The sequence below is a fragment of the Cygnus atratus genome, chromosome 5 (assembly GCF_013377495.2).
Source record: "Cygnus atratus isolate AKBS03 ecotype Queensland, Australia chromosome 5, CAtr_DNAZoo_HiC_assembly, whole genome shotgun sequence".
Taxonomy (NCBI): domain Eukaryota; kingdom Metazoa; phylum Chordata; class Aves; order Anseriformes; family Anatidae; genus Cygnus; species Cygnus atratus.
This window is the reverse complement of record NC_066366.1, coordinates 15,991,136-16,134,827: the sequence shown is the minus strand read 5'-3', so window position 1 is coordinate 16,134,827 and position 143,692 is coordinate 15,991,136. Positions and strand designations below refer to the sequence as shown.

At 43.5% G+C, this 143,692-nt stretch overlaps 1 protein-coding gene across 1 annotated transcript; it reads left to right on the top strand.

The window, feature by feature from the left end:
* The first annotated feature begins 26,919 nt into the window (after positions 1-26,919).
* LDLRAD3 (low density lipoprotein receptor class A domain containing 3) lies at positions 26,920-137,797 on the top strand. Its single transcript, XM_050711216.1, has 7 exons — positions 26,920-26,978; positions 60,201-60,347; positions 78,867-78,992; positions 82,495-82,629; positions 130,960-131,305; positions 132,876-133,164; positions 133,788-137,797. The coding sequence occupies exons 1-6, from the start codon at positions 26,945-26,947 to the stop codon at positions 133,135-133,137; spliced, it is 1,050 nt and encodes a 349-aa protein (XP_050567173.1). The 5' UTR covers positions 26,920-26,944; the 3' UTR covers positions 133,138-133,164; positions 133,788-137,797.
* Positions 137,798-143,692: the final 5,895 nt, after the last annotated feature.

The following is a 143,692-nucleotide window of genomic DNA, read 5'->3' as shown; positions in this document are numbered from 1 at the left end:
ACTGTTTAGAATGAGTGCTGGCCTGAGCACGTTAGTAACTGTGAAGTTAATTCCAGGTAATTGGAGTTAATTCCAGCACTGATCTCTGTGGGCCTCTGTGTCTCCACCTGTACAATGGAGCCACATAAGGGGCCGTCTGTGGAAGCAGTTTCACTGTAACCTGTTACTCTCTGTAAGTTCTTGGTTTGATTTGCATTTAACCTTTTTCCTTCCTTCTATCTGCTGAACACAAATCATTCGTGCCCCAGGCTTACGGAGCCAAGGTCACTTTTTCATAACATGACTGTTTAAAAAAACTCAAGTCATGTCATGTGGCATCAATTTAAACGCAGTTCCCAGCTAATTAGTCCGGTAAAGTATCTATATTTGCAAACAAAGAATAACTATGATATTATCCCAGTGGAGATCTGCAAAGGAATTTGGGGAATGCAAATGTTGATAATGGTAGTTCCTGTGCTATAGTTAGCCCGAGCGGCCAGACGGCTGCCCTGAAGCAGACCCCTCCGGGTGCCAAGAGCTGCACACAGGACAAAAGACACAGATCCCATTGCAGGGGGAGAGGCCGGATTCTGATGTCCCCGTCCTTTCTCAGTCAAAGTTATCACAGGATATTTCCCAAAGAAAGACCAGGAAGAATCCCAAGAATCTTAAATAGATGAAGACTGGTATGTTTAATTCCTTTTTCTGAGAGAAGGCCGTAACTCTTTCCACCCCCCCCCCCCTTCTTTTTTAACCTGTGCCTGAGTTGCTAACTAACCAAATTTAGTTTGGCCCGGTTGTGCAGATATATTCCCAGTGGCATTCCTTACAACACAGATGCTTTGGGGTATCTTGAAGAACTGTCTGTTTTTAACACTTGCCATTCCTCTGTCTTGGAAAGGAAGAACAACCTCATTTCTCCTTAAAAACAAGCAAACCAAAACCCACCACTACTATGCCAACCCGATATCTATTGTTTTGGCTTTGTTTGCATGGAGCTTTTACTTCATAACACAGATTTTTAAAAGCACAGAATAAGCTGCCTGTCCCAAATGACCAACAGAACGGTGTCACTTTGGTTAGGCTGTGTTTCAGGAAGCATGCAAACAGCCCGTCAGATTGAAGTATTATCAACATCAGCACTATTTTTAGTGGTCTTGGAGACTCTTGAGGGTGAAACAAGCTTTGTCATAGAAATGACTTTTTTTTAAAGGCAAATTGTGAAGTGGTTTTGGTTCTTTTTGCTTTTTCTGGAGCCCGTGTCCTACAGAGCTCAGAGGCACGGGCTTTCAGCTCTGCTTGCTCTCTGAGCCCACCCGGCAGTTACTGGAAAGTCAAAGGTCTGGGATGGCTATGAATGAAGCAAGCAAGTGGCCCATCTTAATGACAAGGGTAGAAATGGGAAGAAGTATTGCTTGAAATAGACCCGGTAGCAAGCTTTCAGTATGGCTTAAACCCTGCTGCTGCCATCGTGGCTGTACTCACTTGGCTTCTGCTCTTGTGGGCTGAATGTAGACATGAGCCTCTGCAAAAGGTTGTTTCCAGCTGCAGGCAGCCTAAGAGTCTCAGCCTGGTGCTCCTTAATCATCTACTGTGTTGGAATGAGAAAAAAACAGTGTGCCCTTGCAGGATGCTCTGGGTCCTGAACTTGAAGTCCTGCGGCACTCTCTCCATCCTCCACTGGTGCTCCCAGGCATCTCCTTCCCTCCTGTCCCGGCTCCGTAGATGACCCCAATAGGAGCTGACACCCTCCCGACGGCCACATCACTTCTGTTTAAGGCACCGGAAGCTGAACACTGGCTGGCAGTGCTCACCCTGTTCCCTCACGAAGCCTTCAGTAAGGAAGTCTCCAGGCAAAACAAAGCGGTTCGAAGAGGCTCAGGATTCACTGTGTCCGGTTTCCTTACAGACATTGCATCAGACAGCTTTCTGGAGACTTGATTTAATTACACAAATCTAAGGTGCTACTAATCGCTTGACACCTCTCTGGTCTTTATACATGAAGTGGGACTCAAAGCAGGGAAATTGTTGGCGTGCATGAGAGCACATTTAGTATCCAATTTCCTCTGCTGGCTAGAAAGCACTACAAGATGGTGCTCGCTCCTCAGCGTGAGCTGGAGCGAAGGTGCCACAGATACGTGCTACCATTGCTTCCTTCCCCTAGGGCAGTGTGATTTCTGGTAGAGCTTTCCACTGTGAAGTACTTTGCACAGAGAGGTGAACATGAGCTGAGGAAGAAATGGAGTGCTGTGAAAAGATGTCCACAGTGGCCAAGGCACCTCATTACCCCGGACTAGCAGAGCAGCGCTACACACGAGTCCTGTTTGTGCCCTGGCATGTAGGAGCGTAGAGGGGAGACAAGAGCTGATGAACCTTTTAATTTTATTTTCAATGATAAATTTTATCTTATCTGGTAGAGCTGCAGACATTATTCTGAACCATCCAAATGCCAGATCTTTGTTTAAAACTTACCTGTTTGCTTTACCTCCCTAACAGCTGATGGCTCTCATAGGTCACAGAAATCATCTGCTGTGGTGATGCTCAGCCTGTGCCTCTAGTGTACCTCATGCAGGCTGGCAGTAGTGTCCTCACATCTGCTGTCAGTGAGGCAGGCAGAGGCTGCAGGGGAGAGCAGTGCCAGGCAGAGGAGTCACGTTCGCCTCCGCTTCTGCTACAGCCAAAAAGGAAGAGAAACATGCTCTTTCCCCTCAGGCAGCTGGAGGGGATAAGAAACCACAGAGGACCACAAAACCATCGCAGGACAACATCTGCCAAGGCTGTGCACTGCCTCTAGCAGGCAGGGACACAAGCAGATGAAGATAACGCTGTGTGGCAAATTCACATCAGTTGTTCTGTGGTTTGCTTTCACATGCAAGGAATTAGGTGGAATCCAATGCAAGATCAGAGCTGACAATTATATTAAAAAAAAAAAAAAAAGAAGAAGAAGAAAAAAAAAGCCAACAATGTCTTAGGGACATACCCCTGCTCATACTGCTCCCAGCCCTCACAGTGCTCTCCCTCTACCAAACAGGAATGAGTGCCTGAAAGCCACCTTTATGCAGCTGGGGCAGCTTTTCCCATCAGGCAAAGCTTTATTAAGCAGACCTCTTTTTTTTTTTTTTTTTTTTTTTTTTTTAGGCTGGGGTTTTGAGGGCCCTTTTTTTATCTAGTTACATTTTATGCAAAAAATACAATAAAATCCTGAGTTTTTATTTTTTCTTCTGAGACTTCTCAGTTTGTAATAAGCCCTCAGCCTGATCCTAGCAAGAAGCAGGCCCAACTAACAGCTGGGGCAGAGAACCTGAGGAACACACTTTGTAAGCCCCTACCCGTTGCAGGTACGTGGTTGTTTCTCTTGGAGGGGTCTGTGAGCCAAGCCCTAGACAAGGTTTTCTAAGAGCTTGTAGATGATGTAGTTCTGTAGCTTGCAAAACTGGCAAAGGTAAGTGATGCTTATTCATTTCAACAAGGGAGAAGCATAGAAGTGGTATAAGCAAGTATACCTTCTTGTAGGAAGCTTTTGCCTTCTGTAGCTATAGCTGCTTACTGGGGAAAGAAGGAGAAGGTAGTAGAGAAAGCTGACCACTTTTCTTGTAGCAGCCTTATATTTACAAGCCAACAGCAAGAAAACTAGCACAGACACCTGCCTTCAATTACTGGCTCACAAATATTTGAACTAGCCCTGCAGGCTGGTGCTCATCTGTCTGAATTAGCAGCCAAGGGAAGGAGATGCGCCTCCTCATGTGTCCTTTGTGTCCTGTCATCATATGCATGAGCACTTTTGTGATATGGGAGTTTATTTTTGAATGTGATGCTCCTTTCATCTGCGGTGCTGTGCCTGTGTGCGGGCAGCTTCTCAGCACGGCTAAATGAGCTCTGCTCTCAAATTCTTCATTAACTGTAACCTCATCTGCCGTTAGAGGGGTTTAATTGTAACATGGTTTAGTGACAGCGTAACTAGTGGTAGAGAGAAGAGGTGGACCCTGACTGGGCACCCACTTTTGCTCAGTATCCACTTTCCAGGGTGTGTTCAAGCTGTGCCTGAAGGATGCCAGGCGCCTCTGGAAGCTCTCCAAAGGCAGGCGGCAGCCTGTGGCACAGCTGCAATTCAGCAAAGGCCAGGGTGCATGGTGTGTGTGTCTCCTTGGTGAATAAATTCACTGCCTTTAGCTTTCCCCAAGATTAAATGAATGTTTAATAATTACTTCTTGCAAAGCTGACAGAGAGGAGTGTTGAGAGGGGGCAGATTAAGGCGATGTTAAATAGCAGGTCCCGCCGTTGGAAAGTTGAAATGTGATTTAGCCCAACAACAGAGAGGAAACCACCCACCTGTAGGAGGGATGTAGCAAGCTGTGGAGGATTCCAGCGCAGTTGCTGAAGCTCCTCTGCTTTGTACTCATCGGTTTGGGCCAGGCTGTGTGTTTCTGGAGGCAGGAATGTGGTTTCTGGAGGCAGCAAGAGCTGCTGCCCTTTCTGTGGTTGTAGACCAACGTGTGGTTTGGGGGTTAGCTTTTTGTTTTCCCTCCTACAAAGCTGCCCACCAGTGAACAGCTTTCTCTGGGTGCAGAAACGGACCCAAGGGGCAAGACCCAGCTGGGGCAGGGGCTGTGGCCTCCCAGAGCTGCCGAGGATTTCCTCCTCTGTGAGCTTGGGCCTGCTGAGATCGCTCATAACCCCCTCTGAATGGGAAATGTGTGTGACGGGGCAAGACGGAAAAAAAATCAAGTCCAAAGAGACACAGAAATGTGGCTTGTGGACTCATGATTAGACCAGGCGGGTCTGTAGGGCTGCATCCTGCCCTGCTGTTCCGTTGTCACACGTGGCGCTGAGGGGCGAGGAGCGCCTGGCCCTGGCCACCACCTCACCCTTCCACGTGCTGCCGGCCGTGTGTGCTTGGGCCCTGCAGCCTGCTGGAGGAGACCTCTGCCTCCACAGGCTGCACCCTGCAGGGTCTCACTGCGTGTCGCTGCTCCAAAACTTTAAGTTCCTTAGACTTTGGGAAAGCCCAGATTCACATGCTAATCTCCAGGCCCCTGATGATGCCAGAGTGGTCTATGAGGGAGCTTTCTTTTTTTTTTTTTTTTTTTTTAAAAAAAAGAAAAGCTAAACAGGTTTAAAAGAGCAGCAGTAATGAGCAGACCTTGTTCGCAGTGGGTGGCTTTGTCTTTCCTGTGTAGGCAAATGTCAGAACCACAGGCAAAAAGATTTATTGCTGTACAGTACAGGAGAAGGCCGCAGGGAGCCATGGCTCCTCCTTGCTGCTGCCAGCCACGTGGGGAGGGTGCCCCAGCACCGGCCACTGATAGGGAGTCTCCCCTCTGAATAATGCAGAATTGCATTGCTAAGTGATAGCAGCTGAGGTCTTTCCACAGGGAAGTAAATAAATAAGGAACTCCCCCCTTCCCTCCACCCTACTTGTTGCAGAAGAACCACCCATGGTGTGTTTGGGAGGTGGGAACAAGGTCTCTGTGCAAGTCCGAAGAAACTAAAAATGATGAATTCCTCCCTGTCGAGGTGCATGGCAAACTGCTTTGTCTTCAAGCGCCAGAAAAGGCGGTATCCTTCTTGAGAGTGTGCCCGGCCCCTGGTGCACGCAGTGAGGGGCTGGGGCTGTGTCCGCCATGCCTGGCCTTACCCGGCCTTGCCCTGCTGCTGCTGCTGTGCATTTATGGTCTGAACAGGGTCCAGAGCACTGCTTCATGTCAGCAGCTGGCTCCCGCGGGGCAGCATCCGTGTGTGTGGCTCTGGGTAGAGGCACAGGCAGATGGCTCCTGTCCCTGATGAACTGTGTTGCAAAGAGGCAGAGCGTCCCAGAGCAGGCACAGATGTCTTCTTTGGTGCTTGTAGGGGGAAAACGGAGGCACAGAGCGTTGGCTGCTGGAGCAGTGTCAGAAGCAAATCCTTGCCTGCCTCCAGTGGGAAGGACAGGGGGAGCGTGGCTGTGGGGCAGCAGCATCGCCCTGTGCCCGGCTCTTGCTGCAGGCAGCTTTAGCTGAGCCTGGGTTTGCTTCCTCGTGCCTCAGCACGGCCGTGGCCCCACAGTGCCCCCGGCCCCCTGCACCTCCCGGCTCCTGACCGGGACAGCTCGGAGGGTGTGCTGGGACGGATGTCAGCTCCCTCTGAGCCCTGGGGTTCCTTTCATCACTCAGAGGCAGTCATTAGCCGCCAGACCTGAGGGCATCTCATCTGCCACACCGATTCCTCTCCTGGCTGCTGATCCGGGTCATAATTGCTTCATTTTTTTTTCCCAGGGTCAGGCATGAAGTAGACTGAAAATGAGTAGAAAGCTGGGGTCAAAGGAGGAAGAAGTACTAACCCCCAAGGAAAAACATTTCTTGGTTAATGAAGTGTGAATCCAAACGTGAGGGAGGGGATGAGGACCAGCAAGCTACCAGGCAGTGTTCATTAAACCTGTGAGTACTCAGATGTAACGAGGGCCCTGGGCCACAAAGGGGCCAGCCAAGAGGGAAGTAGTCAGCTGCATTGGGGTCACTTCACCTCTTGGTTTCTCTCCTCTTTCTCTCCAGCTTGAAAAGGAGGAGAGGAGCTGTGATGGGGTCTGCCTGTGGTGTGGCTCACAGGTTGAGGGGACCACGTGGTGCCTGTGAGAGCAGGGTGAGCCATGGGGGCTGTGAGGATATCACAGCTACCAAGGGGCAGCACAAGTGTGCCCCTGCTGGGTGGGGGTGACGTGGGGGTGCAAGGAGAGCCCTGCCAAGCAAGGCTGCCTCTCGTGGGCAGAAGGGCTGCACAGCACAGCCCATCACACAGCTGGCTGCCCCCCTATAGGGCAGGAGAGGTGCCACTGGCAACCCGAAGGGATGCAGAATAAACCTTTCCCATCCCTCTCTGTTCTGAATCTTGTGGGGATATCAGCAGAGAAAAACAACCAATACCTAAGGGATAGGAAGGGAGTGAGAGCTCCCGCTAAAAGGCAATAGATTTCCAAGTGAGAAGTATTATTTCCATGGCTTCCTCCCCATCTGCAGAGCAGACAAGACAAATATGGCCTCATGTTCACAGGTGCTGGGCACCCATAAATCCCTCCCACTTCAGCGGGTGCTGCAGATGCTCGGTTCCTCTGCAGAACAGAAACCAGGTCATAAATCTCTCCTTCTACCTGCGTCTTTTTCAAACTTTTTAATTAAAACTCTGCTGTCTATTGTATCTGGGGTCTGGAAATTAATTGTCATTACTACGGTTTAAGGCACTGTTGCTCGGATCCTTTTGTCCTTCAGGTGTGTGGTGTGATCAGAAATCTGGAGCAGACCTCATCCCTGCTGCCTTAAGGGAAAAAATAATCCATTTTTAGAGTTCACCTTGCAATGGTCATGAGCCTCGTTAAGCTCAGTGCTGCTGCAGCTCCCCTATGATGACTGGTGGTATTTCTGTCAAGATCCCTGTGTAACTGTATTAGACCTGCTCTGCTACTGCTGGTAAAGCCAGGCCTGTGAATAAGTGAGAACAGAACTGGGCAAGTGACATGAGACTGGTTTTCAGTTTGTGAACCTGCATGGATATTTTCCCAATATTTTATGTCCATATTCATCTTCCACCCTGACTTTTCTCCTCACTGCTAGGTGGCCATGGCCTTGGCTCGCTCTGCCCAGCACTAAGCTGTGTGGTCTATTTGGTGCGTAGCCCTCACAGTCTCTTGCGTTTGCCCAGAAGCAGCTGGTGAGCAGAGCACACCAACACACCCTGGGCCACTGTGGCTGTATCTTAGTTTCTTGCCTGCTTTTCTGTGCGTCATGGGAGGATTTCTCATTTGTGTGCTGTGTATTTCCAGACATGCTACGTGTTCACAGGCACACATTCAGATGATAGACAGTTGTGTTTAATGCATTTTCTGCATCCCCATCCAAAATCCAGCAAAAATAAACAAATCTCAAGAGTAAATGATCCCTTGGTGTATGTTAATTGCAGCTCTTCCAGATACTGCTTTTCTTCGCCAGCTTTTCCCTGTCACTTTGCTGTGCCGCCTTATGTCACTGCTGGGCTGCTCCGTGCCCTTGCAAACGGACACTGAGCTCAGGATGGAGCTACTGTTATTCCTTTATGTCCAATCTTTTTTGACATTGGTGATACCTGCGACGTGGCAAGGCTTCTCTGGAGTGAAGGTCCAAACCACGCCAATGTTGGAAGCCCTGTGTTTGCAGGGGACGCGTTAGCATTTCCCCAAGCACAGCTCCCACAGGTAGTGAGGGCAAACATGGCACTGAAGCTCTGTAGCTCTGCCCATCTCTATCTGATGTTGAGGCTGTTGAAGAAAGCATCTAGACCTGAGCAGCAGCAAACAGGTTTCATCTGTTCATGTAAATTTTATGAAGTGCTTACAGGAGAACAAGCAACAGCTGTCATTTACCCTGTGGTTTATATGTAACAGCGCATAACCCCCAGGAGGAGGGAATGCCATCACTTTGGAAAGCTCCGTATTAGTAAATTTACATGGGAAGTATATGAAGGAAGATAATATTCTTATCTGTAGTTGCAGGAAACTAGCCTTGGTGGCCCATCAAATCCCTTCTCTGTACTCTTCAAAACCTTCAAAATATTTGCCTTGTAGCCTGGAAGTGTCCCAGCAGCTTGTGGAAGAGAGGAGCAGAACGCCATGGCTGCCTGTGCCTGCGCCTCCAGCCGGCGGGCGGCTCTGTAGGGACACAAATCATTTAAAATACCTCTAACGCAGGCTGCTTACTTTTTTCTTTTTTTTTTCTTAGTAACTAAAATGACTGAAAATGAGCAAAATGTGATCCTTGAGTTGGGGTTGCAACTCAAATCTAATCAGCCAAGTCATGAATTGGCAGCAGTATGAAATGAAGTCAACAGCTGATCAAATCATCAAACAAGCACATACAAGATTTGAGTAATGAAGCCACACAACATATGGCAAATTTCTTGAAACAATGAGCACTGCTCTTCCTTACTCCAGCTACGCTTGTCACTTGCCCACGCATACTTTCTTTCTCTTCTCCTTCCTTATATCCTTTTTTCCTAGGAAGTAACTGGAGAAGTGAAGGTAGGTTTCTTTGCTCTGATCCAGTAAGGACCACCTGTTGATGAGGGATGTGTTTGGTGTAAAACCAGCTGAGGAAATACTAAGAGCTTGCAAAAAGGGGACAGTTGGAGTTTATCCTTGTTATTATGTACATCGTAATAGCTTTATTAGATGAGACTATTCCATAAGGTAGAGGGTCAAGGTTATTTGGAGAAGCAGGATGGGGAATAACAGAAACTGTCTGCTTTTCTTGAGAGCTTAGAAAAGGTCCTCATGCATTGCACCCCAACCGGCTGCTGCAACTTTTACCTGGGTTTACTTTTTACCAGAGCTGCTGCCTGAGAACAGCTCTGATGCAGCCAGGGTTATGTGGGCTGTGCTGGGGGGTAAAGAGCAGCAGCACAAATTGGGCTGAAAACCTGATGGCCATCTGTGCTGTAGTTTGGATTGAGGTGTTTGGTGCGGGGATATAACGAGATACCTTGTGGTGATTTTGCTAAGGAAAGTAGGTGTGTGTTGAGAGGAGACATGAATGTATTTAAAAAAAAATAAATGTAATTTGTCCTCAGCCACCCTCAAACTCTTACTGACCTAAACAGCAGCTAGCTGTCACAATATCTACTTTTCTCATTGAAAATTATGTCAGCTGTCTGTGCATAACGCTTCCTCTCTCATCTAGATGAACAGAAGTGTCATGCGTGCACGCGTGTGTGATCTCAAGGATTTAAGATTCCTGGGGAAATTCAGAGACAGAGCATTTAGATGCTCTATGCCTGCCTTTGTACTACTGGTGTAGTTTACAGGCTCTCACTGTCACAGTGAAACAGCTTAGCAAAGGCCCCTCAGCAGTCCTAGCTCCTGGACCTGCGCGTTGTGTGCTTGCATGTTGAGCTGGGTCCTGTCCTCCTGTCTCACACTGGCTGGATTCCGGGGTCACATCTAGTGATGGTTCCCAGATAGCCACATATCCTATGTGGGTAAGAAATCACAAAGACCCCTTGACAGGTGGCTCCTTATGGCTATGGGCCCAACCAACTCATCAGTGAGCAGTCGTGGGTGGCTGATGAGGTGGGTAGGAAGCTGCTCAGCCCAGGTGCTGCTGATGACCTGGATGAGCTCCCTGCCCAGGGCGCTCTTGTGGCCCAGCATTTCAGGCAATCTGAACATGGAATCAAGCAGCAATTAAGCTGGGCGAATGTTTTGGTGGTGAGCCCATTGGTGTCCAGGGTATCCGTGTCCTTGGTTATCAGCTGGGAGCTCTCCAAGCCCCTGTTCAGCTGCGGGGATTTGAATTTGTATTAAGAAGGATGGAAAGCCAAAGACTCAAGGCGAGTTCCAAAAAATGCCAGATGCTCCGTGGGTTGATCCATCATTTATTTCTAGCATTTGTCATCCTGGAGTAACTCTGCTGTGAAAACATAAAAAAGCCAGGTCCCCGCTGACTGCAGGGCAGCAAACTCAAGGTTCAAAGGCATGGCAGTGAAACTAAATAAAATAAACAGAAAGAAGGCAATAGCATACCAAAGGCATCGATCGCAGCAAGAAAGTTTCAGGAAGTTGTTGTTGTGAAGGAGGTCAGGAATGTGCTGGAAACTTGGGTCACTGTCTCAAAGACAACTGCAAACAAGTAGAGCCAAAGTCATTGCTACTGCAGGACAGCTGGCTACAGGGAATAAATTGGATGTAGCCCTGGTTCCTGTTGCTTGGGTCCCCATTGTCACCAACTGCCAGGGGGAGGACAGTGATTTTTGAGCGCTCCCACCTCCCTGACCACCACTGCTGAGGCCGGGCAGGGGATGCTCTCGGTGCAGAGTGATGGCTTGCGGCATCCCTCAGTGTTTCCACTTCTCACTAGCATCACAGCCTGGCCCTAGGCTCTTATTCTGCGTCAAGACCTTTGCTACTTCAAAATTGTAAGACCATAAATTGCTCCCTATCATGTTTGCAGAGGGCGTGTAACCAGAGCTCTGCAGCTCTTGGAGATGGCTAGTCTTCTTAATAAGAGGGGCGAGGTGATGGTGTGCTAGAAAGATCCCCAGGGATGCATTTGCCACTCTTGGCACTTGAAACATGATGAGCTGCTAGATCAATCTCCCAAAAATATCACTTAGGCCAAAGTGGGTTGGTCAAAGGTGGTCAGAAGAGTTTGCAAAATGCTCCTTCAGGCTTACACATGGACAGATGGAAAATATAAGGTAGAAAAGAGTGGGAGCAGAGATTTTAAAAGCCGTGAAGGGACAGCCACATCAGCATGCCCAGCCACTGCATGCCTGCCCAACTGTAATGCCATCTTCCTCAATGTCTTTCTCTACCTGAAAAAAGAGGCTTTGCTTGTGGGGAACAAAGGTCTGAATGCAATTTGGATAATTGCGGGATGGAGGGATAGTACTTAGATCAGGTAAGAAAGGTAATTCAGGTAAGAGGGGAAGAAACAAAGTGCTGCATTTTGTGGTCAGGCATTAGGGCTCACCAGCTTCTTTCTCTACCCGTGTATGACCACTGAATTGACATTTCTTGCCTGAAGACACGGCCAGTTCAGAACGTGTTTATGAGCTGAGGATGCCTGCCTCTCTCCAAGGTGGGCGCATACATTTCCTCTGCTGCAAGACATCTGACAGCTCCTCCAGCAGCACGGGGCTTTGCCAGGATCCGGCTGCCATCTGCGGGAAAGAGCATCTCCCATCTGTGCACGCTGGTATGAATTGTTCTCCCTTCCTACCACTCTGGTCTTTGCTACATAGGTGTCCCGTGCTTAGGCTGCAAAGGAAAAAAACCCTTTTTATCTTCTTGCTTTACTTATGCTTTGTGAGTGTATGCAGCTGAAGGGCAACATGCACCTGCTTGCACGAACTTCAGACAGGCCCATTTGCTCTCGCTGTTGAAGTGGGAGATCCAAGCAATGTCACATTTGGGCAGCTGTTGCCCGGAGGAAACGGTGGTGTCAACTTGTCACGCTTTGCTCCTGCAGCCTGGGTAGCGGAGGAGCAACCCACACACAGCTGGAATTCCTGCCAACAAAAAGCAGTGGTCAGTGGGTGAAATCCGCACAGCGCATCATCTGGGGCTTTGAAATCAGACTCTTAGGCAACTCGAGTGCTGTGTGACCCTTTCTGCTGGGCTGCCAGACAGAGGTGCATTTTTCTTTTTGTGTGAACACAAACGAAAAATCATCTGCCTTCAAAGGATTCATTGTCAAAATGCTTTCCATCTGTGCAGCATTCTGTTTGTTATTTGCTTTTGTCTTCTGTTCCTGAGGGGTTAATGAAGACGTGTATCTTTCCTGGACTATTTCTTGCCTGCAGAGGGGCTGAAAACGCAGATTTGTTTTTATCTATGACAATATAGTCTGATGTCCTGATCGCTGCCGGCAGAGCTGGAAGCAGCTTACCAGACCAGCCGATATATCTCCCTCCTGATGCGAGGTTCATCCTTGAAGGGCAGTTCTCGTGTTTTAATCAATATGATATATAGGAGCTTCGATTACTTCCCTTGCTACCTCCCGTTTCTCTGCTGTTCGCAAATCCTAGAGCTAGCTGGAAACCCTGAGAAATTTGTTCTGTGTTTATAGTTTTGGCAGTGTGGGGAGGTCTGATTCTAGTTGCACTTAATGCATATTAAGACACATGCACACATTTGTTTGGAGGTTTGCTTTTAGACTCTGGCCAGGCTGGGCTGCTCCGCCACAGCGTGGCTGCTGATGAACAAAGGAATATGTCCTTTGAGTTTTGCCTCAAACAGTGAAGTTCAACAGTTCCTGATTCCACAGAAGCCCATATCAAAGTGTTATCTTGCTGCTTATGGAGGTGCTGGGCCAGCATCGAAACCACCCCAGTGCAAGGGCACATGGTTGGTGCAAGGTGTTGTGTTCACTTGTGGAGCCTCTCTCTTTACAGTAATAACAAAAGGGTATGTTTCTTAAAAAGAGAGCAAGGTTGGGCTGTCATCAAGGAGAGCCCCATCCATACTGCAGTGCTGGCCACCAGAAAGACTACGTTTGTGTGACAATTTCTGCACCTCCAGCTCGTGAAGACCACATGCCCTGCTTCCTGGCTCCATGAGCAGCACGGACGATAAGGGTGTTTTATCTCCATGAAAAGATTAATGTCAAGCACAAGGATTAGTTCTCTGCGGCGCAGGAGATTAAGTTTGGATTTTGCAAGCTTTCCCATTATCGGCTTTCTCCCAGGATGATCCCCACGCGAGTGGCTCGCCTCGCTATTTCCCACAGCAGTTAGGCTGGTGCTGGTCAGTGGGGACGTTTTGGGGACTGGCCTGTGCCTCTCCTCAAATCGCATCGCTCTCCTTGCAGGCTTGGTCTGCAGGACCCCACAGATGTGTGACCCAACCAGCAGCCACACCAGGATTGTGCAGCCCATGTCCTGTCCCCATTGAGCCGGCACTGAAGCAGTGAAATCTGAGAGCTGTAAAAAATGCGTTTTGAGTTGAATAATCAAGAAAGTGTCAAAGGAAAGGCCCTGTTTTATTATGAGCTATAAAATATGAGGAAAAGTCCCCATTCATTTTCACCGGTTTTATTTTTAATAGATTTACTTAATGGGTTGCTGCTGAGGTAAATATATGTGTGCATAAAGAGAGCTTCAAAACAACGGTGCCCATACTAATGACCCCTCACAATGCTAATAAAAACAGAGCGTGTGAAAATGCAGCTAGCTCTTGATTTGTCAGGCCAGTTTTTATTTTGCACCTTAGCAAAGCCCCGGTCAGTCTCCAGCCATAACTCCTTCCCCTGCCTCCCGAGGCTTGCCCTTCCCACCCCGATACCAGACTGGCAATCCCAGCACAAACGGTGAAGACCAGTGCCCCGGGGTGGATGTGGTCAGGGCAGCCACCGGGCAACTGCCCACTTAATCCTATTACCCGTGGTGACGCACTGAAGCCTGTTAACCTTGTTGTGACCAGCTCCGTGACACTTGTGGCACAAATGAGGTGTGACGTGATTAAATGAGACCGATCAGTTTTGCTCACCAGTACAATGCCCGCAGCTGCTGTGCTGGGGATTTACAATGCGGGGGAAGCTTTGAAGTCCCATAATTTAGCTGTTCCGACTGCCTTCCCCTGGCTGGAGAGATGACTGTCCTCTCCAAACACGTGTAGCTCAGTGGGGGCGTCATGAATGTATCTGCTGGGATGGTTCCAGTGGTTCTTTGCAGGACCCCAGCTCGGAGCTGGGGAGCAGAGCTGGTCTGTGCAGAGGACGGTAAACGTACCCCTAGAGAGAAAAGCAGGACAGCGTGAGCAGCACAGCTCCATAAACGTATTTGGTGTTCTAATGACATTTAGTTTTTTCAGGGGGTCTAGTTTTCGGCCAAGATGTTCGGGAGAATTATTAAAAGTGGAGGTGTTGGGCATGTAACAAGCCTGCTACTCTGCGATGGATTGTGTGAGCTGCCCTATGTGGTTGCTGCAAAGGGGTTGTTCCCCTGAGTTGAATTTACATGTATTTAGGGCCAGAAAGGCCGTTCTGAGCAGCCTGACCTTCTGTGCAGGGTTTCAGGGGCTTTCCTGGGGTGCAGGAGGGCAGTGTCCTCGGTGGGGAGTGCTCTGGCTGCTGGGGCTGGCGGTGTGGTGCTCTGAGCAGCCGCACGCATCTGTGTCTGCTGAGGTAATGTGCTGATGTGCCCTTCCTAAAGCAAAAAAAATAATCTCTGCTAACCTTGCAAGCCCTCTATTGTTTACTGGAAAAGGCTAATAGGAAAAAAGGAAGGAGACAGAAAGAAACAAGCCTTAAAATGAAAAGAAAATAATTGCATTGGATGGGATATGAAATCAAGGACAATATTTTTCCTCCCTGCTATAGGCATTTATTTTTACTAGTAGAGTACTGGGATAAGGAGACATTGTTCTCCTAACATAGTCAAAACAAACGTAAGATTCTCAGTCTGACATTGAAAATGACTGATGCTTTTGCAGGAGGCTGGACTCGGGCAATCCAGATCAGTATCGCTGTGTTTGCTCATGTTTAACTTGCCTCATTTATGTCCACATAGAAGAATCCCAAATAGGCAGCTCGGGGTACTGCCTATCAAATAAATACAGTATCTGTGGATGAGAGCAAAATGCATACAGAAATAAAATGCCTTAAATCTGCAGTATTATGTAAATTTTACTAATTGACTTTGTTAATCAGTTGAGCTTTAGGAGCTACACAGAACTGTGTGTGCTTGCAAAGGATAGCGCGGGAGATCACTAAGACCCCAAGCTCAGAGGGAGCGTGCTAAGGAAAAGGCTCTCTTGGAGAACAATAACTCAGCCTTCAGCTTCTAATAATTTTAGAAAAGATTTCATGGCCAAACACTCGCATGTTTGGGATTACCTAGCAGAAAATTATATGACTGTCGGCAAACCGAATCGTTTTGAATAGAGACGAGCAAGGCACGTAAGCTGAGTCAGAAAACTATTGTTAACTAATCACTTGTCTGACCTTAACTGCTCTCTAATAACAGCGTGTAGATGCTGGGTGCCTTAGATAAATGCTTATAATAACATAATGCCTGTTACAGAAAGACCAGCAGTGCCTCGTACATAGGCTCGTCAAGTTGAGAACAGCTTTAAGCCCTGCGAGATGAAGCAGGGGCTGATGGCTGTCCTCTGGTTATCTCCCTGCTGCCCTGCCGTGGGATGGACCAAGTGGGACTTGGGGTGCTGCTTCAGTCCCCAGTTCTCCTCCAGTTGTCCTCCCGGAGCGGGTGTCCCGCAGCCCCTTTCCTCCCATCAGGGAGGGATCGGCTTCTCCACTTTTATGGGCTTCGGCCACCTGAGACCTCCTGCTGAAGAGCACCCGGCTGCGGGGGAAGACGAGCGTCTGGCTCCCCAGGAGCAGAAAGGCTATCTGATTACCTCAGGCACACGTTGGGCTGTACTCCCAAACACGTCTGTCGTAACGGCATCGCACAGAGGCCTTGGTCACGAGTGAGGTCTTCCTGGGGCCGAGCACAGTGCTAGGACACCGGGGAGCTATCGTCCAAACAGACAGAGAATAAAGGGGAAACGATTGCAAAGAAACGCTGGGGTTAGCTTTTGGCTCACGAGAAGGAAAATGAGTGGAATAGGATATCCTTTTGGTTAACTAATATAACTCGTGCTGGAAAGGGTTGCCAGCACTCCAGTACTCTGCCAAGGCTGAGACTTTCTGGGCTAGTCTTACAGCGCAAAATTGTTTTCCCATTCCTGGTTGAAGTCCCCCTCTCTCCTCTGGATGCAGGTTAAATTCAAAGGTGTCTTCTCCATTTTTAATAACCATCTTGTTTTTTTCCAGGTGTCTGCTTTTGCATTTCTCTGATGTTTCTTGTGGGATTTTCCTCAGTGACTCCCTGCGATGACACTCAGGAAGACAAACTGCTAAATATGAATCACAGATGCTCTGAAGAATTCCCTGATAGCGCTACCAAAAGGGAGGTGGAGGAGGTAAGAGTTAAGGGCAAAAAGTAATATCATAGTGGAAGAGATTTTTTCAATCCTACATGCTGCAGGCAAGAATTTTGTTAATGGAGTGTTACAATCTTTTGAGTGTGTCCCTCTCCCAGAAGGATTTCTTGGAAGCTCATAAGCGCCTTTCGTAGGTCTTTGCATATAGGCCATATGTCTCTTGTGTGGAGGACTTGGAAACTCTAGCTCCTGCTTCAGAGCAGAAGGGCAGACCCTAAGCATTGGTTTAACTCTTTTATGTTTTATTTGGGACAGGATTGATGCAAGGTCTATTATAACATGCTGGACAGAAGTTGGCTTGACGTGATGATTTTAAGTTGTCTGATGTTAATAGCTGCTTGTTTATGTTCTTGTTGCCTTGCTTCCTGTTTAGTTACCACGTGCTTTAAAGTATTGTAACAGACCTGATGTGGGATCAATTCATTAACTCCTTCCTCCTCTGTACAAATAGCAAAAAAATTATGTCCTCCTGCATTAGTGTGAGATGAAGACAGGAGATTTGTCACGATCGACTAATGCTGTTGCTAGGATCCCTCTCACTCTTGAAAAAATACTTTTACAATTTTTTCCTCATTTTAGAGTCTTCAACTCTGTTTACCCTAGAATTTTCCCAACTTTATTTTTCTTTACCCATCCATTTTCTATAATTTATAATTCTGATTGATTGTATACCATAGAAACTTGTATTCAAATGTGTTCCTAACCTGGAGCTTCCATTTTGTGCAGAAATCGAAGTAGGGATGGCTATCTTTTAAATGACACTTCTTGGTTGGTTTTGGGCCAGTCTAATTTGACTTGCCACATCGCAGTGTGAGTTGCAATTTAGCCATTAATAATGTGAAATTTAGAAAGAAGAACTGACTGACTCAAGCATGAGCTTTGAGGTGAGGATTAATAAAGATAGTTCCCATTTTCATGCCATCCCAGCAGGTCCAGCTGCCAGCATTTCAAACAGCTCCACTAGGGCCTGACTTCCTTTAATGTTTGCAAGCTCAGGGCAGTGCTCCCTGTTTGTCACTTAATTTTTACAAGCTAACCCAAAGGAATGCCTATATGGCGCTGTAGTCACCCTTAAGAGGTTTCTAATAGTACACTGAATAAATAAGCGCTCAGCAGTTAACAAATAACCCAAATCAATCAACCCGATGACCATGTAAAGGCAGGAAAAGCACATGCTAGGTATTTGTGCAACATCTAGCGCAGGACTGTAAGTGTAATACAAACAGTAATGAAAGTATTTCATGAGCGTTAGCCCCAGCTTTTAAAAAAATGAACCCTTTGGACTTTGGGGACATTTTGTGCTCAGATCCAAATTTGCACTGGTTTCATATGAAAAATAAAATACTGTAAAACTGGAGCAACAGCTTCTCTAGCAGTGCTTCTGTGGTCTTTCTCTACACCCATGAAAGCTGTACCTTGTCTCTAGAGGCCAGCTGGACAGTCTTACATGATGCCTTGTGTACTGTGAGCTTCATCTTGGTGTCCCAAACCTCATGAGTGGCTTTGCACAGGGCTCTGTTAACTCTGGCTGGAGTATGGGCAAACACAGCTTCTCTCTTAGTCAGTGAGACAAGGACACCACAGCACATTTCACAAACATAAGCTGTCCTGCAATGGAGCACACACTTGCTCCTTTTGTTGCACAGAGAAGAAGCAGAGGCTTTTGCAGGGGGAGACGCACAGGCCAGGTGAATCTGCTGGCAGGAGAGTTTCAGGTGCGACTGCGCTGCTGTGGATTCTGGTTTGCAGCACCATCATGTTTCGCTGTCGGCCCTGCTGGTGCTCCCAGCAGCCCCTGGACCTGAAAACCCCTTTGTGCTTCTGGTGTGTGAAACAAATACCAATGCATGCGCAGGAGAGGTCACTTTGGATTTCCATACAGACAGGTTTTCCTTTTTTTTTTTCCTTCTTTTTTTCTTTAATGAGATTTCAGGAGAGGGCGAGGGAAGGTGGCTGATGGAACACTGTTATGGAGCCTGTAATTGCTTATACAGCTCTCTAAACTACCTGCACTGAGAAGAGCATGAGGGAAGAGAGGCAAGGGGCTGCTGCTCTCTAGAGTGCAGTGGGGAAGGGCAGGGATGCACGAGGGCAGGGGGGTGAGGGGTGGAGAAGGACTCTTCTGACATTGCATGTGTAATCTAATCTAGGCCATAATCATTTCCTACTGGCTCAGCATCAGTCACATCGTTAGCCTAACACTGAAATTAGATCTTGCCCGTCAGTGACATTTGCTTTCCTATCTGGACCATCTCCATACTGCAGTACTTCCTGGCTCAATTCATATGGGACCAACAATCCCAGTTATGTCGATCCAGACATAGCAGAAAGCTTTTACTGAGCACTCCCTGCAGACCAAGGAAACCATCAAAGTGAGTGTTTCAATATGCCATTGCTCTCTTGTGTAAAATAAGAACAACTTCACGTTACAATTTGGGGTCTTACTCCCTTCCAACTCCCTGCATTGATCACAAACAAGCAACAAAGACTAAAAAGGTATGTGAAGAATATCCCATATCTAAATCCATGCTATAGCTGTGCCTATACTGCATGCAGTCTGGGTGAGACAACCGGTCTGCTGGGTCAGATTCCTTCAGCTGTTACTCTGCTTCCTCTGTTGGCCGTAGGATCACAGAGACGCAGTATTGCTAGCCCTTCTATCACACCTCCGGCCATACAAGCTTGGGATGTGATCTTACTTGTTCAACTCTGTTTAGCCAGCTCATTTCTCAGTTAGCAAGAATCGAAGTTTTCAGAAGTTGTGGCAAGGAAATGGGAAGTGCACTTTCCTCAAATCAGTGCTATTAGAGCCACCACACTGACAAGGTTACAAGCACTCAAGTTTTCCCTCTGTCCCATGCCCCCCAAATGACATGTCATTCAGAAGTCCTTGTAATAACCAGAGACACCTTCACACTTCAGAATATCAGAGAAATCCGGACAAGATCCTGTGCGGATCATAAATTTCTGCTGGGTCTCCTGTACTGCCCAGGGTGCCGACTGCTCGTTGTACCCCACTACATTGACACGCTGCTGCATCTCTGCCAGCCAGCTGGCTGCACCTCAGGGGCAGCAGAAGTGATCTGAGCCCCAGTTTGGGCACCCCTCCTGCCCCAGGAGGATGGCAGCGAAGTAAAGGGGATGTGCTTCCAGGCATGGGCAGTCGCAGGTCTGCCTGTAAATGTGTGAGCGGTCACGCTGCGAGGGATTCATCCCCTCTTTGCTCAAGACATTTCCAGTGCAGTTGTTTCCACAACAGCTAGACTTCTTAAACGTTCAATGGAGAGAAATAGGCAAGCCTAGAGATCTAGTTCATCCTGAAGCAGATATTTTAAAACCCAGGTGAACCCTATAAGTGCTTTCTAGAAGGACGTTATCTGTGAAGAGCAGTAGACATTGAAAAGACTAACCTTTGGACAAACTCAAAGTTCCTTTTGCTACTTAAAAATAGAGCGTTCTGAATATTTTAATGTAAGCAAACATTCAATTTACTCTTGTTAGCAAACACAAAATGACTAAATTCACAATTTAAAAAATACCAGCAGGGTTTCCAGTTAGGAACTGCAAACACCATAAAAATGCCCTTCTCCCATCATCTTGTTCCCTTGCATTTCAGGAGGGCTTTGAAGAGCTAAGATGGGTTCCCTTTTTCACCCCTTATCTAATCTTGAAGTCTCTTTGTGGTCAAGACCATCTTTCAAGCTCCTGGGAGGTTTGTCTGATTAAGGACCTCAGGCTTCAATTCCAAAAGAATAAATTTAAGATCTAGCATTCAGAAAATGCAGTTTAGCTTAGGTCTTATTTTCCCGTGAAGGTTTTAAGATCCTGGCTATTCCATTCCCTCCCAGCCTTGTATTTTTAATGACTTCTCTGCCTCTTGCTACGTTCCCTCTACCCTGTATACAAAGACATCAGTGTGAGATAGATAGCACAAATATTTTGAGAAAATATTAAAAAAAATAAAAATCCCACATCTGCACATAAAAAGAGGCCTTCATGATGTGTTTTTTCATGACCTGGAGCAAACGAGAGACACTCTGCTTTTAAAATAGGTGTTAAACCAGTGCCATGAATTAAACTGTCAGATCTTCAGGTGGCATAGATAGGTGGTGTAACATTTTACTTTAGCTGGGGATTTACACACGTAATGCAGTTTTATGGCATTTTCCTGCAAATTGAACCAAATTGTCATCATCCAGACATATCGATTTGCCTTTTGTTATTTATTTGTTAAAACCTCTTTAAGGGACAATTGGAGCTAAACTGCTGTGGTCCTGCTAGGGGATGTGTATTGATCTGGGCATTCATTTATTGATTATCTACTTTACTGCCAAATAATCCTCTCTGTTTGCTTGTCTTCACCTACTTTGGATTCTGGAAGCAGACTGGAAATTTCACACACTGCCCATTATATTAATGGAAAGTATTGATATGCTAATTGTCCGGGAGGTGATCAGAAGAAGTGGGAACCACATAATCATCCTGCTGTTCTACTTCCTGTCTATGATTACTTATTTTAAAATCATTAGCTGAAAATATTGACATGTTAGGTAATGAATAAAATTCACATCAAAGAAACAAAATTACTTTTTGAATTAAAAAAAAAAAAAGCCTGCAAACACAATGGATTTCTAATCAGTCCTTCCAGAAAATACAACTCCTCAGAAGGTCAAGTATAATAAAACTGCGAGCTGAGGCGATGAGAGGGGTGGGGGTGAGGAGCTCGCAAACAAGAAGACCTCTGTCTGGCTTTGTAGCTAGAAACTGTAACTACAGAACCGCCTAATTTATATGTACATTCATAAATATGTAGAATGGCAAGGAGGCAGTTTTTTGAAAGTGCTTTTATATTGCAATTGAATCTGTTAGGGTAGTCCCTGCTGCTCCAGAGTAGGATTAAAAGGTATAACAGGCATTACAACTTTGCATCATCATTTCTGATTTTGAACTTTGTCCTTTGCATCAGAGTTGCTGAAATTGGGAGTTTGCTGGGCTTGAGAAAGTGGTGTAGGGGTGTGGAATTGTCTGCACAGACTGGGGCAGCCACGTACATGGGGGGTGGGCAGGGCAGAGGAGTGGGAGAACTGCTCTGAAAGTGCTCCAGATTAAATTTAACATCGCTCAGAGTGAAGTGGGGAGAAGGGAAGCCAGCTGTGTCCTGCCTGAATGATACAGCCTGGGGAGGGATAACACATCTTTAGTGTTATGAGGTAAAAAGTAGACATCATTCAGTAATACTTGAGAGCTGCCATCACGGTGGGCAGAGCGATGAGCTAAGCCCCTTGCCCTGCTGTTGGGCAGTGCCCTGGGATGTGCTGCTGCTGGCATGGTGCTCAGCTCCCTGCCATGGCTTTGGCAGTAGGGGAGAGCTCAAAACCCAGTGCAGCCTGTGTCGTTAACTGTGGAGCAATCGTGCCAGCATGGACGCAGTTTGTGCTAAGGAAGGGCAGAAGGACAGGGCTGAAGTTGTGAGGCCCAAGGTTATGCCCTTGGCACAGAAAAGACGAGGAGAAGGGCCTTGGCCCACCCCAGGTCCCACCATCAGAAGCGAAGGCCAGATGGGAGGCAGGTGGAAGAGGCCTGGCAGAGCATGGGGGACTCCCATCTCCTGGAGGATAGGGGGCAGCCCCTCCGTGCAGGCCTGTAAGAGGGGCCTAGGCAGGAGACGGGAAGATTGTGCAAAAGAGAACAACCTCTGCACCGTCAAGGGCACGGACAAACTGACCTAACACGCCTTTTCCATCTGTAATTCCTGAGTCACAAACAGAGAATGCCATTACAACCGCAGCGCGGGCCAAGTGGGAGCTGCGCAGCAGGGGGCTCTTTGCAGATGGGTGATGTGCGAGGAATAAAATGAAAAGGAATGAGCCAGAGCTTTGGGGCCTTTCCTTTCCATCGCACTGGGACAGAAAGCCCAGCAGCTATTGGAGAGCAAGGAGTGCTGCAGTTTCTGTGCATTTTCTAACGTGCGGAGCCCACAGCCTGGGGGCTCAGGGAGAGGAAGAAGGGGGGTTAGCACTTAAACTAGCTTAATTTGTACAAGCAGAACATCCCAGATCGGGTCTGCCATAACACACTTTTTCTGGATGCTCATTAAAACCCTCTCCACACACAGAAAATAGAGCAGGTCGGATCTGCAGAGACCAGAGCTGGCGTTAACCATGTGCATGCCTCAGGCAGTGCTCTGGGAGCAGGCAGGCCGGGCACGGTGCCTCAGCGGTGCCTGCCCCCAAGCCTGGCGCTTCTGGGGCTCAAGGAAAGGTACATCCAGGTGCCTCCTGCGGCCATGGGTTCTGCTATCCACAGTATGCAGGGGATGGGGAAGCTTGTTGCTCTCTTTGAGCTTTGTTGTGGTTGGGTTTGCTTTTCTGAGAAGGCTGCCAGTGGAATTGCGTATCTGAAAATGGTTTCTTACTTTTGTGATGGGTACCAATGTATCAAGGCATACAATTTTTGCATGTTAAGGTGTTATGAGAGAAGCATATGAGTGATATGAGGGAATCTGAATGCCTATTATGACTCCTCCTTTGAAAACTGATCTCCAGCTCTGTTTTCTAAAGAGAATAATGTTGCAATATTCAGGAGAGCTTCAAGCTTGATGCAGAGCTAAAGATCAAAACACTCCAAAGCCATAATGGAGATGAATCCTAATGGATAGATGGATATAGGGTGATATGCTAATACTCCTGTTTAACTTGATAGGTGTTAATGGTGATGACAAATTGGTAAATGTATTTGGATCTACATTTATCATTTTGCTGCAATATATTAAAAACGGGATTACTATTATTTTGAATCCATCAAAAGCTGTTGCTAAGCACAGTGCCAAACTCTCTGGCTTTCTAAATGGCATTCAGTCATATACAAAACATTGCAATATATTATTACAAATTTTTATCCTTAATTAACACATTCCTGAATTTTCATCATCATTTTCATCAATCCTGTCAGTGGGCATGACAAATATAAATGACTAGAATTAATTTTTTTTCAAAGCACTATTTCCAGATTGAAGTCAGCAAGTTTAGATTGCATCTACAGACGTTATTGCATTTTGCTCCTGTGCCTCAAAACAGTCCAAACGCCCTAAAAAATCAACTGCTAGGTTATAAGAATGATTGTGAAATTAAATATGAGTTGTATACTGAGCTGCTTAGAAGGAGAAATGAAAAAAATCTGAGCTTCAGCTTACAACGTGCAGAGTACCGTTACCTCCTTAGCTCCTGGAGAGGTCAGGTGCTCGTGGAGATGCAGATCCTCTGCAACGTATTTACAATTAATCCTTTGTCCCTCAGAGTAAGGACTGGCACATCTGCCAATATGAGATGAAGACACTCCATAGTCTGCTATAATCTAAAGAGAGTTGTCTTTCAGTTAATAATCATTAATAATCATTAGCTATATTTCAATAAATATCTGCATAATTTTATGGTGGGAAACCCTTTAAGTTATCTGATACCTTTCATAAAGGGATCTCAAAAGGATATGTAACTAAAGGGGGTTTAAATCCCACAATCTTGGTGGCAGGCTTGCAATACTAAGCTTAAACGTCTGACCCTTTGCAGCACAGTAGATTGGAGAATGAAGTTGATGCCAAAGCCAAATATCCTCACATCTATTTTACTATCATCAGACACCCAAGCTTTAACAGAGAGTTTACTGAGAGAATGCCTGACTTATTCAGAGAGATTGGGGTGTTTATAAAGTAGAGGACTGATAATTTCATTGCAGAAGGCATTTGGAAATGAAACGCCAGCAGCACAAACCCCACATCTTTTAGAGCAGTGAAGGAAGCACCAAAAACTTTGGCTAGTAGCAGTTGTGCTAATATAAATGAGCCTCTCTGACAAGCTTGGCTCTGAAGAAAATTTCCCTTTCTAGCCTTTAGTCATCATGCACAAAGCTACAATAAGTGGCTCTCTCATAATGGATCTTGCCAAGACCACAGGCCAAGCACAGCTCTTCATTACTCTGGCATAATTTACTGCGAAGCTAATAAAAGGAAGGAAAGAATCTTTTTTCAGAGTGTATTTCCTTGTTTGTTCTGATCATCTTTCTCTGCTGGTACCCTACATTACTGTTAGGCATTCAGAACCTAACCGCATTCTGAGCAACCTAAAATTATTCATTTATCCTTGCAGTATCTCTGTGGTGTAGGTGGCCTGTAGTCTCAGCACGAGTCAGAGCATGGGTTGTCAAGAGCGACTTGCTCAAGGCCACACAGAGTCTGGGATCGCATCTTGCTTCCAGGTACAAAACCAGAATTCCATCCTCGTGACACAAAAGCAGGTTCATGTGAAGGCAATCAGAGCACTGCTGCCTGTTGCCCCGAGGTTGTGGTCCCACTCAGTTACAGATATTCAGACCTCTTATCTTGCTCGCTAGCTAATCTAGTTTAGTTTGCTAGTGTTCACACGTACCCTCAGAATTGACAGTGCATGTACACTTAAGATAGCTAGAAAGAGGTTTTATGGAGAATACAGGGTAGGCTGCGGTGATCCAACATAGGGCTTAGCTACACCTGACCAGCCTCTTTCATCTGCTTTCCCCTTTACTTTCCCATGCTTTTTGTCCCTTGATCCACCTCAATCCCTCCCTATTACACTCTTTGGTCCTTGCCTTAAACATGGTATTAGGTCTTGCATGTTCCCAAATGCTGGTCCCACTGCATCCCATATTGTGCCCTACATGTAGGCAATAACCACCTTTAGTTTGCAAGGCATCTGAGAGACAGTTTCTTGGTTGACTCATCTTGGCAGGCTTCACAGGAGGCAACAAACAAGGTCTAATCAGTCTTCTCTGACGTGCTTTGGAGTAGCCAGTTCGGTGTGCTTGGTTTTCGCTGACAAGGTTACCAGGGCTCCCGCAGGATCTTTGTGCTTGTAGCGATTACACTTTAATCATATAACCTAACACCCACAAGGTAACTAGGAGTCAGACCGGACCCTTTAGCTGGCTTTAGACCCTTTACATTTACAGCCCCAGAGCTTCCCACTTAATCGTAGTGAACCGGAAGATCTTGCTTTTCAGTAACTGCCCAGGAGACACCCGCCCACCTTGCTTCGCTTCTAACTCCCCTTGCTGCATATGGAGCCTCTGCCTCCCTTTTGTTGGCCGGGGCGAGCTGGCAGCAGCCAGCTGAACGGTGGGATCACGCTCCCTGGGTGGGCACATGGGGAACCCCTGCTGGGGGGACGGGCTGGGGATCGAGTCCTGCCAGACGGAGGGATGCCGTGTCCCTTGGAGGTCAGAAAGCGCTCCTCCAGCTCGCCCCCGGCTTCTGGAAACCAGGTCCCAGGCAGACTTCCCCCTGGGGGTTAGCTGCTAGAGGTTAAAACACCATTACCCAACTAACAGAAGCTAGGTGTAGATATTCAAAAGAAACTCTTGTTTTGAATAAAAAATTGCATTCATCCTTTTAAATGATGTGAAATTCTTATCAAGAAATCTCCACAAGCTCCTCTGACTTCATTAAGTACAACTTTTAAGAATCCTGCCTGAGAGGGTATTTTTGTGCAGATTAGCTGAGCACAGTTTTAGAAATCATTTGGCAGCTTTTTACTGTTATGAACTGGCTTTAATTCTTAGCTAACGTAACGTATGCACTAAGCCTTTCTCCTCAGCCATTAAATACAGGCTGCGAGCTTTTTAGAGAGTTAAACTTTATTCTGTACACACGCAGATCTACTTATGTACTTGCCGCACACGGGGGAATACTTTACAACAAAAAGGTACCACTTAATGAAGAGACAGCGATTTTCCCATAAAAGCAGAACGGCTCACAAGCTAATGTGGGCTTCTTCGCTTTCGGTCATTATGTACTGAAAACTAATGTTCCTTAAAGGAAGGCCTGCGCCTCCTCCTATTGAAGGCAAGCGGGGTGAGGATTGGGCCCATACACTGGAAACGCAATTGGAAGTTTCCTACATTTTTTATGAGGGTATTAAACCTCCTGGGTAGCTCTGTTTGGCTGGCTGTAATGAAAATGTCTGTTTCACAACTGGGGGGTGAAGGTGTGAGGGGCACACACATGGAAGTGGTGGGAGGGGGCTGTGGAGAGGAAGGTGCCTTGGACGTGGTGCTTAGGGACATGGGTTAGTGGGTGACACTGGTGGTAGGGAGCCGGTTGGACCAGATGATCTTGGGGGTCCTTCCCCAACATTCACCATTCTGTGGATCTCTGATCCAAGCGGCCGGGAGAGGCCGCGTGAGCGAAGCGGCGCTGCGGGCAGCCTGGCGCAGGGCCGCGGCCCTCCCGACCCGCGCCGTGCCGGGGGCTCCCTCCCGGCTCCCCGCGGCCGGCGGCGGCCCCGCGGGGCAGGTGCGGAGCGGGGCCCCGGGGCTTCGGCGGGGCGGCCTCGGCGGGGCCGGGGAGCCCGGCGGGGCGGGGCGGCAGCGGGCGCCGCCCCCGGGCCCTGCCGCCGCCGCCGCCTCCCCGCCCGCCGCCCCGGCCGCAGGCTCCGTGGGGGCCGGGCCGGCGGAGCAGCCCCCGAAGTTCGCGGAGCGGCCGGCGCCGGGGCCATGTGGCTGCTGTGGCTGCTGCTGGGCTCGGCGGGTGAGTGCGGGCGCGGGGGGCGGCGTGGGCTCGGCGCGGCGGGGGAGGGCGCCGGGGCCTCCCGCCTCCCGGCGGCGCCTGGCGGGCCGGGCCGGGGGCCGCCGGCCTCCCCTCCCCTCTCCTCCCCTCCCCTCTCCTCCCCCGGGCGGGCCGAGCCGGGGGGGCCGTGCCGTGCCGGGGGGCTGCCCGGCGGGACGGTCGTGCCCCGGGACCCGGCCCCGCTTTGCTCGGGCGGTGCGCTCCGGGGGTGGCTGTCACGGGGTGGGGTCCGCGGGTGTCCTGCCCGGCTCTGCTGCAGGTGTGAGCCGCTCCCGCAGCGGGCGCGTGGCCGGCGGCTGCCCAGCAGGCGTGGGCAGCCTGTTTCCGTGCTTGGAGTTGCCCCTTGCAGTGGGTAAAACCCCGGTTATAAAGCTCTGTTTCGTTTATTTGAAGGATATTTGTTGTCATGAAGAACTTCGAAGTTTCACAGCTCCTACAGTAAAACTTCAGACCGGGTCCGGTTTAGATGTCTGGAAGGAGAAGAGGTGCAGTAGAAGTTGCACTTCTGAAATTGCATAACTGCGAGCCTCAGATGCTCTGTGCCTAACTGTCGTGTAGGTTCGGGTCCCTTCTCAAAATTATCCCAGCAGTGCCTTATTTGGAAGCCTTCAGGCAAAGCCTGGCTTTGTTTATCTGTGTTGTGTTGCCTTCTTCCTTATTAAGTTCCATTAGACTACAGAAACGCTGCCAAAATTTCACCCAATTATTCACAGCAAGGTACGCGCTTCCATGTGCTGAAGGGATTTGCGTGCGGTATCACCCTCAGGTTAACACGGAGGGCTCCGTGCTACCAGATCCCTGTCTGAACGGAGGAAGGCTTCCCAGGCGCCCCCAGCCCGTGTTCTCGTCCGCCTTCCCCTCGGGCCCTGGCCACGAAGACCTGTTTCTCATCTGGAAGTCAGCGCTGTGCTCCGTCTGCACGCTGATCTGATGCTCTTGCACAAGAGTCAGGCTGCAGTTATTTAACCAGAGTCCCTGGCTTACTTTGGGGCAGATTCAAAGAGTTTTCTGAAACTTCTTAAATGCGTTCGGTTTTCCTTTTGAAGACTGCAGTATTGAGTCTTTGGGGATTTTTTAAAAATGTTTCTTCCTCTGTATATTTTGGCACCCCTGTAACCTTCCCGCAGGGAGAATTAGTTTGTCTTTGCCCAGCCTTCGCTCTGTTTTGAATTTTAGTTTTGATAACTCCTGAAAGTATTTCTTTCCTTTTGAGTCTGTTTTGGGTACAGATCGGAAACTTTGAAGCCCTGGGGATCAATTTCAGTTAACAGAAAATAAACGCTGATTCAAGTCTCTGCCTAAACAATCGTTCCTGTTAGCTTGCAGAAATAACTGGTGACTTGGTTTGTGTCAGTGAAGATTTGCAAGGCAAAGTTCAGTACTTCATTTGAATCTTTTTTCTCAATAATATAGTTGGATCGAATACTGCTTTTGCTCCTGAAAGACCTTATCTGCATGGGAAGCGTTTTATCTTGTCACGATACATAGTGTGAACTTAACACAGGGCTGGTTTAATTTTACTGAGGACTGATTAGAAAGAGATTGTTGATCTGCAGCTGCAACCTCTGCACCCAGTGCAGGAGGTCCTCGCCTGCCTTGCTTTCTTTTTCCACTCCCCACCTCATTTCAAGTCCCATCAAGCTCTCACATGCGAGCACACCCAGGCTCTTTCATCTCTCTGTGCTCTTGCCCGTATACCCAGGTAGTGCTCGGCTCCGATCCCCTCCCGCTGCCTTCTTTGTGCCGTGCTCAGACCCGGTTCCCAGTGCTTTACATTGTCTCCGTGTCCGCTCGGGGGTTCCTGGTTGTGGGTTAGATCCTGCAAGGGTTCCCGTTACTGGCCTAGGCTGTAACAACACTATCAGGTTAAGTTAGTGTAGAGCATTTAGTTGGGAAACAGGCATCCGTGAGTGCGTTGCCTGTTGGGGAGGGAAGTGATGGCAGGAGCCGCACATACTTAGCTGAATGAACTGCTTTTAAAAAGTGTGGTTACGAAGTGAGCTGAAAAGGAAGATTGCGTTTCTTCTGGCAACTACAAAACTTGTTCCTGTTTTAGGTGTGAAGTAGTCTTACGAATGTCAGTCTTCAGCAGGCTGGGGAGTCAGAATGCAGTGCACAGCTGGAATTCCGACGTGTGGTCTCCAGGATGTCACAGTCCATTGCGAAGACCTTTCTAAATACCTAGTATAGATATTATACCTCTTAAAATGCACTCAACCTGCTCTGCTTTAGGGGGAGGCTTTTTCTTCCTGCTCCCCTGAGTCTTTTGAACTAATGCCATTGGCATCCAGACCTTGTTCTACACAAAGCGTAAAAGTGCAGGGCCTCGTGTGCTGTCATCGCAATTTGCCACTACATCTCAACAGCTTGGAAAAGAAACAACATCCCCAAAACCAAGTAGGGGTGGAAAGCTGCTGAAGAGTAATGTTACCCCATCCATAATCTGCATTGTGTAATGGCCACTAGCTTAAAACTTCCATCTGCTACGAAGGAAATACCTGAGATTTCCCTGTGCAGGTGTTCATTTGTAGTGACGTACAGAGGTACTGCCTTGGTAGAATTGCTTTGCTGAAAACCTCCATATGCCGCATGGGAGCTGAAGGGCTTTACAGCTCTGTTGCTGTATAAATAAAGAGAGCAAGAAAACCGCTCTGTACTTGGAGACACGTGTCTGTCCTGTGCATACAGTACATTCATTTCAAATTCTTCATACAGTCCTTTTAAAAACTCTTAGACTGGGACTAGTGAGTCAATAACCAGTGTTTTCCTCTTTCATTACGTAGGGAAGCTGCGGAGTGGTGTAGCACATGGGTACGTGAGAGACGAACAAGGATTCTTGTAGTAGCTTTGGCAAGTCAAGAAACTGCCAGCTTGGCAAACTAATAGAAGAGAGGTGTTGCACAAGAGGCATTGGATATTTGCTGGAGGAGTAAACCTGCCAGCAGTCATGGTGAGAGCAGTTGGAGGTGCTATCTTGGTGACAAGCTCCATGTCCCTTCTGGGGAGGATGCCTGGGATTTCTAGCAGGAGATAGGGCCCACAGGCAGGTTCTCTCAGGTCACTTGCTGGTTATGGGGCGTTTGGTGTCTAAAGACTTCTTTTTAGACAACTGGTACCCTACTCCTTCTGTTGCTGTCCAAACCACCGTGTGCTGCAAAGTCTGTCTCTGCTTCCTTTGCTTTCGGGGTACGAACGGTTGCCAGGCTCTACTCTCGTAAGTACAGTTTGTGATGCAAGGACTCAAGTAAGTAGATGATTATTTTGTGCGTTTCATGTTAATGTCAGGGACTTCTGATAGTGACAGGGAAACAAACGTGTCCTTGACTAGAGTTTTGTAAGTTTCCCATTGCTGCTGGGCTGTGGGGAGTTGCAGGGCCCAGGAGCTTCCAGCCGCCCTGCGTGGGACAGCGCGGTCTCAGCAGTAGCCTCAGGTGCCTGGGCTTGGGAGGCTGAAAGTGTGTGGCTGCAACGTTGCAGTCACATATTGGGATAGGAGGTGGAGCTTGTTAACTGTAAAGCAGATTGTAAAAATGCACCTTTTGTACAAATGGGAAATAAAATGTTTAAGCTTACCATCAGTCGGCAGAGCCTGTTTCACCAAGAGGCTAGCAAGCTCTTTGGATGAAAAAAATTCATGGTGGTAGTATAACACGTTTGTTGTGACAGCAGTAATCTGGCATCCTACTTCCATTTGCATGTTGATTATCTACCAGGTGAGGAATAAAATGGCTCCCCCCTTTGCTGTAAATCTGGAAGACTGTCTAGCAGGTGATGGTTTGTTAGACAGTGATGGTGGAACGAGCAGAGGTTCAGGCATCCCTCTGTTTCAGGGCAGTGGTCTGGGAAGGACTGATGCAAAATTAATTTATCACCTGGGGACAGATTTTGGTTTCTGTTTTTTGTTTGTTTGTTTAAGCCAATAAATCTTAGCAGAATAGCTTCCGTGACACCCTGTCCTGTGGTTGCTGTCTGCGCAGCCAGAAATGCAGTAATGTAGCAGGCCTGAAAAATCTCTAGTGTGAGGTCTGTAGTGATGACAGCCGTGCTTTAAATTTCAGTATTTCTGTTGTGGAAGCCACGTGATGACTTTTATGAAGTGGTAGGAAGCCTTGGAGGCTGTCATTGTTCGGTTGCCCTACCTGTTGCAGACAAGCTGTGGATGTCCTTCCTACCTTTGGTGGCAGGCACTCTGTGATGAGTATTTAAACTGGTGTCTTCAGAGCCTGAACTTGGAAATAATTTCATTGTCAGCAGGTAGATTTGGAAGATGAGGAAGGAAAAAAAAATCTATATCTTAGTAGCTGGTTGGTTTTCTTCTGTTTCTTTTTGTTTTTTGTTTTTTTTTGTCTTTTTAAATATTAAAGCAAAACTCTCCTGCTCTGGCAAGATCTCCTAACAAGATATGCTAAGATGCAGAATGGAATATTTCAAGTGAAACCAGTTTTAATGATGAGATGCATTTTGAAGTGTCTCTAAAATGAAAAACTGAATGACAGACTGCCCTTTGCCTGAAATGTAAGTAGATCATGGCTGAAGGTAATTTTATAGTCAGCCATTAGTATAATCAGTTTATCGTAAATTTACTGAATGCTGAAGAATTTTTGAGGGGGAGCTTGTATGTCTTTATTAAAAAAAAAAAAAAGGGCAAACAGTTCTGCAGAAAAACATTTAACTAAATTAACATCTCTTCTAATGAAACTTTTAACTTATACATGATGAATGAAAGATTCAGTCTGTGAGTTTTACACTGCTTTTGGCGTGGACTAAGATTGTGTATCCAGATACTTATTTGACATGTAAAAACTTGTTAAGCTGCAGTAACTTGATCATGTTGTCTGAGCCTGCCTTTTTTTTTTTTTTTCATGGATCCTCTTGCACAGTAAACCTGTCAGATTAAGAGCCAGTTCGAGCAAGCCTTACGTTGCATGCAGTGTTGTCTGTCAGGTCAAAAGAGTCCTTTTCAGGGAAAAAAGATGATGTAATGCTAATTGGTTTTGGTGTATTTTAATTTGCACATGTGAGGTAGTGAGGAGGTTTCTAAACAAAGCCACTGCTCTCTTTGTTCATTCTTGTTCTCAGCTGCCTGCACAGATAGCCGTATCTTGATTGCAGAGAAACCTGTGGAGTTAGATCTCTGATTTAGCTGCGGCTCACAGAAACATGCCCTGCAAAGTCTGAGAGCAAAGAGCGAGGCTTCCTGGTAGGGTGAGAAGTGTGTGGAGGGGCTGGGGGGTAACGTGGTAGGTAACCCGTGTGGCCCAGGTGAGTGAAATAAAAATGGAAGCGATTTGCAGGAGGGTTGCTGGTCAGGACCTTCTCCATTGCATTTCTTAAGCCTTCCTCCTGCGATGGCCTGACCAGCTGTGAACTTGAGCACAATTAAAACACACCAGGTAGAGCTGCTTTGTGTGTGAGTGAGCAGCTGTGTGAGTCGCTAAGTGATACACCTCCAGGTGAACAGGGAACCGAGGTAGAGTGATGTGGCAGTGGCACGCTGCCAAAATCATCTCTTCTGTGAGGGTGAGCCTTCACCCAGGTGTGCAGCATCAGTTAGGGTTAGGGGCTGGTGAACCCCTGGCAGATCATGCCTCTTAGCCAGATCGGGGAGCTCCTGAACGTCTCTTAGCCAGGGCATTCCCGTTTTAAAATGGGTATTGTACCTCTCAGGTGGCCTGTGAGGCTTAATTTATTAACGATTGTGAAGTGCTTAGGCTGCAGATGATTGAAGTGTGCTGTTGTGTTTTGAAATACCATTTTTTCAGTAGGCCCAAAATACAATTACTCAATTTTTAGTGGTGTATCTTTTTTTTCTCTTTAGCAGAGATCCTGACTTCTTTCTTCTTTAAATTAAAGAAAATGTCCCCAGGTTCCACACCTTGCCGTGAGTCTCTGGTGTTGTGATGTTACCTTTCATCCTCTTAGCAGACATTTTCGTATTTGAGATGGCTTATTATGAGGGGGAAAAATAAATGGAGATTTGTTTTTTCTTTGGTTCTGGGTTCTTTTTATTGCAAATATCAGATGGAAACCAATTGGACCAGTCAAGGTAGGTTAGGTGAGGTGTATTTTGAAATAACCGCGGCTGTGGGACAAAGAGTTCAATTTTAAGTAATGTTTTCTTGAGTGGTTTTTATCTGTTTTTGATAAAGTACAGCAAGGCTACTGTAGCAAGTAGGTTGCAGTCCCATTAAATATTGAAGTGTGAATTCTGCCTACTTGAGTATCACTTTCTCCTTCCTGCCCTGTTTCCCTCATTCCGTGGAGTCTGTCTTCTTGCTTTATATATTTTGCACAAATTTATTAGCTAAATTATGAGCAATTAAGATGACACTTACAGCTCCTGGCAGAGCCCTGTTGCCAGCCAAATCTGTGTCGGTGGAAGACTGGCGCTGTGCTGGGCAGAGCTCTTCTGGCTCTTAGAGCCGCGCCTTGTTCTCCGGGCTGTGCGCCTGACTGCGGCGTGACTTTGACACAGGTTGTTGTTTTTGTTTTTGGGAACCATCTCTCTCTTCCCAGCCTTCCTTCAAGCTATTAGCACTGTGGATCCCTAATTTTTGTCAGGAGCTACATGCTGCAGATAACTACAGACATGTTTCTAAAGTTCAAAATAGCTCTTCTCCTTGACATGTTCCCTACAGCTGGTAGCAGTTGGGTACAACGTAAGTAGTTTACTCAACACTATGAATTTTTCTCAGGTATTCCTGTTTTTCCTTTCTCTTCTTTTTTTGTTGTTGCTGTTACAGTACAGATTCTTCATTAGTCATTACGATTCTTCAAACAGAAGAGTTTCAGGTTTAGCATAACATGAAACACGATATAAACACACTGACACAATTATGAAAATCCATACAATTGGCAAGTTGCACGTTGTTTTCCTCTTGTAAGGCAGAGCAAGAGCTGGCAACTGGTAGCACTGTTGCTTGCCCGGAGGGCTCTGTGGGCAGCCTGCTGTGCAGCAGCGCCCCGTGCTGACCCTGCGACTGGTGCCCACTGGTTCCCTTCGCAGGGAGCGTGGCCATTGCCCCCAGGGTTGTGTTTCTGAGTTTGGGGGCTGCAATACAGCCTTCTGGTGTTCTGCTGCTGTTCTCCTGACGCAAGGGGAAGTTATGTCAGGGGCTACGTCTTTCTATAAGCTTAGCTAGCGCTCTGCGGCTAAGCGTAGCTGCTATTTCTTAGACTGTGAATCCGTTTCTTGTCAGATTAAAACTTTTTTTCCTTTCTTTCTCTTCCTGTGTCCCTGTTCTCTTGTTCTGTAGCTGCGTTTTGATGACTTAGTCTCCCTTTGCTTCTCTCCGTCCCTGAATCTTCTTACCTCTCTCCTACATGTACCTTGGTACCCCGTTGTCTTCTTTCCTTTGTGCCTCGTGACTTCACCCAAAATTGTACCTGTTGGTGCTAGTTCTAGGCACGGGCTTCCTCCTCATGCCTCTGACTCTGTACTTGCTTATAAATGAAAAGCTGACAACGTACGCTTCTTGTTCCTATACCTACGTGCTAGGATTGTATACGTAGGAGGGCTGTATGATTCTATAGGCCAACCTTGCAGCTCGGAGTTGTCCTCTTTCCCTTGTCTCCTAGTGCTCTGCACCCCTCTGGCTCTGTGGCTGCACACCGGTGTCCCAGTTCGTGTTGGTAGCGAGCAGCAGGTCGAGACACCGCCTTTATCAGGCCGTGCTCAACTTCACCTGCATTTTGATTTGGATCTCACGTTGCGTATTCAGTGGAACGTGATATCACTGATACAGGAGCCTTTGACACACAGGATGAGCTTATGGCGCTGAACTTGCTCCTTTTTATCCGTCCTTCCCCTTATCCAGCACTTTGTGAAGGCACAGGCTATGCGAAGCTCCTGCTGTGGCTGGGGAAGGTGGTGTTTGCTCAGAGCAGGCTGCGGGGCCTTGCTCTCCCTGGCTTCTCGACGCGGTTTGACAGGTGCATAGTGCCTCTTGAGCAGATTAATGAATTTCTCAGTGATTAGTTATGAAGTTCAGTTAATATTTACTTGCCACACAACGCAAGGTGTGCGTGTCTAAATGGCTCAATGTTTTGTGAATGTCAGCACTGCTGGAGAGACTGATACAAAATGTGCTAGACCGCTTCCTCGGGCTGTTAAATATGCAGAGAATCCCTGCTTTGCTTGATGTGCCAAAGCACATCAGTTCTTCGTGGATAGATAAATTAATAGACTCGGCACTTAAAACCTCGGAAGGAAACACGTTGCAGCAATGACAATGAACTTCAAAGGCAAAATAACTCCTCCAGCTTGCTAACCGGTCTCCTGTCAATGGCACAAGTTGTGCTTGTGGCTAGGGCTGAAAACAGGCAGTTTCCAGAGCCGGGTGGGAGTGCAGGCCACTAAAGCAAATACTTGGTCTAACTGGAACCTGTACCACATGCGTTTTGTCTTGAGGAGAGCAGCTATTGACCTGAGGAGTTTGGGGCTCCCTGAGATTTGTCAGGATGCTGATCTTGGGGCTGGGGATCCGACAACCTTCCATGACCTGAACAATGATAAGAAACATGCCTTATCGGGGACTTGGCACGTTATGAAACAGAGTCGACGGCTTTGCTCGTTTGGGTAGCCGGGAAGACACAATACAGACGCTGAGATCGAGATCCGCTCAGGCTGGCAGAATGCAAACGGCGCTTGGCAAATCCTGGAGTCTGGAAGAACTATACTTACGGCTTAATCAGTTTTAAAAGACTATGTCATTAAACTAATTAGGCATAATTCAAAATTGGCTAACAGAAAGCAACAGCAGTGTGTTTGTGTTGATTGCAGTCTATTCAAACTCAAAATAGGCTTCTTTTTTTTTCTCTTAAGACAACCTTTTGAAAGGTGGAAAGAAGGTGGAGAGGGCCCAAAAAAATCCACGTGGCTGATGTTAGTTATGTGTCTTAATGAAGTGCTGGCTGAATTTCAAGTGCAGGATTGTGACCAAAATAAAAGCCTCTCTGGAATAACAGGTAGAATTGTATTAAAGCAAAAACAAAAACATGTTGAACTTTTAAATGAATGGAGCACTCACTTTACCATGCAACTGAGGTCTTGCATGTTAAACCTGCCCTTTATTTAATCAAGTCCTGTTGGAATTCTAATTTACGTTCTCTAAGAAATTTTTGTTTGCTGGCCCCTTCTGAAAAGGTCAGATCTGCCTCCACTTGTTTGGCATTTTCAATCTTGTGGATGTACCAGCTTTGGATGTCAGCAAGCATGAAAGTGAGAGAAAAAGGATGCCCTGTAATTTTTCAGTCTCTGAGCTCAAAAACAAACCGCAAGTATTTGTCCGTCTGCAGTCAGTCTGAGGACTCCCCTGCTGATCTGCAAGCAGTGCGTGAGCTTCAGGAGCCAATTCCTTACTGCTTCTTGAAGAAAGAACCACCAGGTGCAAAGAACAAATCGGGAGTGTACTTCTGGCCAAAGAGCTGTGTGACTAACAGAGTAACAGAAGACGAAAATGACATTGCAGGTAGACTTTCTAGTGTTATTTATAAACTTCATAAACTCACAAATTGGCAGTACCGGTTAAACCCTAAAAATCTTCCATGAGGGGTGTTAGCTTCTGAATTGCAAGTTTGAGGTAGAGTGATGTTGTCAGCTCCTTTTTTCCCGTGAGGATTGCTGACAGCATCACATTTCGGCTTTTTAGAAGCATTTTTCAGTTGCAACCTTTATCTTCCAAAAGAGAGTCCAGAACAGTTGCAGTGACCTTATTTCATACTTGAATTACGTGTCCATTAAGGATAAGACCATAATTTTTCTTCCTCCTTCCAATTTTCATAAAATATAGAAACAAAATATTTTATAGTATACTTCCCTCTTTGCACTGCAGCTTCACGTGATCTTTTGAAATGCCTGTCCTTTGCAACAGCTAAGATTAAGATATTAGTAGATATTTCGTGGAGAACTCCTGAATCGGAGTTCCTGGATGTTTGCTCTCCTGAGGTAAGGTATTACCGGTATTTGTCTCTTAGTTACGTGAACAGGGACCACCCAGATTTAGGGGTGTACTTGATGACATTGGTTTGCACAGCTATACCTGGTCATCAGGCTCACCTTTTATACAAGGTAGGAAGTTCCTGCTGTTCTTGCACAGACTATCCATAGTAGAGACAGCGGGCATTTCTGCTCTAATTTCTTGAATCAGCTTTGAAAACTTTCAAGCTTTCAAAGTTAAGGGCTCTCTGCTTACTAATGACTGCTACATGAGGTAGAGTTCAGAGTCTAATCGGATTGGGTGTCCTTAAAATTTCTAATGGGATCCTTGAAAATCTGCCAAGGGACTATATAGGCTTTCTGATGAATTGTTTTAATGGAGCTCTGGCTTGCTATTTGGTTAACAGTCTTCAGCGTAGCCTCAGGCTGCTTACTTTCTAATTTTCTTGTGTTATCTGGAGATAAATGTCCACCTTATTGAAGCTTAATAGCCAATTAGCTGCGTGAAATAAAATCTGAAAATACAAAAAGCAGTCCTGATCACTGGCAGGATATTCTTGCCCTAACCAAGGCTGAGTCTGGAACTGCTTGCCTGGTGACTGCCGCTGCTCCTTGGAAGTGGTCTCAAGAGGAAGCTGTGTTCAGCCTGTAAAGCACGGTTTAGCGGATTTTTTCCCTGCAGTGCTGCTGCTTCATTTGTTTGCTCATCAACAGTTGCAAAATTAGACTGCCCACCTCGGTGAGCAGACTTTCCCATTTAAGAAGCAATCAATGTGACTTCCTCTGGGTCTGTATAGAGCCCAAAGAGACCTGCATAAGGCCTGTCAGATCCTGTTAAAATTAAACCTGCGTGACTTAGACTTCTGAAATATCTGGTGATTATTTCTGTTTGGGGCAGGAAGCACGTCTGGTAGGAGATAAGTCAAAGGGAAAGTGCCTTTTGGGAAGCAGAGCCCTCTTTCCACCTTTTCAAACACGCAGCTCGTTGTACCGGCAAGGGCCAGATTTGCAGACTCGAGCATTTCAAGCGACCGTATTCCTGTAAGAAACCGAACTTGGCACAGTTTTAGGAAGTATTCCAGTGTTGGTTCAGATTGGAAGGACTGTGTTGGCCTGTTTTGGAAAAAAATGTGCTATTGAAATGCTGTAGTGAATATTTTGGTTAGAGAGCGCCTGGAGTGAGAGCAAGCTCAGCTGTCAAAATTAAACCCTCGGTGTAAGCAGCTATAGGATGAGCTAGTCATTGCATGTTTCCAGGGCGCAATTGTTTTGGAGAAGGTGAAACATACAGATTCCTAATCTGTTTTTAAACAGGCTTCCCAGGTTGTTCCTTTCTCCTCCAAAGCATGCCCAGCATTAAACACAAGTGAATGTAGGTATGTACGCGTGCAACAGAAAACCAAAAATTAACACCATAGCAGGGGTTCTTATCGAGCCCCAGTGAGCGCAAATAAAAGAAGGCAGTTAACTTCTGTATGTAAAATGACTTGAATTTACTAGATTCAGGGGCTCACTTACCTCTAGAGTCACTGTGCAAGCAGTCTTGTTGGTAGTTGGGCAGGCGGGGGCTCGGGGAGGTGAGGTTGGTGTGTTACAGGGGGGTGCTTGTTTCTGAATCACAATCCCTGAACTGGGTTTTAGCTGCATACCTGCTCAAAGATTTCAGCATACGACTTTGCTTGTTTACTACCGAGGAATAAATTATTCAAGATATGGCCGTGGGCTTTTGATATTGATACGTTGCGCTTTTTTAATGATGCTCCTTCAAAAGCAGTTTACTTATTTGGAAAGCTGCTGATCAGTGTATGTCTTCAGGTACCCATCTCCTTAGCATCTGAGTAGCATGGAAACATAAATTATGGATGCCTGCAGCATTCCCATGGGATAGGAGAGCATTAGTAATCATTAACAGATAAAGAAAGCTGAAGCCAAGGAAAGCACAGTAATATGATCACACGAGGCATCTGTGGTAGGGCTGAACCCTGTCTCCGGTCTTCTCAAATTCCACTCAGAAAGCTGCCCTTTCCTGAAAGGGATCCTGTCGATGAGGCTGGGCTGTGCCGCAAGTCCTGACATTAATCTTCCTCCTCCTGGAGCTCACATCGCTGGCATTCCTGCCGGGGAGCGGATTAGGAGTCGGCACACTCGCGTTACACCAGCGCTTGTTTAACGCGGGTCAGATGAGATGCGGCTGCCGGCGTGAGGGGCTGAATCTGCGCCTGGCCCAGCTTCGTGCTGCTTTTGAGGGTGAAGCTCCAGGAGTGAGAGGCTGAAATAAGTGAGCATAGACAGTATGTGGGGCTGTCAGCTCCACAGGTTGGATAACACAGTGTGAGGTGAATGTCTATGCCATCCTCTGCCTGTTTGGTTTTAATGGTACAACTAAATAATGGCGTCAGTGGAAGGATCAGGTGTGAGGTGTGGTGAGAGAGGCCTGAGTTCTCTTTCCTACATTACTTTTATGCACTAGCAATGGAAATAGGCCCATGTGGCATTACTGGCAGCCTCGAGTGGCTGGCAGGAGTGTTTTGAATCCAAGACTCAATTTCTTGTCTTTCTACTGGGCTCATAGTTGAATTTATTTGCATTAGCAAAAAAAAAAAAAAAAAGCTCATTTGCAGGCATGCTCTGCACAGGCTTGAAGTTTCTTGAAATAGTAGGGCTTCAAGACCACCTTCGCTTCCTCAGGGCAAATCCTGCCACTGAACATATGTTGTAGATCACATTTTAAAAGTGTTTTTTTCCCTGCCTTCCCTTTCTGCTGCCTTTTCCTTTGAACAACAGTCTTCTCTTTCCTCTGAAAAAGTGGTAGGTTGCAGTAGTTACTGAAATTACTCAATTTTGTACATGAAGCGCTCACGGTGCCTCTCTGAAGTGCGAATTTTTTACAAATGGGTAGAGCGGGACACAAATCAGGGTGTTGTGTGATCATGTGCAAACAGAGCTGAGATAACATCCTGGAGATAACGCTGATCCTTGACAGGCATAACGTGACGTGAGGCGGATTGCTTGCTGTCTGCCTCCTCGTGCCTTGCTTCAGATGGTGGTGCCACTTACCCACCTCAATTTCTTCGTTTTCATAAACGCTGGTAAGTGCTGAGTTCCTCAAAGTGAGTGGTATCAATAATTCATTACCACTTAATTGCTGGAGCTGGTTTCTGATTGATTTGGTAAGTAGGACGTGAGGAAATGGAAGCGTCCCCTGTCAGCTTGACTCCACTGCTTTGGCAGATGCTTCACGGGGGAGTTGTCCACTTGCCTTCTCATTCTTCTTCCCTGGATGCTTTGCCCCAGGGCCACAATAAAGCTGGGGAGCTTGCAAAAAGGATGAGGCAAACGGCATCAAATGGAGTTGGGGATGTTTTTGAATCTCTAGCGTCCCTGAAGGGCTGGGCTGCAGGCAGGCTGGAGTCGAGGGCTCAGACCTGCACACATGGCACACGCCGTCACTGCGAGCCACCTCTGTTTCTCTCGCGTGTTCATATACAGAGGCTCCTCCTGGACTGATGAGTTTTCTTCCTGCTGGTGCTCAAAGTGCTTAAAGCTCTACCGCTTGGTCCGATGCTGTTGTCGATAAGCCTGGCTGAGATGGCTGTTTCAGTTGTCGCTTTAATAGCCCTGCTTTGAATCATGTAGGGTATTTCTGATGGTTTTCCATCAAAGTTGGGATAGATGTCAGCTGTACTTTATTTTTGCCGTATTTTTGTGAGGATCGCATTTCAGATTCCCCCATCAGACACAGACTGGGAATTAGGCAGGTTCTCCTTCCTAGCCGTGAGCGTTTCCCAGCCGTGAAAGGGCAAGTGCCTCCAGTCTCCAGCGTGGAGAATGGCAGGTTTCTCTTCTGGCAGCAGTTTGGATGCTGGAGAGGGGAACTTTAAAATAGACGTCCAGGAAAATATGTGGTGCTTGTTTTTGTTAGCATAGGGTAGGCTCTGTACCGTGTAGGGTATGGAATAAAATAAAAATGAGGAAGCGGTGTGGTGTGACAGTCTCACATGCTTAGAAATGAGAGGTGGGAAAGGACTTCTGGTTTATCTGAGTAGTTTATTCCCTAGTGCTACTGTAAGCTTTTTTTTTTCTTTTCCCAGTTCATTGTCCTGTCCAAAGGTAAGCAGGTACAACAGGACTTGAATCACATTATCTTCTGATCACTTTTAGTTCAGGGCGTTGTCTATCGTAGAGAATCCGAACTGCTTAACACCTGGGTAGGATTCAGCCATGTGAATCCTTCCCAAAGGCTGTGCTACGGCCTAATAAATAGCACAGTCTCCAGAGCATGTGTTTTATCTGAGTCTGGTTTGCCCAGGAGGCACTGGAAGAGGAATGTATTGCTTTTTTTTTTTTTTTTTGTATGAACTTACATAGATTGCAAACAGATTTAGCTCTATCTGAAACACAGATCGAGAATTATTTTATTATTATTTTGTACATTTTTGGGGCTGCGTGTCCAGATTCTTCTGCTCTTCAAATGAGCCTACATGAATGTATTGCAGTGGGTTAACTCCCTGTTTATCGACGACCTGATTCTCAGAAATGAGTCTTTTTGTTTTCAGGTGTTCTGGTGTCTTTAAACTTCATTGAAATGACAGGGCTGGAAAGAACATCAGCATCACTAAGCTGCTTTGTGAGATTTCCTAAAGATTACTTCATTTCTTCAATTTCCAGTCAGCAAGTTTTCTTTAAAAAATGTTGGCTTCTAAAACCATATTTCAAAAGATGAAATTTCATTGAAACGGAAAGAAGTTAATCATTTTAGCCAGCTGTAATTTGTTCTCTTCACACAGTGTCACTCTTACCTCTCGTCAGAGGAAGAAGAGAATAATTGGACATAAAAGGTACTGCTGCTTCTTGTGAAGCTGTTGTTAAAACTGGGAGTTTGACTTGAATTTGGTGTGGCTGGGATGTTGCAAGCAGGCATGCACCTGCGCGGTGTGTTCCTAAAGATATGTTTTTTAAAAACTCATGGAAAGATTTATTGCGGACTTCTCTAGGCAGCGAATTGAGGAGGAGGAAAATAGTAATTTTAAAGCCTGAGTACCAATGGCTTGAGCCTCCATTTTTCACAAGCAGAATGCTTGTCTCTGTGCTCCTTTTCTCCAGTGTGACTCTGATGGCTTCAAAGGGGCAACTGCAGTGTAGGACCGGTGCAACGGGAGGAGGCATCCTGAGGTGGGCTGGTGGACGGGGAGCAGTGGCTGGGTTTCTGTATGCTGACGTACCGGAGGGGTTGTGGTGTCACCCCGCTCCAGCAGACACTGAACGACGTGACGATCTGCTACGTCTGGGCCTGATGAGAAACGTCACTCCAGGTACATGAGCCTGTTGTGTCAGCGTGGCCTGGCCCTTCCTGAAACAAGTTGGTTGCAGGGTTATCTGAAACGTACTGAGAAATACTCCATGGGCACTCACACAGCGACAGTGGAAAGGAAGAAAGAACGTTTATCATCAGCTTGAGGACATTCATGTTTGGGATAATGTTGTGTTACAGACGTTGAGGTGCCCCTTTTTTAGGCTCACGTGCGGAATTAGCTTGTGTTGTTCAGTGGTGATAACACGTTGGTTAGGTTTGTTCATGCGGTCATCGGTTGTCATGTAGTCAGTACTCAAAGCATTCCTTTTAAATTCGCCTCTCTGGAAATCTGGAGGAAATAAAGCCATAATGTAACGAGCTAGCGGATAATTTAAGTGTTGCTAGCTAAGCTGTGTCATCTGCTTCATATAAGAAGCACATGAATATGGCATAGGGCACTTACAGCCTGTGACTTCTTTACCAAGAAAGAAGTTGTTTCATGCTAGGGTCCTGGACAAGTTTTAGCATTGCGTTATGTTTTCTCTATCTTAGTTTTCCCTTTATATTTTTCAGCTAGTCCACAGGATATAGAAAGGAAGGATTTATGCACATCCATGTTATAGACTAAATTGTGTTTGAATATGTGAAAATTAATTGCATAGGAGGCTAGGAAGATGGGAAAGACCCATAATAATCACATTGCCTTTTCTTTTCGAGTGGTATACATTTAAGTAAAACGAATTCAGTTTATTAGTAGACCTGCACATGTTAGCCCTTTCTTGAAGGGGCTAACCCGTGAACAAAAGAGAAGCCCTGTTGCTTAAGCAGAAAGCAAAGACTAGAAGATCAGTGCTTTCAGTATAATGGACAACCGTGCAGTTAATTTTTTCCTGCAAATACTCCAGTTACATGGCCATTAGCGGTTACATTATTAATGAGGCACTGCTGAAGGAAGCTACTTTTGACTCTCTCCTCTGTGTGCCAGTCACCAGGGTGGTAGGAGCCCCTTCCAGCCGAAGTGGTGCGAGGTGCAGACAGGCTTTCCTCCAGACTCGAAGAGGAGAACAGGGTGAGTTGTCGGTGTCTTTCACAAACCTCAGCACTTCTAGTTCTTGAATTTTCTACTACATTACCATAACCAAAGAGCATCCTCTTCCATGCAGGCCAGCAAAGGCCTGTCGGGAAGGAGCAGGCTGGGTCTCTGGGCGCAGAGCAGCCGCCCTGCTGTGCAGCATGGGGCCTCAGGTTGTCCAGCCAGGTCACTGTCTCCTGGCTGTGCTTGTCCCGTGCCCTGGGCAGCGTCGTGTGTTGTCTTCCACTAATGTCACGGTTGGAGTAGCCGTCCTGTTGAATTGCTGTGGCAGTGTGTCACACAGCATTAGTGTTTCTGAGGACAATAAGGAAAGGAATGTTTAAGAGGAGTGTCCTTTCTTGGAAGCGTCTTAAAGGACAGTGACTTTTTTTTTTTTCATATAAGAATAAAAAAGATCCCTAATTCATGGTCGGTATGATCTAAATGCAGGATTCCTCATCTCAACCAAATATTTTTGACTTTGTAATGTTGACTTCTGTGCTAAAGTACCGATCTCCATGCACTTTGTGTCACTAGCACGTTACAGAAGTAGAAGTGAAAGGTAAGTTTAGGAAAGATTACGTCTAAATGTGCTAAATGAAAGCCCCCTCCTACTTCCTTTGTGGGAGGAAAATTGCTGGTGCTTAAGTCTGCTCTTTTTCACTTTTTCCTATTTGCCTTGCATCTTGCCTGAAGTATTGGATCTCTTTCTTAAGCTTTTAACTAATTTTCAGGAGTCACAGCAGGGTCTACTACCTCAGAGAGCTTTGCGCCCTACCCGTGAGGCCAGTTTCTGTGATCCTAATGAAGCAGATTCAGAGAAGAGAAAACATCAGTATTGATGGTCCTAGTTTACCAGGCTTTTTTTTTTCTTGTCTTGAGAAAAAATTAGTTCTTGTGACAGCAGCAATGCTCGGATGTGATGGCTCTCAGAAATGCAGAGGCACGAGACCGCTTTGCCTTGTCGTTGCTGCTGCCCACCTGAGTGAAGTGGGATGTGAGAGGCTTGCTGGTGGTCTGTGTTTTTTTGGCAGTGGCTGTCAGTCTAGCACGATTACCTGCAGAGTGCCCTTAAACCATCCATTATGTACAGTTCTCGTTGTCTTCTGAATTCCTTGTAATGTGTTGTAATGTGTGGGAAGGACAGGAAGGAAAGTGCAAATGTGTGTGTAAGTGGTAGCAGAGAGCCTTAGAGCTAGCCAGTTACTGGTTTGAACACGATTGTTACAAAGAAAATATGCTCAGGTTCTCCTCTGTCCCAGAGTTGTCTCTTCCTTCTTGCCTCATCTTTCCCAGATTTGATAGCTGCTTTGCAGAAATCTTGGCATTGCTCGGCACAAGCAATTCGCTGCTCACTGACCTAAAAGAAATTACTGTTGAAACTCAGCAATGCACAAGCTGTGCTGCCTTTGTCATTATGCAGTAAATACGGTGGTTTTTCTTGTTATTATTTCTAACCAGAGGTAGGGGAAAAAATAAACAAGCTTTTCTGAAATGTGATATACCTTTCTTTTAATTCTGATTAATCAAATAACATTCTCTACCAGTAAAATAAACACAACGTGAGACCCACCCAGTTAAATTTACACCCTGCAATTTTCAGACGTTCATTGCCACTAAATGGCTAGAGTGACTGGAGCCAGACACACCTGCTTTGCAATTATATCTACTGGGTTGGTATTTATGGCAATGCCCAGCTAAGCCAATGAGATGCAAAATTAAAAATTAACCCTTAATGGCAACATGCTGAAACTGCTTCTTCATTAGCATATTCATCAAGGCATTCGGGAACCCTTTTTATGGTCCGTCTCAGGAGCTACCGCAAGTGATAACACTTGCTTTCCTAGAACCTTGAGAAAAGATTGGGAAATCCGTAAACTTAGTGGATCCCAAGTCTCAGTTCGCTTTTGTCTGAAACTAAGCGTATCCTGTTATGGAACCAAGTAGATAGGCATTTTGAGAACAAAAACTTTAATATTGAATATTTAGAAGCCATGTCTTCTGCCAAGGTATCTTGAGTTCCCTATAATATTATTGACTTTTGATTTTGTTGAAAGTTTTTGCAAAACTCATGAGTCTGTTCTCTCCAGGCCCCACCTGTAACTGCAGGCAGTTCCCCAGCTCATCGGTTTGCTTCACAGCTCCTGGCGTTTGCCAGTTTGGTGTTGTGTGTCAGGACATGCCTTTGCCCCAGCTTCATTGGAAAGTACTCCTTGCAGCCTGCATGAATGCGACAGATGCCAGGGGGAAGGTGGAGCTTTTGGGGATTGTTTACCCAGCAAAATGATGCATGAAGTTATAGCAAGGTTTGAGAGATTCCCTGTGTTTTGTTTTGGCGCATTTAAGAATACCTGTTGCAAAAAATGTTGAGTGAAGTCTTAAGGTGAGAATGGTTTTGTAGTTAACTGGAAACTTGATAATTTGTGTTAACTCACTGTCTGTCCCATTCTTGGTCCATCCTACTAAAACACATCCAGGTTTGGAAGCTGCGAGTGGTTAAGTGAGGCACCCAGAATATACGGATAATTCTTCCTTAGCTGGAGCATACTATGAGAGTTTTCTTCAAGATTTTTTGTCTAATAGGCACCTTGAGTGTGGTAGCATAACTTTTTTTTCTTTTCTTACTATTTTTTTCTGAGGCAAGGATTGGTATTTAAGAAGCAGGTACTACTTTTCTTTATTGGATACTGTTCAGAGGATTTTAAGAAATAAAGGAAATGGAGTTGGCAGGAATCAGAGGAAAAGTGGAAAAGGAAGAAAGCTGTTACATCACGTCGACTAAATTCTGAACTGTTTCTTCTGTGGCTCCAGAGACTTGGGCCAGAGCTCTGCCACAGTTGCCTCCAGCTCTCTAGGGGGAGCGTTCAGTTTTCTCATGCATGCATTGGAAGTTTTTATGCTTTATCCTAAATCTTTTCTGCTCATCTTTGTCCCAGTATTCTTCACTCCTCTCTGTGGTGTTAAACGTAGCAACTGTTGAAAGAGCCAAAATTCATAACTGCATGTATTGCAAACAAACCGGACTTTACTGCAAGCTCGAAAGCATTTTGTAATATATGGTGTGCACGGATGGTGTCTTGCTGTGGCAGTATTTGCTGGGAAGAATCGGTCACAACTGCCTCACAAAAAGATCGCACACCCACGCTGCCCACCCCACATTAACATCCCGTCTGCCTGGAGGCACTACACGGGCTCCACTGTAATGGAGAAACATAATTCCTCTCAGCTTCTGGTACAATGAATAAGTGAAATAGATAAGGTGAAACTAAACTCATGTGAAAGCAATGAGCCTCTCACTTCAATATAATCCCTGCTGTGTATCTTCCTAACAGCATGTTTCCCATTGACAAAATGCAAATGCCATTTATTTTTCTGTTATTGATTTGCTTATAGAAAGCAGCACAAATCTAATCCATGCAGCAAATTCTGAGTTGCTTTACCTTCTGTATATATTTTTATTATTACTGCATAGAGCACATCAAAGAACTCTGTTTGAACAGGAGAAAATCACATTTTAGATAGGTGGTTATAAAAACTGTTATTTTTCACTCGAAGTGATTATTTTCTAGGTCTCTGGTAGTGATTATGGGAAATTCCCAACTTCAGCTAAATAACCAGTTGTATACATCTGTCATGCCCGTGTCCCATCTTATTCTCCCATTTAACTTGCTCTGAGGCTTGCTTAGTGGAGGACACATGACCAGAGCTACCAGTAAGGGGCAAATGTGCACCATCTTTTATAAAAGAAACCTCTCAAGTCTAAAGTAAAAGCTAAGTCTCTTTGGATAGACCTGGGACATGATGTTTGAAGAGACTTGTGCCTTGTGATGTCTTGCTGATGAATCAAACCAGTATGTGAGCAGCAATCTCTAAAATATCATTGCGAGAACGATGCGAAAGTCCTAGATGGTCTGAAGGGTGCTGGTGTTGGCTGTGTCATGGCTTGTCACATTTTCAGTATAGGGTGGCTAAAAATTAGCTGTTGATAACCCAACCTGATGATCCTCAGAAGTCAAGGCTCTATTATTGCTTGTCACTTCAGAATTAGTTTTTGGAAAGGTGTTTCTGTCCATTTCTGTGTTATCGTTGCACTGGAGAGGAACAGTTTGCCTTTCCCCTTGAAGCTTCAAGGATATTCTCAGTTCCCTTTGCACAGTGTTTTGTCACCCAGCTCATGTGGCATTTCCAGGTTTATGTTTGGCCTCTTTTTGGTCTAACTCTTCTCCTTGTTGGATTTACATTCCTGTTTGAAGAGGTTTACCTCTATTTCCAGCAGATGCTTCTTTCCAGGACCAGCACTGCCCTGTCTCCACAGGTAGTGTGCTGCCACTGGCACATCGTACAGTCGCTCTGCTCTTCTTAAACTGTTGCCTTTCCTCAGCTCTGATTGCCTTCTGCTAACTGGTCCTCTAACTTTAGCAGTTGGTTCAGTGTATTGTTTGGAAAAACATTCTTGTTCCTCTTCCAGACTTTTTTAGCAGCCTCAGGAGAGAGGTTTCTGGTCTCCTTGTTTTCTGTTCGTAGGCCAAGACTTCAAAGCAAGAGCCGAGTTGCCTTCCTGGGGCAGGGAAGTCTGCAGATCTATCTCTCTGTGCTTAGATTAAAATCTTGGTTATCTGTCATCAATCTCCTCACACTTGGAAATTAGCTCAGTGCTGTCGAGTGAGAGGCTATGGGCTTTTTCTTTCTTGTTAAGGACATTGTCGCTGTTTTGTTTTGTTGCCCTGGCCTGCTTCCTGGCCTGTCTGGGACAAGGCCTCTGCAGAGCCTCCTTCACTGCTGGGCCCTGAGGTGTGCCCTTCTCTTGCTGGCCCACAGCCACAGTGCTCCCCTTGTTCCCGCTGCCACTTACTGTCCCTCGCAGTTGTGCTTCACTGACATGCGGTCAAGTCCTAAGTGAATAAATTATAGGAGAATATTGTCAGAAATTCATCATTTTGTTTACTCTCCCGCCTCTTGATTCATTTCATGCTTACACTGAGTTCGCGTTCAGAGCCCTGCGTGGTCCCCTCTCAGCATACCTGTCATCCTGGGTAAGATGTCAGCGTGGGATACCAGCCTCCTCCACCTACGTGCTTACTGGGACACAGCACAGCTTGTCTGCTTCTGGCACGTGGCTTTCTTCCTTGCTGGGGAGGAAATTTTGATACGCAGCTGCCAAAACGATTATTGCTCTTGAAAACTTCTCGCTGCTTAAAGAAGAAATTGCAGCACGGTTGTTAGGGACAAGCAAATTTATTAGACTAAGTGATGTCTTTGGGGTTGAAAAATGCAGAACTAAGAACTAAAGGCTTTTGTGATAACTTCATTCAGGCTTGCTGCCACCTGTAGAGGAGTTTGCGCAACAGGATATCAAGAGGGAAGATGAGTTTATAGCCAGGGAATGGGGAAAGACAGGGGCTACTGAGCTCTGATTCAGATCAGCTTAAGCTGTTGAGGAGATGTACCTTTAGCTAGCTAATCACAGCTGTGTACAAGAAGCAGCTACGGTAGGTTTGCCATCATGCATCTGCCACTGACCAGTATCATTCTGTAATGTCATCCTTTGCCGTATTTGGAGTCTAAGGTCTCTGGAGGTGCGCAAGTTGTTTTGTTCTCCTTGGTGGGAGGAATATTCTTCTGCTTACTAGTCATCAGTTTCTCTGAGCCACTTACAATGTGTAGTTCATACTTAAATTGCATTCACTTGCAGAGGTTGATTCTGTGTGTGATCGGTATGATGCTCTGGGAGAAAGGAGCGCAGAAATAATAAACATTCTTACGAGTGCTGAGTGACTATTTGATGGAGAAGGGGCAAAATGGTATCTCCCTAGCATCCTTCTAATGGAGCAGATCAGCATTCTCCTTTGTTACTGCTTTTCGTTTCCTTTCCTCTCCTATGTTCATCTCTTATTGCAAAATCAGGCACTGTTGCTTTCGTATGCGGGGGTGTAGAGAAGGCTAGTACTATCAGTATGAGCTACTAGTGCTGAACTTCTACAGTGCTTTTTATGCCTGTAAATTACAGCACACTGCAACCATTCGATGTAGTGAAATGCTCCTAGAGCATCTGTAATAAGAGTTGTTTTGTTTGTTTTCTTTACTGTCCTTTACACTGTAAGTGGCAAAGGTTCACAGTTAACTGTTCCCCCTCCTTGCGATTACTTCTCATAGGAGCATCGTTTAAGTTACTGTTACATGGCACAATAGCACAGATTGAGCTAGCACTTGAAAGTGGGGAAATAAACTAATACTGAAATAAGTTGTTTTCTCCAGACAGAATGGCCATAGGATTTTTCTTACGTCTGGTGTAAGCCAGACCTAACAGAGTCTGTTCAGCTAGAGGCCGGACATCCTAGAGTTTGCTAATAATCATCTGTGAAAGTCGCTAAGTACAGGTAATTCAATACATGTTTTTAAGCAAGAAAATGTGGTTAACAACAGCCTTTTATGACCTGTTGCATCTGTATAGTGCAAAAAAACCCAACAACCAACCTTGTAGAAGTAAGTTTCAAACAGCAATTAAAAACCTTTGATCTTTGAATATAGTAGTTCAGACTTTGTGACTGGGAAACTTAAACCCAATTGTTCTAGGTAGGTGTGTTGTTTTTTTTTTTTTTAATTTTATTTCTATTGACAATGCAATATTGTGTGAGGGAATTTAAACTTAGCCCCTTCCAATTGTTAGGAAAACAGAGCAAAAAGGATCTCAGCCCTTGTTGTTAATTGGAATTTCCATTCATCAGGTTTGTTGTTACAGGCTATTTCTTTACGTTTGGTTAATTTTGGTCATTGAGTTCACTTTTTTTCTGGATCTGCAGAGCTGTTAAAGTGGTGTTTGAAAAATGTTTCTTTATCTACTTGTCTCAAAAGCATGTACCCAAACTACACTGATAGGATTCATATGGGCTTTGCAGCCCTTCATCAAAATTCCAAATATAATTTCCATTCAAACTTTGTTGTTCTTCTTTTTTCTTCCTATCATTTAATTGAACAATGTATTTTATTATTTTCTTAATCTTAGTGTTCACTTTGTACGAGATTTACTGTCCTGCTCTGACAGCTGTCCCTACCGGTTTACACAAGCTTGTGATTTACACTGGGTGATGCTGTCGGAAGCGTCCTGCTGCCAAGGAAAACGTAAAACAAAGAGGGCTGTGTTTGCTGGGAGAACAAGTAGCTTGAACCTAGACGTAACAGCAGAAAGTGACTATATACAGATCTGTATGTAGCAGTTTGGTTTCATCACGCACGAATATTTAAAGGATTGATTTATGGGTGACTGATCAGGCCCTGCACTGCGAGAGCATTTTAAAATTTTATGTTCTGTTGTGTTTCGCAGACAGAATGTAGTTGTCTCAGTGGTCTGTGAAATAAAGGCAAGTGTGTATTTAATTTCTTAGGGAAGGAAGATCCTTGAATAAACTCAGACTCAGTGGTAGTATTCTTCCCATCTCTAAGATGTTTATCTGTTGATAGGAGACTGTTTCTTCCCTCCCCTCCCTATCAGTAGGCCAGGCAAGATTAGTCCTCTGACTTCCTGCTCTTGAAGAAAGGAGAAAAGAATCAGCCTGGAAATCTTATCACGAGGTGGACCATGAGTACATTTCTCTTGCCATATCTTATCAGCAGAGCAAGCAGTGAGATGAGACTGGTGGAGGGAGTTTCCACGTGAAGAGTTGCTGTAGATAGAGGAATGTAAAGGCTGCCCCGACCGTGAGCGGTGTCGGTTCGCCCAGAAGGGTGGCTGCAGCCTCTGCAGTAGGTCGGCCCCACAGCGAGAGTTGGTGTTGCGGTGTGCGGGACTTCTGCTGCTTCAGGAAGCGTTTCCAGCATCTCTGCTCTAAGGGAGCTGGCGTTAGGGCTGTGGAAATCACGTGTGCTGTACCTTCCCAAATGGTGGTGGCTGGAAACTTGAGCATGAGGTCTGCTAAACTGAGATTTTCTGTAATCGTATGGGGGGAGTTTGATGTAAAGATTTGATCAGACCAGTTGTTTGGAACATAAACAAGAGTGGGATTACTCACTTTATACACTCTCTTTGTCTGTGCCCTATAAGAGTAATTTAGGCTGTGGTTTCAGGATGACTAGTACCAGATGGGCAGATAGTGCAGGCTTGCTGCAGACAGCCTATCTGTTCAGTTAGGTAACACACAGCAGTGTTGGCTCTGGGAGGACAGATGATGCTGTAGTGATCACAAAGTTTACCAAGGCATACTTACCCCTCTGCCCCCCTGATAAAATCCAAGCCTTTAAAGCATAACTGGCAGAACAGTCTCACAGGTTCTTTACTGTGTCAAGCTCTTGTGGTATTTTATTCATGTGACACTAGTTATGGTAAAACTTGATTTACTGTCTCTTCAAACCATGGTCCGAATCCATTTGAGAGGAAGGTAACACACCTAGCTGGTCATGAAGGTGTCGCAAAAATTGCAATGACTTCAGGCAGCCTGGCAGCGTAGCTGTATAATTATGACAAAGTACATGCAGGTGCCTTTCTTCAAAGGAAGAGAGGCAGAGCAAAACAAGATAAAATACTCTTCTGAGGTGCTAGACTCAGACTAGAAATTAACTTTTCTGTCCTGTGTAGGTGTCTGTGGTTCCTAGTGTGATCCGTGAGGTGGCTTACTGTTGTGCTTTGTCGCAAGGTAGCTGGAACGTAGTGATGAGAGTATTATATGTGTGGTTCGTGGAGAAGTTAGATTCTTTCCTATACGTGCAAGTTCCGTGATTTGTTAAGAAGAGCAAAATATGAAGTGTGCCGAAAGGGTATAAAATCAATAGGATTAGCTTTGCTTCTGACTTGTTTGAATGTAGAAATTGTCTTTACCTTTTGGTCCTTTCTTGCTGTTTTTGCTGCTCTCCCCATCAAGCTATACAAAGTTGGGTTGATTGAGAACCTGAGCGTGGAGCTGGTGTGGTGGCACTTAGCAGTCAGCTTCCTTCTGTCAGACGGTCGGTTCTCCCTGCGCTTGTTTCTGGGGGGCTGCTCGGTGCACTGGGCGGGCTGCCTGCTTTTGTTCAGCTGCACTACTGGAATCTCCTTTGTGCCACTGAGTGTCATCTGCTCTTTTGTGAAAGATGATGGTAACCTGTGGATGAGATGAAATGATAAGAAAAGATTGAGTGTTCAGTAACCTGAAGAGGATGGTTGGTGGAATATATTCTTTGTGTTTCATATTATTATTTTGTATTGTGTTAACTTTCCATTTAAGTGCCCAGAGATAACAGCTATGCTCTTCTGAAAATATAAAGAAACACATAATTAGGGAAAATGTTTCTAACAATTAACATCCTCTGGAACGGAGGGTGCTGTGTAGGTGCATGTGCCAATTTGCTGTGCAGTCATGGTTTTCACAGTTTGCTTAAAATCCCTCGGGGTGGAACTGGAGAGGAGTCTGGGAAAGACAAAACAATCCTAAATTTGGAGTATTGATCTTGCTCTGAGGTTGTGGTGCATGTCTGGGAATCTTGCTGGGGAATGCTCCTTCTTCACGGTGTACCCAACTCAGTAATCTAAATAAGTGGTTCTGCCTCTTCTCTTCTTCTGTTCAAACTTGTACTAGTTTGAGGCTGTGGATGTGGTCCTTGTTCACTCTGTACTGCTAACAGCTGATAGTCTGCTTTTCTTCCACCACGCTAGCTGTGCCTAGAGCCCACGGACCTGGGAGATGTATTATTTCTGGTGTGTACTCAAGCAGCTGCACTGCAGACAGACAAATATGGGGGCTCCAGTGAAATGCCCTGTCCCCCAAATATAGAATCCAGCCACTGAGGCTGTAGGATTAAAATAAACTTGTTCACCTCAGCTCGCTTTCTGCTTCTGCACTTAGTGTTGCAAGGAAAAAGCAAGTGGTTGTTTATTAGGGAATGATTTAGAAGGCTATATTTAATTCAGGATTTCACATGGCTAAGTGCTGAACGGCAGCCACCTGCTATACGGAATGTGCCAACTGCCTCGACTAATACTGTAGGATGTTTAGAAAGAGATATTCTATTCTATCCCTATTATATTATGTATGGTGGAGCTGGTGATGTGTTCATTTCTCTCTAGTTCAATAAAAGGTATCTTTTGCTGTGAGGAATTAGCGGGTCAAGGATGGGCATCCACTAGCACACTGACTTCCTGAGCACTGTGTTTTTTTGTATAAATTGAAAAAAGCTATCCGTTCCATAGAAATGTTGTTTGCATTGACTTTGGTTTGCCTTGGTAATGTTTAGTGTTTTAATCAGAAGTAGCTTTAGGAATTTCTGATGTTTTGGCTAGGCCTGATCCATTTTTAAGTTTGAAAATGCTGGATACAGAATGTATTACATCTCAGAGATCAAAGCTGGGAAACTGAGGGAGGGAAAGTTGAACCTAAATGGTGAGCAGTTCCTCGAATTAATCACTAACTTACGTGCTGCTTCAGCGAAGAAACGTTTTTGAGAACTTGTATTGCAGTGGAGCTGTCAATATGTCTTTACAAATAACCCTCATAACTTATAATGTTGTATAAGCAATGTAATCATCAGGCAGTTTAAATGAGGATAGGGGAGGGTAGGGATTAAAATTGTTCAAGGGGATTTAAGTTGTCAGATAATCACTGGCAGGTGTCCTTTACTTGTGACAGATGGCTCAGGTGTTGTCAATGGTTTCGCAGCAGAGCAAGAGAGAGCTTGTCTTACTCTTTACTTCCCAAAGCCATCCTGAATATGCACTGGGATGTTTTTCTTCTCTTCTGGCAAGGTATGTTTGCAGTAGCACATAGGAAAGCAAATCATGCTGAAGACAAGCATTTATGGGGATTTATGAGATACACTTACAAACATGCAGCTGCAAACAATTGTTTGGGTGATATCAAAGGTGTTTATGTAAGAGATGAAAAATAAACTTAGTTCTTGTTAGTGTACATACCCTTATCTGCTGGTGCTGTTAATGGACACTTACGCTCTATGTACTTGGATCCAGCGTGGGACATTCCTCTTAAAAGCTAGTGTCTTATTTTTATTTGAACAATGGGTAAATTGTAGAGAAGAGGTCGAATAACTCTATTGTCACAGACTTTGGGCAGCTGCACTAGTCCTGACTTCGGTATGATCTCAGAAATACAAATCGTCAGTACCGTGGGTTTCACTGAGCTGTTACACCATGTTGGCCTCAGTTCCACCGGTGTTACCTTGCTGACACCTGTGTAGCCAGTGAAGTTTGTGCGTGTATGTGTTAAACTGAGGTTGATATGCAAAACATAATGTATGGGATTTCTTCATGCTCAGCTTTTGAATTTCTTTGCTGGATGCATCTGTGTTGGTAGACATCTGCAAAGGAGATGTGGATTTGGTGAGTCAGATGCTTCATATCAACATGAAGAAATATGAAGAGATGCATCTGTCCTCAGCGCCTAAATCCACAGAAGCAACTGGACCTGAATGTAAATATTTGTAAATAGTTTTGCAGTCTCTGAAGAAACAAGTCTTGTGATATCCTGCCAGGCACTTAGCACTGCTTGTTTGCTGTCTGAGACGACTGAGGAAGATATAAAAGCATTTGTTGGAGTCTGCAGGTATCTTAGAACCATAAAATATCCCGAGCTGAAAGACTCACAGGGATCATTGAGTCCAGCTCCTGGCTCCACAAAGGACCACCTGAAAATTGAACCATGTCTGTTGTTCCAAGGTCAATGCACTGAGAACACCATCTTACAACTTTCTTAACTGATATACAGAAAAGTGTTTAAATACTCCTGAAAGCTTAAAATAAAATTCCTGTAGTTTCTTCCAATAAAAAAACACAACAGACTATATATGCCTATGTTAACTAAAAAATAATATTTTTTAAAAAGGTTCATAACCGTTAAGTCATGAACTGAGGTTTTAATCACAAAAGAGGAAGTTAAAGTAACTCCTATCTTTAGTTGTGATGTTATTTGCTGGTGAGCAGGTACTGGAGGTATGTCTTTTTGATGCTGTCTTGTTGCAAATTCCAGCTACTGACTTATTCTAGTCTCTTTCTCATGTTGTTTTCACAACATGTTGCAGATCTCAGTAGAGTGAGGACAGATTGCTGATGTGCTGGCATCAAACCTGGTGTGGATTTACACCAGGCAAGGGAACGATCAGGAAGAAAGAAGGAATTTGTTCAAGTATGGAGCATACTGTGCATCGTGTGTTAGGCAGGTAGTCGTAAGTACCCATCCAGCATCACAGTTACACACCAGCCTGGATCACAATCAGTCTCTTCGTGTTTGGAGAATTTTGTACAGAGATCCATTGAAAGTATCCAGTGAAGATTCCCACAAAAGGCATGTCAGAGGTCTGGCAGTGGAGTTCATCCACTTCATCCTCGGTGACAGATCTTCTCTGCAAAGAGGCTGAAGTTACTGACATCATTCATGAGGATGTTAAACCCATAAGTGTCTTGTATTTCTTCCTCAAAAGCTCCTTGGCCAGAACGACTGCCTGTTCTTACTGATTACACTTTCTGATACAGACACAGCAGTGTTATCAGCAGTGATCTGTTCTGTAATGTGCACTTCTCTGGAGTGCTTTCAGGTAAAGTGGTGGTTTTTTTTGGGGGGTGTGAAAGGTATCCTTGACTTGCTTTGTTAATGTAGTGTGTGAAGTGTTCAGTATGACTTGTCCTTTTATTTATTTATTTTTTCTCTGATTCTTGTTTAGCAAGTATTAAATATTTAGATGCCAGCATTTTTGGAAGTGGCTGCTAAAACAGATTGGCTTTCCTTACTCAGTCCCCTTCAAAGTGAAACACGAGTCCCTTTTTTTTCATTCAGCCCAGATGGTATGCTTTTTAAAGTGAGCAGTGTGGTGCGGCGAAAACGGACTACTTCTTTCCCCTTCTTCCCCTCCTCCTTCACTTAACTGAACACATCCGTGCAGCTCATATTTGGGTTGAATTCAAAATTAGTCAGAGAGGCTGCAGGGTAAATATGTCAGCTATTGGAAAGCCAGCTCTGCCAGATTGAAGGAATTTCTGCCCTGCCAACAAGCAGTATAGCAAGTTGGCTGCACGGAATCTGACATCTGTACAGACCTTATCAGAATTCTGCTTCAGTCCTCCAGAAAAATAGGCGAGGTGATCTAATCTGGTCCTTTCCGTGCTGGTACCGCTGCTCCTCCCCACGTGCACGTACAGAGCACCCCAGGGCCCTGCAGCGGCCGTGCACTCAGCAAGTGGGCAGGAGCATCGCATTCCTGCGGGCTGGGAGGTGATGACCACATGGAGGATTTCCTTGTGGGCCCTGAGGGCTTTTATATCCGATAGAGGAGGCTTCCAAAGTAAAGGAAGCGAAACGAGCTATAGGATTTAAGCGGTTCCACATGTGCCATTGCTTTGACAGTTCTTTGTCCACCGGTGGACTTTGTTGGAGAGGGAGTAACACACGTAGCGAGTTGCTAGGTGCATTGACTGTGACTCTGAAACTGCTCTGTCTGTAACCTGCGACTCCATTCCAGCAGCAGATGAAGGTTGTATTTTAAGAGAAAGTGCTCTTGCTTTGAAATAGAATTGAGTCAGAGTTCAGTGTTCCCATTCTGCAGCAGAGCTTGCACAGGGCTGTCAGCAAGTAACTTAATCTGCCTGTATCTTTTGTTTCCTGTTTAGTAAAAAGGTTAGTGCTACATCCTTACTGTAGAAGAGCATTAGAGGATATATTTATTATATAACAAAGGAAACATAAACAGCTTAATTTTAAACAAAAATTGGTATCTGTTCTTGGCAGGTCCCTTCAATTTAGTAGGGTTGGAGTACAGCCTTTATTTAAAGGTGTTGATAGCTTTTTTTGGGGCATTGTTTCTGGGTTTGAGTCTTTTGCTTTTTGAGACCTAAAACATTCTTCAATGATTTGGGTTGGTCTACGTTTTTCATTAAAGAAGCATGGAGATACAGAGATCATGTTGACAGCTTTTCAGGCAAGATGCAGCAGCAGATCTGCCAGGAGCTGAACTTTGGTTGCTCTGTGTAGGAGGTGTTAGAGTCTTTGGAAATGCATCCAGTTATCACGTTGTCTCAGGAACACTGCGATGCTTAGAGCGGAAAAGACAGTTTTCTAGTTAGGGCAGGTCTAGACCTAGCATGTGTTCTTAGCTAGCAGCTTGCCCAAGGAGGTCTTGCTGGAGTGTCGACAGCAGTGATTTTCAGTTTGAGAGGTGCAGCTTCCATATGGAAGTAGAGCTGGTTAGGGGAGAGCTGTAGGTAGGAGGATTAGAAAAGAAGCTAGCAAAGAGCAACAACACGAATGAGAATGGCACCTTTTTCTGATGGTATTGCCTAAAGGTGCTGCCTAGGCGCTTAGGTTTTGAGAGAACTAAATCCTTGGTAATTCCTAGTTTCCTTGTGACACTTGAAACACCTTCACTTTACAGCAGAGATTTAGTCTTAGCTTGGAAACTAGCTTTGTCAATCTGTATTTGTAGTATTTGCAAACTTGTAAAGTTGCTCTGATGATAAGTATGTTTTGTCAACTACCGGAAAAGTCTTCCAGTGGTACCAAACTGGCATGAAAGCCTTTTTTTTTTTAAGAGTCAGGAAGGAGCTTAGGTTCTACTCCTGAAGCTCTTGGACACGTTACAACAAAGTTAAGAGTGTGGCATATTGGCTGTGCCTTTCCATTGCAAAGAAAATCCTGATTTCTTCCGTGTCTCGATCTGCTGAAGGCACCCCTCACTTTGCAGAACTGGGGGAGGTTTCCTGCGGTTGCAGGCGGACGTGTTGTTAGCATGCAGGGGGTTTGCTAATAGGAGGTTGTGTAACGCTGACAACAACTCCTTCTGTGCAGCTGTTTGAGTGTGGTGATTTTGGCCGGGTGATTACTTACCAGGTACAGGTCAGTGATACGAAGAAGGATTTGAATGTGTTCAAGCTCAGGTTTAAGGAAAACAAAAGCAAAAACCCACCCCACGCTCGTGGGTCGAACGTAAAACTGCAGCACGTTGTTACCAGTGATGCTGTAAGACTGCAGAAGCCCAGGGGTTGTCATTGACGGTGCTGTATCTGATCAGCATTTCCTTGCAGGACTAGCCGAGGACAAACCATTTTCATCCCTGGTTTAGGGACTGGGGCATGAAGAAGGGCTGGGCACGGCTCTTGCCGCATTGCTGCTGGGAGCAGGTACGTTCCTGAGGGAAGGCAGTGTGTCACCGGGCCGGAGCTGAGCTTCCCCGTGTCCGCGCCCAGAAGCAGCCTCTTTGCATCGCGGCACAGAGAGCAGAACCACTCTTTCTTGGTCAGAAGAGCAGTGATGCAAGGAATGAAAGCGATAAAAGCAAAAAGACATTAAATTGTCAGCTGCGTAGCCTGGGCTTGCTTTTTGCTGGCTGTCGCTTTCTTCCTTCAAGGTGCTAATAGCAGGAACATTGCACATGGCTCGAGGTGTGTGGCCAGTGGTTAAGGTTGCCACATCTGCCTCACAAGCCTGTGTTTCCACTTTGCTTCTGAATTACCTTGTCTTTCAACAGCTCAGGGCAAATTTCCATTAAGGTGTCTGCTCTGTGCTGGCAGAGTCTTAAAACATCCCAGGAGAGTCAGGCATTTGCGAGGAAGGAAATTTGAAAGGAAATGCGCTGTGTGGGGCAGAAATAGGCATAAAAATACTTTCCGAAGCATTCCTGTCATGCATCTCTTGAAACAGTGATGTAAACCTTAGCAGTGTTGCCTGTGCTAAGGGCAGAGCATTTCACTACGCCACGGGGGAGCCGTCTCCACCTGGCTGGGTCCAGAGCTTCTGGAGAGCCTTGTGCTCAGGGGCATGCTGCTTCAGCAGCACGGTTCTCCATAGGTATTGTCTGCACCGAACCCCTTCCCCTCCGTGCTGCAGGATTGAGCTAGGAGAGGCTCTTCCCTGAACGTGGTGGGGGCCAGCAGCCATGATCTGCCAGGAAGGGTTTTGTTTCTGTTTTTTGGTGGAACGTGTACTTGGAGCACATTGCCTGGGACTAGTCTGGACTGTGACAGAGGAAGGTGGGAGAAGGATCTTCTTTCTCTCGTTCTCTGCCTTGTCTTGCTGCTTCCCTCCAGATCAATGGCTTGAAATGCCATTCGTGCTGCCGTTGTTTTGGGAGTGTCAGTCCTCTCGCACAATCTCCAAGCCCAACCTGCGTTTTAGACCTGTGGATGAATCTCTTTGCCTTATTAAAACATTTGTGCCATTAACTTCCTTCCCTGAGGTTTATGTTTCTGTCATCTGTGTTCCCAAAACAATGAAATTTGGAGGCACAATAAATGAAAATTACTAGCTAAAGCTGTTACAAAGGCAAATCTATTCTCTTCATCTCTTGCATCCTCCTGCTATACCCTCTCTACTTGGCAGCCTTTCTAATGTGCAGTTGCCTTACTTGCCTGTGGACAGATGTATGGCAGGGCGTTAGACTAAGACCAAGAAGCTCAGTTCTGACTTTGACCAACAGCCCTATGTTTGAAACTTAATTGAAAAGCTCATATGAATTAGTCAATGTGCTACATAGTTCCTAGCCCTTGGGTAACAACAACAACAAAAAACAACAAGTAATTCTGCAAGCTAAATACCGGTCTGACAGAAGCATGGGAGTGTGGAGCTGATGTCTTGTAGCCTCATCTATTTTACTTAGGAATTAGAGAGCTTTTTTAGCAAGTCACTTTAACCTGAGGATACACAGAAGGCTAAATATATGCACTGAGGAAGAAAACAGCAAGAAAGAAATCAGTAAAATGGGGAGTGTGAATGGAGAACAGGTGAAATCACGATTTAAGGAATGAAGTACTACCAAGTACTATATGTAGGATACTGATAGGATGATATAACAAGATAACTGGTGTCAAGACTGTTTGCCTGAAGTTCGTTCTACCACTGATAAACATCTTGCTTCTGCTGTCTTTTTTGAATACCCTGTAAAGTTTTCTGTTTCTCTTTGTTGTTGTTGTTGTTGCAGAGAGCCAACTGTTGCCTGGGAATAATTTCACCAATGAATGCAACATTCCTGGAAACTTCATGTGCAGTAATGGGCGCTGCATCCCAGGGGCCTGGCAGTGTGACGGGCTGCCAGATTGCTTCGATGACAGTGATGAGAAGGAATGCCGTAAGTGACCATTGCCGTGACCTTGGTGTGCCTGATACCACAAGGCTTGGCTAGGTAGCATTACTGGCGTGTTCGGTAGTATACGTTAAGTAAGCAATGAAGCTACTGCCAGTTTCTTAATTTCTTTATCGTTTGAGAAGATATATGGCCCTTCCTATTATTTCTGGTCTTTAAGGTTCATTAAATTGGCCAATTTTGATTCAGTGCTTGGTAGCAGGTACCTAAAACCCTATTCACAGATGGATAAACTGAGACAGACTTGACCTGTGGCTCTTCCAGTGGAAGACTGATGCCCTGTGTGATTGCAGGGATTCAGGCCTATATAATAAAGACCTTAGTTGTGTACTGCTGTAAGTTGACCTCCACAACCATCAAGAGAAGTCCCTTTGTTTCAAAGTTTAGCTGTATCCTGTTACTTGTGTTCCACTCCTCAAATTGTAATTCTTAGCCCTTTGAAACTTAATAGTAACTTTCTGCAAAATAAAGGGAATGAATTGGCTAATAATGTTTGCATGTTTTAATCCTCCCTACAGCACTCCCAGTTCTAGAGAGCTTAAAAAGGCTTTGTGATTTCATCTCTTTGTTAGCACTAATTAAGTTTTAGTTAGTATTCTGCAACATTTAGTTAGCATGAAACTTTCTAGGCTATGCGGTATATGCAGACATCAAAATTATGCTGCAGCATAACATCATGATATGAAATCCAGTTGGGAGGGAAAAACCCTCAAATGTTATGTTCTTCTAAAGCGTCTGAGAACTTTCTGAGAAGTAAGTTAGTGCTTTTTGTCTAACAAATGTTGCTCCTTTACATGTGTGCTTTATAGGGGTTTTTATTAATCTTTTTGAGAACCTTACCTTTCAGCCAACACGCTTCAAGGACGTTATTAGCTTCACTTGTGGAGCAGAATAAAGAATAGCTTCTTCCAAATTCAGTGACTAGAAATACGATGTTTTGTTAAATGCTTGCTTCTTTAATTTGATGCCTCACCTTTAATTCCAATTTTCCATCCCTTTCAAAATAAGGAGTCTTTAATAACTGTGCTGTGGAAATCCACATACATAGTCCTGCTTTAAACCAGTGAGCTTTTTTCTGCTTCTAAGGCATTAAAAGTATCTGTATAAAATATCTGATCCTTTGTAGTCTTTCTAAAGCGTCAGACTTATGTTGCAACATTGAAGACAGGTTAATTTATTGTTGTTGTAAGGATTGATCAGTTGTGCCTATCTTTTTAAACCCTAGCAGAATTGTTATTAGGGGGAGCTTTGACAAGAATAAAAAATGTCCAAAGTTCAACATGCACCTTTTGGTCAGATGTTCCTGATGACAGCAGCTGCGTGACTTGCAGGTTCCTTATTACCTAGCTGTTGAATATGCTGCTGGCATGGCTTTTGGCGTGCAGTCACTGCTTCTTAAAACGAGCTGAATGAAGGCGCTTCTCTGTATTCGTAGGATGCAAACCCAGAGATTTCTGTCTCTCCTCCTAAGAATATTGTCATCCTCTGCCTCGCAGGAATTTCACTTCTCCTTGTTAGACTAGAAAATCATAATAAAAATTTACAGTAATCTTAAGGAAGATTTTCTTAATGAAGACTGGGCTGGACATTTGCTCATGAATCAGTAATGGGAAAATACGCTTCATGACTTGCTGTTCAAAAGCTTTCTTACCAAAATCAGTTGGGTCTAGTGAACTGCAGGCAATAATGAGCATAGTAACTGACAATAAAATATAAATAGCTGCAAAATGACAGTTCATAAAAGTTATTCTTGTCATGACAGACTCAAATAAGCCTTACTGATCTAGGTTATGTTGCAACTACGAATTCATATTTCTGTGGAATTTTTCTTCTTTGGGTTTTTCATTTAGAGACTATCAACTCTCTTGATTGGCTAACAGTTTTCAGGACGAGCATCCTTTTGATCATACCCAAGTTAATGGAGGTAATTAGACTCTTCTTTCTTCTTCACATACATCTACCTGCTCTAACTGATCACCTTCATAATGTAAAATTAGCATGGAAAAGAGACAACGGGGAGAGCAAGGGATTCATATCCTGTGCTGGCTTGCTGTTAACAGGTCAGATAAGCCAAAACAGAATGGAAATAGCGCTCATTTGAATCTCCAAGCAAGAAATTAATATTCATGCAAACAAGGCTCTGTAATGCATCCAGAGAGTTTTAAGCTGCCTGTTTTGCATCTCCTTCCTCTCTGTTTTACTAGACAGCTTTTAACAGCTGCTGTTTGTGGGGTGCTACGCCCTGTGCTCCTTGCAGAGTCATGGTGTGTGTGTGTGTGTTTGCTTTTTCCTGTTTAGGACCATGTCAGTGGTCACAAAGTTCACAAGAGAAATGATCTCGTCACCAGGGATCCCCTTCATTGGCAGGTGTGGCAAAGGGACAAGAGCTGTCCCTGGGAGGCAGAATTACGGAATTATGAAGGAGGCTGGAAAGGCTTCGTGGTGTTAGTTGTTGGCTTATGACTGAGTTCAGGAAGCTGGTTTACTGTCTCGAGGATGGATGATCCTTCTAACCCAGGAAATATCCCATTTTGAATCCCACTAAGCACCTAGACTTCTGGACTTGCTGATAAGCTTACGAGGGCCAATTCAGTCTCTTAAATATGTGGGTATAGTGAGTGCCACAAAAAAAGTTTTTGTTTTTGTGATGAATTTTGAAAATGGGCCAACTCTTCTGAGATATTCTTATAGTTGTCACCAACCAGTCTTTTACATGGTGATGAAAATTTGGATCAGTTTAAACAATCCAAAAGTGGTGGTAGAGAGTTTCTAGGTCAGAGCTAAGCATTGAAAGGCATTTCGTTTGGGAAGGGTGGAGGATGAAAAATCACTTGTCTCTTCTCCCCCTCTCCAGCTTGTGCCAATCTGTAAAGAGAGGTTCATAGATTAATTTAAGCTGGAAAGGATTCTGGAGGTCTTTTGGTCCAGCTGCCTGCTCAAAGCAGGACTGGTGTGGATCAGAGTCGCTCAGAGCCTTGTCTGCTCAATTGCTGAGCATCTCCAAGGGTGAAGAGTCCGCAGCCTCACTGGAATCCTGCTCCAGTGTTTGTATATCCCTTCCAAGATTTTTTTTCCCCCTAATATATAGTCACTTTCCAGTGATTGAAGCTGAAGCAAGCGACTTTTAAAGATATGCAGTGTGGTTAATGTGCAGGTCCTTAGTGTTGGGGAGAGAGGGGTGTAGGAGCCTAAGGACTGATCCTCCTGACTGCAGAAACAGCAGTGGGAAATTGAGCAGGTTGGCACTCAAGATGTGTGTGTGTCACATCTGGCTGTGTCACTGCACCAGCAGCATTGGTTACTAGTGCCAAGTTCCTTAAGAGAGGGCAGCTGTGCCTGAAAGTGCTGTTCTAGGATCACAAGGCTTGAGGGACGTGCGTCTTTGTGTATAGGGAGAAAAGCTTTATTTTTTTAAATTGTTTTAGGCTAGGCTTTGTTACCTTCCTCCTATCAGAATAGGGCTCTGCTTACTACAGCTTACCTTGCAGCAAAAGCAGAGCCCTTTGTTTTCTGCTGTGATGTTGCTTTGCATTAGCTGAGCTGTTGATAGTGGAGACAAAGCCGTAGGAGTTGCATTAGCAGCACGAGATGGCTGAGTTCCCAGTGTGTTACTACCCTGAGCCATGCTTTAAGCTGCTTTGTCTGCGATTCCTCATCGACTAACTACTACACATTTAAAGGCTTTAACCTTGCTTTAAAATGTTTGTGTGTGAATAGGTGCTTGCTTGCTGGATTCAGATGGTCCTGCAGGCTGATATCTTTGTGAAGCAAGTGCGCTGTGTTTTGGCGTGCCCACGGAGGCAGTTTCACACGTGTGCCGTCAAGTGCAACGTCTTTCCCTCCCTTTTGAATTGCCTTATGGTTGAACATGGGTGCCCAGCAACATCTGATGAATGCCATTACTGTGCCATTTTGTTCTGTTTGTTACCCTTCGGAGATGAAAACTTACAACTCTGAAGTTCTGCTTTTTGTTTTCTGCAGCCCTTGTGTGAAAAATGCTGGTCTGGATTTGGAGGAATTCTGCAAAAGCAGAATTATGTATGCTTTGTCCATTCATGTCTGCTCTTCCTTCTGTTCCACTAGTGCTTTTTCTGTCTTCTCTGTGGAGGACCTTCTCTGTTAACCACGTCACTTTGCTTGTGGGTTTTTTCTTCATCTTCTGCATTCGCCAGAACCCATACCATCTGTCGTGTTCCTGGCTTCCTCTCTGCCCTGACCTGTGATCAGTTTAACACTTCCCATGCCAGCTGTCTGTACGCTGTTTGGCACACAGAATATCTTTACTCTTCCTTATGTCATGGTGACTTGGCAACAGAAAAACTTCATCCAGTTTTATCCAGGCAGGAGGGTTGAGAAAAGGCATAAGAGGGAGGGAAGAAGCTGAGACAGGGACTTACTGTTGTAAATGAGAAATGCCTCTCCTTGAAGCAGAGCATCTCTTTGGCTCTTCCTCCAAGCCACTAACTGAGCCTGGAAAGCAATTGACCATGTCAGTGTAAATGTTTTGGAGTATTTCTTGTTCTCAGTAGTGCAGATAACTTCCTTCAGTGCATCTCTCAGAATGGAGAAGCTTTCTGTAAGTTGTTCCCCCGGCTCTGCCATTTCTCATCTGTTGGATTGTTAGCTGGCCTGTGAACTCACGTACTGCTCGTGCAGTTCTCCTTTGAACGCTGGTGGGCTTTTAGTTGCTGCTGCTATTGCTCTGTAGCTGCGTACATGATCTGTAATGGTAGCTGAGGCTCCTCTTGACAGGAGCGGAGTCTTTACCAACAGGACTTTCCTGGGGAGCATACAGTTGTTGACTGCATAGCTCCTGGATCGTGCTCCAGCTATATCCCAGGCGTATGTACGCCTGGAGCGTAGCGCTGGCGCGGGTCAGGATGGGCGCTGTGTGCTGTCAGCTGCTCTGCACTCCCAGTCTGTTAGCAGGTGTAGAAGATCCAGAGTTACATGTGAGAGAATCTGAAGAGGAAGAGCCTAGACATATTTTTGGATGTTTCAAAGCATTTTGAGGTACACAGATTATCTGTAATGCTGTCCGATATACCTGCCTGCTGACATATTCCTGCGGGGCCGGGGCCTCCATCCGGCTGCTGGGAGGGTTTTCTCTGGGAGATTTGGGAGTACAATAACGTTCTTAGTTAAGCTCCTAATGTACTCTGTCATCTTTGTTTCCTCCTTTCTTTGCTCTTTTGTACTTCTTTGTATTAGACTATTACCGAAAGAACAATGTGATCACTGAAAACGGCTTTTGTCAGCTAATGAGCAACAGCTAGTGGAGAGATGGCATGTTGCTGCCTTTGTCAGCTAACGAGCAGCAGATGGTGCAGATTCAGAGCACGGCACATCATCCGTGCTAAGTGCCTGGCATGACAGCAGCCAGAATGAGAGATACCAAATACCCAGAAGTCTAGATTTTCCTTCATCACTCTTCCGAAAGCCATTTCTTACAAGCCAAGTTGGTGCGTTCAGCTGTGAGCAAGTCGTGGTGCACAGTGAACACAGTGACCAGCTGTCTTAGTCTGAGGGCTGAAGGGTGTGGGTTGGGGGCTAGAAAAAGGTCTCACACTAGGACAGCCTCAGGGCAGTGGTTTCTTGTGTTAGGAGCTTACATATCTCATGCATTTCTGTTTCTTGTTCAAACATGAAGGAAAAGCAGGTTTTTGAATCAACGATAAAGGCTTTGTTCTGAGAGATGGCTGAACAGTAGGGCATCGTTGGTGCTTGTAAGACTGTGCTGTCAACAGACTGACCTGTGCAGGCTTCTGAGAGCTGGCCCATGCAGGAACGTCTGGGACTGCATCAGGAAAAGGCTTGGTTTATCGCCAACAGTTCGGCAGCAGCAGATCTTACTGTGGTTGTCCTTCAGACAGTTAAGAGTCTTTACATGCAAGTCTTCTCTGTGGGGGAGAATGTCTTCATTAACTGAAGCGCTTCATGGAAATGGTGAACTTTAACTAGTGTTCCCCAGGCAGGTATTGAAGCCACCTGCCAAGCGAGCTTCTGCTGAGGGTCTGCCTAGTCTCACCTGATTGCAAAACACATTCTTCTTCAGACACACGTGTGCAGGGACCCCTTGCAGTCAGGATGGAAGGGCTTATGATGCTTGCAGTCCTGGGTTGCACTCTGCGTGGTGTGCTAAGCTAAGCTTCTCTGCGTTACTACACTAGCAGGCTAACTCACGTGGCCTTGAAGGCTGCAACTCCTATTAGGGCAATATGGGAAGCCAATTCAATTCAGGTGCCTAGCAGATCTGGTAGGAGCCTTTCTGGTTGTAAATCAGGGAACTGATGCTTTCAGAGTACATGCTGAAGCCAGGCTCCTGGTGGCTTTCCACCTCTTGGTGACAATTACACCAGGGAACTCCTAGACCCGTCAGGCCTAGGCATGTACTTGCATGCTATAGTGCTAAGATGAGTGTGCCTCATATGAGTGTGCCTATAGTGCTAAGATGATAGTGCCTGAGAAAACTTGTGTCTTTCTCTGTAGTCCATTTCCTTAGAAGAGAAGTGTTTTCTGGGGGAACTTCTTTGAGCAGTGAGTAGCAGGAGTGTTTTCTTGACCTATTTGTATTTTTGTGGTTGTAGCCATACTTCCATTGTTCTTGTAAGCATTTTTAAATCTTTGGCAGAATAATACTTCAGGTAGCACTGTAGTTACTTGTTCATTGATGTGATGTTGGCATATTAATCCTTTATTTCTTCTCTTGTATGTCTCTTAACCATGTTCTTGCTTTTTCCCTGTAGAGTTTGAGTTGTGTGTTTATATATAAACACCGTATATTTTCACACTCCACTCCATCTATCTTTTCTATATTGGGTATATTTTCAGTTCCATGTAATCTATTGAAATGCATGCAACATTTTATATAAATGTCTTATAGTCTCAGAAGACTTAATGAATCTTTTGGTGTTGTCAGGAGGTGGAGTGAGGGGGTGGGAGGTGTGGCACAACTACACTTGCGTCATTCCTACATGTTTCTGTCTGCACTCTTGCTCTGCACTGACCTTACATTGGTGGGGAATTAGACTGGGTTAGCAATATAGTGTAGTTTGAAAATACAGGCCACAGTAACCATTTTTAAGTTTCCCAAAGGTTTCCTGTGCGTTTTTGTTCCGACTCCAATTTAAAAACCACCTACCAGACAAATGTTTACTGCTCCCTCTGGTGTTCACTTCCAACAGGTTTTACTGCTCAATGTGTTAAGGAATGGAGTTGCTGCAGGAAAGTGTTCATAACAAACAATTACACTCGGTTGTGGGTAAGACAGAAAAAGTCTTTTTATAAGAATGCTAAAGGAAACCCACACTCTGCAATTAACAGCCTGAGTTTCGTAGATTATGTGCTGGATCTTTTCCTGTGCTCTGAAACCTTTTCAGTTGGAAAACTGAAAATCTTGCAGAACAAAGGCAGGTTTGTTCAGTTTTCATCTTCAAACTGGTGCTTCAGATGTATGTTGACTGACTTAATTACATTCAGTTTCAACAAGAGGTAGTTAATGAAGAACTGTGGGTGTTAAAAGCTAAACGATGTCAGAGGGATGGAAGGTTTTTTTCCTTTTAAAAAAGCCTACTGAAACTGAAGTCATAACTGATGAAGGTGCTCTATGGTTGTGCAAGCCCAATGCAGCCAGCAGTAGGAAGGAGGAGGACTGAGTGAGAACTGTACCAGCATAAAACCCATGTCACGTGCGTGGAAGCCTCAGGTTGGCATGGTCAAACTCCTTGTCCTGCCTTCTTGCTGATGCAGGGTAGATTTCAGAAGAGGCCCTTTAGATGATTTTTGCTTCTCACTGCTTTAAAAAATAAAAGTTTCATGAGGTTTACCCTTGGGGTTAGGAGGATGCTTCAAATCTGTTCTATGGGAAGATTACACGCTGGAATTATATTAAGGCACATTATGTACTCGTGTTTTTCCCTGTGTAAGTCTCAAAATTAAAATGGCGAGATGGATTGAATTTCCTAATAAAAGGTCATTGCTCTTGACCCAGATCTTTCTGGTGAGAGTCTGGATTTATGTGTTTGTCCTCACCTCTCCTTACACTTTGCTGTGAGAGCAGTCAAATTCATGACATCCACAGTGCTAAGAATAAGTGAGCAGATCTACTAGCTGCTTTAAAAGATGGAGAGAAAAGGTCTTCTGGAGACAGTGGGTTCTGCGATCTCTATAAGCTATTTAATGGCTGCTTATTACCATACTACAATTATTACAGCTGCAGTTGTTTTGCTTGGGGTTTAGCCACTCAGCAGTCAGCCTGATGAATGGCTTTCATGTTAAGGAACAAAGGGCACAAAATAACTCCGGCTGCTATCCTTTTAAATACCAGGCTTTAGGCTCAACGAGCAGAGCTCAGTGCACTAGAGAATAAGCTGCAGCATTTTGTTAATAAGAAATGTCTGCCCAGTCGGAATTAACATCAGTAAGCTCCAGGGATTGTCTAAACCAGCCAAGATCTCCTAGAAATGCAGCAGCAGGCCAAGAGTCTTGAGTAGGTTTAATTCTACCCATCTGTAAAGACTACTGACTTCGTGGTGTTTAATATACCAGTGGTCACCACAAAACTACTCATAAAGCATCAGCTAAAGCTTGGTGTTAACTAAGAGTAATACCTCAGAGAAGGAGGGGGAGAGAGATTTTCAAGAGACACCGTTGCATCCCTAGGAATAAGATCCAGCACTGCATGCCTTCGGCACCTTCGTGGACTCCCCATCGTCTCACCTGCTTCGGTCTGTTCCTGCTAGCCAGGTGCACTTTTAGCTTTGAGAAGTTCCCATTGGTGGTTTCTGATAATTGAGATTCTCTCTTGCTTGCTAACGGCTTATAATAGCGTGAGCTAATTAGTTGTGAAGTGTGTCGTATTGAAGCTCATCGCATTTTGGAAAAGACGGATAACAATCAATACTTACAGGTAAGTGATTTAGCAACCTGTCACTTTTAAAAATGGAACTTCAGCATGAAAATCACTGTGATGCTTACAAGAATTTTATCTTAAGAGTCTAACACGCTGCAGAAGTAAGTATTAGAGCTGAGCTTGTGCTCTGCAGTTCTTCAAACCCATACCCACCACTTCAGGAAGTGTGGAGTGGCTGTGACATGGCTCGTGGTACTAACAGGAGGCTTAGGTGGCTGTGACCTTCAGGCACTGGTTGTGTGCAGTTTTGGAGATGGTGATGAGCCTCTGCTGTAAATGAATGTGTTCAGAGACAGCTGAACGGTTGACATGCATAAGTGAGGTAGCAGACAAGTACTGGCTGATGTAAAGTACTCTGCAGTCCCCCGTGAGCGTGGAGGATGACATAAGAAGCGAGACAAAGACATAGAGATAAATATAAAAGCAGTATATTAAAATAACTAATATGATTACAGGAACTACAAGACTTCAAAACTCAGTGTTTCTGCTAAAAGATAAGTGAAATAGTAGAAATATGAAGCTGCCTCTTTTTTTTTTTTTTTTTTTTCCCCTCTGAGAGAATGATCTGGGAATTTAACTTTCCATATAAGCTGGACTAACAGTCTACCATTGTGGTCTCCTACCTTTCTATTCCATTTCTGTAATAAAGCCTATAAGTAGTTTTTTGTTTTTTGTTTTTTTTTTTTTTCCCTTGACTGCTTAATTTTTTTTTTTAAATATATGGGATGAGAAAATGTAACATCAGGACCAGAATGAGGGAAGAGAGCTTGCAAACTGGAAAGCCCATGCCAGTCACAGTAAAAAAGCTCCAGCAAAAGTAGGTTTTGTGTATTTATGTTAATGGAGTAAGCATTGTCATGCACTAGGTTCCAGGCTGACAGATATTGTGCAAACAACAATCTTACAAAACTATACAAAAACAATCTTTAGTGGCCCGATTCTTATTTACAGTCTGGTAATAATGTGTATAAAAGGCTAATGAAGCTAACGTATTTCTGCATAACTAGAATATATAGCAGAAAGTTAGGAGTTCCTCTATAAAAGCACTTGTGTGTATATATATATGCACAGAAAACCTCTGTCTTAAGATCAATGAGTGCTTTTAGGCATCCTTATATTTTTCTCAGTGCCTCCTGGTTGACCTGGAATATTTGTTGCTCGATGCTAATGCACCACCTGCAAATAATTTTCAGGTACACCTCCAGGTTGCTAGACCTGGGAAAAACTCCTGGTTTCCTTCCTGGAACATCAACGCTCCTAAGGAAACCCAGCTTCAAAGGCAGACCACAAGTCTTAGTGAACCTTTGCCTGGAAGTCATCAGTATATCACATTATCACTGCTTAGCTTTCACTGTCTCATACAGAGCAATGTTTTGCACTTCTGCTTAGAATCTGGGAAGCTTTTAGTAATCATGCAGCAGTTCTTTTGGCTGTAGTGTTTCTGATCTTCGGGGGCTTTGAGCTGCATCTTGACTGTGCTGCTTCTAACGTCTTGCCTCCTTGATCAGTGCGATACTGGTACCAGCCTGGCTCGCTTATTCCCTTTGGAAGACTAAAAAGAAAATCCAGCTCAAATGACTGATTAGGTCGCTTGCTTCGGTGGAACAGAAAAGCTTATCTGATCGAAGGGTCAGGAGGGGATGGGGAAGTATTTGGCACACTCTGGTCACAGGAGCAAGGAAGGACTCGGAGGAATCAGGCAGGTCAGATCCCCAGTGCCCAGCTCAGTCCCTTCAGGGGCCTGCTTTCCCAAGGCTGTCCATTGCACCGTGGTGGTACTCTGAAGGCCTACAGGTATTACTTACCTGTGTGTTTTTCTGTGATGTCTTATCTTCCAGAAGTGGAATTTCTCATAACAAGTTTTGAAGTGATTTGTGAAGTGTTAGACAGCAAGTCTGAAAGCTGAAAGAAAACCCTGCTCTCCCAACCTGTAATAAGTTTCCAGCGTAAGGCTGGCTTTGCCATTAAGCTGTTACTGTTTTTATGGACCTTAATTTTTCACTCCAGCAAAATACTCTTTCCAAAGCTGCTGTAGGTAAGATACCCGCAAGAATCCAGCCTGTATTACAGCACTCATGAGAAGTGAAGCAAAAAGGGAATTGGCTTCTAAAATCTTGCTGGCTGCCTTCAGGTGTACATTCACTGACACAACTAGTAAGCAATCAAATGTCAAGGCTTTGCTGGCATTCATGTGGAGTGAGGGGGGCAGGTACAGAGGTGTTATATTTCATCTTGTGTTTATAATATAGAAACTGAGCTGGGAAAGGAGAATCATCATCTTTGGCAAAAGGATTTCTTAACTGCTCTTTGAATGTGCTGCTCTCCAGGATGTAAAAATAGCTTGGAGTGCCATTTAGCCAGCAGAACCACTGGAATATCAGCTTTATTGAAATTTTTTAGCAAATTTCTTAGGTAGGTGACAAACATCAGGATTCTTAAACAAAGCTGAACTTTAAACAATGCATGAAATGAGCATCTGCGTTAATTGAGAAGATGCTGTAAGCCAGCTGCTAATCTTTTTGTTACTTACTCAGATGGCTCGCAAACTTGGAATATCAAACTAGAATTAACTCTTACTTTCATTCATGATTAAGCAACCAAACACTTTGAGTTAGTTATAATGCAGTTTATAATGAAGTGACCATGGTGAACATCTCATTTGAAGCTCAATTGCAGAAATTTACACATGAGTAAGGGCAAGTGCAATAGCATCTAGCATTTGATGGCTATTTATGCAAGGAGATCAAAAGGGTATGTGGTGCTAAGTATTTAATCCTCTTGATGGTCCCCTCTAGATGGGGGTCAGTAAATAGCCGGTTTGGAGGGCTTGGAACTGGGGCGGGTTTAACAGCTGGGAGCAGTCAGTGGCAGGATGCAGTGTTGATCAGGTAGGTACTGCCATGGATGGGGTGAGGGATCAAAGTCCTTGCCACATGGATGTCCTCAGGAGCGTTTCCCCTGCCGCTGGAGTCCATTACTGCATTCTGTTTTGCTTATACAAATCCTGAACTGGCTTAGGATTTGTGCTTGTCTATGAAATTATTAAAAGAAGCATTACTTTACTCTTTGACAACAAGTAAAGGCCAGTGTCTCCACAGTACTCCAACTCTAAAGTGCCTTCTCTTTTTTCCCCTTTTCAAAGGAAACAGTTGATTCTGTGGTAGCTGAGGGTTTTGTTTTGTTCTTTGTTTTTTAACTTTAGTATTTTTCTTTCTTACTATAAACTATAATGTAAATACTGCCCATGTAAGTGGGTGATGGTTTATTAGGTCGGAGGCAACCTCTGATGTTTCCTGTGGCTTTAGTTTCACTAATTTTTATAAAAACATTTCTGCTTTTAAGACAAGCTACTTGTTAGGCTCACTTTCTCTGAGTTTCAATTAGCAGTTTCTGACTAGCAAGTTTTTCACATGAGTGGTTAAATAGGGAGCAGAGGTAAGAGTGCCCCAAGGGCTGTTTGTAGGTGAAACAAACGCTTTGTAATAGCTGTGTTTTGGATCAAAACTCATTAAGGTTTGTCTCGAATTGGAGAACTTCTGGTGTAGTAGGCTTTTATGTGGATTTAATACTGGAAAATATTGCTTAAGTGCTACCTTTATTCTAGATAGGAAGAAACAAGAAGAGGAAGTGAAACTTCTCCTTGTCATTCTGCAGGGCAGCCCTGCTGAAGGGTTCCGTGAGCCCACAGATGATGCATTGGCATGCTGTGCTGAGGCAGCTGCATGACTGCAGGTAGTGGTGGCTTTCCTGCTGGGAACCAAAGTGAAAATAAGGCCCAGACAGCAACTAACCAAAGTTAGTATTAGCTGGGTTAGCATTTATAGCAGTTCTTGAAGCGAAAGGCTGTCTTGGTGTCGTCCTGCCTGTTAAGTTGTGTTGTAAAATCAATCCTTCTCTGTAAATTCAAGTTAAAAACCATTTTTCAAAGAGCGAGGAGAAGTTGAAGAGATGGCTGGTTTTGTCTCCTTCATAGAGTTGTCACTGAAATGCTGTGCATAGCCACTCCTGGACCCACAGCGCTGTCTGATGTGGCTGCGGCATCTCTCAACACAAATTAACCCCAGGGAAGCGTAAGGTGGTTCACTGTCAAAGCCAGGAAAACACCTGTGGCTGGGCAATAGTGCAGCATCTGCACACAAGAGTTTCTGTTTAGAGAGTTGCTCTTGCATGTAAGTCCTCAGGTTTTGGTGAGCTGAATAAATCCCCGGCCATCGCTGGGTTGAGATGTGTGGGTGTGAAGCAGCGTACAGCTGTTTTGCCTGATCACTACCTGGAGGGGTTCTGAGGCAACAGTTTGATTGCAAGGATGCTGATGCTGAAATACTGTGGAGTTTACTCCTAGCTGCAGGTTGTCGCAAAATGTCTGCTGCTGATCTGCTGCATCCTGTTTTCCTCACTCCAGATTGCAAAATGACTGAGACGCATTTCAAAATAGAATTGTTTGTAGTGTTAAAAGAAGGAAATGTGCTTGTCCTAGTGGCTGCATCATGTGAGGTATGTTACGTGCTATCTTTGCATCTGCTGTGAAAAGAAGGGGAATGCTGGAGGTGTGGTTGAGCTGGCTCAACAGTTAAGGTTTGTCACAAAGTTTCTTCCCCAAAGCTTCATTAGCAAGGCTGTGTACTGGCTTCTGTAAGAGAAAATTGACTTGTAATAAATGTTATAAATGTATAATGTCGTCTTTTCAAGCAATGTCTCATTAGAGTGACAAACAGATCTAAAATTTTACTTTCTCAAAATAGTTTAGTGTCTCCTTACAGATACATGAGACTTTTTTTTTTCCCCAAGAGGTTGGCTGTACCATTTTGTCCTGGCGATATCCCTCAAATCTGTAGTCCACAACTGCAATTCACTTGCTGATATATAGAGAAATCATTTGATGCCTTGCTGCTCAATTCCCATATTACCTATGGAAAGCAAATTGCTTGCCCATAACTGAAGAAGATTTGTTACAACCTTCTAATCAGGTTTTAAGACCTTGTAGCCAAGTCAGGGGTGTCAGAATTGCTTTTGTGCAAGGATGTATCTATATACAGTATATGGTTTCATAAAGTATATGCTAAATCTGTTTTTTTCCCCCCACTGTTCATCTTTTTGCTGAGAAATAATAAAATGGATTACACTTTTCGAAAAATACTTCTGTTTCACACTTGGTCCCCTAAAGATAGTAATATATTTTTCTGTTAATGCTGTAGAGCTGTGCCTGCAAACTGTCACATCCTCAGTGGGAACGTACAGCCAGTCCTGATTGGAAGTTACTAATTTTTTTTTTAGAGCCTTAAAAGAAGGGGGTGGGAGGATTGGTTTCTGCATAGCATAAGGAGTGAGTTCACACACTCGCACACATAACTGCCAAAATAGTTCTCTTGAACTTAAGTAAATCAATCTGGGGGGAACATTTGGCAAGCTTATACTGTGGCCAGGAGTTCTCTGCAAGCATCTTATCCCCTTCCTTCAGGTTTGAATTTCAAGAGACGAGAACAACTTGTCAGTGAGGAGCAGAGTTTCTTCACATGGTTAGGAGAGTCAGGGGAGGCTCCTCCTGTGCATGGCTGTTCACTGGCACCTTTATCTCTAAATACCATGGGAATTCCATTTTGTTTAATGTAGATAAAATTCATGTTAATGTTTCATTCCTGGATTGCTTCTGCCATGACTAGGTAACAGCTGAAGAGAAGAACTGGGGTGAATCTCTCCTTTTCCACCATAGGTTTGGGGTGTTTTTGTGCTTGTTATAGTTCTGCAACTGATTCGTCATCTGGATCCAGAGTGGATCTGCTGTTTGAGTTGCCTTTCTTTAGACACAGTTTTGTAAGTTGCTGGGTGTTTTCTTGCTGTTTTCCAAGTGTGGCCTTCAGCCCTTTCCCCTTCCCCCCAGTTCATGGTCCCTCAGTTTCTTAGGTTTGGGAGTCCTGGGCTTGGGAGGATTTTTACCAGTTCCTTTGAAAACAACCAACTTCTCCCTTCCCTTTCCCTTGGCTGGTGATAACAGCAAGGCTAAAGAATAAAGAAGGTCAGATGATCCACATGTGTCTGTGTCCTTTTTCACTGCTCTTCTGCCATCTCCTGATACCCAAGTAATTTTTTATTATCCTGAGCCCATTTCAGCCGAGTGTGACAGAAAGATATAGATTGCAAAGATAATGATGTCCTTGAGAGCTTATCAAGACTGAAGTCACTGAAGGAGCCAAATAGGTAACTGCCATTATATAAAAGTGAAGCTTTTCAGGTACGGATCTGCCTGAAAACTTGAGGCTTGTGCAGCAGAAGGAGATGTGCAAAGGAGAGGAAAACCTTTTTCATAAGTCGTGTAATGGGAGTAGGAATTGCAGAAGAGTGCTGTGGAGAGTGTGGCAAATGACTTGAATCCACCACAGGCAGTCATGAGCCTGGTAGATGTATCTGTTACTTGTGAGGGTGCCGAAGACCTCAAGAAAATGGATAGCCTCATTGTGTTAAGGGTATCATTGCAGAATGAGAAGGTACATTTACGCTTGGGAAGAAATAATTGTGTTTTCCATAGCAAGTTTGTGAGCAATGACCAAACAGCTCTTGCCTGAATACCTCAGGAAAGCTCTGCCAGAGGACAGCAAGGATGTTAAATTGGAAATAAAGCAGAAATTCCCCAGTAGGGATATCAAGAGTCTCAGGGTATGTGGCTTGGACTAAGCCATTAGTCCTCTTTTTTCCTGCATTTATACACAGCACATGAGAAATGCGTTTTGTGTTTGGAATTGGATCTTGGAAGACAGGGCTCTGTTTGGGAGTGAGACTTGTGCCTACCAGTTGCAAGCTGTGTGGCTAGTGAGTCACAGCGGCACTTGAAACAATCCTTTATCTCTTCAGGGCATCTAACATGAGTGCACATTTGAGTTGGGATTGGCTGGTGTATGTATTATGCCTGTTGCAAGTATGCAGAAGTGCATTTATTTTTTGTTTGCTGTTGTTTCCTTCCTTCAAGGATAAATCAACATATAATACATAAATTAAAAAAAAAAAAATCTTGTTCTCTGGCTTGCTGTTTCAAGAGGAGGAGGAGCTAGGAAAAGGTTTGAAGAGAAAATTTTGAAGTAAACAGTTGTCCCAGCAGTACTTGCATTAATCAGTGTCCCGAAGTCCTGAATAGTTTCTCCCTCTTTTTGGTGGGGTATTGGGATGCTTTGGACAGACAGAATGCATTTTCCAGAAATACGACTTTTTTTGTGGTCACTCCAGCTCCCTTTTCCTCCAGATGTTGTGAAACATTAAATACTGCTTATGGTTTGCCTGTGGTAGCTGAAGGGAGCGCACCAGACGTGCTTGGGGCCTTCTCGGCTGAGGGGCTGGGAGAGCTGCGGTGGTGCGGGGTGGGTGGATTTTCAGTGATGGCGATATTGGCCAGAAACTTGATAGCCTCCAAATTCAGACCCCAAATTGTGACAGAAGTAAACCTGCTTGAAGAAACAGGATGCAGTAAGTGCTAACAGAGGCAACCCCACAGTTGCTGCTTCTTTACCCTCCATTTCTTGGAACTGTTCGGGCTCAAAATACTTGCGTCTAAAGGAGGAAGCTGTCCAGAGGCTGCCGTTCGGTCTGGGGAGTGGAAATGGTCTGGGGTATGTTCCGTGGTGTGGAAGAGATGCTAGCTCCTAGAGAAAAGGGAAGAAAAAAAAAAAAGGGCAGAGCATTGGGAACCTCTTTATGTAGGAGCATTACAGCCACATGTTCCCAGCAGCAGTTTGGCTGGCTGGTTAGCGTGTCAAATGCTAATGCAGACAGCTTGCTTCAGTGACGGTCGTGGGATCTGTTCCTGAAGTGTTTGTTTTGCTGCTTTTGTTTGAAGAGTTGGGGTATGGCACGGCCTCAGACCTTGTGGTTACTGAATTATTTAGCTGAAATCAGTCTGCCACAAAACTCCAGCACGGGAGTTGCTCTTTGAAGCTGTGTGAAGAATTCAGGGGCTTGAGTGTCTTGGCTGAGGGTTTTCCATTGCTGGTGGTGTTGAGCACGGCAGCTACTTCAGAGTAATTTATCACCTGTTTTCCTACAAAGTAATGTCTCACTTTTTTTTTTTTTTCCCCTAAGTGGACCTTGGATCTTGGATTCTCTTCAGAATATGTAGTACTTGAATATGTGTAACTCAGTGATACATTCCATTTTACACTCCATAATCCTAATTTAAAACTACTGGTATAATAATAAAGAAAAACATGTAACAGAGGAACTTGTAGGAATTTGCCTTGGGAGGACACTAAATCAAGCAAGAGTCACTGTAGCTGTGGTTTAAAGCTGTTTATATGTACTGCACTGAGTGATGGAAGATGGCTCTGCTACAGCTGCACTTGGTTTTTATCCTTCCAAGAGAGGTTCCCTTCCAAATTAAAACAAAGCTGCTTGTCCCCATTGAGTATATTTTGTTGTTGTTTTGTCTGTACTTCTGTGTTCCCTGACTTTGTCCTGACCTTATAAGACTGCCCACGTTGTCAGATTGGTGTGCCATATGGCTACATAAAAAGACTGCCTGCCACCACGATCTCCAGATCTGTCACATTTCAAAACCTGGGAGTTGTAAACACATCTTGCACGTTTGGTGTAGAAGTAAGGAAAGAAGGAAAAATTTACTCAAAATCCCTTAAGTTAGACAGCTGACTTCTTTACTGTTGTTCTCGTGTGAGTGGTCTGCGTGTGGCATTATGGCATGTTGGCGTCCTCCGTGCTTGCCTCCCTGCCGTCAGCCAGGCTCTGCTTTCCAGGGCACTTACTGAAGGGTCTGTGATGCAGTGCAGAAAATCAAGTTGCGTGCTAATCTCAAAAAAGGGAAGGAAGAAAAAAATCTAAATTAGGTTCAATTGTCTTTACTTTGGGAGTTGTTTTTTTCTAGGCTGGTGATAACACAAGACTGCACTGGTGCTTGCCTTGAGCAATGTGGAGGAAGCATCTGCATTACTCTTGCTGAGGGCAGTGTTCCCTTCTCCCTGCCATGAAGAGTTGCTGTGCAGTGAAGTAAAAAAATGCAAAGTGCTTGAGATCAAATGAGATTCTGTAATCATTTGTTAAACATGTTTTGATGCCATTGTTAGTATTTAGTGTTATGAACCGCTGTGCGAGTACGATGAAATAGATGTGGTTTATGTCCTGAAGAGCTTTATGATGAAAGCCATATGATGGAGAGATGTACAGTAACAGATGCAATTCATGCAACTCATGTTCCTTTTGCACCCAATTTTATATAATTTTCTATAAATTATGCTAAGTAACGGCAGTGTTAATTATAGCATTTTCTTTTTTTGAATTTGACTTTTACAGCCTTAAAAGTAGTTTAATGAAGGTTTCTTATATTTCGTCTTTTCAGAAAGACACTAACTCATTTTATATCTTTCTATTCCCCTTTCACTCTCTGGATAATTCCTGCATCTTTATACACCTGTCTTTGCCCATTTCTTCCTCCAGATCCCAAATTCTCCAAACCTGCTGGTGTGTTCATTATCCCTATCCACCTTGGCCTCTCCACTTGTAGGCTTCTCTGAGCACCCTGTACTGCTACAGAAGTGTCTTTTAACCTTTGTAAGACATTTCCCTAATCTTTACCCTCTTCTGTGTGTTTCTTCTTGCAGCAAAAGCCAAGTCCAAGTGTGGTGCCACGTTCTTCCCCTGTGCCAGTGGCATCCACTGCATCATCGGCCGCTTCCGGTGCAACGGCTTTGAGGACTGTCCTGATGGCAGCGATGAGGAAAACTGCAGTAAGTAAAAAGCACAAGTGAAAGCATGTTTTCTTTTACCTTATCTATAGTACACAGAAAGGAAGCCTAGTTAGCCTTTAGCTTGAGTCAGATAACCTAGATGATGTGTGCTTTCTTTGTTTTTTTTGAGAGAGTCTCTCAGTTGCTTCGAATGTTGATAGTGTTAACAAAATAAGTCAACTCTGCCTCAAAAGGAAATGTAAACTTTAGTTCTTACCTCAGAGGAGTCTCGTCAACCTCCTTGCACTAATTACTGCCTTACTTTCATCTTCCTTCGGAGGTGTATATGTTCTCTGATCCTGAAGCACTGCTGTTTGCTGCAAATCTTCCCTTCCAATCTAGCTACTTAGTTTTGTCAGGCGCTGGCACTGCCTCCTGCAACTTGTTACAGGGTGTATTTTTATGGTTGTTGGTTCAGCAGCTCAGATGAGACTTATGCAACAGAACAATTGCTCTACAACAAGCAATTCAAGAGTGGTGGTAGGGTGACATCCAACTTCTTTGCAAACCACTGCATTTTAAAATGGCATGATAGCCTAACTAATAAAGGCAAGGTTTCACCTGCTTTCATCTTGGTTTTGGTGATGTCCAATTTCCACCTACACATACATAAACACTGTCTTTTTCATTAGTATATTCTCCATTTCTTCTTCACTGTATTTTCTTTTTTCCAGTCTAAGTGGATGATTTCTTCAGCAGTGGTTTTTTTCTGGTTAATTTTAAGATGTTTTCTGAGCCAATCATTGCTACAGGATGGAGCCTGTGCTATTGCGTGCACTGTCAAGCAAAATTAGCAACACTCAAAATTTAGCCTCTTACTGCTGTCAGAGATAGAGAACCATGTGTGACATCTACATCACAAAAACAGGGCTTGCCTTAAAAAAATATATTTTTAAGGATCCAATCAGTAGGAGTGATCTTTTTATAAGGTCCAGCTCTGTTTTTTTGTACATAATGTCTGTATATTATGTTAAGACGCATTTGTAATTTTGAAATGAGATTTAAGCTGCATCTTTGCTTATAACAGGTTCTCTGTACTTGAATGCAATTCACATTGGGCAAATATTACAAATATGACTTAAAATTGTTTAATTCTTGTTTTCCCATTTCTTGTCACCGAATAAGATTAATTATTTGTTTATCAGAGCATTTAGTCTTCTCTGTTTATACACGTTATCAAACAAGAAAAAATAAAAGAAAGGGTTGTTTAGTGAAACAGGTTCTTGGAAGGAGAAGCAGATTCTCAAAATCAGATGTGCCTGCCAACATGCAAGCTTGAGCTCCTGAGTCGTTCAGCAGCTTGCAGGGAAGTCACAGCAGAGATATCATTTGAAGTACTACTTGACTTGGGCTAAAACCCTTGCGTGTGGCTGCATAGATCCATTTCTATCTGTAACTCTAGCAGGGATTTATCACAGCAGTAAGGAAAGGTTACGTTCGATCCCGCAGCCCTGCTGCTATTATCAGGAGCTGGTAAAAGCCCTGATGTTGCGTGGGTCTGTAGGCGGAAGCTCGCAGCAAATACTTGCTCATTCTCTTGTTGGAGCAGGCTGGGTTTTTCCTTTTAATGTCATTTAAAGGTCAGGAGGAGGCCAACAGACACCAGTTTTCAAAGATAACAAAACGGGCAATCTTTACCGTGATCTATCACTGTCTACTTTTTGGAGGACTTGCCTTTCTTGTTTGTGTGCTTCCCCCACGTGTTGAGGGAGTTTTGGCTCCTGGGAGGGCTGTGGCAGGGAGATAGCACCTCTACGGTGAGTATGAGGGTAATGGAAGAAGGTTGAAGGCTAGGGAAATTACTTTGCAGTCTTTGGATTATCCTTGAACAAATGGACTAGAAAGAGGTTTTGACAAGTGTGCTTTGATTATCTTTGAGGTATTGGACAGACAAATGGCAGGTTTCAGTTTAAAACAACCACTCTGGTTATGGTTATGAATTCCTTAATTTCTCACGTGCTTGTAGCATGTAGCTCCAACAGGGCCTTCCAGCTGATCTTCCTTTTTCTCTTTGCCATTTAAGCACACACGTGGTATTTACCAGCATACCTAAGTGTCTTGTCACAGCTTTGCTTATGTAGAGAAACAGCGCTGTAGGCCCTAAAGTGACCTGCAAAATCAACATGCTCTGCAAGTACGCAGCAGTTCCAGACCAAAGGAGATTTGGCATGTTCATAATAAATGTGCTTTTGGGGAGCTGGAGGAATTGCCCAGATGTAGGGAGTGTTTGTTATGTATACTGCAGATTACATGCATAGCAGACTTTAAAGGTCTTTTTTTTTTTTTTGAAAGACTCTTTAAGGGCAGTTCTTACTTTAAAGAATAAAAAAATAGGAAGCCAGTCAGTATTTGGAACTGTAATCCCCTTTGTTATTGTGGCAGAGAAGCACTTTGAAGCAGACAAGGCATCTAAACAGCTTTTTAAGATTTTCAGTTGGAATGCTGCAGTCAGTTTCAGTCACCTCATTACCAAAAATTGGCGGGAGTTCAGAGAAGAGTGACAAAAATGATTAAGGGACAGAGATTGATTTATGAGGAGATATTAAAAACTGCTAAATTATGCATATCTCAGCTAAGCCATGACTACGCAGGAAGATAAGGCTATCTACGCTGTATGCGCAGGGTGCAAACACTGTTCAAGGAGGGATTATGTAGTTATGTATGCTGGGGTATAGCTAAGAGTAGAAGGATGAAATTAGGAAAGAGAAAACAAAGATGAGTATCAAGGAAATCTCCTTGGCAGTCAGACACATTGAAGCTGGGATGTAATCTCCTAGAAATGTTGAAACTGTGCTGCCTGAGGTTTTTAAATGAGACTAGACAGAGCAGTAAATAAGCTATAAGGTGCTAGGTTTACAGTGGGTTAAAAGACTGCTCTACCTAAATGAGTCTGCTTAAAAACTATTCTGTTCTTACTGGGTGTGCATTCACCTAACTCACAGGGCCTTATTTTCCTGAAAGGATTTTCTGGGTGCGTATTACCCTCAAAAAGGAGTTTCAAATTCAAACTGAGAATTTGAGAAATGTCAACACTGCCATTGTATCAATTCAAAAAAGCAAGTTGGAAAAAACAGAACCAGTGGTAAATTAAACACTACACACCAGTTCTCAGCTAGAACTGTTGGCTTATAAGACTTGAGCAAAACTGAGTTTGTCATAAGGGGAAGCAAAAGGCAGTGCTGCCTTCCGTATGTCTTCAGGGTGAACAAAAGTTGAGCGCCTAACAGTGCTTGTTACAGGGACTCTTATGAAAGTGAACAGAAGGCTTATCACAACTGTGGGTGGACTAAACCTCTGTTAATTCTAATGAATCTTGTATGAATTAGAAATTTCATCTCCCTTTCCTCAGAGAGACAACGTGTGTTTGATTGCCAAGTTACTCCCACATATTCAGTGAATTGACCAACTGTTGCATTGTGACCTGTTGTTGATTGCTTAAAGGCTATTTCACTGCCCGGATAGGAGAATCTCTAATGAAAGATCTCACTTTCTCTTTTCGCAGCAGCAAATCCCTTGCTTTGCTCTACTGCCCGATTCCACTGTAAAAATGGTCTTTGCATTGATAAAAGCTTCGTCTGCGACAGTCAAAATAACTGTCAAGACAACAGTGATGAAGAAAGCTGTGAAAGCCCTCAAGGTAGGCATAAGGTTTTTATTCTAATCTGCAACATTATCCCAACTCCAACTAATGTGGAGCAGGCACAGTAGAAAATATGATTCTCTTGGCTTGCTCTGTGTTTGCTAGAGCTGTGGTTTCCTAATCCTGCAAATGAGTGAAAAACTGTGTGTGTTTGTGTGTATGCATGTATTTCATTATCACTGTTCAGAGGACTGTTATCTTTCTCAGATTAATAAAAATGCACTTCTGCAGGAAGTGTTTATAATCTGTCATCCAGAGCTCACTGAAGTTTCTGGGAATGCATTTAGTGACTTCCAAGAGAGACGGATTGGACCCAGAGGGATCAATAATAGAACTTCGGTTTGAGGAAGTTTGGTGGTCTGTCCGCTTACCAGATCCGTCCGTGTAGGCTTAAAGCTTTAGGCCCTCATTGCTCAGTTACTTTCTGCAGGGTATGTTTCACTGTGGGAGAAGACTACAGTGAAAGAATACATTACTACCCTTTTTAATTTCTGTTTCATAAGGAGAAAAAAAAAATGAAGTCAGGGAAAAAGTTTTTACTAATGATTGAAAATTGTTTGTATTGAGTCATGTGAGAATCTCAAAACACAATCTCTGGCATTTTTTTCTTTTCAACTTTTGCTCCATCTCTGCATACAGCGTTCCTCGCATTTGTTTTCTGTAACTTAGTACCATGGTATTTTATGAAACATGAAATATATATGAATGACCTGAGGGTGACGAATGATGTGTATCAGGCATCAGCTGCTAAACGTTTTCATGTCTGAGTTACTACTGAGAGACCAGAGTAGGAAAGAAGGGAGACTGGGTGGATGTTTGCAGGGATATCGCAGTGCGCTGGGACCTATAGAGAGCAGGATACATGAAGGGAGAGAGAAGGCAGGGTATGAAAGATGAAATCTGAGAAGTTGAAGGAGAATTACTTCAATATTTAGCTGCACTGATGATTTAGTCCTTCATGAAAGAGAAAATAATTCAGAGCTCAACACGGTGATAAATATTCTTGACAACTCTTAAGGGAAGAAGGAAAACAAGCAGCAGCGATGTCAACAAAAAAGGGTTTAGAGCAGTGGTGTGTGATGATCTCTTCTGTGTGGTTTCTCTGCTTAACCTACGAGCTCTTTGTTGGGCTCGGGATGTAAAAGCTGAATGGGTCATCCTGGTACTTGTCCTGGTGCTCGCCCGGGCTGTGTCACGTCCAGGAGATGTAACTCAGCTCAGAGAGAACCTCTTGCACTGCGGTTGTCTTGGGGAAAGGGAAGGGAAAAAGGGCTTGTGAGTGCATAACGCTCTGTATTGCTCCTGCAGTAGTGCTGCTGTGCTGAGGGGTGAATTGTTTTTCGCTATGGGCCTACGGCAGCCTAATAAGATTAATGTGTGTGGTAAGGTTTTTTGTTGGGTTTCTCTTTTTTTGGCGTCTGTAGCTTAAAGCAGCAGTGTTCTTTCCAAGGTTGGGATGGCTGCTTCCTCTGCAGATTAATTGGCTGGATTGCCTCCAGGTTGTTTGTTGTCATGACAATCTGCTTTTGGAAGTGACTGTCAGGCTCAGGAGAAGAAAAGAGCTGTATTTCATGAAGCCGCTACTTTGTCTTTATCTTTGGTCCTTCTGGAAAAGTCAGATTAGTAAAGGGGGTTAAGCAAAGTAATTCTGCCTCTTTCTATGCATGAAAGAGCCCCCAAACAAGGAAAAAGGAACTCTTTCATTAGGACCAGAGCAGCAAAGAGTTGTTTTTATTTATATATTAAAAAAGAAAAACACTCAAAGTACAAGATTGGGAATAAGGAGTTTCTGAGGTGAAATTCTGGTTCTGGGGTGCGTGTGTGATTGTCTCTGTCCTTTAGCTGTTCAAGAGCTTCCCTGAATTGCCATTTCCCCATCTGTAAGTGAGATACGTTTGTATACCTGTCTTTCAAAGCGAGGATTAAACAGCGTAATGTGCTCAGCTTCCCATCTGAATGTAAATGAAGATTCCCTCTGGAGTTTGCAGCTATGGGTATGTCAGTCCTGGCTCCCAAAAACACCAAATACTTTGTGTGAATTGAGAATTTGAGGCTACAGTGGACAGGGTCTTTCATTTCTCACAATTCTTTCTATGGTAATTTATAATTACCATAATTATGATGAGTTTTGTGTTAACACAGCACCCAAGAATCCTGGTCATTAACTAGAACTCGAGTGTTCTGGGTGCTTAGGGACAGAGCAAAGCAAATCTGTAGGGCATTATAAAAGTAAGATGGAGGATTTTCTTTCCACTAGGCATGTTACCATGTCGAATGTAGTGGCTTTAATTCAGTGCAATTGAGTGCAGTCTGACATAGGAGATTGCCCTTCTGTGCTATTTTCCTATCTAAAAAATTGTTGATTTAGCAATCACTAAGCTTTTGAACCACTCCCTGTAGTATGATAGTGTCATTATCGCCATTTAACAGATGGGGAAGAAGAGGCACAGATCAGCTAAACAAAACATGCTCAGAGTAACATCCGGGCTGGTAGTAGAGCTTCATCTCTGCTTGTCTGCTTCAGGGGAATGTAGTGAGACTTAATCAATGTTTGCAAACTGTTTTGAGATACTATGATAACATGTGGAATAGAAGTGGGAATTATTAATTGGTACTTTGCTCTCCTTCTGCTCTTGGGTATACTGACAAGTTTTCTAAATTAACACCCCTTCCTACTCTCCATGAACTTCAAAGGCCTCCTTTATCCTGCTGTCATTACTGGAAAGCTCCGGTACCATATCTGTTTGGGTTGTGTCAGGTACTCCTTCACGCATAGGGTTCGTTTCAGTCAAACACGGTCACTCTGCAGGCTGGAAAAGAGGAATGTAACCCCCTTCTGAAAAGTGTGTCCCATGTCAAAGCCAGGTCAACACTTCAAAATGCACCCTTCTTGACAAGTAATGGCTTTGCTTGAACGCTGCGAGTTGAGATGAGCCTGAAGCTGTGCGTTTATAAAGATTCCTTTTAGTCATAAATAGGGGTGGATTTGTTTGGGGACAGGGGGAGGAGACAGAGGCCCCAAGGCAAAAACGGGAGTAAGGTCAGATTTCTGAAAACAATTCCCTGCCCTTCTTTGTCCTTAGCACTTGTTGCACATCTTATAAGGGTTTGCACATCTTAAGGGTGCAAGCAAGTGCTGTGTATCTTACAAGGGTCTGTACATCATAGGGGAAAGGGTCAGTTTAAAAACTTAAACCATGACAATCTAGAAGCAAGTCAAATGATTCTGCTCTCATTCCTGACATGGGTATTTTAACCTTGGGCTGCTGTGGTAATCCTCAGAGCTGTTCCTTTAGTCCCACCCCAGACACACTCCGCTTGTCTCTGGTTTCCAGCACTGAAGTTGAATGGCCAGACTTTTCCCTTAGTCTAGTCTGTGGTATATTCATCCAAGTATCTGCCCAGTTTTAGGACTGGATGGGAGAATATAATTCCTTGGGTTATCCATACCAGCACATACATGTAACTCCTGGAATTGCTCTTTCACAGGCTTTATTCTGGTTTTAATGACACTTGCAGTGGCAGGGACTTGCAGTGACTGGGATTTCTGCTCTCATTCTGCACTTACTGGATCTTTATCCAAAAAAGTTGCTCTCCCCATCCACTTTTTTCCTCTTAGAGCTTTGAGTCCCTCCCATGCCCTGAATCCACTGCTGGTGGTAACCCATCTGAGCGGCCTTCTGCCCAGCACAGGGGATTCCCTGCTCTCTGACAGCCGTCCACCAAACTAGAAGGGAATTCCTTGTTCTTAATACTTTTCAACAACCGTGCAAATTTGTTCAGCTCGAGGGCTACGTAACTTATTCCTTTAATTGCTTTTAATCTAAATGTGTTTTCACACTGCTTCTTCCTTAAAATTCTCCTCCATTTTGTACTGTTGGTCTAGAAAGATTTAATACCAACAAAAGCACACTGGCTATTTGAATTCAAACTCCTCTTCCTTTCATGACCCTTCTTTTCTTTCCTACTAAGTTTGTTAAATACTTTTTTTAGCCTTAACCCCGTTGCCTAGGAAAGAGGGTTTCTTTGCACCAAGTCCACAGTCACTCTGACCGGTGCTGGCTCCAGTAATGTTGCCACAATTGGAGCTCCTCAGTTGTTAGTAAACAGTGCCGCTGTGGTCAAGTTATACACCACATGTTTTGGAGGTGTCCTACATTTGCACATTTGTGCTACGTTTCTACAATACATTTGGCAATGGCCGCTGTTGCACTTGTGGATGCTTCCTTATTTATTTTTGTGTACTTTTAATTGAGTTCTCATTAGGATTTTGGTGTACCCCAGTATTCTAAAACAAATCTAGTAGCGTACACAGTTGGCAGAAGTCTCTGATCTTTCTTCCGTGGCATATATAAATTGCTTGTATAAAAATTGGCAGCATGCTGAAAATTGAAAAATCTGACCGTGTCAAAAAATCTGACAGCCAAGTGGAACAAACACTCCAAATTTCAGTGATATACCACGATACTCGATCTATAAAAAACACAAAACAAATAGCTCTCAGAGCATCCTGCTCCGTGTGGAGCTTGTAGCCAGCCCTTTGCAGATGGCAAACAGAAATTCTGGAATTCCCGAGTGCTGTGGTATCACTTGGGCTTCCCAAAGCCCCGTAGTCTGAGTCTGGCTGCACGCGTTTCCTCTTATCGAGTCTCTCTGTCTCATTATTGACTCAGTCTGTAAACTGGACCTCAACTGGCGATTACTGTGTGTCAGCTTAGTCCAATTCAGCCTACAGCTGGAATTTAATACTCGGAGGTAGACTGAACAGAAGCACAAACTTAAGAAGGGATACAAATAAAATGTCACTGAATGTTTTATTAAATAGAAGCTATGCCTGAGCATATTTAGCTCTCTAATAACCCTGTTTTATAACACTTGCTGGATGGAAGTGATCCCGTCAACTGTGAATTCTGTCTTTTCTCCATTCCCTGATCAAGTTCAGGGTGCTGCTTTCCCTTTTCCTCTCCTCGTGAGATTGTTTGAGAGGGTTTTTGTCAAAAAACAGATTGATACATCTGTGTGGAGTAAGGTGACCTCCAGGATGCCCACGTTGGTACTAGTTAGTACTGGCATTTTGGATGGCTGATCAGTTCACCTGTGAACTGGTTCCAACAGTGGGTTTCACACCACAGTCCCCGCTGCCTTTCAAGCTAGTATTTCCTTTGTAAAATTGTTCATTTTTCCATTTCATTTGAACAGCAGGTAATAACACAGAGGTTTTAGATGGCCCCAGCCCAGTTCAGAAGCATGGTGACTTCTGAAGGGGGCAAGGAGAGGAATCCTGACCTGACTGCGCACGGAGGCTGTGCAATTTCGGGAGTGTAAAAAGCTGTGGGGATCACAGGGAGAAGCCTGGGCAGCTGGTATGAGTGTGTTCGAGTTGCTGCACCTTGCAGTTCCTTCAGCTTGCAGGGATGTGGGGGTTTTGCTGCAGAAGAGGCTTACGTGCCTGAGGAGGAGCCTTGCGGTGCCCCTGGGCACTTCGGCCTAGCATTTTGGCAGAGTAACAGAAGTGCTGCCAAAATGTTAGACCACTGCTGTTGGGAGAGCGGCTATTCTACGAGACGCAGCTGTAATGGATCCATAGACAAGCAGTGACTTCAGGTCTCCAAACAGGCAACAAACTTGCTGAAAAGGCTATCTGTGCATCTGGGAGGTGTCCAGCCCACCTTCCGTGGGTTGGAGCTGAAAGCAGTTACAGCAGGGGATGACTTGGCTAGTGTAAAAATCAGTTGTATGACCTTCATTAAATCTTAGGTGAGTAGTTCTGCTACTCAGGGCTCACTGTGTTTGCCAACAGCTTTAGAAGCAGAAAAAAAAAGGGGAGGATCTGGCGATTATCACCTGGCCCTGAAAGCAGTTCCCTAAAGACTGTATGGACACGGGTAGGGACCTGTCCCTGTCTCCAGCTCGTATTAAACCTGTTCTGTAAACAGGTTACTTGAGGATGCTGTGTAAGCCTTCCCTAAACTGCAGCTTACTCTAATGATGGAAATGTCCTTCTTATGGGAGTGCATTATTGGACTCTTGCTGTAATCTGGTGGTGGTGTGGTGTGGGTTTTTTTGGTTTTGGTAGCTGAGGCTGAAATTGTGGTTCTCAAGCTAGGCAGGAAAACAGTGCAGACAGGCAGTAACCACGTATCAGCTACTTTGCTTTCAGCCAGAGGCTGATTAGGGGAGCTGGGAATTGAGACTGTGAATGGCATGTTTTTTCTCACCTGTGCAGAAATGAAATAAGAGCTCTTAACAATTGTGTCCAGATATTTTTATCTTCACTTTGTTACATATGTCTCATTAACAGCTCCAGAAAAAGGTGATGACATGAGTATCCAGTTTCTTTGCCTGTGCTTCAAAACTTCAAAAACAGGTGATAAAATGTCAAGCTAGAGGAAGACAAGTTTAAAATAAAGGACATTTTTTCCCATTGTTCTTCAGGCTAATTAAATTCTCCCTTGAGCTCTCATTAGTAAAAATCAATTCCTTTCAAATACTTTTTCCACAAGTTTTTAACAGCATGTGGGTGTTTAAAATACGCCATACGTTTTGGCAATGTCATGCAATGTCCTGGCTGCTGAACTGCATTAACTTTTCAAAGATGTCAGTGTCATTTAATTGTGTAGAAGGCTTCTGTTGCAGAACAGTAGGCACAACCCCCCAGTCTTTTCTCTGGCAATGGGAGAGAATCCAGATGAAAGGCACGCATGTTGATTTTTGACTTTCTACAGAAAGACATCAGTTCCAGGTAAGGTGGAAAAGGATTATAATGTTTGTATTTAAAAAGAAACTTGATTTCCTGTTAGCACAGTTTCAGTACCAGGAAGATCTTTTGTTGGTTTTGTTGTTGGAAAAAGTCATTGTCATAGCAAATGGGAGAAAAGGAATTAGGGAGTAAAGGGCCACAGCAAAGGCTTTCTGGTTTAGGGCCACCGCACAGGTTTTCTGGTTTAAGTATGGAAGAGGAGTTCTCACTAGCAGAGTGAGAGTTACATTGGCCACCTCTTCATTTTCTAGCCCTAACCTTCATTCATCAGACCTGGCTGCCTTAATTCTGCTTCCAAGCCCAGCTGAGAACTGGTCTGCATGGAACTGGTCTGCATGGCTTTCCTGCCAACTCTGGCCCATCAGCCCTGCACCTTCCTCGGGGTGGCAATCCTTGGTCTTTAGCCTGACTATTAGCATTAATCTGAGCTAGCTGATAAAGCTTCAGCATAAATCGAGCTTTAAGACCTATCTGTGTTGGCCGTGGCAGTAGGAAGTCTAATGCTAATTTAACCTCCAGTGCCTTCACAAATCTTAGTTTGGCATTCTTGTGTCTGTAACCACTAATTAGAAATGATTTCCTAAAGGGAATGACTGGGGCAGCTTGCTACCTTAAGAAGTTTGTGCAGGAAATTGAGCGGAGAGCACAAGAATTTTCTTGCTCCTTAGGAGTGAGTTGAGTTGTTCTTTTTGTCAGCAGCAGGATTACATTGAAGATCAATTTTGCTGCTCAGACCTGCGTGAGCAGGAAGAAAACATCCCAGAATCTTCTGTGAGGCTTTTGGGTTTTGCTTTTTATTACTATCATCTTTATTTTTATTTTTTTTTCCTGCAGCTGCTGCAGTAAAGTTGGTGGAAGTGGCTCCTAAAATGTCAGGCTGCAATTCTGTTCCCAGCTGAAACTATTTTTGCACATGGTTAAAATCTGTGTCTGGGAATAATTTGTGACATGTGAGCTCTGACAAAGCTCATATGTGTGTTCTTACTCAAATGTAAAGCCACAAGCAAGTCAACATGACCAGGTGTAAAAGTTAGTGTCTATAGCCAGACGTTGTAGCAGTTTAATACAGAATCAGTTATGTAATTGACTTAAATCAGCATGATTTCTGTGTAGACGGTCCCCGAGAGCAGGGTTACCAAGGTTTGTTGAAAGGTTTTACTGACATCTACTCAGCAAGAATAAAAGCGGTGAGTCTGGGTCAGCCAGATGTCTCTGCAACTGGAAGCTGTGCTGGTGCACTGCACTTGCCTTGTAGGAGAGCAGTGAGAAACGCAGAATTGCCCTCAAATGCGGAAAACCCTGTGTTGGGGGGACCTTGTTAGGTCTGGACAGCTTGTGTCTGCTTTCTTGAGAAATCCTTATTTAGATTAATTATGTTTTATCTGTAAGTGGCTTTACGTAGCTGGCATGGCCACAATTTTACCTTGCCTTACCGAAAATACAGCTTCATATATTTTAAGATAAATAAGGGTGTGGGAAGCTGTATGTATTTGAGGGATACCTCACAGCTGTGTTGGTATTAACATCAGCGTGCCTACTAGACATCTCCATGCCTTTTTGGAAGAAGGAGTGGGAATGGAAAGCTGGTTGCAGCCAGTTCAGAGGGAGGGTTAACTTTCTGCAGCTGAAGCAAATGGCTTTTGTGTCTACTGCAGGTCATGCTCCAGTTGCTGTACCAGTCTGCTGTATTCACTGTGGAGCAAAATTGCTTCAGGGTGATGTTTAAAACCCAAGGAAGTTGCCAGCTGGGGTTCCAAAGAAAGGTATTTCATGCTGCCTAGTCTAAAACTAGCAAATGAAACTTGATAAGCAAATGGATTAGCCCCAAAAACAAAGTTTGTTGCCAGACTTTAGATTAAACGAAGATTGATCCCCAGTCAAGCATTTCAGTACCTGTAAATCTGTGAAGGATGGGGCTGTTGAATTCTTAGCTTTACCTTCTTTGCTGCTCTTGCATTAAAACTTAGGTCCCAGAGTCTGATCAAGCTTTCTTGGAAAGCTGGGCACCACAGCAGGCTTTCTGCCTACTGAAAGTTGTGGTGAGAGACACCATGCCAGTCTTCAGTCTGTGTGCTGCTTCCTGAGCTTGCCAAACTAACTCAAGCTCCCATCTCACATTACCAGATATTCTGTGCTAATTTGCTGTAAAAGATTACGTTAAAAATCCATATTTATAAGGGATGTTAAAAACATAAAGCAATTACATGGTTTTCAATTACATAAACATCAACATGCAATGGGAATTAGAAGCTGAATAATTAATTTTCTGTTCACTTGTAATATGGAGTTTATGCAAACAGTAAAACCTGGAGAACAAGCAGAGGGAGGAGTGCAGAGCGAACAGTGAGGGAGTGCCATAACGTCTGGTCTCCAAACTAGCTTTTAGTATCTCTGTTCCAGTCCAGATCAGATGTCCAAGTAGATATTGGCTGCCGAGGAAAGGAGCGATCTGGTGAGAGCATGTGGTGAGCACTGGGTGCAGAAGTTGTGTTTGTACCTACACCCTGTAGTTAAGTAGTACTTATATTATCCTGGCTGAAAGTTTGGAAAATGGGTTGCATTTCTCATGTCCTGAGCACAGAGGTAGCAGCAGCGACAGCCACCTGGATTCTTCTTCCCATTGACCTGGTTGACCGTGGGCTTTTTGGGTAAACTTGTCGTATGCCTTATCTCTGTTTTACAGATGAAGAATACCAAACTTCTTACTTTTGAAAGCTTTATGATGGATTATAAAGTAATGTGAGGAAAATAAATATGAATCATTTCTGAATATTATCTGTCAGCTGCTGTGCACCTGCAAGTCACTGTGAGGTCCGGGCATTGGTGCCAAATTACATCCTCCCAGGCTTCAAAGCAGAAGCTTCAAGGTCTGCTCTCTACCTTACCTTAATTTATTTTAATAGCATTATTGCACCACAGTAAACGCAGCAATTACCAACTAGTTCTTAAGTGGAAATAATTTTGGGAATCCGATGTTTTGGTTAAGAGATTATGTAATATGTTCAACTGTACTAAAACCTCAGGGATTTAAACTAGCATTTTCCATTTGTTCAGCTGCTTATTCTTAGATCCTCATTTCCCTTTCCTTCCTATGTGCTGAATAGCTAGGAAGCACCAACCTCATTGTAGTGATGGCTGTCCAGGAAAACACTTCGAACACTTCTTGAAATGGGCTTTTCCATGGTGGATGGTGCTCATGATTTACCCTCTACAAATGAAGACTTAAGGTTTGTAGAAGTAGAAAACAATAAGCATGTGACTTGAAGAAAGCAACGCTGTGAGGGAGAGGGAGGTTATTTCCTTGGTTAAGAGCTGGACGACTACGATCAACCAGGAAGAGGCAGGAGGATGAGAAGAGCATATGTTCATTCAAGGGCTAGCAAATTCCAACTGTTTTTTTTTTTTCTTCTGTTGTTTATGCTTGCTAGTGAATCCAACTTTGGCTGACCAGGTCGGATCAGGTATGTTGGTGATCAGTTGGACTGAGAGGACCGTAAGAGTTGGGCTCAGACAGCAGGGTGGCTGCAGCAGGTGTGGGAGGACTGAAGCAGCTGTTGTGATAAAAGTGAAACATGGCGGTCGTGTGCAGAGCCTGGCTTTCAAACAGGGGATGGAGATGATAGGAAGGGCTGAAGTCGTGTTCCTAGTTTATAAAATTGTATTTTGTTTTATGAAAGGATCACTTGTCCTGTAGTCTTGCCATTTGCTCTTCTGTGGTATCCAGCTGATACAGTGTGAAGACTGAGATGGTGGTAACAATCAGCTCTTATACCCACCCATACCATTGTTTTTGTGATGAATCAGATGCCAAGGTTTACATTCCTGAGCCCGATACCTTATTCTTTCCATTGAGCTTGCAACACCCATGTGATTGAATCACTGAGTGTTTGTACAAGCCGCTGCTGGGCTCTCTCTTGTCTTCCAGCCTGCCCTTTTCACCACTTTTTGATATATAAATCCCAGAAAGTTGATGATTAGTTGGTGGCAGCGAGAGATCAGATTCTAGTTATGACTGCTAACTGTAAGAAAATATCCAGAGTACTTTCCTGGCCAAATTGGATGTAATTCAGGACTCTGTACGTGAACAAATCTGGTTGGAGGTGCCTGAGGAAGCACACTGAGGCGTTATCGTGGGCTTCCATACTGCAGCAAGGTGCAGCCTGATGCCTTTGCAAGCTGTATGGCTTGTCGGAGGTGGAAACCAAGCAACATGGAAAAACACTTGAGAAATGAGCTAACCTTCTAATAATGAATTTTCCAAGAAGACACAAGAATGCTTTTGGTCTCTGCCTTTCTTATCTGTACATCAGTCTTGAGTTCAATTTTTCCTGAAAACCTACTATAAATACGGAACAGAAAAAACAGACTGAACATGTTCTTGCAATTTTGTGTTCATCATTTTAGATGATGTCAAATTTGTGCTTCTCTCTGGTTTTGTTTATTGCATCCTTTCCTATAAACCATCCAAACCTTTTCCTCTTGTTAGTTTGCTTTCTTTATCTCTCCAGTTCTTGTCACGTTTTCTTCATGTGCTTGGTTTTGGCTTTTGTTGACGCATCAAACAAGGGGAACTCTACATTAAGCTGAATTCAGACTTCAGTCACCTACACAGAGTTAAAATACTATCAAATTTTGTTGCTCTGTTCAGGTAAATCTTTCCTATTCAGTACTTATGTTCTAGTGTCACCCTGGAGGGGTAGGTGGTGGTCTAGGCTTTGAACACACAAATTCAGAAAACAAAAAAAATGAGGGAGAAATCATACGTCCCTGAGAAGACTGGATAGAAATTCCTTTATTCCATACAGCTCTCTGATATGGACCATGTCTCTCCTTTCTTATATGAGTGCCAGATAGTGGCCCTCTGAGAACATCATCCAGCTGGCAGTATTCATAGCAAATGTGCATCTTGTTTATAATTTCAACAGACTTAATGCTACAAGTTTAATGGTGTCTGTAAGTCACAGGTAAGAGTGAGTAGGAGCCAATTCCTGATCCAGTTGTGCTAAAGCTGTTAGAGCAGGAATTTCCTTTCCACCTGTTTTACCACATGATTTGTACTACGTATGCTTTATTGCCTTGATTTATAGCATATGTTATGAGTTCCTCTGACACTGCTAGCAATTCCATGCATGCGGTTTGCCAGGTAGGAGCAGTCTCCTAATGCTTTTGCCATTAGCTCTGTGCTTTGGCAGCAGTGTTTTCCTGTAGGACACCGGAACCCAGCACGTGCAATGGAAAGGGGAATCTTGAAAGAAGCTGCTGCATTAAACTTCTGTTGGAGAGGGACGTTTCCACAGGAGCTAGGCTAATAATCTACCTCCTGGGTGCCAGCTGTGAGCGACCAGTTGATCAGCCCTCTGTCATGTGCAGCTCATGGCAGCAAATGAAGCATCGCAGCAGTTGGTGCAAAGCAGGAGCTGTGCTAGTTAAAGTTGCTCACTCCCATGTTAAAGGGATGAGGGTGAGGAGACCTTGCAGTATGGCAGAAGGCAGGCTGCTGCTGCAACTCATCTTGCATCGGTTGTCATGGCTATGCATCCATGAATGGTGTGTTGGAAGAAAATCTCTCCTGGGTTTCTGATGTTTTTCAACCACAAGTCGTCTTTATTTGGAACAGGGTTGAGTTCTTTGCACTGCTCTTCCCTAAGCTTTTCCATCTCTGGAGCTGATTGAGGAGAGCAAAAGGGGGAGAAAACCACCAACAGAGAAAGTCATCCTTTTTCACTTCCTTGCTGTTCCAGACGCTACAAGACTGCCTCTCCAAAACAGCTACATTAATCTTATGGCAGTTGCCTCTGGAAGTGTAATCCCAACAAATTCTTCTCTCTCTCCCAATGTGTTCATCTCTTCTCTTGGCTGTTTGAAGGTGTTTCTTTAGCTTTTTCCTCTTCCTCTTCTCTTTCCTTCTTGTCCCTTCTACTTTTATGCTGCGTACCTCCATCCTTTTCACACAGGGAAAGGAATGTCTCTCTTGTGTGGGTGCTGTGGTTATGTTTCAGCAAGAAAACCAAAAGTTGTGATGGTGGATTTTTTTCAAAGTGCCTGTTTAGATGTACAAATAATGCCAATTTTAGTAGGTTCTGTGCTCCTAGGCATATTTGAAAACACCACCTTTTTATGTAAGATCAAGATTTTTAAAAAGGAGATAAAAAACAAAGCACTGCAGAAAACTTAATGCAGACAACTTTTCTCTGCTTGGGAGAGCACCAATTTGAACAGATACCACGTGGACTTTAGTTTCACTTCCCTCCTACTTAGAGGCTTCAGAAATGATCTCCTCTCCTTGCCAATTCCATTTGCCCTGTGAGCGCTGCTCTGCCAGGCTTTGTGCAGTGCAGGCTTCAAGGCCTCAGGTAGTGAGGATTTTGTTACAGTTCCCAGATCATTATTCTACCTGCAATTGTCACAGTAAGTTTTCCTGTTCTAGAGCAAAGTAAAACTCTTTGAGTATTACATTCCCTGCTTGGTTTCTGGGCCCCTACAAACCTGTAGTGCAGGTCACTTACTGCAGATAGAGAATGACGCTAACCTTTACCTTTCCTTTCTGTTTTATATTGAGAACAAACTCTAGTTCTTAAATATACCTGGAACCCAAATCAAGGAACGGATATATCTCAGCTTTTGTGGATGAAGACTGATGTTGAGATCAAAAAGCACCACCACACTACTTTACTTCCACTCTTACTATAAACCATACCCTGAATGTGCACCATGTGTTAGTGAACACCCATTCTGCGTGCATTTTTTATGAAGGTCTCAGGCTGGTTGTTGGTGACGCTTGCTAAATTACTCTTACAAGAAGATTCTGCTTGCCCTGAGATAGGGTCAGGTAGGACTGAGCGTGCCTACTGGCTTGCTGATTTTTCAGTGGTGAGATCAAGCTGAATTCAGGACCACTCTGTCATTAGGAACCTATTAAACTGTTGCTCTATGGCTTCATCTTTAAATGTGGACCTTACTATTAACGTTTGGTGTGTGGTTCATGCTGTCCTGATTGCCTTCTGTCCTCTGTTTTCTGTTTTTGTTTTTTCCCAAGTCTCATATGTTTGCATAGGTGCATCATTTCAGAGGAATACAGGAGGGATGCAGATGTTATGACTTCATTTATTTATTACACTGTTTGGGCTTTTTTGATCTTTGGATCTCAAAACAACATTCAAATAAGGATTCTCTTTCATTTTTCTTGGCATGAGTTTCTCTCCCCATGGATGGAAGTGACTTAAGTTGGTTCTCACAGTCAGTGACTGATAAAAAAAACATGACTCCACCCTCAGTCTAGTTGAATTTATTACGTATTTCTATTTTGCTAGATCTCAATTTCCAAGGCCTCCTTCTGCCCTGCACAGTTTACATTTAGAGTTTCAGGCTGAATGTGTGCCCTGTGGGCCTGGGGAAGGGAAAGCTTTGCGCAGGGTTTCCCTTTTCCATTTTGCTTGGCTGTCCCTTAGCCCCTTAGCCAAGGGTCCAGACCCTTGTCCCCAGCCTGGCCAGGTCCTTCCTTGCTGGGGACTGTGCCTGGGGCTGCAAGCTAAAGGCGGCAGCTCTGCGGTAGCCCCAGCAAGCTCTTGACAGCGTCTGTTGTCATAGGCATTTTAAACTGCATGAAAACATGCTTCCTTTCTTCTCAGGAAGCAGAAACGTGTCTTACTTGCCAAGTATTGCATGAAATGTCCAGAAAGAAGATCTGGTTAGGAGGAGACCTTCCTTGGGAAGGTAGGAGAAGAGGAAGATAGGATTTGTGGGGTTTTGTTGTTACATTTTGTTTTTGTTTTGGTTTACTGCTTTGAAACTACACTTATCACGGTTTATAAAATACTTAAATCTATCTGCCTACTGGCTTGTTAGTTTCCATTTTAAACCTGGATATAATTGACGTAATTTTATAAATACTGAAAAAAAAATGAGAAAGTGTAATACTACTTGAGGCACCTTGTTCTTCAGAGCATTATGTATATCGCTTTCTCTGCCAGTTCCTTTTGCAGAATGGTTATTTGCAGCTTCAAAGTATTTACACTGCTTAAGAGCAGTGTTAAGTATCTTAATTAGCTTGGAAAATGTTCTGGGCTTTTTTGTTCTTTAATATATTTTAAAGATATTTTCTATGGTGAGACTTCAAAGTGCCACTTCTGCAATTCCTTTGACTGTGCAAGTGAGCTGTCATATTCTCCAGAACTGAAGCTACCTGCTAGCATTTGTTTTGCTTTCAGGACATTTCATCAGATCCTTTTTTTGCAGATAGGCCCACAAGCCACATTCAAAATTGTCAAGAAGAGTTGGTGCTGCATCACTGAGCCGTTTATAGCAAGGAGGAGGGAGAAGGCTGGAGGGAATGCTGTATGCTTTGCTGGGGTGCAACATGTTAATGGGCTGCGTACATCCTCCTTGTACATTGCCCAAAGAAAAAGGGGCACCTGCCAAGAGCCTGGGGTCGGCACAGGAAACCAGCCTCTGTCCAGTGCTCTGGGGTCTATGCCCACCCCTCCAGTCCTCAGCTCTTTGCATTTTGTTGTTTCATCTCAGTGTTTCATTGTCAGTTAGCGAGCTACTGACAGATTTTAATAAATGTATCATTGCTAGAAGAATATACTCGAATGTTAAGCAGAAACTTCTGAAGCTGTAAGTGGGCATTAGAAGTTGTCTGGGGGAGTTCAGCTGGGTGGAAAGGGGGATCTCTTTGGCCAAAATACTGAACTCCCTGAGAGTCCCGTTTCTACCCCCACCCCCAGCAACTTGTTGCTGCTGCTTGTTAAAAACGTATTTATCCAGTCTCACAAAGGTATTCAGCGCTCAGTCTCACATTCATTTGTTGGTGGTGCGGCACTAGTCGCCCTCTCACGACCCTTGGTGAAAATCCTTTCATTTGCCCTTCAAGTCATGCCTTCAAGTGCAGGCGGTCGTTTGGCCTTCCATCACTTGCTGAATCCGTGGGGATCTGCTGAAACGAGACAGAATATGTTCGCTATGGAAGAGCACAAGAAGGAGAGATTACTGCTCGTACTGGTAATTCTGAAGGCTGCCTGTTCTCTTCTTTTACTCTCTAATTAGGCAAAATACTCTGGCATCTCCCCACCAGATCGTTTGACAGTTTCTGATGGACATGAGAGGGATGGTGCATGTTAGGCAGCATGTCTCAGTGGTATGAGAGCAGCTCTGGGCTCTTCTGCTGTAGCTGATGCCACCCTTTCCTGGAGCTGTTTGCCCCTAGAGATGGCAAACAGCCTTTGGGGAAAAAGCACTGTGTGGTTGGTGTGTTTTTGGCTCCATTGGTGCAGGAGCAATACTGGAAAAAGTAGAAAAGTAAACATAAGTGGGAGATAAGACCCTTTCCCACTGTGCTGGCTCAGGGAGAGGAGGGCGAGGATTTCAGGGCTGTCCTGTGGCGGGTAAGTGTGGGTGGCGAATGTTGGCATGCTCCGAGTGGGCGCATTTGCAGAAGATGGCGTCATCCTGGCTTTTCCCAATTTGTTCTGTCCTGTACCTTAGCCAAGTGTTCTGTCAGCCCTGCAGAAAGCCACTGCCTCTTCTTTCACCTGCTTAGCTCAGCTCACGAACCTCACAAGGACGAGGCAGCCGTCTGCTGTCACTTAGCAGTGCTCACTGTTACGGATTGTGGTGCCGGCTCTGCTCGAGCCTTGGGCGCGCTGTGACGGAAGCAGAGGTTGGGCCCGCTGAGGGAGAGCTGGCATGGCAGCAGAGGGTCTTGGTGAGACATGGTGCTCGTTCCTGCAGGTCGTAGTAATCTTGCTGTACTGACTCACGATCAGTTAGATAAACATATTACTGCATCTTTTTTCATGTTGCATATATTTTTATCTATCAAATGTACGTTTTAAAAACATAGTACTTCATGTAGGCCTCCAGAGCCCAGGCTGGTTCTTTCCATGCTCAGTTGGATGCCTTTTACTTCCAATTTTTCCTCACAAACCACCAAAAGCTAATTTCATTAGAATAACTTGCTCAAAAGAAATGTGTTTGGAGAAGTCCAGAAGGCTAAGTGGGAGTCTGAGTGCTCTGACAGAAACCGCATTGCTATCGGTGAGCGCTTTGTGCTGTGGTAGTTCTGCTTTTAGGTAGCTTTCTAGATGTGTTGCATTGAGGGCAGTGGGCACAGACATTGTAATACAAGCCCTGTGAAAAATGCCAAAAATGAACTGCAGATCAGGTATTGAAACCTTGAAGTACAGGACCATATTTCAGTCAGAATGAAGCCTTTGAACGTTGCAGAATCTTCTAGTGCGATGCTGAGGCTTTCTCTAAAAATGGCTGCCTAATCTGCAGAATTCCTATTTCTACTGTTTGCAGTAGTGTTTTCGTTTTCTTTCCCTTTCTTCCTCTCTTCACACCATCACATGCATCTCAGGAAACTCATGTACCCTAATCCTATGCTTGGCCCACGAGACCCAATGAGCTAATAACCTGAGAGTAAATTGCTGTAGCAACTGCATTCACAAGTATCATGAACAGCTTCTTTAAAGTGGTGTTTGATTACTTGAGACATGGGTTTCAAAACTTTAAAACAGCTTAAATAATTACTTGGCTAAAGCAATAAAGTTCTGTGAATAAATTTCATTTTTTCCAACCCTCATTTTTTTCCTTTCCAGAAAATGGACAAGAAGCCTGTATTAAAAAGTAATTAAATCCGCAACCCAAGCAAGACAGAAAATTCAAAATTTAATGCAAATGCAGTTTTTTCATTTTGCAGTTGATTGTTGCCCATTCACACACACACACAAGTATGCACATCATTAGCATTGACAAAGAGCTGATGGTTAACTTTGAAATTCTTGGTTTCCAGGAGTTTATCTCACAATCTCATTATGTAAATGCATTTTTTTTAACTTGAACAGTTGCCATGAGAATAAGTGTCCGTCTCGAGCCCTGCACAGGATGCATCCTGCAAAAGCTAGGCAGAACTATCTGTTCTGTTGAAAGGGAGTCATGTTGCTTTGATTTATAATTAATCTTTAAGAATCTAAAGCATCGTGACAGTATAAAACAAACAAATCTGACTGTCTGACAGTGGTGTTTGCCAGATGAGACAGTGTCCCACATTGCATTGTATGCATTGCACTGTATGCACGGCACTGAGGCTTGGTGGACTGCTGCTGTGTAATTGCTAGCACTCCTGAAGAAAAGCTGTGTGGTGTGTGAGGCTGTGCCTTGGTCGAAAATCTGTAGAAAGGAATATACTTTAAGAACATGTATCTCTGGCTATCTGGTAAAAATTGAAAAAAAAAATCAGTATTGGAGCCTTAATTTTGCCATGCATATTCAGGACATGTTTGTGGGGAGGGTGATATCTGAGAAAACCTTATTTCCCTTGCTTCTAAAGGCCAGCTGTGTTTGTTGTTGGTTACACAGCTGATCAATGTGAGGAGGAAGGAGGGGAATTGCTGGAGTAATCCAAAGCCTGAAGCGGGGCAGTTGCTGGAGCTCCCGCTTCAGGTAGTTCACCTACCAAAAGGTAGAAGAGAAGCCTCAGTAAAGTCTACTATGTGGCTGTTTTCCTCCCCTGGAAGTATGTTTTATTAGAATGGATCTAACAAACTTCAAACAGAAAGGAAAGGTGGGAAGTGGGGATGGTTACTGAGAGCTGGCAAAGGCAAGTGAGTAGGTGGGGGCCTCAACAAAACAGCCACCACCACCACCACCAAAAACCCCACACCCTTAGGTAAACGCCCTTAGGTGAGATTGTTGCTTGGTATGAGATAAGATTTTTGCATTAAAGAATTTTGTTTGTCAGTGAAGAACTGTCTTCCACCTCTCTGTTGTGCCCTGAAGATGGAGAATGGGGCTTCTCAGCACTAGAAGACTTGCAGTTTGATTGTTGCAGAATACTTAATAAGCTATGTGTAGCTAGAGATGGCTATCCATTTTCTAATATGAATTCTTTTCATTTTCATGTGTATATATATTTCTCCAGTGCAATGAGAAGGCTTAAACCTTAGAGTAACATACAATACCTTGATGATTACTCAATATAATCTCTGCAATATCTGTATCGCGGTTTGGTTTGAATGCTACTTTGCTATTACCAGTGCTACAGCGCATCCTTCTGATAATGCTTCATCTTCCTTCCTCCTCACACCAGCAAGGTAAGGACCTGAATTTTGTTGGCTTGGCCTTTGCAGCCAGATGCTGCTAATAATACTGCTTCAGAGGTGAGCCATCCCAGCATCTCAGCAAATGCAGTCTGGCTGTCAGCACAGTCACCAGCCAGGGCACTGCCTCCTGGAGTAATATCCTCATCTGTGACGGGCACAACCCTGTGGGAATCCGCAGATTCGGATCACCTCTGCTGGTGGTGGTTTCCTTTTCATGGCTTCATGGCTAGATTCATGCATATGCAATCCACCACCATGGATTTTAACATTCAAAACATTTTTTTCCTGGTCTGATATAGTCATTGCTTTGAAATCTGAACTAATGTTTGGACCGCTTCCCATGTTTTGCCCCAGACCTGCAGGTATGCCTGTTTCATCATACTTTTATCACTTGAAAATGGGCCACTTCAGACACTTTCCTATATGAAAATTGAGCTAGATCTTTCTTAAGATTAACCTTAAAATTAGAAACTTTGCAGTTGAATGTCCAAGTTCTGTGTAATTTGCTATGACTGTAAACACATAGTCTCTTTCTCATGGAAAGGTCAAACACACCAAGCCATTTCTGCCTGCATTTCACCAGCTTTCATGCTCCCATTGTACAGGTAAAGAAAACTAGGTTCTGTTTTGGCTGGGGTTTTCTAGTGTTTTACAGACACTGAGTGACTGCGTGTGGTGTTGTCATGCTGTGTGTGACTGTGCTATCTTTAATATATCTGTGCCGTGCCAGGGTTACACCATTTGTACTTGAAGTTTCTGCTTTGCTACCAAAGGTATCACATACATGCTGAGTGTGGTTTGTGTTTAGAATACTATGGCACAGAGAAGATCGTTCTTCTTTGGACTACATATAGAAAGCTCTGGAATAATATGGTTGATTTCCTATCAGAACAACTTGCCTTCTCCTCTGTCACTCCAGAGGATAATGTTTTCCCTTCTGGTTCCCATTACTGTAATTAGATGCATTCAGAGCATTCTGTTTCTATCTATTAACATGTAACCACGTGATTGATTCTTGCTTGCCAAGCAGACACTTTTTCCAAAGGAAGCATGTATTTTACGTGAGTTTTCAGAGCAGCTACGTAAACAGAGAGGCACAGTAACGTGCAGCTTGAACACTAATTAGTCTTTTGGACTTCCCTCTGTGCACTGCCTCCGTGTGCACCTCCCTAGCTTTCTGGTACTGTGATCATTGGTACCCATGCTACACTGCTTGCTCAGATGTTCAGAGCACTGGCTGTTTAACTTGCCAGGAGATGTTTCTGTATCATGGGGATTTTCTATTGATCAGGATTTAGTGGGAGGCTGACTCATCTTTCTGAACAGATCGCTTGTATTGGGGAAAGCTGCTGACCAAGGGTATTTTTAGACACTGTTAATAATCCAGGGAATGTACTGTCAAATATTTTCAGTCTTTTTTTCTTTCAGTTGGTATCGCATCAGGTTAACATTCAGCTTGTTCAGGACGTGGCTGCATCCTTTGGCACTATTAATTCGTTGCGTACTCTGTCCATAACAATTGCCAATAAAAATTTTGTGGCTGTGATTATTTCTGTACTCTCTGTTTCTTTCTTTTCCTGATGGAAGTGGATAATACTGCTTCCGAACCACAGTAGAATTGCTAAAAGGAGTCAGTAGTTCTTCAACAAACACACACACAAAAAGCCCCTGCTTTTCGGTCCCAAAGAATTAAATTTGAAAAGGTATGGATGATAAATGCAGTCTGCCTTCAAACTCTCTTGTTTCAAGTTGGTCTCAGCATTAATTTTGGATTTGTGTGCTGCTGTGGCAGCCAGCAGTACCTGTTCAACCAACAGCTTTGTTGTTAGTCTAACACTGAGTTTAGTCAGCTGGAGGAGGCCAGATGATACCTATTCAGCACAAAGTCTTCAGGCACAGTCACTTACTCATTTTCAATGAATTTCCTCAGTATAGCGAGTTTTATTCCAAACCAGCACTTTGTATAATGTGGCCAGGGTGGTTTTGATTTCAGATTACTGTCCGCGTCCCCAGGAGCTGCACTGGAGACAGAGCTGCTCAGCAGAACGTGTCTAATCCAAAACACGGGTATTTGAAGCCACACAGATGAGCAGAGATTTGCTGCACGTTCCATTTACTGCTATCCTGAGCTGAAATCGTCATTCTCGCCTAAAAGGAGGAGCCCTCCTAATCCTCAGAGATGTAAAGAATTATGATGTAATTTCATTTCTTCATCCCTAATTCTCCAGTCCGTTGTGGCTTCAGAATTTGTTGTGGTTTATGATATAGGCCAGTGGCAAAGTAGATGAGAACATCCCCGCTGCTCCTGCCAGCACGGCCAATTGCTTTGCTGATGGACTCCAGAGCAGGGTGTCGGTGATACGTCTTGTGCTCGTAATCTGCTGCTGTATTGATACTCTGATTCTAATGATCCCTCCGTACGAGCCTCTTTCCGGCAGGGAGTGTTCCTTACGAGTCTCGGTGGAGCTCAGCTCGATGACTGTGTCCTCCAAAGGAGGAGCAGAGCCTGTGGCAGGGGGCTCAGCATCTGGTCACACGCTTGGTGGTGTGACTCGGAGTGTTCACCAGCTGAACACGCGGAGCTCTGCCTTGATGCTGAGCTGCTCAGTGTTAATAAAGGAGGATCTGCGTTGTTGGCAACTAATTTTGCAAGTCAAAAAAGATGTCATTTTTATTTTCAGAAATACGTTTCTGCCATTGTAGCTGGAGTATAAATATAGGGATGATCTGTCAGTAGGCTTCTTGGCATAGCTCTAATTGTCACCACAGATCATAAAGGTAAAGATCAAAGAAAGCGTCCTTGCCACTTGGGCCATCCTAATCAAAGGATTGAGAGATTGAATGCAGTTCCTTGATCATCTGCGATCCTACAATGCGATTTACAGCAGGTTGCTGCCTTGATATTTCCTTTTTTCTTTTTTTCAAATTTTAAAATAAGAAAAGTGCTCCTGCATCTCCCAAAGATGTAGTTGGAGATTATATAAACTTTTTGTTGATTGTTTACTAAGACTTTCTCTTAGATAATGAGAGTTGCAACAGTCCAAAAAGTTTGGATTTTTAACATTATTCTATGACACCCAAACCAGTGTATTCTAGCATTGACTCGTGTTTGCGTGGTGCTTGTATCTAGCTAGTTGTTGAAGGATGAATACTCTAGATATCCCAGATTTATTAATGCCTCTTAGTCATCATGCTGCTGTGTTTGTTCAGTATTTGTTAAATGACAGACGTCAGCAAAAGCAAGGGCAGCATTTGCCTTGTCCACCACAGATGCAAGCAAAGCACAGACCTGCCAATCTACTAACTCTTTTTCTAACAAAATCTTGAAAAGAAAAGGGGCAGAGAAGAGTTTCCTTTCTTTCTCTGAAAGTAACGTGTGTATCCACAGCTCCTAAATGGCTAGGTTAGTACACCTTGTAGTGATGCTCAGTTGTGTGGGGCTTTTCTGCTGCAGTAAGATGAGAACTTCAGCCTATATTTACCACTGCAGCATTTTGGTGTTTGACACCCTGTCCCCCTCTTTTTCTTTTTTTTTTTAAAAAAAAAAAAAAAAAAAAGAGGATGGCTTTACTGTCAAAGTTGATAGATATTTGTGATGCCTGTCTTCAGCAACTTTTACTTGCACGTAATGCCTGTGTGGTCTAGAGAAGTGGGGCTGCAAATTTAGATTTAACATCATTGTTTTTACACTCTCTCCAAACTGTCAGAAAATAATGACAGGTGATAAACACACAGTTGTAAACATCTGATCACAGACACTTAACAGATTTATTATTTGATTTAGTGTTTTCAAGAGGCAGCATAAATTATTTTTAAATGTCAAACCGTTATGATAGTAGGAAACAGTCTTGTTCTTTGCAGTCCTAAAATTTTCTTATATTGAGTATCCCTTCATGCTTACAACCATCACAACTGACTTATTTTTGACAGCATACATGTAAAATAGGTTCATCTCTCTCCTTATGGGCTCTTACAAGCTTTATGGGAGGAGGAGAATCATTTATGTAATTTTAAGCTTGGAAGAGTAGCTATAATTGCAAGTAATTAAAAAAGAGAGGGAAAAAAAAAACCACCACCAAAACTCTGTTGTAGGTAATCAGTCAACTGAGTGCTGACAAAGGCAAAATCTCCTAGGCATGCTGTTTGGTAATGTTGTTTGCACCTTAACGTGGTATCCAGATCCTGCAGTAGGTTACTTATTTGCTGAATGATTACACCTCTGTCTGCTTTTAGCAGCATGTTTTGTATTACCTACACAAGCTGCAAAGCAAGACGTTACAGTCTAAATAGAGCAGGACTTCTTAGAAATAGGAAAAATACATTTCATTGATTTTTTTTTTCTAAATGAATTGTGATAATATCTTGCACTGAGATCTGAAAGTATTTATGCCAGTAGTCTTAAAATGGCCGTCAGGTGCATTTTAGTAGCCTGTCTGAGCATTAAAGTCTGGTCTTTTAGTATCCAGCAGGGCAGAAAGATACTGTCACAAGTTCACCTGAACACACTGTTCATGAAGAAGTTATGAAGTACATGTTGGGAATCCTTGCATCTTTTGGACATACTCTTGGAAAAGGCTAAGAGTTGATGCATGCAGTTTCCCAGGGCATCTGCTGCAAGGTGTGTTGGAGTAGGATGATGATTCATGGGCTGGGATCCTACTGTATGTTTTGGGATTTGATTCAATTTGTGCTTCTGCTAGTAGATTATTTCAGTGAGAGCATAGAGCTTGCGTATGTGGGGTTTCCCAGAAGATAACAAAACTTCATTACCCAAAATGCTAAACAGAACTGCTGTCTAACTGCTGCATGGATAAGGTGGGGATCTTTCTATATGTGCAAACACTTGTATCTCTCAGCTCTTAGAAGTGCAAGAAACAGATGTGTGCAGTTCCCTTTGACAGCCTGATGCTAACTTTTTAATCCTTGTTTTTAACACAACTTTTTTTATCCTTTGTTAATCCTCTTGAGAAATTAGAGGACAAGAAGACCCAATCACCTCTGAGTTCCTAGAAGCTAACACATGAGAACTGTATGGAAAAAACGTGGAGATGAGGATATTATACACATATACATGAGGATATTATACACATCTACATTCTGATCTCAGAATATTCACTTTGATCTCTAAATCTCTCCATAAAATGGTTTTTATTCTTATCTAGCAAAATATGAGAACATACACTCTCCCATTTTGTATTTACACCTTTTCATTTGATATCCACCTGGCAGTTGGTAAAATAAGTATCAGAATCCCAGAACATAATTTAGTCACTCTTTTGCTTCCACTGTGCAAGTGAATAATGAAGAAGTTTGTCAGTTGTCTCTTATTCTCTGTACTATTTTTTTGCTTACACTGGTAGGAAATTTATCGATTTTGCTATTTTTGAGAGGATGAAGGGCTTAGGTAGCCTCTTCCTAATTTTGACATAAATATCTAGACTCATTAGAACTGTTTGTCCTCACCTTCCAATGTATTTTTTCATGGGTTTGTGGTTTGCATTTTTTTGGCTTTTGTTTTGTTTGTTTGTTTAAAGGTTGGTGTGCATTAGAAAGACAGATTTTAGTTCTTTGAAAGATTGCCTTTATTAAGGCACTTCTCATCAGGAGGAGAATACCTGTTAGCTCAAATAACGCAATGCATTACCAATGTATGCACAGGGTTCTTTTTCAAGAACTAAGTTTACGCACATTCAGGACATCTCTTCTTATAAGTCAGTGATACAGAAAGAGTGGATGTTTAGTTTTAAGTTAGTGAGGAAGGGACGAAACATGAAGTAAAACACAGGATATAGCACAGAAGAAGGTGATACTGAGGTGGTTTTTTTCATTTGATAGGATAGTGATAGGATAGCTTTTGTTTTATTACAGTAGCAGGGGAGGAGTCTCACTGTTACTAATTAACAGCAGAAAGAAGTGTCTGATGTTCCCTAGAAGGCTTTTACTTACAAAGCAATTTCTTTGTTGGTCTCTTGATAATGATCATGTTCATATGGTTTGGGTACATGCTAGCTTCTGTTTCCCTGAAGATAAAATACGCAAGCCCCTTGGAGTTTGAGGGGTGATGCAAAGGCTGTGGAGATACCAGGGGACAAAGACTCATTGCTACTTGATTTTGGGATGATCTCAAGGCTGTATGCTTGTGACGTTCTTGTCCCCCCTCAACTCCACAAAGATCATCTCGTGTTTGTTGATTGTTTTTCTAATATATATGTGGGAAGAAGCTATTTTGTTTTGGCATTTCCAAAAGTTGAGTCTGCAAGGATACTTAAAAGGACAATTAAAAGTCTTTTTCCATTCTGAAGACACTTCTGAAGTTTATATGATTCTGTAAGTACTGAAAAAGAAATAATATATAAAACACATCATGTAAAACAGATGTAGAACATGTGAGATACGCACTTCATTAATGTGAATTCCATATGCAGTGCTGCTCATCAAGCTGCTTCTGTTCAATTACTTTGGATAACCAAGTGAAACAGTCTTCAAGTTACCCAAATTTGCCACTGATCATTTTATAAGATATCAGTAATTATTTATTGGATAAATGTGATAGAAGTACAATCTCTACTACTTGAAATCATCAGTTCAAAGATACCAGTTGATGGAAAATCCAGCAGAAAGGGTCAGGACACTGTATGAGGTGAAAAGATCGTTACCTCAGAGTATCATTTTCTAAATAGAAAAGGCCAAGTGAGAAGAATAGAGGCTGAAACAATTATTAGAATTTATAGTAGTCAATGAACAATAAAGCAGTTATCTATTACTGCGTTTCCGCATGGTAGACACACTTTCAAGTGAACATGATTTACCACGGAGCTTCACTACGTATCTCTGTAACACTAAGCTAAGCAAAAATGGCAGCAGTGTGGTCATCAACTCCATGGGGAAGACTGGATGCTGGTGGTGACAGCAGTTGTTTGGGTACTGGTTGTGTGTTGTGTCACATTGGTGGGACACCGTCCTGAGCTCCTCAGAGTCTTGTGGTCTTAGAATTGCCCTTTGCTTGAAAAGCGGTGTATTTTGCAAAGCCTTATACCATGAGACATTTGGGGATTTGCATTACTTGATTTCTTTCAGTGTCTGTAGAGGTGTGGAAGGAGGGAAGAAGGAGAAACAGTGCAAAAAAATACATATATTAAAATTTCACTAACACCAGATTAAGTTGTTATCTTTATAGACAGACCTGCAGTGTGCAGCAGTACCCCCCCATTTTCATTTCCCTTCAGTCAAATGGGAAGAAATGCCTGCAGTAGCATCCCCTTTGTTTTGAGGGGAAATGTGCTGAGAGGAAGGACCATTACGTTACCTCTCTTGCAAACGCTCTTTTCATGGGCCAGGTGAATTTTGTGTCTTATAGAGAAGAACTGGTTGAATCTTTTCCTCATTTTTCCAAAATTAAGTATCAGTCATCTTATGACAAAAACAAGTCTTGGGCATTGTGGAATGGAGTTTTGAGGTGAAGGAAAATGGAGCTGTGCAGGTTTGTGTGTGAAGACAGCCTAATAATGCATCGCTACCGAATGGTAAGTTAACCTCATCCATATGTGTATATACCGAACCTTAAATAATCAGTTGACATCTCTTGGGTCACTTGATCTCAGCAGGAAGGAAAGAGACTGCTTCCCTTCCATTATCTAGATTGATTTTTGTCAAAGTCTGCCTGTCCTCGTACCCCTTTCCTAACTGGAAGCTATTAGCCAACCTGTAGGCTGTAAGGCTGGCATCACGTTCAGATGGAGGCTGTCTTATTTTAACAGCACGGTATGTTAATAAGCTTACATTTGCATGAGTCTGAAAAATGAAATGTCCGTCTCACTTCAGGCTTCAGCAAGTACTCTAAGTTTGATGCCAATATTGGAGCATGAAGCTCGTACAAAATACTAATCAGTGTGACAGTATTTGTTACACTGTGAGAACTTGTCAAAGGGGCCTAAGGTTTCTGTTTTGTTGCTGTTGCTTTCAAAAAAACGAAAACCAAACAAACAAAAAAATGGGGGGGAGGGAATGTGAAGGGGAAAAAAAAAAGTGTAAGTAGTTTAAATTGCTTTGTAGCTGTCATTGAGATGAATTTTCCAAGACGAGTTGCCCTAGGGGAATCAATATTAGGATTACCAAAATGTTAAGGACCTGCTCTCAGCATAATTTACTCCATTTGAAAGGGATAGCAAGTCATCTGGTATTGTTGTAATTAATACTGTGTAAATGAGATTAAAATCAGTATCAGATTAATGGCTAATGGGAGGCCCCTCATTGGAGCAAGTATGTCTTCAGGGGCAGGGGAGAAATCCTCTGAGCCGGTTCTGCCATGCAAACTCCTTTCTTTGTTCTTTCCCACGTTTGCTACCGTGCTTTGTGTCTGTGCCTGAACTTGCAAGCTCTCGTAATCTAGAGCACTGTGTGCTACAATTAAAGAGCCCTCCTTGGAGGGGAGTATTTAAAAATTGACTGCTAATCTATGCTAGGAAAGATAAACCTGAAACCAGAGAAGGTGGTTGAAATTTATAGCTATTAAAGAGTAGACGTTACAAAACTTCCTACCTAAGATTGGTGAAATTGGCTTATATTTGTCCTGCTCTCATATCAAGTCCCAGTTCTGTCTGCTTTTTCTCACAGGCTTGCTTTATTGTTCTTCGCTGCTTGCATTCAGGTTGCAGTGCAGCTGGCTGACAGATGAGGGGGAGTTGCATTTGTTTTTCTTTGAACAAACTGTATTAATTAAAATGCCTCCCACCGGGTTTGCCGTAAGTAGCACATATCATTAACGTTTAAAAACCAACAGCATCATAAACTTAAGGCTGGCTTTAGCTTAAATGCTTCCTGATTTAAAATGCACAGCATAACCCCGAGGCAGGACAGTAAACTTGGACCTGGGTGTCCCGCAGAAGAATGTGCGCTTTTGTTGAGGGGGAGGAGGCTTTACTGACTGGAAGGGGGAGAAAGTTGCTTTTTAACCAGCAGAGTAGGTTAATTGTTTGACCAGAGCAAACAGAAGTGAAAATGAGAAAGGAACAGGCTGTTAAGACGGCATGGTGTGCCTGTGCCTTTATTACTGCAGAAAAGAGTGCCTGGGAGGTTTTCTTCCTGCCAAAAAGATCTCTGTAACAAGGAGCAGGCTTTATCCACGGCCAAGTCGTGGCTTTCAAAGTGTAGGTCTGTGTCCTGTTTCCAGCCTTTCACCTTAGGTTGGAATATCTTCTGGGCAGGTGAAAGAGCTTGCTTGCCTCTTTCTAGGACATTTTAATGACCAGGAGTTTCCAAGTTCCTCGTGTAGTGCAAGGAGGAGCGTGCCAGAGTTGTTCTTGCAGCGTGAGAAACTTTGGGTCCCATGGGAAGAAACAGATTGATTTCTCTGTGGGCCAGGAAGGGGTGGAAGAAAAAAATCAGAAGTAGCTAGCCTGCAATAAGAGATCATGGACATGGAAACATGTACTGGGTGCTTCAGGAAAAAAATGTCATTAGTTACAGGAGGAAGGCAGAGGCTCGGGCTGTTTCTGTACAACACAGTCTGGGGTAGCGCTTATTGACACGACTCCTTGAACTGTTAAAAATAATTGTGCAGTATACAATGGAAGAATGAACAGCAGCTTGCCTCTGCTGGAAAAGAAGGCATTTGTACGTAGTATTTAAAATGTTTATCTTACACCAGAAGCCCTAGAACTGAATGTATTGCCATGGCAAATGCCTGCACTTCGTGGCATGCATTCACTGAGTATCAGTAAATAGAAGAGATGAAGTCTGTCTGCTGGGCTTCAGATTAAGGGAAGTTTCCCTTAGTTAAGAAAGTGTTGGCCTTGGGTGATGTAATGCAGGATTTTTTTTTTTTTCTACTCAGCCCACTATAAAAAATGCACTGCATTAGGAAGGATCATTAAAGAAGGATGTGCAGTTCATTAAGTGAAGTACTTCATATCCGGTTAGCAAAGGAACAGAGAGCAACTAGTAAGCAAATGAAGAATTATATCTGGAGTTTCAGCCAAGAAGCTGCATCAAAGACAAAGTCATAAAGAAAGTTTGTTGCTGATCTGTCCCCCGTTGTTTAGGACTACACTGCTGATAATGGTGGAGACAGCAGGACGAGAAGGACGCTTGTCTTTGCCACTGAGGCCTGGCAAGTAGTTGTTCAAAAACATAAAATAAAAATCTGCATAGGTTAATGCAGATGAGGTATTCTCTTTCTGCTTCCGTTTGGGCAAGGCAAAGCAGTTTGTCATCTGTCTCACACCTCTGTCTGATGGGGATGCTCCCAGCAGGAGTTTGTTTACCAAGGCCTCCCAAGGTGCAGGACTGACATGCACAAGGATTAAATTCCACCTGAAACGGAGCATTTGCATCCACTCGCCTCAAAAAGACCCAGGATAAGCTGCTTTTCCCTTTCATCCACTATCACAGTCAAATCTTTGTCCAAGGGTATGAAACACATTGCTGCCCTCATCCTAAGGTGATCAAAACCAATATGCTTTAGGAGAGAGCTGTTAAGTGTATGTCTTCAGGCTATTTGTGTGGAAACACTCTTTTCCTTCCTTTTCCTCCTTTGTAGGAGAGTATTTGAGAGTCTTTGGGCTGGTGAGGGTAAGACAGAGGCAGGATGCTGCAAAGATGGCTGGGGAGGAGGCAGCTCGGTATTCCATTCTCTGCCTTAAGTACAGCTTGTGCATTTGTATGTTGCGCTGTATAGAAAACCGTAAGCAGTCCCTGGGTGAGAGATCAGAATTGGCATCTCCTGCTTCCCAGGTGAACCCTCTAATTGCGAGGCCGCACATTGCAGCCCAAGTAGGCTCGATAACTTCGGGGAGATGAAAGAGCATGGATCTGAATTCCCTTGAGCAGTTAAGATCACACAAGCCTGATATCCTTTGCTATCAGGTGCTGGTGAGGGAGAATAGAAAAAAAAAATTCTTCTGTGTTAAATGTCGTAATGCTGCCGTTCTCGTAGGGAATTAGCATGCAATGAAGAACAGGTAAAATATCTGTTCTGTACAATGAGCATCAAGTTTAAAGTCTTTGTATAAGATGCCGTATTGAAAAGAGGGTGTGCAGCACAGAAGTTCTCATTGATTTCCCCTTCACCTCTACAGATTGTTACTTCTATACTGGTTTAATTATTGTCCTGGGAATGGTCTCCTGCTGCTTATCCTTAAAGCATCATGGTTTAATTACCAAGCACAGAAAACCCCTCCTTTACTGAAGTTTGGCAAATCACTTTCAAAAAGATGCAGTTTTTTCTATTCTGCAAAACCTGATTTATTGGTTAATATCCCTCAGAGGATGTAGAAAGCGTCATATGTTATGCTCTGTGGGGCTTTGGTTTTTTGTTTTTGTCTAGACAGTGTATTAGAGTAGGGTTATAAAGATACCCAGGAACATCTGCAATTTGTAAATGCAAGAGGACTGTGTTACTAAGTACCTTCTCAGCCGCTGTCTGTTTTCCATGGAATACGTATGGTTTTCTTGAATAAAGGCAAATGCCTGCTGTTATCTACTAAACAGCTTTGGTGTTCAGCTACTCAGGTATCAATAAGCAAGTAATGGCTTTTGTTGCTTGGGTACAGAGTCTTCTGAGGTTCTTGGTCGCAAATTTTAGTGCAGAAAAAGAAAGCAGATGTACGTAGCTTTGCTTTTACAGAGGACTGGAAATGGGTGAGGTGGGTTTCAGATTGCCGACAGCCAGCCTGAAAGTCCCTTTCGGGCATAAGGTGAGGAGAGAACAGAACCTTTTGTGATCGTGTTGGGTGAGGTTTTGGTCTCTTCCAAACCCTCTATGCAAACAGAAAACTCTGCAGAGACTCCGCTCGAGTGACAGCCTTCATTCTGCACGTCTGATGAGGAACACTCCTTTGCACGGATGCTGTGTACCTTGAAAGACTTCTGTCCCTCAGGTGCATCCACTCTCACTTCTGGCTCGAAGCTATTTCCTCGGTTTCCCCTTCTTTTTTCTCTTTTCTGTAGCACCTGCCATCCTCTATGAGAGCTCCGGCTGTTTCCCTTGGAGTGATTTGACCCCTGGCTCCGGTGCCAGGGTGGCTGTGTGAAGTGGTTGCTTAGAATAATGAGCCAGAGGAGAAAAACACCAGTCAGACCTGAGGATGTTGAGGGACTTATGACATTGAGCCCACTCCTCTTGAAGTGACAGAGCTCATGCTGAACAGGCCATTTCCCTCTAATGGTCCTGTTCATTTATTTCTATCAAGTGTTCAGATGTCATAAATCTCAGGTGTATTTGTATTAAACTTGTTAAACCAGTACTTCTTTGAGAGCGCTGTATTGCTGAGAATGGTATTTCAGCTGTGCCGGAGGGGACAAATTCCTGTGTCCAGCGACTTGCCAAACTGAGGATTTTTCATTAGACTGAGGTTATCCCGCTAACCTTCACTGGTGTCTCAAGGGGAAACAGGCTCTTTCTAAGCCTCAGCAGCAATTAAATCTGCATACCTACTTGACTGATTCGATATTTAATTAAAGCAGAAGTATTATGGTGGGTAGTTGAGATAAATGACAGTCAACATTTGCAAGACTGACGTCTGATTTTTTTTCCTTTTTTTTCTGAGGTTTTAAAAATGAATCTTATTATAGTATGTAGTGTGTATAGTGTGTATAGAGAAATCCTTAGAAAATATGGACTAGCCTGGAATGTCCCTGGCACCTGTTTTCCAAGTTTTGAGTAAGATGTTGAAGTCTCACTAGATGAAAGATGCAGAGTACATAAAAAACGGAAGAATTTCACACCAAACCATTGATTATGTTTTTGTGTGTATATCTGTGTAATGTTATTGCTAACCATTAGCAGATTGAGGAAAAGCTACTTAAGAAAATGTTAGACTCGATTACAAAGCTTTGCAATTTTAAGTGACTTGAAGTATTTAGCTACAGGCAGTCCATAAAGGTATTCAACTGAACTTAAATTTTGCATCGCTTTTTAAATTGGACATGGTAAACAAGCAGGGGTTTTTCATCATTGAATTTAATATTATTTGTGGAAGAGAAATTGTTGCTTTCTGGCACTGTACCCGGGTCTAGTTTGTTCAGAACCTCCTGGTTAACAATACACACGTGGATCACAGGTTCAACAGCTCTTAGGGTACAGAGGCACAGAACAAATACCATACTCATTTCCTGCACTGGTAAGGGATCCCTGATCGTAGCTCTTTACAACACTTACTGAAAGTGTTTTTTTGGCATTCTTGGGCTCTTGACTTTCAATGCTTTTCTTAATTACCTTTTTAATTACTCCCTATCTACCCTGGGAACTCACTATTTGCTCTACACTGAGGAGTTTTAAAACAGGGAATTCCTTTTGGCAATTAAGGTTCCACCTTCCTTATAATAGCAACTCCAGTGACTACAATGTGTGTGTCTCCCTGAAGTGATGAAAATGTGTTTGTCTCTTACTGTAGTCGTGGCCCAAGGCTGCTTTAACCGTGTGCCCTGTCATACAATTTTTTATTGCTCAAGACTTCAGCACTATTGTCACATGCTCTAAGAGGCAGTTTCCAACACAGGAGATGGGATTAAGTGTCTGGGATCTGATTTTTGTTGCAACGAGATCCTGAAACATTCTGGTTTTATTACAACTGAGGTTGCTTGTATCAGTTTTTCTTGATATCTCCTGTATTGACATCGTGCTATATCTAAGGTGTTCCTCTTCAGCACTTTGCATCTTCGCTCTTGGTAAGTAAAGGAGAAGTCAGCAGTAATGATTCCCTTCTGTCAAGATGGCCCACCCTGTGGATCTTTGTCACAATTTTATTGTGGACAGATCTTTCGCCCTGTTGGAGCAAAAGGGATTTTTTCAGAATCGCAGAACTGATAAACCTGTTTTGTTCCCTTGATGTGATGATGATGTCTTGTTCAAGGAGCTGTTGCTATGTTATGCAACTTAAGATGAATTTGCTTTCTGATAGAGACCTTCTGCTGTTGCAATTCATCCTCCTCTTGTTCCCGAAAGCCTTGAAAGATTATAAGACAAAATTTACCCATGGAGTTGAGTTAGGTAAATGGCCTAGAGACTGTGGAGGAGTAAGGAACAAGTGCTTTGTCTGCAAATTTCTCTTGTCCTTTTGAAAGCCTACTAGCTGATTAGACATTGTCAAGTTTTCTTGACAGAAGAAAAAACTTAAATTTGATCAAACCCAGAAAGAAACCCTTTAGAATTAGGCTGATGAAGGTATTTGAAGAAGAGATAGGTTGACTTTTTTGTTGTTTGTTTTTCATTGATGAATTATTTTAATTGGCCAGAAAGTTAATATTGACATTATTAGGTAGCAAGGATATGGGTTTAAATGAAATAACCTTGATAGTTGGTTGATTCTCATGGGGCTTTGTGGTGCAGGAGTATTACTGGTCCTGTTTGACCACCAGTTGCATTATGGATACCTCTGGAGTCCCCATCTAGGACTTGTGACTTGTGCCTGCTGTTACAACATGGATTTTGTAGACAGCAAGATTTCTTGGTGTACAGGGTCCTTCATAAAAGGCATATCCTAAATCAGTACACCACCACATGTACAAATGAAACAGACCACCCCAGCAAATGAGGAGACCCTGTTAAACATTTGCTTATAGCTTTGAAAGACTTAAACTGTTTATTTAAAAATTTGCCACATGGAACATGTGTTTTTTTTCTAGGCGAAGTCAAAAAATTTCAGTCAATTATTTTTCTAGGCTAAGCTGAAATTTGGCTTTCCTATTTGATTCTTCCTTTTCCCCTGCCTCCCAAGAGAAGGAATATTTTCAAATTCTCTTGTTGAACTGGACATCCAAAATCATTAGTCACCCGTGAAATATTAGGCAGAATGTTTGAACCACAGACAGAAAACAAAACCAGCTTTGAGCTTGATGTAAACTAACTATGGCACTGATGGAGTAGCTCGTGTCTCAGGGGATGAAGTGCTAATGCATCACATGAGATGGCGAGTGGCAGTGGGCAGGCTGAATATTCTTTGAACAGTGCACAGCTAACAAGCATATAGTAAATATGTATTAAGCTAACAGTCTCTTATTTCAAAAGATAAAATTTGCAGTACTCTATGCTATGTTACTAAAAGCAATTAAAAGAACATTCTGGTGTATGGCACCATCAGAGGTAAAAGCACCAGGCTTACGAGAATGACTTGGTTTGGGAAATTTTAATTTTCAATTAAGCTTGAAAGGACAAAGTGCAAAATTAACTAACTTGCAATTAATTTCAGTAGTAATTATGTAAAAAATTCCAGGCATACAGAAGATGAGAAGCGTGGCATAATTAGTTGTGGAGGTTTTTTTACTCCTGTAATTACAGTGATGAATATGCATGAGGCTGTTTGGGGAAGGGAAGCACAGCAAGCAATTGTATTTAATTAAACTTTTAGCTGGCTTAGTTATGGAGGCTGTTCTTTGTTTTAATTCCTTCAAAATGGCTGTGAAACTCCTGAGGCAGGGTAGTTGCACCCCAGAATGTGAAAATGGCCTTTTAAGATCTGGTTTTCCCATGTAGAGGTCTCCAAGGTCATCTGTCACTTCAAGAGTCATAGGTAACCATTATGTTCTAATTCTCCCGCTCTTGAAACTTGTGTGAAAAGCCCAATCAAGGCAAATTGCACCGCTTTATTGTTTGGGTATTCAGAAAGTTCGGAGAGAATGCTGTAGTGTTGCGCAGGTGAGTGTGAGTTCAAGGAACCAGCCTGGTCGTTGGGAGCACAAGGAAAGAGTGACTTCACTGTACTCAGTGTTACTGAGATCAGAGTCAGGCCCTTACCCTCCAGAGGTCTTTTTGATGGGGTCCTTATCTACAAAAATAGAAATTAGCTGAGAGATCAAAGGAAAATGGTTTGGAAAAGGAGAGAGGCATCATGAGGAGCAAGTGCGTGTGTTTTTTCCCCCAGTACTTTCCAGATGTTTGATATGTTCCACTTAGTCTAGAATCTGATGTAATTTTATTCTTTTTTATTTTCGTTCCTAGTTTGCGTCTAGTCAAGTTTTTAATCTCATATGTAGACATGCTAACTCAATCTCTGTCTTGAATGATGGACGCTTGAGATTACATGATAACATACAACATAGTGCTGGGGAGGACACCACTGAGTTGCTTGAGAATAATTAGGTTTGCTTTAGAGCAAAGCAATAAAACTACCTCTTCTGTGGTAGTAAAGACAAAGTAAATCTCTATAGAAGTATGTGTGGAGAGAAGGATCTGTGTGATGGAATCTGAGAACTCCTGGTTCTGATCCTGATGTTGAGTTCTGCAGCTTCGGGTAAGTCACTTTATTAGTCGGAGCCGTGCTTTTTAGGCGAGGAGCATATTTGTCTATCTTGTTGCATTGCTATAATGTTTTTGTGATTTCTCTATAAATACTTGAAGGAAGAGTACTATAAAAGAAATAGCGTAGTTATTTGCATATGCACTATCGAGGAGTAGCAAATGTTTTTGTTTCTTACAGTTTGAGATTATATGTCCCAGCTATTACAAAAGCTGCTCCCAAGAAGCTTGTCCCACATGATGTGGTTATTCCCCAGCACATAATTCTACAGTCACCCAGCTTTTGTTTATATTATCATCAGGCAACATCATGTCACCTATTTACTCTTCTATTTGTGAAATGTATTGTTAAACTTGTCCTGTATCTATTTCCTCTTGCCCTTGTCGCCTTTATTTGTGGTCTGCCCAACAGTCTAAGAATGAGTCACCCAGCTTCATTTTTATAACCCATGGCTATTATAAATACTTCAGTCATGTCTCCTCTTAATCATCTTTTCTCTAGACCGAATAAATCCTACATTTTTTCTCTTGATATTTAAGCTCTGTTTCCCCATTCATCATCTTTGTTTCTGATGCTGTACTCTCACCAACCTAATTCTGTCTGTCTTCAAATAAGCTGGCCAAAATAGGATGCTACAGTTCAAACGTGGTTTCATTGGGGTTTTGTAGAATCGTGCAACAATACTTTAATATCCTTTGCTTGTGATAAGCCAGTTTTCCGTTAACCTTCTTTACCACTGCTATGCATTAGACCAAGAATCTGTCAATAAAGGTTCATTTTCATGTGACACATTAGCTAATTCAGGGCCTTTTAAACTATGCTTAGCTGTACTAATCATTATTATTTGCCTCCAGTCTTTCCATACAGAATGTGAACTGTAAGTATGCTACCAAAAATCTCTTCATTTGTCCTTGCGTACAGTAATTATCTTGACATAGTTATTAATAATTATGATTCCTGCTTCTTAATACAAACGTTAAAATACATTTTTCTTTCTTGCATTGTACACAGATGCTTTTCATATCTAGAATTGCACAATTTAGTATGACTAGTTCAGTCAGTCAGCCAGGGTCAAAGGGAAGATAAATGTTTCCCCAATCTCTGAGGAAACAAAAAGCAAGACTTCATCTTCAGTGAGAACAAATCTGGCACTCTCACATTCATTAGGCTGTGTTTGTCAGTGCTGAATAAACAACCTTTCATCAAATGCAGCAATTTTCTTCATTCTGTAATTAAAGATATTTTTTGCTTAATTTATTTATGTGAAAACTTGCTGAAGTGAGACCAAAATTTTTATAATGCATATTTCACAAAGAGGAATGAAGGTTCTGGAGAAAGTCCCAGGTGCTATAATATCTTGATTTACTGTCTGAAATGTTATACTGGATTCATCTACAAAGGAAAGATATCCAAGTTTCCTTTGCACATGAAAGGAGGAGATGAGCTCCTTCTTCCTTTATTAATGCGTGGTTAGCCTGGAAGGCTTGTACAATTTATAGGTTTGTCAATGAAGTATGAACTTCTACTGAACTTGACAGTAGGATGAGATCATGCAACAAATTAAATAAAATTACTTAAGAGGAGATCCGTGGTCATTGTTAGAGGTTTTTTTCAGTCGTTTTTTCTGTTTCTCTCAAGACAGACTTGGCGAAACTAGTGCTGGCTTGTCAGCTTACTTGAAAAAATAACCCAAATTTGGGTCTTCTGGGGTGTTGTGGGATATTTAGTTGGCAGGGTCTGTTGTTTTTTGGACTGCAGGCTAGCATATATATTCAGGACTATCTAAGGTCTCAGGGGACCTCCAGAGAGGCATCTTGACCATCGTTGGCTGAACTGAAGTCATCTTTATCTCCATTATTCTTGGCACACGTATCTGCCATGTTCCGAAGGTCTCCGGTGATGCAGGTGTGGAGTCTCCGGAGGTGATCTATTCTAGTGCTTTATTTTATAATATCCTTGCCACTTAGAAAGCTGCCTCTGACACCGAGCTACCCGCGTGGCTCAGGAAGTTGATAGGAGGTTGCTGTGGGACTTTGCCTTTTGGGGTAAGTGGCTCAGCTTCAACCCGGCTTGATTGAAAGCTGTAGGATTTTTGATATTCTGTAGAAAAGCTTTGGAAAACTCTCCTAAGGACATAAAGGGATGTTACTCCACATGAGAAAACCACAAGAACAGGCAGGGTAACCAGAAATCAGAGAGCACAAGGCATGGAGGCATGTGGTGGTATTACAGCTACTGCAGCTCAAACACAAGGTAGCAGCTCTAATCAATTAGACGTATGAAATAAAGATGTGATCTCTCTTGTTATTCACTCGGGACACTTTCCTGCAGCTTTTGAAGGCACTGAGTTTATATTGTTAAATCAGGTATCGTTTCGATTTTCTCTCTCATTTCAAACCCAAACCAAAACGCTTCTGTATTTGAAAATATTAAGAAGGTTAATTCCCATGTTTTCTTCAGCCCGAACAAGCCTGATTCTTGCAACTTTTCATGGTAGACAGTGTCTTCAGGACATGCTGTTCTCCATCAAACTCTGTTTTCTTGTTGGTTTTTGTTGGTTTTGTTTGTTTGAAGTGCGATGTCCTGAGCTTGCTAAATCCTCCAGCAGAGACACGCTGCGAGAGCTGAGCAGTGTTGGGGTTGCATATTTCATTGCCAATTAACACCTTATTCTCTGCTGACACCTGACTACATCTGCCCCAGACCATTTCAGCTATTTTCAGATCGTTTTGAATTTTAATCTTGTCGAGCTTTGTTAGCATTGCCTAACAGTGAACCGAATAAGTGCGTTCTCTCTTCTTTGTCATTCAGGTACTTACTGAACAGCAGCAGGTTGAGAATAGAGCCCCTTGGGCCCCTCTGAAATGCTTTCTGGTTTGTAGTGAGCCACTGGCAACCACAGCCTTTGAATGGTCCCCTCCCACTCCCTATTTTCACTGTCACATTTTCTGATCAAGTGAGATTTTAGCAGATGATGAAAAGCACAAGTTTTTCTTCTTCTTCCTGGTGTTAATGCCTTCCAGATGCTCATTGATGTCCCATTTGTACGCTCTCACTTTCAAAGGCAATTTTTTCTGTTTTTTTTTTTCCACCTTGCTTCACTTGCTTCTCTCTTTTTCTTTCTTTGATTCTATTTTTTTCTTTTTTCTTCACTTTTTTTTTCTCTTTTTTTTTTTTTTAGACTTTGCTGTCTGTTCTGTGACTTGGAAAGCCAAACCAGACTGTACAATAACTGCTGTCACAACCAATTGTTGTCATCTTTGCTGTTGCTTTTTAGGCATTATTTCTTTTTTTTATAATATTAAAGGAAAGATTTTGATTTTGATTTGCAACCAAGTATGACATTTGTTGAGACCTTTTTAGAGGTCCATTAGGAAGACAGTGATGCTTGTAAGGAAGCACCGATTATAGAACAATCGGGATGCAAAGTTGGGATGGCTCCGAAGTGCAGCATCCTGTCATGCAGCTTCACACAGGTGCTTTCTCTGGCGGAACCAAGCGCTGAGCTCTGTCTTGGTATGAACCATCTGCCCAAATGCACTCTGTTACTGAGATCTTGCTTTCCTCTCCGGCAGGCAGAGGCCAGCCAGGGCAGCCTGCAGGGCTCTAGCTAGAGTGGTTTTGCTGCTGGTTTCTTCTGTTGCAACCCAGACGCAGTCAGTGGAGGGGTGTTGGGTAGGTACGAGTGGGTGATGTGTAGTGTGTTGGGATGGCGTCTAGGTGACCTAGCAGGTCTTGTCCGTCTGTGCTTTCTGCTTTGATTTCTCCTCAAGGTCACATCCTGCTAACAGTTCCTAAATTGTTAGGACACGTTGTCATGGTTTTACAGCTCAGCACCACACAGCTGCTCTCTCACACTCCCCAAGTGGGATGGGGGAGAGAATCGGAAAGGTAAAAGCGTGAGAACTCCTGGGTAGAGATGAAGACAGCTTACTTGGTAAAGCAAAAGCCATGCGCACAAGCAAAGCCATCCCAGGAATTCATTCACCACTGCCCATCGGCAGGCAGGTGTTCAGCCGCGTCCAGGGAAGCAGGGATTGTCATGTGGAACGGTTTCTTGGGAGGACAAACGCCATCACTCTGAACATCCCCCCTTCCTCCTCCTTTACCCCAGCTGTTATTGCTGGGCATGACGTCCCATGGTGTGGGACATCCCTTTGGCCAGTGTGGGCCAGCTGTCCTGGCTCTGTCCCCTCCCAGCTCCTGGGGCACCCCCAGCCTGCCCACTGGCAGGGCAGCACAAGGAGGTGGAAAGGTCTTGGCTCTGTGCAGGCACTGCTCTGCAGCAACTGAAAAGTGGGCGAGTTACCACCACTGTTTTCATCAAAAATCCAACACAACATCGTGTGAGCCACTGCGAAGAAAATTAACTCTGTCCCAGCTAAAACTGCAACAGCTGCGTAGACTGCTTATCTGTTAACATTTCTTCCTCTTCACAATTCTAGCAAAAAATAGGATTCATAATAGTAATATATGAAACAGAGCGCATGGACTTCATACTAGCAGTTTTTCAGAAAGTAGATCCTTTAAAGTAGTCCTTGAAGGATTAGACTAAATTTAAAAGCTGATTAAAAAACTTAGTTTGCAGTGTATCTAAATCACACTTAAGCTAGCAATATTCCTTGCGAAGTACAGCTGACTCTGCAGGCTCCATAAACCCTGCACCACGTCTCTTCAAGCCTTATTATCCCTCTTACACACCAGCTGTCCATACCACTAATACAGCATCTAGGAAGAAGTTAGTGTGCACATTCTCGCTGAACAGTGTGCCTCTCTTCTTACCAACCTCCGGTATAAACTCTGTAAAATGCAATTCATCTGCCTCTCCTGTGCAGCATCCCACATTCAGCTTTTTCCAGGCATTTTATTGAAATAACATGCATTTTTTTGCAGGCATGTAGATTTAGATCATCCATGATAGCAGTATCAGTTTTGCAACGTGGTATAACTAAGCTTCAGGGTCAATAGATGATGAAAATGCAAACATTTAATCTGTTGATTTTCATCTTAATTAATTGAATTTTTGTTTTGATGTGTTCTGTTGTTTTTTTCTTTCTAGATGCTAAAACGATTGCAAGGAATGTTAGCTGAGCGTTTCATGGAAGCTTAGATTCCAAACTCTCAGGGTCAGACTGGAGTAGGAAAGGCAAGCTCACCCATGGCCTTTGATAAATGTATTTTCCTTCATTCTTTCGACTTGAAACTGCTTAAGACCTTTCAAAATTAATCTAGGTAGTGCGTGCTACTGTGCTGGCAGGGAGCAGAGTTGATGCAACATCCAGGCTCTTACCAACCTCAGGCTTCTGTTACACCAATTAACCTTTACAGAAGGCAGGACTGTGCACTTATGCATAAATTTGCCAGTGTTCCCAAAGATATTACAAGTGAATTTTCTACTAAATATCTTTGTTTAGTTAAAGAAGTAAAGACGAACCTGATGTCGGAGACTAAGTTTGAGTCCCCTTTGGTCTTGCTGTTTGAATTCCGCAACTCTGTTAACTTTTCCATTGAAACATTGTTTTCCTTGATTTTTTTTCTTGTTTTTATGCTATTTTTAACCTAAAATATTTTAGAGCCTAGGTGATTATGGATATTGCCTCTCAAGAACCTTGGTGACCTCCTACCTATGTCACCTTGCTGAGGTTTGGTGGGGAGGGGGTCCTGGAGATATCTCTTATACAGGTGACATAATTTTGTTCCAGCTATAGGACCAAGTACTTACTGTTTCATTATTTCCAACGTTAACTTTCAAGACTACACAATACTGCTCATTAATTGTACACAGTGGATTACATAGATAATCCAGATAATCAGAATCTGGACTCTGTGCAGCTGGGGAATGCTGCTTGTGACTTGCATGAGGCAAGAGTGGAACATCTCCTGGGAGATGAGGGGGTAGGAGCAGGCCGTGGCACAGGATCATTGGCTCTTATTTCTGGTTTGGATGCAGTGCTTGTACTGGGGCTAGTACCTGGGTTGCTACTGGTTGTCACAGGTCTTGGCAAGAGCCCATTTGTCATACAAAGAGAGTACAGTTTTTCTTTGAAGCACTTTTTATTTGGTAAGCTTGGGCCACCATTAGCATGCATTTCAAAAGAGCCTTAGATGTCGTGGTGCTGTTTGAGATTTTCATTCTCTAGAAGTGGTTTAACCAGGTGGCTGGGAGGGGGACAATAATAGTGGAAGCCTCTTGAGCTTTCAGTGCATCAGGCTCTTGCTGAGGGGCATCTTTCTGTCATAAAGCGTTGTTAAGAGAAATGTACAGTAACAAACTCCTTGCCATTCTCCTCGATTTTGATATCCCCTTTTCAAAAGAGGAAAAGGAAGCCAACAGAAGCAACTAAACCCCTCTACCTAGAGAGGAGGACTTTGGTAGGAGAACCTTCATCCCTTTTGTGTTCTTTCCCCGCTTTTATGCAGTTTCTATTCTGACTGTGAATTAATAATCAAATTACACCAGCCTTTTAGACTGATATGTCCAGAAAGTGCTGCTTAGATCAATGTCAGTGATCCTGAATTGCATTCTAGTAACACTTTTTTCCTCCTTGGCTTCCATCCAGGTGCCGAGCCTGGCCCTTTTGTTTCCATGCTCAATGGCACGTTTTGGCTTTGCAGGTTTTTACACTGCTGTCAAGTTAATTTTAGAACTTTAGTTGCCATGGCTACTGCTAAGTATTTCTTCGTTCTCTACTTATTTGCTCAGTTTGCTGGTTTTTTTTTCTGTTTTTTTTTTCTTTCTTTTAATGTTTAAACTGCAGTGTGTGAAGTGCAATGGAATAATTATCCAACCCTGCAGAAGATAAAAAGGAGGGTATGTGAGAGGTGAGGCTCTTGATCTTCAGACTGATGACTCAGCTGCTCTTTCGGCAGCTGCACAGACTTGAAAGCGCTGCTCCTCTAGTATGTGGTCAGGATGAGGGGGTTAAGTCTGGGGGGGAAGGCATGGGTGATGTACTCATTCTGGTGCACTGAATGAGATGTGTTTTGACTGCTGCTGATTTTGCTGACTAATGCTGTCTGGAGGTTCATCTGTGTTTCTCTGGCTAATTGTATGTGTGTCTGTATGTGTTTGCCTGTCCTCTGGCTTAGGCATGGCCTTAAACTCTGTTGAACAATGCCCATCGTCTTGCTCAGAGCCGGGACAGTACATAATACAGGGAAATCCTCTTTCATTACTAGAGCTTCAAGGTGCTACACTGATACCAATAATGCTTAAAAAAAAAAAAAAAAAGTGTGGATGGATAAGAAGCCTTCTATATCGAGATGTCCTGCTCTGTTTCGGTATACAAGGTCATGAATGTCTTTTCAGGCATCCGAAAGAATAGGCAAAGACGGAGCAGGCGGTGCTATTTAGACTTCTGAGCAATATTTGAAATACTTATGCTGTTGTGGAAGGTGTAGTTCTTGTTGGTACAGAAGGTCTTGGAAGAAGGTCCTGAGAGCCTTTCTACAGACCAGGAGCTGTGGGGCAGTCTGCAGGGTGGTGGATCAAGACAGCACAAAACGGCTCGTCTGTGCATAGCTTTTGTCCCCTCGGAAAGGGACAGCAGTGCAGAGGGGCAGTAACATCTAGATTTTGCATGCACTTGTTATCGCTGTATCCAGCATTTCTCAAACACCATGGTCAGCACAGGGTGAAACACAGAACAGCCTGGGGCCCTTTCAGGCCAGGACATCTGTGCAGCTCAGTGTTGTCTGGATGTGAAGCCATCGCTCTTGTAGACGTACCTGGAAGGAATCAGGGGTTTCAATCTGCTCATTTCCTAGAAATCTTCTGCACTTGCCAAGTACCTAATAAGGTGTAATCATACCATATTATTTTGGCCAATACCCATAGCTACCGTCTGTTTAGCATGTGTAACACCTCTGTTAACAAATCTCTCCTCTGTGCCTGAAACAGAGAAAGCTACAGCAGGACAGGAATGCTCCTCCTTCAGTGCAGTTGAAAACAACTCCTCCTCTCAGGTGTCTAAGGGAAATATGAAGCTGTTTGGGGGAGGGAGAACAAATGATAACTGAGTATGAAACTGCCTGAAGTCAAGGGCCTGTGCTGTCTGGATTAGGTTGTGTTTGTAGCTTGGAAAAGGACCGTCGGGGGAGTTAAAAAATAAATAACAAGGTTAGAAGGGTCATCACTTGAACAAAGAATATTTTGAAAGTCCAGTGCACAAATCCATTTAAGGCTTGTTTAGTGGGACATAAAGTCATCAAAGATGAGAAATTTAAGGTTTGGAGACTTAGCTGGACGCCCTAGGAACTACTGCAGCACAAAAAGTAAATACAGGTTGGAGGCTCTGCCTGTCTGTGTTTGATTTTTGTCGTCTTTAACCTTCCAAGCTGCAGATCTGCTCTTTAACCAGTTGGAATTTAAATGTGTTGTTACAGTAGCGTCTTTGTTGGAGATGGACCGTGACTTGTGTTCATTAAGGCTACAGATGTCTGCTCAGATTATGTATTTCAAAAGCTTTTTCTCTGATGAACTGTGAAAAGCCAGGCTTGAGCAGAGAATTGCGAAAGATAAAATAATAGCCCCTCATCCCAGTGTCTGGCAGACTTAATGCAGTTACTCAGATCTTTTTAAAAACTTTGAGACAGCAAATTTGTTCACAGTCAATAAGATAGCCCTCTGAGCACAACCCGTTATGTTTCCTTTATCACTCTTTTCCTAAATTATTCACAAAGGTTTTTATACTCCAAAAATCTCCAGTCTGCAAATTCAGCATTTCCCAGGTAATAAGGTTTAATAGGCGTAAGTGGCATTGATAAACTGTTTATACGTGGTGTGATTAGAAAACATAGATCTTCTTCAGGGAAAAAAACATGAAAGAATAAATACTCCATGAATTTAAGCTAAATTAGACTGCCTGCTCACCTTTTTTTTTTTTTTTTTTTTTTTGTGAATTTGCATTTAATAGAAGAGCAGACAAAACTTTTAAAACCTGCCTGGATAATACCTGCTGCTTCTGGGAGAAGATGACTGAATTACCAAGAAATTCAGTTCAGTGACTTCTGTGATGTGTAAACATTTGCTGAAAGTTACTGGAGCAGAATGAAAGGGTTGCAGCTTTTTCTTTCTGAAGTAGTATTGCATGTCCAGCTAAAATTTCTCAGGCGTTGTATCTCACCTTCTCCCTCTAAGGCACACAAAATGTGTACGGCTTCATAAAGCAGTCTCAGCTTCCCATCATTCATTCCCTTCCACACCCCTGTGTACTCTCATGACTCCGCAGCAAACTGGGATGAGACATCTTCGGAAGCAGCTGTTTGCACCCCGTTTTCTCTTTGTGCAAAGCTTTCTCCTCACATTCAAAGGCACTGTCGAGACAAAGCAGTAAGAGGAAAGGGAGCGTGTGTACCTTTCCCTTTTATTCTGCATGTTAGAGGTACAGAAGAGCTTAGGCACTGCAAGGGCATGGGAGAATGTGTTGAATCATCAATAAGTTACTCATTTCAACAGGATCAGGTAATAGAAGAAAAAGCATGCTCTAAATGTTTCTTATAGTCAAAACTGTCTCATAGTTCTGCTACTTCTAGGTGCCATATAGATTAGTTGTCTTTCTGGAACATTATTTTGGAAGGAGACCGTTAAGAGAAGTTAATTTCTTTTCTTTGCATGGCAAGTGTTTTCTCTAGGACTGCAAGTCAAGCACTGATGACAGGCTCAGGTAATGTTACTTTCATCTTTTACAGTTTTGCATTTAATGATTTTGCTAGGGAAAAAGGAGAAGCTGAGACATAAATTGGTCTTGGTTTAAACTGCACCACAATGGAAGTGGAATACCCTTGGACTTGTGACTGTCTTTTGCTAAGAGACTTTGGGATTTTGTATTTTCAGCCAGAAAACTCACCTCCAAGGCAAGAATGAGCTTGTTCGTGTGGTGGAAGAAGAAGGTATTTCAGTGTTGTTAGCTGAATCTTCCTAGGCAGAGCTCTGTTTCTGGGGTATGGTGCACTCTGTGGGTATAGAGACTGCCTATTTAGGGAGCTGGATTATTTGCGTGGGGAGAGAACATCTCTAGCAAAGTACTCGGCATTGCCCAGGGCTCAAGAAAGAGCACTTGACAGATGCAGCTTGATTTTTTTTCCTCTTCAGAGGCTATATCTGTACTCCTCAGTGCAGCATCATGTTAGACATGCACAAACTGGTACTCTCTGAACTGACGGAGATGCTAATTTAGATCCCAAAAGCAATACCAGCAGTACAAACAAAGGCTTTGCCAGGTAGCGCTCTTCCAAGCCGCACCGTCTTGGCTGTGCTTGTGGTTCAGAGAGATCTACACTGCCCTGTCTTCCCTTGGGTACACGTGCCCTTAGATTGCTCTTGTTCTCAAAGATATGGTGAATTAAGTGGGAATACAAGCAATACATCTAAAAACCTGAAAAGGAATAGATCATTAGTGGCAAACAACCGATTAGCCACAGTAATTCCAGAGATCCAAAACTGTACGTTAAGTGCAAACCTACCCCAAATCTTTGTAAGATAGGTAGGTTACCGTTGTGTGAAAAGGACAGTAAAACCAGATAAAACAAATGTGGTTTTTATTTTTCCTTCAGATTGTCCTAAAGCTGTTATGAGATCCCTCCTTTAAGACATCCGGCTTTTGGCAAAATCTCTTTGGATCTATGGAAGCTTTTCATGTGGGACCTAGAAGACACTATCCTAAACAGACAGATAACCCTAAGGGTTTTGAAAATAAGTTGACATATAATTCACTGCTCACGTTTTCCTTCCCTTTCAATAAGATGGTGATTATAAAGAGAAGGGGCTGTGTTGCTGCAGAGTGATCCCATGGTAGCTAATTAGGTCTCATCAAGTCTGCAAAGGCGTCCTGTTCTCAATCCTATGCCAGTGCACTGTAACTAGTGAGCCAAGCTGAATGGAAGTCTTGTGGCATTTTACTGGGATGTCATAATATAGTTACCTTCCTTGCACTGAAGAATCGCAGGCAGTGGTATTCATCCATGGATCAGTCCTTGCAAATAAACTTGTTGGTGTCTTCATAAAGCTGATCCCTACGCTGGCCCTTGTCTGTGTTATGTGACAAACGTTCATTACTCAGCTGGTGAATTTAGGCAGCGTATTAGGGAAGCCCTAGCAGTATGTGATGAGCTGTAATTAAATTTCCTAGTGCATGTACACTCCTTTCTTCCCTTCTGCTCCGACATACATTCTTCACACAGACTTTGTTCACTTTGCTGTGTGAGGCAGAGCCCTCGTGTTGTGCGGTAACAATGATTTCTGCTCTCTTTCCAGCACTGTTGTGTGGGGAAATAAATTTATGGTGTGACTCTAGATATCATGAAAACTGGGATGATTCTGTGGTGAAATGTGGCTTGCAGCTGGCCCGCAGAGCAGCTCTGCAGTTAGCGTGGCGTCATCAGTAAGACACGTCTATACAGAGCAGTAGTTTTCTTTGTAGTCAGTAACTGGACCAATAATCATGCTCTCTTAGTTCTGGTAAATTCTTTTTTGCCCTTCTCATCCCTTCTTACTAAAAGCTCTTCTATTCTGCCAGGTACGTTGTGTATATACTTCATTATTTTGTTGCTGGAGAAGTTTGTAAGTGGCTCAGTTGCAATTGTGAGTAACCAAGAAGTGTTTTCAGTTGATAGGTGAAAGAAAGGAAAAATCAAATAGTAAGATTTACTGTCCTAGCCTTCTGCTGTAGGGAATGAGAAATTTGGATAGATGGTCCTCTTGTGTGGATTTTGGAGGGTCAAGGGGTTGGGATTTCTTGTTTGTTTCTATTCAGCCTCGTGTTTTTGCTTGATTGAGGAAGGTGAACGTCTTGTGTCAGAATAACATTTTTATTTTTGTGACTGTAAGGAGTTACAGCCTCCACAGAAATGGAAATTCTCCAAAAAGAGAAGGTGATACTTAAATGCTGTTTGACTTTGTCAGCAGGGTGCTGAAATGGAGTCAGGAGAATGTGGCTGCTGGATCTGGCGCTGATCTGAAGTGTGACAATCGCATCAGTGTGTCTGTGTCATTTTGCTTCTCTGAGTCTCTTTCCTCCTTTGCATTTTGTTGGCTTTCTTATTTTTTTTTCCTCCTGAGATTTACATGAAGTTCAAGATCTGTGCGGATGTGTCCAAAGTCAGTCCATTACCTTTTATTTCTCTGGGCCCAGAGCCTGGGTAGAAATTCCTTCTCCTGTGTCATGACTCTGAACAGACCCTATTTTAACTTTTTGTAATACTTGGTAACTTTGCTGATTCCTCAGTGCTTCCTGCACGTAAAGCGTTGACTGTGTGGTGTGTGAAGTACCCCTTCTGATCTGGTCTTAGTATCTCCTCTCATCATCAGTCTTCCTTCTACTGCTGCTGTTTGCGGCCACGCTCCTGCTCCCTGGCACTCACTCACCTTTTCCAGCCTTTCTGCGGACCATTTCCATGTCAAATTGAAGCTTGCTTGCGTGATCTGTCACGGCCTCAGCCCTGATCATGTTTGACTCTTCCTCATTTTGTTATACCCTAACCCATCTTTTTAATTTGTTTGTTTTCACCATTCATTTCCTAGACTGCACTCTTTGATTTTAAGCTTTCACACCTTTTATTGGTATCATGTCTTACCAGGCTGACATCACTGTTTTTGTCTGCAGTTCCAACACCCTTTCTTCTTTTGCATTTCTTCCAGCAGGAGGTCTGCTGATCGCAAACATCCAAATAAGCACGCTTACCTGAGCACATAGTTGTATTTTCTCTAGTATTTGTTTTGGACTGCTACATCTCCGGGGCAGAGGGTGTAGTTCCTAAATTTTTTGGTAAACTCCATGTAGACTTCAACTGCACTGCACGTTATCGCTAAAACTAAAGATTTCTGATTCTAGTATGCTTTGCAAGGTATAGAGAGCTAAGGTAGTGTGCTTGTGTCTCAGAAGTGGATGTTCTAACCTGTGGAAAAATAGTTATGATTGATAGGTAGGGCTGTGGGAGGTATTCTCAAGATGGTGCATGTTTCATACAGGTGTGTATTTTCCTGTTCTTCCGTTTCTCTCTCCCTGTTAATTCGTCTGCAGGCACTTAATGCGAGTGAGGATGGATAGAGTGATGGTCATCCAATGTTTGAATTGCATGCGTGTGGTTCTAATATGCTAATTTTCTTTCCATCCAGAAAAAAAGGAAAACTTGCTTTGTCATACAGCATGCTAATGGAAAGCACAGGGTAGGCTGAAGAACACAATTTTATAGTGAAACTTATCTCAGGCTTCCTTCTCCTTTTGTCTTGCAGAGGCAGGCAGCGGACAAGATTACGTGACCTCAGAAAATCAACTCCTGTACTACCCTAGTATTACATACGCTATCATTGGCAGCTCCGTCATTTTTGTACTCGTGGTGGCCTTTCTTGCCTTAGTCCTGCATCACCAGCGAAAACGCAACAATCTCATGACCCTGCCGGTGCACCGACTGCAGCACCCCGTCCTGCTGTCCCGGCTGGTGGTCCTCGATCACCCACACCACTGCAGCGTCACTTACAACGTCAACAATGGGATCCAGTACATGTCCAACCAAGCCTACCACAGGCCAGTGGATCTGGACTCTCCACCATCCTATTCAGAGGCTGTGCTAGACCAAAGGTATGTACGGGAGCTGATTCTGCTCTCACCAGTTTCACACTGCTGGTTGCAGCTCTGTGAATGTGTACTTCTGCTTCTTGTTTAACCTTATTATTCCTTTTGATGGAGGTACTGTGTTGCTATTCTGTCAGGTCCCCTTGCTCTTATTAGTATTACAGGCATATAAGGCAGACTTAGGTCATGCTCTCTCTGCACATGCAGTTGAGCACTGCAGGAAAATGCAAAAAAAATGTATTGCTTCTCTCACAGAAATATCCTGTGCTGGTCTGGAATCAAAATATGAAAACTGAATTTGGATTTTTGCCAAAAGCCAGCTAGGCTGTAGGACATATTATTAAAAAGGAAAAAAAAAAATGACGCTGGAGATGAGTGATAAGTATATGAAGTTGAGATCTGCATTTGGCATCAAGAAACTGTTGTCCCTCTGCTCTGTACCACTTCCCCTTTCACCCACAGAAGAGAAGTACTCTCAGATAGAAAGCTCTATTCTTATTTTAAGTAGCTGTAAGTGCTTTGAAGTTTTGTGGGTGTGTTACTTTTTGTAGTGGTGATACTGGTTTTATTTGTAGGTCGTTAACCTTTGTTTTAACCCTATCTGTAAATCCTTTCCAAAGAAAACCGCTGAACTGATGTCCTTGGTGCATAAAAAGGGCGTGGTATGGATGATCCAGATCGTTCACTTGCACTCTGTCGGCATTCTTTACTGCAAACTCTGAGATCTGGGAATGATAATATAATAATTTATGTTCCTTTTTCTCTGCTGCATTTGGCAGCAGCTTCCTTGTCTTAATATTGACATTCATAATAGTGATATCTTTTCATTAGTAAGGACAACTAAATGAGCAGCAGTCCAGATTGTAATCGCTTCACACCTGGGCTGATACAAACCATCAGCAATTTCAGAGCTAATTGCTCCCGAGACCTCATATCAGTCTGCTAAGCCCTTCAGTCCCTTTACTTGTTTACTATCAGAACCAAAAAACAATTTTACTGAATCCGGTGCTCATTTTGTCTATGCCTACTTAGCAGTTGCTCTTCATGTGATATCGTGATGGCAAAAATAATTCGTCTTGTGTAGAATGTAGTTCATTATTTATTTGTAGACTGTAAGCCATTAATCTCTGTCACTTAACAGAGGTTTCTTCAGAGCTTTCTTGTGTTCATATCTATATCCATAGGTATAAATCCAGTGCTTAATTTACTTACTTTCTCTTAGAGTGCTTTCTCAGATTGTGTAAATGTAAAAGAGGAAAATCTCACCTCTTGCAGCCCTCTTTGAGGGTAAGCCAAGACTTGTTTGTAAACACGTGAATGAAAATCCAGGTGTAGCGTGTTAAGCAGGAAGTCACTAGCTATGTTGCATCTTGACCAGAAACCTTGGTACCTGATGGTGCTGTGGAGGTTTTGGAATGACATGAATGATGTAAGGCACCTAGGTCTGTTTGAGATCACCTGATAGGAGTCATCACGGAAATGCCAAGAAATACTGCTTGTTTTATTCTTAACTGAAAAACTCTTACATACTCCATACTGCTGTTTTCAGTAACTCTCACTGTGTTGTGTCTTACAGCAGACCACCTTGGTTTGACCTTCCTCCACCCCCTTATTGCTCTGAATCTGAATCCCCTAATCAGCCAGATCTTCCTCCTTACCGCTCACGGACGGGAAGCTCGGTGAGCACAGACACCCCCGTGGCCGGAAGCCCTCAGGGCACAGACAGCAGTTGGAGAAGAGATGTCCATGACAGCATGGATGGCCACAGAACTCTTCTTGAGAGGACAACAGATCAAAGTGATTCTCTGGTCAACCATGTTGATGAAAGAGAAGTGTAACTACTCCAGTTTGGATGCCCATTTGGGGTGGGCAGGAAGGGATTTACTTTTTCTTGTCTATATTGGTTAATCTGCTGTTTCTAAAAGGTTTCGGGCAGGAATGTGCCTGAATGATGACTTCATTTGAAACCATGTTAAGTTAATTTTTTAATTCAACATTTTGGGCTCATCAAAGACAGAGCAAGAGTCACATCAGCTCTCCACAGTATTCTTGCAAGCAGGTTCCAGTTCAGATTAGCAAGAGAAACAGTGCTACCTTGAAGAACTGATGCGATATATTTCTTGGAATATATACTGTATATGAATGTATATATGTGCATGTATAATGTATACAGATGTTGCACACAAAATCTATGCCAGAGAGCTCTTGTTTGCAGACTGTCTGCTGTCGTGTGCGAGCCATTTCTTCCTACTGCCGAGCGCCAACTGGTGGTCGTTGAAGCACGAGAGAGGCAGTCTTTCACCTTGGAGGTCTGAAGTCCAGTCCTAGCCCACTGGCAGTGCTCAAATTGCAGAAAATGCTGTAGTTGACCCTTCTCTTCATGGCCTGGAACATTCTCACTCTGAATGTAATTTTCAAAGTTTAAACTTGTGAGGATGCAACAGAACAGCTCTCTAACTGAGCAAACAAGCGTGTTTTTTTTCCCCAGATGCTAGTATCGAGGCCAAATTTGCATGGACGTCCTCAGGAAAATCACAAAGGTTGGCTTATCTGTCAGATTTCAAGGCTGAGCACAGCGGCACTGAAGCTTCTCAACAAACCGGCGCAAGACTTCTTTTCAAGCATGGCAAAACAACATTGCTCCATGCGTTTCTTCTTGAACAAACAACAACAAAATACCACACACACAAAAACCCAAAAAACTTTTCCAGCTAGATCTTAAACACCAAAACCATCCTGAAGCAACTACCCATCGTGGAAAGCTTCAGTGAGAATGACTAGTTTGTTAATCTTTGAAATAACTTAGAGCAGGTGATGTAGTGAAAGGTTTGGGGCTTAGTAGCATCATCTAGGCCGTGCCTATGTACGTGAATGGATACATGTGTTTAATACTCTATGTATGTAAGTAGTGCATTGCATAGGTTTAGTTCTATTTGTACCTGTAGAACTCTAAAATTTCAAAGTTTCTCTTATGATATTCTCATTGCTTTTTTTTATGGTTTGCCATTATTCATATTCATTTGGTTGAAATTCTCGTCTTTTCAGAAAAATATTTTGTCTTTTTTTTTTTTTTTGTCTTAACTCTTAGAATGTTCTCCCATGAAATGTGTTTCAGTGCACAGTGTTGAATCACCCTTGAGAAAGCAACTCAAAGGTAAAAGTGTTCAGAGTGGAAAGAGGGAAGGTAAGCTGTGAATTTAAATGCCACTGCAGTGCTGTGCTTGTGCTTAGTATACAGAAAATAATGCAGTGTCTTTCTCTTGTCCAGAGAGAAATTGGCCTTGAAAAATTATTTCCACTTGTGTATTAGACACATTTCCCACTTCTCTTCCATGTAACAAACAGTGTCCTTAAACAGGATTTTCTGTTTAATGGAAAGGACAGTAACTGTTTTTCCACAACCTCTGGTTTTTTCCTCCTTTTCTAAGGTAAATTCTTTCCCCCAAAGGTTAGATGGTCAGGACTCAAGAATTCTTGAGCATGGGTATATGTAGAGGAATGACTCAAGTTCAGTCTCAGTTTCCACACATAAACCTGAATTGGTTTTATGATTTTTTTTTTCATTTCCATGTCTGGAGCCAACTGATGTGGTATATGGGAGGCAGGCACCGGAGGGATTTACAAGCAGAGGTCCTTCAGGAGTGAGATGGCCCTGTGGGGAGACTGTAGAGCTCTAGTGCTTATGGTCTTGGCTTGCTGTGGAAACAAATTAACAGCAGCCTTTTCTTATGGGCTTAAGCAACCTATCCTGAAGCACACTGGAGAAGCAATCATTGTAAAGCAATGTGTAATACTGGGGCAGATTCCACTCTTGGTGGGAGCTCAAGCAATGCAGTTACGCTGTCCTGCACAAAGCAGGACCTGGCTCATTAATCACTCCTTGCAACTCACCAGGCAGACAGTTGTTACTGTCACATAGCAGGTAGTTGTTCTGTATTCTACAGGTAGGTTAAACTCAGGTACGTAGCTGAATTTGTGGCAAAGGTGGGCACAGGAGTGAGCACCAGGCCCTGGCGCCCCCTTGCCTTACTTTCGGGTTCTGCTCAGTCTTTTGTAAGAGCTACATAATACAGCCTCAGAGCTGGCCTTAACATTTTTCTGTTGCAGTTTTTAAAATGTTTTATACTTTAAAACATACTATTGAAAAGTTTGCAGTGGTTTCGTTAGACTTTTACGTTTCCTGTTTAAGTACCCTAAAGCTACACTAGTGAAACTAAATCATTGTGTCCAGTGTAAATCATGTGGCACGTAGACCTCAGGCAAGCCTTCGATGGGGGACTGCATTTCACCATGTGTGTTCAAAGTCACCAGGGTGTGTGCAAACCAAACGTTTGCCTGTGGCGTCTGAAAAACATTGCCTTGCATTGCTAAGAAGTAGGAAAAGAGTGGACATAGCTTGCTGCTTCTGTCTGTGTCAGTCACTGTCATATGTGTACATATATACATATATATTTAAAAGATACTCTTTCAGGCTGTATATATTCATGTAACTTTTGCATTAAGATAATCCATTTGGACTTTACAAAAAAAAAAAAAGGAAAAAAAAAAAAAGGAAGAAGCATTCTAAATGGTGTGACATTTTCCCTTCCAGCTAAGGGTGTATTTATCTTTGTACAGGAATCTTTTAGTTTTTAAGAATGCAAGTTATAAAAGGAGATTGTGCCTTTCTGATTGAATGTTGATTTGCTGGGCTGTTGACTACATTCCTGGGTGTTGTTACATATCATTGCCTAGAGATCCAAAAAGAGAGCCAAGTCTTGTCTTCCTCTCTGTTGTTACTTTTGGGGACCATTGACCTTGGAGGAGTACAGGAGTTAGTACCTTGTTCCAAAAAGGGCATGCTAAAACTTGAAGGAAGGTTTTCATCTTACTCCAGTTTTCTGGTATGTAGAACAGATTTGCTAGCAGGTTGCTTTGGAAATTGCTGTAGTATCATACAGAAATTGTTTATAACGTGTCACTTTTGGTAGTGTTAATACATCTCTATACTGCATTATTCAGTGGAATCTTTGGAGAAGCATGGTAGCAACAACCACGCTGATTAAATTAAATATTTCATTGAAAATCCTGCAGTTCCTTGATCTTCGCCTTGTAAGGCTGAAGCTAAATGTTCATGAAATACCACGTAGTAGGATTTCTTTTTTGTAGCCAGTAAACTTGGAATTAATCATTCTGTTGTTTGCAATTGCTCTTAACCTTTTAGTTTGAAGTGAGTCCTCCAGGAGCTTTTCTTTGTACTTAATATTTAAACGAATGGTTTTTCAAAGATCTATTCTTAAACAAGTAAAACAGATTAGTTTTCCTCCAGAGCCAAACGGTGAATCCATGTCTGTGTTGAATAGTGACCACTGGAATGAGCAGTTCCACTCAGAGCAGGGATTAATATATTTGATTTGTTTCAACAAAACAATTTGAAGAAATGACTGACTACTTGAGGTAAATGAAAGAATTACGTTTAGCCTGTTAGAAATAAGATTTGGGTTATTTAAAAAAATGAAATTAAACTTCAGAAGTTCTGAGTGTCTGTAACCTCTGCTGAAATCAGAGTGCTGTGTATTTTAAAATTAGGCCATTAGTGAGTCTGCTTGGTAGTAATCTGAAGTTCCTTGTAAGGCAAATTGCAATTTACCTCTCTGGTGGTATTGTGCTAATGGAAAATTGGCAGTAATGTTTTTAAAAGAGAGCCTCTGAATAATTTTCTCTGCTCTTGTCTGCAGTGACATACATGACAACACTGACTGCAATGTGATTTTTAAATAACTCTGCATTCGTTCTTCTTCTCCTTTTAAGTCAAATCAGTTTTATTTACACCACTTCACTTTGATACAGCTAATAGGGCCCTTGTGATAGATTTAGAAGTTCGGTGGAGGAAAGAGATGACTCTCATTTTAATTAATGCTGCAGCTTGTTAATCTTGTGCGTTTTACTTTTTAGACATCTTAGAGAAGACAAATGGTTTTAGTAGATAAGAAAAACTATTAATGATGAAAAGGATAGAGGGATACTGATTCTGAATTTAATTTTTAATGAATATTTAAAAATGTCTAAATGAAGGAGGAATTTAATGCTGTATTTTTAAAGTGGTGATTAAATGGCAAGTACTGTTTTTAACTGTTGCTCATTGGAAGCTGTTTTGCATATAATACCTGGAACTAAAATAGTAAGACAAGTGCTCTTCTTGCAGTTCGTACTAGATCTGAAATATATTGTATTAGCACAAGGCTGTAACTCACTCATGGACTAAAATATGTGACTGCAGAAAGAATTTCAATACCATGCTGGATTCTGCTTGAATGTATCCAAGTACAGGATTGTGGCCTTCATTTGTTCTTTTTTTTTTTTTTAACTGGTTTGAGTTTTTTTCAACTTGAAATTGAGATGTTATGTAAGAGCTTTAAGGGAGGTTGTATGTTGAAACCCAACCTTGTCTTAAACTTTTGTAAACTGGAAATCTTTGAAAATGTATTCTGTATTCCTAAATAAAGTTGGTGTTTTAATACTGTTCACAAGTGCAGATGTCCCCTATCTCATCAAGTCTTGTTTGGCTTAGCTTTACAGCCGCCTACCTGAGGTCTCCTCCAACTTCTGCATTCGTTGTGAAGTTTTGATAAATCATTGTGGGTTTTAAACACTATTTTTAAAAAGGAAGTGATAATGGAAACCCACATGTGCATATGTGTATAAAAACATACTGATACGTATGTCTCATATTTATACAAATGAAAATTACATCATTTCTTTGTCTTCCCATTCGGTTTGTGCTGTCAAAGAGGAGGCATCTGAAGCAGCCCTGTTTGGTTGCTCTCTGGACTGTAGCAAAGCTCTGGAGACCTTGGCAGAGACTGGTGCTCTGCGTTGGTGCTGCATACAGATTTATCGGCGGAGCTGCAGGGCCTTTAGCATTAGCTTCTACCTCCCACTTTCTGCCTGCCCCTTTCCCACCACTTGCATCCCTGGTACAACATCCCTGTGTATCTCCAGCTCCGTGATCCACGTGCCAGACACGTGAGCCAGGATCGAGTTGAGACGCTTTGTGGAGGGTTGTGTCTGGCTGGAGTCCCACGTCAGGGCGCTTCCCCCAGCACACACCTGATGCGAGCACCGCTGTCATCATGGGAACTGTTCAGCCCACCAAGCCCAGATCCACTTTGTGTCTGGATCGTAGCCACTCTTCCTGTCGAGGTATGTGATTAGCCACAGTCCTCTCAGAGGGCTAGTGTTAAGAAATACCCTTTCTATTACGAAGTTATTTTCACAGACTGAGGAAAATGGCTCCAAATACTATGTCAAAATATTTCTGTCTCGAAAAGAATATAGAGGCTGACATATTTCACTTCCATGATTCATCTCCACTCTCTACCTTGGCAAAGGCATGTCAGTTTTATCATTATCCCAGTTAATTAAGTCACATACCCTTACCAAAATGCTCAGACAGTAATCTTTGTTTGACACTGGCAAACTGCCCCCAGAATAAAGAGCTGTGGATTCAGAATTCACTCCAGCACCACAAGGGAGAAGGGTCTGTTGATGCTGCCACAATGTGTCCTCCGCGGGGGGGGGGGGGGGCGGGGGGAGCTTGGAGCTGGCTCATTCAGTCATGTCCCAGCAAGAGCTACGCTTCAGAAATGTTGATTCAGAAGACAGCCGCTTATGAAAACAAATAGCATGCTCTCCAGCTAAGCTCCCTGATTAATCATTTTTATTCTCTCTGCTTCCAATTTGTTTAAAGACCTTAATTTTTACACCTCAAAAATTAAATATGCAGTTTATTTCAGCAGTGATTTTATGGCATCTTTTCTTGCTGATTTGTAGCAGCGTCCTAATCTTTCAGCCTCGGTTATCTATTGGTGAGCAAGCTATGAGGCTTTTCACCTTTTGGGGAGCTATAGTCCAAAATGATGTGCTGTTATTACTTGAAGTAGAGGCATCTTCATGTGGAAATTCACAGCTCTTCAAGTGTGCTTTTCAAAGGAGAGTTGAAGGTATGCATATTGCATAAAGCCCTTTGGAAAAGTACTGGATTGATCTCTCTAGGGAATTAAATTTTCTGTTTATCCACAAAACATAGTGTGAATAGCTAAACTGAAACGTGATTCTCTGCTTCCCAAAATCCTAACAGTTCCTGATGGCCACATTGAGGGGACCGCTGCTGATCTGGCCCTTAGCATTTCTGTGGGAGTGCGCCCAAAGAGTTTCAGTCCCACAGTTGCTGAAGACCACACAGAAGACCACTTTTTCATTGAGAACTGATTTGGGACCATCAATGCCTATATTCTTCTCAACAGCCAGTATAGAGGCAAGTACTTTTTCCTCAGTAGATCTCACCTGAGATTAATTCATATCAGTCACCTTGAGGTAAAAACAAACAAACAAAAAAACAACAACAAAAAACCATCTCATTACTTAATGCCACAGCCTGTAACTCCTTCAAATTTAAGTGTGGTCATTTCTCAGCACAAAACTACAAGAGCCTTCATCAGTGTAAGAACAATATGGGTAATAGTCTAGTTTGACCCCAAACTGCTCATTTCTAGAAAAGCACCCTGGCAGTGTCAATTTGATTGAATGAATGAGTGGTCTGTCACATTTATTTGGAATACCTGCTGTTTCCTTGACAAATGTGAGCCATGTCACAGCACAGTGATGAAGAAGTATGATGTTTTATTTGACAGAGTAGATTTTTCTTCTCATTTATTTGTGACAGGGTTATCTTAGAAAACGCTGTTTGCTCAACAATGCATCCAAAGTAGCACTTGCTTGCACAGGTTTGGGGTAGGGAGAGGAAGATAGGGTTGGTTGTTTGATACATGTTAAACTTCCAAAGGGGTTATACATGTCCATGCATAGTGACACTTATGAAGTGAAAGACCTACATTTTTCACTTCACAGATTAACCATTTCCTGTGACTGCTGAATATGCAATGAGAGGTACAGTACAAAATTTACTGCACGATACTTTCTAGAGAGGAGCAGTGTTCTTCACATTGCCTTTGCTGTATATTGTGGCCTCTTGTAGTAGCGGAGCGTGGATGTGCTCACTGAAACAATCCTGATCCAGGTCACAAGGAGATAGCAGGTACATTGGAGAGGATTTATTTGCAATGGAGAAGGCTGTCTTTCCAGTGTATTGTTCTATGTGGTAGTATTTTTCCCCTGTTTTTAATGAAAACTGGTGTTTCCAACTTGTGTTTTGTTTCTGTGTTCCACCTGTTGTACCTGAAGAAGTAGTATTTAAATGCTGCACAGTAAATGTGTTTGCAAACTAAGGAAACATCATTGATATTTGGCTGTTCTTTTGCTGGTTTCTCTTTACCCAAATATGATGCAAAGGTGAGAGCAAAAATTTTTCATGCATCTGATGTTGTATTTATTGGTATCCTTTGGTAGGCTGTGCAGAGCAGAGGAGTCAGCAGAACCGATGAATTATCCGAAGTGGATTTGGAGAATGCTCTGCTTCAGAAGTAATGGAGCTGGCTTAAAAACCTGCTTTCGAGGTGTCATGTTAGATATGCTGGTTAAGACATGGATTATGTAAGATAATACCCTACCTGAGCTTCTACAGAAAGAAAAGCGCGCCCACCTGAGAGATGGAGCAGATTTTCATTAGCGAAGCCTGTCTACAGAAGCTGCTTGGCCCCAGGCTTAGAAGTTCCTATGCTGTGAGCTCCGGTGGGCCTGGTGCTGAGACAGCAGTCACAGCTGTGAAAGCTGTGGTTATTACAGGTTTTGCAGCACATGTTGGTCTGTCTGGTATGTGAAAATAATTCTGGAATGACTGTCACCTTCCTTCAGGAAGCTAGATAGAAATCCTCTGGCTTCTTTGCTGAAGTCATGTTTCTCAAGCAACTAACTGCTCTTGTTTCTCTTAACTCCTCTTCTTTTTTCTCCATTGCAGGGGTGTGAGAAAGATTTGCACTCTTTCGTAAGTGAGAACATCTGAAACAAGGACAGACATCAAGATTGGTTTTGGGAACAACAAAACTGTCATCTTCCAAGATCCAGCCTCCTGACCATTGGGTGTGCTGTCTTATCCATCCATTTATAATCTTCTGAATCCGTTCAGTTTTACAGAAGTGTATCACCTGCAAATTTAAGAAAAAAGACAAAGGAAAGTCTGGACCTGCAGGTAACTCTTTCAAGTTCTCTTCTTTTTTTCAGAAAAATTAGGGCATCAGTAGAAACAAAAATTTAAATTCTGTATTTTCTTCTAACCTCTAGGTACTTGTTTGCATTATTTATATTTGCAGACTTATTGAAACAGTTATTCTGTATAGCTCTGTGTGTGGAGGCTTCCGTTCTAGAATAAGTTTCCACTTAATCCTGAGTAGGTATTTCGGGAGGTTTCCACAGGTTAACGAATATGTGGACTGTGAACATCTCCCAGAAGGGAGCTAGAGTGTATTGAAAGTGGCGTGCCATAAATAATGCTGATATAGATGCAAACTGCAGTTTGTGTGTGAAGGGTAGGGTTACGGGTGCAGGGGCTGTAGCAACACCTTGTCAGATGACTAACACCACCAGCTTTTGCTTTACGCCGTTGGGAAGGGAGCAAGGGGGAAGTAGAAGGAAGAGGTGTTGTTTTTAACCCGAGCATATAGGTAGCCCAAAGTGATATGGGAAACTACAGAGAGAAGAGAGCGACCTGGCTGTCTTTTATGCTGACATTTGAAAAATGAGCTCAAGATAGTGCTTTGAAGGGTGGCTTGGTGATATTATTTAAGAAAAAGAAGAAAGTACCCACTTTCTTTCCTTGATACCAGTAGTGAGAATGAGATGACTAACATGTGGGGGAGAGAGTGGTTTGAAATGATTTCTGGATTTTTTTTTCTTCCTTTGAAAATTTAGGTGAAGTTAATTATGGAATGGCAGCGGTGTCTGATCTGAAGCAGGTGCTTTCATCTCACCTCCTGCTTTTAAAATCGCTGCGCTCTTATCTCTGCTTGGAGGAAGGGGCATGGTGGGGAGCGCCCCGGTGCTCTCGTGGCCTGGTGGTGGCTGGATGAATGAAAAGCCTTGCAAGATCGAGGCCATTAAAGACTGCGAGCAACGAATTAAGAGGAGTTTAGGAGCTAATTTCCCATGGTGATGGTGACTGGAGGAAGAAAAAAAATCTGTGGTCTGCAAAAAACAAAGAAAAAATATAAAAATTTAATGAGCCCAATTGCCTTAATACTGTCCAAAATAGGTTCTGTTTAAAAGAAAGATGAAGCAGGCAGGAGCTTGGGGATGGGATGGGTGTTTCCCCTAATCTCTGCTCGCAGTCTCAGTCACAGAGATGCTGACATTAACCCTTCCCTTTGTTAATCAAGCTTCAGTTGCAACTATTACTCATTATTAAAAGCCTGCCAGTGTGCCAATAGCATTTTTTTTGTGTATATTAATCTGATAAAGCAAGCAGAGGAACTTAATTTCCAGCGCAGGTCAGGTGCGTTGTGTGGCACACAGCAGCGAGGGCTGAGGTGGGTATTGCTGTGTCAGGGCCCCACGGAGCTGCTGGTAACGAGGCCCCACGCACGGCTGGTGCTGCCACACGGTGTGCTGGGTGACACCGGCAGCTTCAGGCACTGGCCGTGATGTCCGAGTGACACAAAGCGTGACCGCGTAGGCACATCTGAGGATTTCATGTTCTTTTGAAGAAATAGGCGTTATTTTCAGTGGAAGCAGAGGCAGAACTGAGCTTAGACAATCACCTGTAGCTGGTTCATCCCTTGTCCTGCTGAGCTGTGCTGAGTTGTCTTTTGGTGGTGACTTTGACCTGCTGCCCTACTTCTGAAGTAAGAAAGCCTTTAAGTAATTAATCACTCCTAGAATTTTTATTTTTCAGGTCACTGAGATGAGATCAGCATGAGAGGAGATCGTGGACTGCTGGATATCTTCCCACTGAGGGTTTCAGGCATCTTCCTCTTCCACTGACTGCGTATGGTAGCTGAGCCATGGGGTAAGCCAGTCTGAAAGCCCTTTGCCATGTTATGGGATCCAAGTACCCCCTTAAACAGAAGTGAAGTGGTTCACCTTTACCAAATGGACCATGACAGATCCAAAGGGAAAGGGGGAAGAAGTGAGGGGGAGGGCGGGAGAGGTAAGATTTAGGTGGTGTTAAGGCCGTTACATCTCAAACAAAAGCTTGGAGCTGTTGCTCTTAAACATGAAATGTTGTCATGAACCAAGCACGTGCTGCAGTCTCTGGAGAGTAACTGACTTCCCACTGCCAGCCAAACAGAGAGAGGCCTGCAAAGGGCCCCAAGAGGCGGTGGGGAGCCTTCTCTCTTCTGCTAGGGAAATGTCACTGGGTCTGTCTGCCCCCATCTCCATTTAGTCTGAGAGTTTAATGAAGGAGGCCCTGAAGAATTTCTTGTCATACTTGGGCCCATGGCTAGATCTCTGTCAGCTCCA

Excerpts from the sequence above, each read along its gene's own strand:
- LDLRAD3 (XM_050711216.1), top strand. The coding sequence starts at position 26,945 with ATGTGGCTGCTGTGGCTGCTGCTGGGCTCGGCGG. Across the intron at positions 26,979-60,200 it reads GCTGCTGCTGGGCTCGGCGG|AGAGCCAACTGTTGCCTGGG; the intron begins GTGAGTGCGGGC and ends TTGTTGTTGCAG. Across the intron at positions 78,993-82,494 it reads CAGCGATGAGGAAAACTGCA|CAGCAAATCCCTTGCTTTGC; the intron begins GTAAGTAAAAAG and ends CTCTTTTCGCAG.